Source organism: Gossypium arboreum, chromosome 12 (genome assembly GCF_025698485.1).
Source record: "Gossypium arboreum isolate Shixiya-1 chromosome 12, ASM2569848v2, whole genome shotgun sequence".
In the NCBI taxonomy this organism is placed as follows: domain Eukaryota; kingdom Viridiplantae; phylum Streptophyta; class Magnoliopsida; order Malvales; family Malvaceae; genus Gossypium; species Gossypium arboreum.
The window spans coordinates 110,212,717-110,342,907 of record NC_069081.1 but is presented as its reverse complement, the minus strand read 5'-3'; the positions used below and the strand labels follow the sequence as shown (position 1 = coordinate 110,342,907).

General features: G+C 32.8%; 9 protein-coding genes, 1 long non-coding RNA gene and 1 pseudogene across 11 annotated transcripts; 5 read left to right on the top strand and 6 right to left on the bottom strand.

Annotated features, from left to right (window-relative positions):
• Positions 1-3,087: 3,087 nt before the first annotated feature.
• Positions 3,088-7,770, bottom strand: LOC108476815 (uncharacterized). Its single transcript, XM_017779159.2, has 7 exons — positions 7,293-7,770; positions 6,985-7,171; positions 6,641-6,891; positions 5,591-5,705; positions 5,038-5,130; positions 4,245-4,388; positions 3,088-3,633 (listed from the first exon to the last, which is right to left on the bottom strand). The coding sequence occupies exons 1-7, from the start codon at positions 7,652-7,654 to the stop codon at positions 3,517-3,519; spliced, it is 1,269 nt and encodes a 422-aa protein (XP_017634648.1). The 5' UTR covers positions 7,655-7,770; the 3' UTR covers positions 3,088-3,516.
• A 34,155-nt stretch (positions 7,771-41,925) lies between these two features.
• LOC128285512 (uncharacterized) lies at positions 41,926-45,705 on the top strand. The gene is made up of 2 exons (XM_053022981.1): positions 41,926-42,312; positions 45,553-45,705. Exons 1-2 carry the CDS (start codon positions 41,926-41,928, stop codon positions 45,703-45,705), a joined length of 540 nt encoding a protein of 179 aa, XP_052878941.1.
• A 2,638-nt stretch (positions 45,706-48,343) lies between these two features.
• On the top strand, positions 48,344-50,853 carry LOC108476874 (pentatricopeptide repeat-containing protein At5g50390, chloroplastic). The gene has a single exon (XM_017779235.2). The coding sequence runs from the start codon at positions 48,595-48,597 to the stop codon at positions 50,701-50,703; it is 2,109 nt and encodes a 702-aa protein (XP_017634724.1). The 5' UTR covers positions 48,344-48,594; the 3' UTR covers positions 50,704-50,853.
• A 1,625-nt stretch (positions 50,854-52,478) lies between these two features.
• LOC108479473 (exocyst complex component EXO70B1-like) lies at positions 52,479-55,102 on the top strand. The gene has a single exon (XM_017782095.2). The coding sequence runs from the start codon at positions 52,899-52,901 to the stop codon at positions 54,852-54,854; it is 1,956 nt and encodes a 651-aa protein (XP_017637584.1). The 5' UTR covers positions 52,479-52,898; the 3' UTR covers positions 54,855-55,102.
• A 4,711-nt stretch (positions 55,103-59,813) lies between these two features.
• LOC108476537 (SNF1-related protein kinase regulatory subunit gamma-1) lies at positions 59,814-63,503 on the bottom strand. Its single transcript, XM_017778764.2, has 6 exons — positions 62,941-63,503; positions 62,265-62,437; positions 61,741-61,917; positions 61,360-61,635; positions 60,462-60,625; positions 59,814-60,373 (listed from the first exon to the last, which is right to left on the bottom strand). Exons 1-6 carry the CDS (start codon positions 63,134-63,136, stop codon positions 60,076-60,078), a joined length of 1,284 nt encoding a protein of 427 aa, XP_017634253.1. The 5' UTR covers positions 63,137-63,503; the 3' UTR covers positions 59,814-60,075.
• Positions 63,504-64,207: 704 nt separating this feature from the next.
• On the bottom strand, positions 64,208-67,505 carry LOC108476711 (SWI/SNF complex component SNF12 homolog). Its single transcript, XM_017778993.2, has 3 exons — positions 67,279-67,505; positions 65,376-66,976; positions 64,208-64,799 (listed from the first exon to the last, which is right to left on the bottom strand). The coding sequence occupies exons 2-3, from the start codon at positions 66,878-66,880 to the stop codon at positions 64,730-64,732; spliced, it is 1,575 nt and encodes a 524-aa protein (XP_017634482.1). The 5' UTR covers positions 66,881-66,976; positions 67,279-67,505; the 3' UTR covers positions 64,208-64,729.
• Positions 67,506-69,588: 2,083 nt separating this feature from the next.
• Positions 69,589-71,691, bottom strand: LOC108476756 (elongation factor 1-delta-like). The gene is made up of 8 exons (XM_017779062.2): positions 71,538-71,691; positions 71,073-71,167; positions 70,858-70,974; positions 70,680-70,767; positions 70,458-70,581; positions 70,250-70,363; positions 69,932-70,093; positions 69,589-69,773 (listed from the first exon to the last, which is right to left on the bottom strand). Coding segments are annotated over exons 2-8 (693 nt in total). The 5' UTR covers positions 71,159-71,167; positions 71,538-71,691; the 3' UTR covers positions 69,589-69,771.
• A 7,458-nt stretch (positions 71,692-79,149) lies between these two features.
• Positions 79,150-79,683, bottom strand: LOC108478096 (uncharacterized). Its single transcript, XM_017780524.1, has one exon. The coding sequence runs from the start codon at positions 79,681-79,683 to the stop codon at positions 79,150-79,152; it is 534 nt and encodes a 177-aa protein (XP_017636013.1).
• An 8,302-nt stretch (positions 79,684-87,985) lies between these two features.
• Positions 87,986-99,476, top strand: LOC108478095 (uncharacterized; annotated as a pseudogene).
• Positions 99,477-100,572: 1,096 nt separating this feature from the next.
• Positions 100,573-104,865, bottom strand: LOC108476883 (probable inactive leucine-rich repeat receptor-like protein kinase At3g03770). 2 transcript variants are annotated; one of them, XM_017779243.2, is made up of 7 exons: positions 104,271-104,865; positions 102,692-104,140; positions 102,129-102,274; positions 101,570-102,025; positions 101,292-101,317; positions 101,048-101,159; positions 100,573-100,902 (listed from the first exon to the last, which is right to left on the bottom strand). In XM_017779243.2, exons 2-7 carry the CDS (start codon positions 104,058-104,060, stop codon positions 100,699-100,701), a joined length of 2,313 nt encoding a protein of 770 aa, XP_017634732.1. In that variant the 5' UTR covers positions 104,061-104,140; positions 104,271-104,865; the 3' UTR covers positions 100,573-100,698. The 2 variants fall into 2 exon arrangements, with proteins under 2 accessions (XP_017634732.1, XP_017634736.1); XM_017779247.2 differs by having other exon boundaries at positions 102,129-102,262; positions 104,271-104,852.
• A 15,242-nt stretch (positions 104,866-120,107) lies between these two features.
• LOC128285716 (uncharacterized) lies at positions 120,108-121,610 on the top strand. The gene is made up of 3 exons (XR_008276256.1): positions 120,108-120,185; positions 120,653-120,739; positions 121,361-121,610. It is a non-coding gene; the product is annotated as an uncharacterized LOC128285716 (long non-coding RNA).
• The last annotated feature ends 8,581 nt before the right edge of the window (positions 121,611-130,191 follow it).

The following is a 130,191-nucleotide window of genomic DNA, read 5'->3' as shown; positions in this document are numbered from 1 at the left end:
CTTAAAATATATATAAATATAAAATATTTAAATTCAAAATTTTCATAAGGTCAAATTAAATTTTTTTATCACACTATGTTTCTCAAAATAAAATTGTTTTAATGTCATAATAAAAGCCGAAAACTTAAATCTTTGACTGATTTTATATATAATAAAAATAAAATTTATGCAACCAAATATATGGAACCATCAAATCCTAAACCAAATAACATTCAACTATATTTAAAACCAGAATTTTTAAACATGTATTATAGTGAACATGATTTTGCATTAAAACATCCATATATAATGAGAAAATTAACAACTTCAATTTTGTCAATTATAACTAATTTCATAAAATTAATTTGATAAAATTGGTAATTGAATCCGTAAATGTTTATAAGAAAATCATTAATTAATCCAAATAATGACATAAAAAACAATACAAAATCAATGCATAATCTAACCCTAAACTTGAACCAAAACATTCCATTAGATATTGACCTAATGTAGACTACGGTAGTTGTACGGAAAAAAAGAAATCTTTCAATCGCACACCTCGTTATATATAAAACATTAAAAGTCAAATTGACAAAATCAAAGCAAAGAATTAAACATAGCCATAACCCAATACCCAATGCCAAATAAATTTATACAAAATCCGCCATAATAACCAAAAATCATTCCCTACAATTATCAAATCCAAACAATTCAACATCAATCTCAATTACATTCTAACATAAATATCAAAATTTTACATCAAATTCATAAATAAAAAATTAAGATTGAATCATTCCAAAATAATAGAAAAATTAATTTGTTCTTCCCACTTATTAAAATCGTAAAACTCATATATATAAAACTTAAAACCGTAAATCAAAATCTATCATGTCAGGTCATCAAAACAAATCAAAAATAAAACTAAATGCGAAAGCGTATTTAAATCCATTAATATCTTGAGATCGTATGATTTTGATATTTCAAATTAACACACAAATATTTTAGAGAATGGTAACTCTTTTATGAAGATGACATATTAGAAAAGTTACGTATTTATAATTTTGAATTATAACCATAATATATAACTTTACACATGAACTTTAATTTCTAATCAGTCCATCATCAATTAAAATTAATTATTAGAATATTTACACATAATTAGTTCATCCTTTATTTAATAACATCATTAAATCACTTCAAAATTCAGTTAACTTTTTATGATATTATATAATAACATATGACTTTCATATTATCTAACAAATTCACATTCATGCATTGTTGAGGGCAATAATTAGATAGCTCATGGATCTCTGCAATTATGCAAATGAGCTATTGTTCATCAATGGCTGGTGCTTTACTTCATCACTTGCCATCAATGAAATCACAACCCTTTTAACACATTTTGCACAAGGAAATTACTGCAATGTCTTTCGTTAAGCTATTATGATCACAATTGGAAATGTCAGATGGATCAGTAAAGTTTTGAAGAAATTAAACTCTTTTGGGTCAAAAATGGATTTTGAAATTTTACTTTCAGAAAATGAATTTACCTTTTCTTTTTCTTTTAAATGTTGGTTTCAAACTTGATTAAGTTTTATTTTATTTATTAAAAAATATTTTTAATACATATAATATTTGAATTCAATTTGATTAAAAGCTCAATCGATTAAACTTATTTAGTAAATAAAACCTATTGTTAAATAAAGTAAAAGTATTAAACCACTATACCTCATATTGAATTTTAATCCTTCTACTAATAAAATAAAAATAATAATAAGTTGCTTTATATATATTAGATAAACGAGTAAAATGATTCTTTATTAAAATTGTGCAACTAAATATTTATTTTATCTTTTATATATAAAATGTAATGATAAATTTAGTCTCTAATTTTTACATCTTTATTAAATTTGGTTCTTAATCTTTTATTTAAAGCAAATTGGATCCTTCATTGTTAACATAATACAATTTTGTCTTATAGCAACATCATCAAATAATTTAAAATTATAAAAATTATAAGTTTTAAAATTGTAAATGATAAAAATTAAAAATGCAAAAGAATTTCAAGTTTTTTTAAAAATAAAATTATAAAATTTGTGAAAAAATCTTTCAAAAATTAAGAATTTAATAATTTTAAAGTTACCTTGGATTGAATTCTGGTATCTCTCTAATTGATCAAGTGTCATCTAAAATATGTAATCTTGTTGAAAGTTAAAATTTAAAGTTAGATTTTTGACATATAAATTTACCCTTTAACGTTTGACTTTTCAGAAAGAGTCAAATTGCTTTTCTTTAATGAAAATATTGATTAAAACATTAAAATTTTAAACATGATAGACTGAATGGTAATCCACGGTTTTTTGGATGGAAAGAAACCGTCATTGAACATGAAAAAAAGGCCTCATCCAGATCTGGAAAAACAAAACACAAACAGATTTGTTAAAAGTGATTTTAAAGACAAAAGCAAACTGTTTTGTATAAGAATGTTTGAAACAACAAGAAAATATTAAAACTCTTAATTTTGATGTGTTTCTTAACTGAACAAGATAGGAGAACGTTTTTCTTGAAACAACTTTAACTTAGAACGAAAGTCAATAAAATCAACAAGCTAAAACATCAAGAACTAACTTAAATAAGCAAGAAACGATAAAGTAAGGATAGAAAAGAGAAGATGACATCCGATTTCATGCTAAGCTTTTTTTTTTTTTTGAATTTTTATTTATTTTGAATTTTTATTTTTAAATATTTATAATTTATAAATTATTTGTTGAAGTAACTTATAACAAATGATGTCATGTTAATATAAAGCATGTAGACTCAAAGTTAATATTGCTGAAAATTTAATATTTTGAACAACATTTCCATTAAAAAAATTATTTGACTCTTTTAAAAAGTTATGGTCAATTTTAGCCCAAAAAAGAAAAACCAAATAATTTGCTATGTTAAAAGCTAATTTTTAAAATTATGACTATATTGGCATAATATGTAAAAGTTAAAAACTAAATTTATTATTATACCTATTTTTAAGCTGCCACTTCACTGTTCAGCTAAAGGGTGACTAATTTAAAAAATTATAATTAAGTGACAAAAAAGAAAACAAGCTCGTAGTTGAGTGAGTTGTGTAATTTATTTATTTTTTTAACCAAATTCAAATACCTTATAAGTACAAATTTAGAACTATACATCTTTAGTCAGGCATAGATACTCTGGTATGCTGGAACAGTAAATTACAGTCACTCATGTATGATACAATCTCTCTCAATAGTTTCCTACACACAAAAAGACAACAATTTGGCTTTCAACATAAGATCTCTATTGAAACCCTCCACACCCTTGGCTGAGCCAAGTTCAATTACATACCTAATTTATGCCAAAAAAACATCTATCTCCTGCATTGTGCATGCAATTCATCTGGTAGTAACCCAACAAGGCATCTTCAGTTTCCCTCTACTCCACAATGGGTTTTAAACTTGGCCCGCACAGAACACAAATATCGAACCTCGTATAATTAATATATATATATATATATATATATAGTCAACCAACCATCTCGATGTCACTTGGTGTCTTTTCTTGATCATTTGCGGAGTTAATTGATGCTAGAAGATCATCTATCTTTAGAGGAGAATGTCGAACCATGAACTGGAACAAAACCTGCAGAGCAGATTCGAGGATGTTTTTAATTTGAAGGTATCATTTAAAGGGAAAATTAATAATTTAAAACACAGAAAGGCAAACATGGACGACACGAAAGATTTACTAGTCTCCACTGAGAAACAACAGATCTTAGAAATTAATATGGCCAAAAAGAGAAAGAAAATAAGATAATAAATAGACAAACCTCCTTCAATTTTGCTTACATTTTATCATAGAGAACCGACTAATTTGGTAGGGGATTGACACTGTCTAAACTAGGAAGCATCTGGTGCATCTATACCCCCTCTACAAAGATTTGAGTTGAAATGCCTAATTCCACCAATCAAAATGAGATTCTACATATGGCATAGACAATGCAAATGCTGAATGATCATTAAGAATCATTTCAGGGCCAATTTTATTTATGAACTTTAAAGTAGACAAGGGATTTACAGAACTATCCAAATAAGAATTAGTCCAAAAACTTCATCGCAGAGGTAAGAGTACACAAAATATCTCGAACAATAGCTAACTATTAACATTTTGACATTTCCCTCGACTGATTTGGGTATGGGTTTTAATTTCAACAATAATGTTATAAATTGTATCATGCATGCTTTTCTACCAACCTTTGAGTAACTATCTGCAAAAGCACGTGCCCGGTTGGACTTGCCAAGATAAATCAAATCAGCCTTCTCAAGCTTCCCATCTGCAAAACTCAATCCTCCATCACCAATAGCAAACCGTAAAAGGTTCCCTGTATGCAGCCCTGACTGGGTATTTGGAAGAGTGGGAAAATCGGATAAAAGAAAAGAGAAATATTAAATGTAAGCCAAGTGGGATGTTAAAAGCAAGGTTGGAGAGGAAGGGTGCTTAAAGTTCTACAATTTATTTTCCTTTCTAGCTTGTATTTCAAGAAATCTGGCTCATGAGCCAGCCACTCAGCTCAAGAAGCAGACGGTCTTAATTGTAGAAGGAAACATGCTGGTGTAATGGAACATCATCAAGATGAAAACTTGGGTTCTAGGCTCCTTTATGCTTCAATTTAAATAGACCAAATTTATAATTATCACCATTTCAAAGGGGCTGTCCAATTGAGAGAACTAGGAGCTTTGATCTCATGTCAGAATTCAATTCTAGCGGAGGGGAGGAAGGAATTACAGGATGGGAGGGAGCTACCTATTTTGACTAGCTCAAAGCCCAATGATTGCACTTACAAATTTGAAGCAACAGCTAACTGCATTGATATATCATAGACTTTGACAAATAAAATAACAATGGCCAATTATAGATGAACAGATCATTGTAATTAGTTGGAAGCAATGATTACGGCACCATGCATTTGGCTTGGATGGGTACTTATGGTTAAGCAACGATTATCACATTATGCATTTGGCTCAATATGGGTATTCAAAACCATACCTTTTCTATTATATCCCCGTCTAAGCAGCCAAACAGCACGGGAGGGTCATCTGATGTTACCAGTTTTCTATCATCTTGCAGCTCCAAAACTACCTGATAACAGAAGAGAGAACAATTGGTTATAGTTTTACTCCATATGTATAGATCTACTAAAAAGGATATACTAGTTTTTTATTATTTGTCTTAAACCCCATGATTATATTTTTCCCTTTAAGGTATCTTCTCTAATTAGTCCAAAAGCACAATGTGACTTTTATTTCATGCTTTAGGAAGCTTTGCTTTTGAATTTCATAGCCAAATGTTACTCTAGAGAGAGTAATTGTCTGAACCAAGCTATCACACAGAAAACAATGCATGGATCGGAAATCATAAGAGCGACCTGTCTATGTTAAAACTTCAAACATCAACTTACAGACAATAACTCACGCAAATTAATTATATTAGTCATTGCTCATATTAGTCATTGCTCTTCAGTAAAAAAATGAGAAAGAAACAAGTCCTAATTTGTTTGAAAGGGTGAGCGTAGAGAATAACAAATGCTGCATCAAGATACCTGTTGTTGGCTTGGAATCTCTCCTTTACCATCAGTGTCAATAACATATTGACTACAGTTTTCATCCTTCCAGACTAATGCTAGAGGTGTATTGCCAGTTTGATAGAGTGCATGCCTATGAAGGAAATAAAGTAAAACTCACTGGTCAGAATACACAAACAGGAGAGAGACAAAATCTGCTATGAGGAGATGTTGAGAGGTCCTAATGATAAAACAAAATCTAAGAACAGGAAAAACAACAAAAGAAGCAATATATATCCATCTTCCATGGGATGCACAAAGATAGGCTTCATCTATGATTTCCAAAGGCATCATTAGGATACAAGCAACCTTACCTGCTAAATAGGAGCAGCATCCTTCTTAACAAGGAAGAAAGTCCGCTTTTAATCTTTATAACTCCTTTTACAGGAAAATTCCATTAAAGTAGGACAAACACTTTACTTTATACTTGTTATAACAATTAAGTTGTACAAGTTGTTGGGTAGACTATGGGTGTGGTTCACACTGCATGTGGTGTGGAAAGCCACTAAGGATGGAGGTTTAGGGTGGTGTTTTGGCAGAGCGATGGCTAATGATTATGTCCATGTTCCCCTTGGTCTTGGAAGAGGGGCTATTTATTGGAGAAAGAGGGATAGGAGTGGGTCTCTAATATCATGATTGCCTCCTTAGTAGAGTCCAATTAAGACTCAAGTTAGGGCATGGTCTGGTACTTGATGTAGGGTTGGCAAGCTTAGGAAGTCAAAAAAATTAAAGAGATTGGATCTGATGTGATGGCTGTCATTGATGGCATCATGGCGAAGCTCCCTCTGTGGTGGGGGGGACTCAAACTCTCATCTAATTGTTTAAGAATAAGAACCAACAAAGTGCTCAAATTTACACCTTAGTTCAGACTATGGAAGCATACATGTTCCTTAGATCACAAGAGAAATAAAATGAAAGCAATGCCAATCATCCATGCACAAAAAAGGCAAAAGACTCCCATTACAGAGTAAATTCTATTACTTAGGACAATGGGAAACTGAGTACATATTTTTGAGGAAAATAACTCACTTGTTATAAAACAGTAATCCATCCTTAGCATATGGCCCAACTCCAGTGTATGCTGAATATAGGCCACTCGAATCACAATTATACACTGGAACAGCACTGAACCTAAATTTATGATAATGTGAAGGTGCATTGCAAGCACCGCTCTCTTCGAGCTTCGAGTTCAACCAATAGAATCTAAACTCAGCAGTACAATCATAGAGAGAGTATCCATTCCAACAAACCATATCAATCACATAGTAAGTCTGATCCAACTGCAACAAGAATCAAGCTTCAACAGAAGCAAAACCAAACAATATATCAGCATTAACATGATTCCTATCTTCACTGTTTCTGGTTTTTCATACCTCGTGGAAAATGCAATCCAGGATACAATATGATTGAGCTGAACCCGAGCCATCTCTGATCTTGGCTCCAGCTGGTAAAGCCGATGGGAAATGATGCAAAATGGAGCCATTTCTTTGCCTGCTCACTGTCGTTCCGTTTGATGAAACCACAAAGCATCGCTTTCCAGCTGGCCTTGCAAATACATACCTTTAAAGAAGGGAGAAAAAAAAAAAAGAAACTTCACTTCAGAAGCAATTAAAACGTTGCAAAAATCCCTAATTAACACTGCAACAAACGATTAAACATATTTATGAGAATCCCTAATTACCAGTCCTGCGCCAAGCGATCAGGGACGTCGATCATCCACTCAGGAAGCATAAGCTGCCTCGCGAACCATTTTCGAACCTCTGGTCCTCGGAGCTTCGAAGCTTGACGGACATCGAGGTCTTTCGAAAAAGCTTCAGATTCTTGTTCGGATTCGGGTACGGTTTCTATTTCGGTGTCGGATTGTTCGGGTTGGGATTCGGGTGCAGCAGACTGGAGCGAGAGAATAGATGAAGCCAAGCAGCGAGCTTGCTGTTGAGCATCGCGACGATTCTGCGCTTGACGGAGCAGCGAGAGCTCCCTCCGCTTCTGCTGATCGGATATAGCCGCTCGCTTGAACGGACGGCGAATGTCGTGCGGCGCCATTGCTTATTGAACGACTTAAACCTTCCGCTATATTCTTCCCCGTTACAAACGGTTCAAAAGAACAGGCTCGATAAGGTAGTTTCTTATAGGGTAAAGCAATCGATCGTCGAATTATTTTTCATATATTATATATAGAGGGTAAATTACACTAATAATCACTTAAAAGTAGCTAACAAAACAGTTATTAGTTTCATTTCAGTCAATTAACTTTTGAAAAATAATAAAACAGCCACTAATGTTATAAAAAAAGTGACAAAACAGTCATTAATTAATAATTTCCGTTAGTGTGTTAACGGGACCACTGATGTGGCAAGTTAACTTGTTGATGTGGTCAGTTGATTTGACACGTTAGATGTCCACAGTGGAAACCCACCTAATTTAAGAAGAAATTGAAAAAAAAAACTAAAAAAACCCCATAAGAAATAAGAAGAAGAAGAAGAAGAAGAAGAAGAAGAAGAAGAAGAAGAAGAAGAAGAAGAAGAAGAAGAAGAAGAAGGAGAAGGAGAAGAAGAAGAAGAGACTGTAAATAAAAAAGTTTTCTTTGCCTAATTTGGCGAGGTCTGATTCTTTGCCATTGAAACATCATGTCTTTGCTCTTCTTCTTCTTCTTGGCTCTCTTCCTTTGTAATCTTCTGCCATTGTTGGTAGGGTCTTGTGGTTTTTCCAGATTGAGACGTGGTTTACTGTTCGAATCCCACGTGACCAGGAGGTGGTTACAGAAGTGCATTCGGGTGCCTTTTCTTCAAGACCAATGACATGGTTCAAGTTCTTGAAGCTCCTGACTCCGTACGAAATAAAGTCTCCTTCTCTATTTTTAGGTTTCTTGATGGAGAGGTCTCCTTGAAAGGTAAGGCCACTCCCACCCTACATCAACCTGACTCGTCATCACTTGATATAATGTTGGTATGTTTATCTTTAATGTAACACCCCTATCCCGTAACCGTCGCTAGAATAGGTAAGGGGCATTACCGGACTTGTAACTCATGCCAGATCAGTAAAATTTTGAACATTTTCTTGAAGTAAAGATCATTCAATTGGATAATTGCTAGACACAACCAGGGATAAAATTTAAAAACTTATAAAAGTAAACATTCAAAAGATGTCATATTCGCATGGCTTATATACATTAACCAAAATATCCTCCCACTACTAGTCTATTCTATACATGCCATAGGGTAATCCAAAACATAGCAGCATTCAAACAAAGGATAGTGATAGTGTGACAAGTTCTTGACGATCCCGAGCAAAAGGCCAGGATCAACAATCTATAAAACAGAGAAACATAACAACAGAGTAAGCTTTTGTAAGCTTAGTAAGTCTTAAGCAATTTAAAACCAGTGAACCCAAATATAACCAATTTGTTTATTTGATTCACATATAACATTTCATTTCATATCTATAGTTATCCTCATCGGACAAATCAAAATGTATATCTCCCAATATCCTATAGTATTTCTCCATAACCGAATACTCACATATTCATATGGCATTTTCATATTTGCTTTTCACTTTACAATCATGATTTAATTCTGATGGGTCTAACATGTACAAGTATTTATCACATACCTGACCAACCAAATTAAAAGTCAATCTTACGAATTCTCATATAACCTTTTTGTAGGTATACTACCCTTTTTGGTCGAATATACACAATTACGTAATACACAATAAGCAGATAAATTCTCACTTGATAGTGATCTCTTATAAACATAGGTACATTACATATTTTCACCCAACTTTTCACATTGACCAAATGCACAATAATCATAGAACAGTCTTATTGCTTTACTCACATATGCATCACATAACAACCTTGTGATTTAATCCAAATCAAGCTTAAATATAATCTCAAAATACATACCGACCAACTTAACGCATTGAACGATTTATTACCAATTGTTACCGTGAAGTCGTATAATCTTATGCTTTACTCGAATCTTCAGCGAGACCTTTAGCTCGAATAATCCCCACACGTAGTTATCGGGTCTTACTCGGACAAAATCTCCACACGTAGTCATCGGGTCTTACCCGGACATAATCTCCACACATAGTCATCGGGTCTTACCCGGAATATATTTCCAGATTTCATGTACATTTAATCACATGTTACAACATTCGCATCGACTGTCATATTTGTAATTCATTTGCCTCATCAAATATCTAATAATACACACCTTTCACATTTGGTCATTCGGCCACAATATATACACATCTCATACATATTTCACATTAGCCATTCGGCTTTACCACATATATATATCTCATACATATTTCATGTTAGCCATTCAGCTTTACCACATATACATATCTCATACATATTTCACATTAGCCATTCAGCTTTACCACATATACATATCTCATACATATTTCACATTAGCCGTTCGGATTTACCACATATATATATCTCATACATATTTCATGTTAGCCATTCGGCTTTACCACATATATATATATCTCATACATATTTCATGTTAGCCATTCGGCTTTACCACATATACATATCTCATACATATTTCACATTAGCCATTCGGCTTTACCACATATATATATCTCATACATATTTCACATTAGCCATTTGGCTTTACCACATATACATATCTCATACATATTTCACACTAGCCATTCGGCTTTACCACACATATATATATTTATCTTGTACATCAATTTCAGCAATAGCTTATAAGCAACTCAAAGAGTTTCATCAATGTTTACAACAAAATCACATATTCACTACAAGCTATTTTCCTGAGCAACAGTCATTAAATTATTTGTAACTGGAGCTACGAAACTCCAAATGAAGTACTGTTAATTTTCCTTGAAAACAGACTCATATTTCTTCTATCCATAAAATTTTCAGAATTTTTGGTTTGACCAATCAATACCAGAATTTTTCTTAAAGTTTCCCCTATTTCACTGTTTGACTATACTGACCACTCTTCACTACGAATCAACTTTCTCATTGTATAGAATTCAAAATATGTTCTTGTTTATTTCATTTGAAACTAGACTCATTAAGGAGTCTAAGCATATAAATTTTATCTTATAACAATTTTTTTTTGTGTGATTTATAATGATTTTCTAAAAAAAACAGGGGATTTGAGTCATTCGACCTTTGTCTCACACAACTTTAAAAATCTCTTTATAGGAAATTCCTTTGCTTACACGGTTTCTTTTATAAGAAACTAGACTAATTAAGCTTTGATTACATATTTTATTCAGCCTATAATTCCACACCAACAATTTATGGTGATTTTCTAAAATCACGTTACTGCTGCTGTCCTAAGCAAATTATTACAATTTGCTCTTAAATTTCCAAGTCCAAACACTTATGAACTTTACCAATTGAGTTTAAAACATATCATGGCCACATCATATCTTATTAAATCAACTCATTATGTCCTATTATGATTGAACTTACTCAACGTTTAATCACTTAAAACTTACCTCGGAAGTGGTCGACGACTAGATATCCACGGCTATTCGTTTACTTTCTCTTTTCCTCTATCCGACTTTGATCCTCTTTGCTCTTAAGCTTAAGTAAAACAATAGATTTGATTAAGTACTTAACTAATATTATTCACTTAACAATCACTTTTGGCAATCACATATCATTTAATCTATATCTAAAACAATAGATTTCAATATGTATCATATTTAATAAAACATGCCATGACTCGATTTCATGCTTATTTAATTTATATCTAATTCACATTCACAAGCAAAAAGTCACTTAATTTATCATGCTTTCTTATACATGAATTTAATCATATTGCCAAATGTCCTTATGTGTACATGGTACATACATAAGGCATATATATATATACCTATATATGACCATTACAATTTAAACATTTAATCATAATCGGCAAGCTTTATTTCAACTATTTAAGGTACAAACCAATTATGTTATTCATTAACATTTCGTCATATTAAATCTTTGATTAACCAATTTAACACATACCAAAATCCAATCATACATCTAACCTTTATCTCAATACCAAACCGAGTTATAAGATTATACATTACACTAAGCATATCATTAAACATACCTATTCAATTTAGCTAATTTCATAGCCGATTAATCACCTTACCCCACATTACTCAATGCCGAATATTAACCCAACATCACAAGCATAATCACCATGAAACTTACCTTAATACACATTTTATCCCATTGTCGAATACATATATATATCATCAAATAAATATTTATTCACATAACAACAATTCATTCACATCTCTATAAATGATCATAATCGGACATTATAAACAAATCAACTAGTTTAGCATTCAAATTCTTCTAACCATTCCTCAATCACTTACTCAATGAACAACAATCCAAGCACATCAAAGCATAGTCGAATGTATCATTCTTCTTAAATTCAAAAATAAATGCATGGGCTAACTTCAAAATCTATTTAACAACTCAACTTTACCAAACTTATCAAGAAATTAAGCCAAACATACCTCCAATTGCTAATATAATTGCCATACGTCTAAGGGCCCCCTTTTGTTCTTCTTTGATCCTAAGAATCGGCTATTGAGAGAAAGAATGGATAAAACTTTGTTTTCATCCCCTTTTTTTTTTCCATTATAAAAACTTTATTTCATATTTTATAAGTCTTTATTTAATTCTTTAACAAAATGTATATAATATCATTTATTAGCCATCATTACAACAAATAAAATACATATTTTCTCACCTAAAACCATCATGGTCGGCCATTATCATGAAAAATGCGGACTTTGACATGCAAGTCCCCATATTTAATCCATGCAACAATTTGGTCATTTTAAAAATTAACCAACACATTTTCAATGTTTCTCACATAAGCCCTTTTGATTAAATTCGCATTCAATTGACAAAATCAAAGCATCAATATTTCACACATAAATTGTAACATAAAATAGACATGAAATTTAACAATCAATTATTTGTGTGGCTCAGTTTTGTGGTCTCGAAACCACTTCCCGACTAGGGTCAAATTAGGGATGTCACATTTAACTAGCAATACCATGTTCCCACATTGTAATTTTATGGCTAATAACCAAAATTGACTTATGGGTTGGTTCATGCATTAGCACCTAGAATCCCATTTATTCATCTTTTCTGTGAAACTCAATTAATGTGATGTGAGATTGTGGATGTCATCTCAACTGATACATGTTCCTTCATGCATTGTGCAGGAAACCTGAAGGTCTTGGATCATCAATGGATTCAAGTCATTTTTTAGCCACCTGAGCTCTTTATACTGAACTCTTTCATGCACAATTTGTTGTCCATTGTATCTATTTCAGTACAACCATTGGTTTATTTTATGGAAGGAATGCTCATGCTTCTTTCCTCTGAATTTTCAGTATCACATCTCAAATATAAGGTAAAATGTATCAAGTGGCGAATGTTACCCTATACCAGACAAATCAGCTCCAGTTTACATCACTATCGGAAATGGTGGAAATCAAGAAGGTCTAGCTGGAAGGTTAGTTTGATGGCATGTTGCAACAAAGACAAGTATGATATTTAGCTACTTGTTTACAATTAATCTGTTACAAACTACATACCTCACTAATTTAAGCAAATGATTTTTTGATTCTGCAGATTTTTAGATCCCCAACCAGAGTATTCTACATTCCGAAAGCTAGTTATGGTCATTCGACACTGGAAATCCAAAATAGGACACATGCATTCTACCATTGGAACTGCAATAATGATGGGAAAAAGTGGCAACTGACTTATTTGTATTACACAATCAGTACTGGTGAGTACAATCAACCTTAATTTGCATAAAGCTGTATGTTAGATGAGGAAGCATCAAAGTTTATAGTGAAACAACTAATGATCATTTCCAATAATTTTGCTAAAATTACCCTAGTGCACGAAGCATTTTTAAAGTGTTTGCATGATATTATTAGCGAACTTTTTAAAACAAAATATGCAGTGAGTGGTATATGTTGTAGGAAAGTTGATTCACTTGAATATATGGTTGTGTTTTGTTGCAAGTCAAGCAATCTGAGATGAAGAAAACTGAAGAAGCATTATTTAAGTAACGTGCTTAAGCGTATTGCTTCTTATTGAGAAGATGAACTTTCGATTAAAGCATTTCATCTTTGGTACAGATTTGGTTGATTAAATTTCAGGAAGAAAAAGAAAATGCCAAATTTAATCAAATCGAGTAAGCAAAGATGCAAATTCCATAGCATGAAGCTTCCCTTTGATGTATCATTTTCTTCAAAATCATGCTCTTTTTTGGCTAAACCATAAGACCCCGCCAACAATGGCGGAAGGTTACAGAGGAAGAGAGCTAAGAAGAAGAAGAAAAAGAGTAAAGACATGGTGTTTCAATGGCAAAGAATCAAACCCTGCCAAATTAGGCAAAGAAGATTTTTTTTTTATAGTCTCTTCTTCTTCTTCTTCTCTTGCTTCTTCTTCTTCTTCTTCTTCTTTTTCTCTGTTAAAGTTTTTTTTTTAAATTTCTTCTTAAATTGGGTGGGTTCCACTATGTACATCCAATGTGGCAAGTTAACTAGCTACATCAGCAGTCAACTTGCCACATCAGCGGTCTCGTTAAGTGTAACAACCCCTAACCCCAAGTCGTCACCGGAATAAGGCTATGAGGTATTACTGTACTTATACACTAACATTTATACAAAATCGAGTCATAAACTTTACATTTTAGATCAATTCTTATCAAATTTCATCTTAAAGTCCTTAATATGGGCCTACGGGACCCTATATATGTTTTAGAAGTGATTCGGAACTACACTGACAACTTTAGAAATTTTCCCTTGAAGATAGGGGCACATGCCCGTATGGCCTGGAACACGCCCGTGTGGCCTGGAACATGCCCGTGTGGCTGCCCATGGGCAGATTCTGACTTTTCCACATGGCCTAGGCACACGCCCATGTGATTTGGCCGTGTGAAAACATAATTTTTGATCATTTTAAAACTATTTTCACATACTAAACACACCCTATTCATGCCCAAAACATTTACTTGTATGTTTTAATCAAATAACATTCTTTTTATCCATTTCTTGTACCTAAATACAATTATACACTGATAGAATCCAACCAATCAATTATTTCTAGCCAAAACATGTATATTTCATTTTCCAATCACAAAACATCACATTCAACATAGTTTGCATACTTAATTATTCATATAATTACATTACTAAATCAAATCCTATACATGCCATATAAATAAAAAATTTGTTTAACAAAATCTACCGGAGTAAATCTGGATAGTGTGATCCTTGTTGTAGATCCGATCCTCCGTATGTATATAAGTCAAGCTACAAAACAAATAACATACACAAGTAAGCTTATAGAAGCTTAGTAAGCTCATAGGCATAATTTCACAAATCTTACCAAATATTGTACACAATCATATATTTATTAGCTTATCTAATTCATCCTGCAAATCACAATTTCATTAATAAACTCGTTTGAATAATTTCCATGTTGCTATTCACGAACTTAATTCTTTTGGGCCCATTTCTTATTTATTTCCATTGTCAAATTAGGGAACAATAATGGAATTGAGTGCTTCATTATCACATTGCCATAATCAACTATGGACTTTCACATTGTCACACATCACACATCGAAGCCATAGCCCTACCATGGTCTTACACGGATCATATATCATACCGATGCCATATCCCAGATATGGTCTTATACGGAATCACATTATCACATCACACTGATGCCATAGCCGAGCTAAGGTCTTATACGGGAACACGAATCACATTTTACCGATGCCATAGCCCGTCTATGGTCTTATACGGAATCATATATCACATCTTTTCTGTCAATTCATTATAGTCATAAAATGAAAGCACTCAAACCATTGTTTCAACTAATTTGTTCTTTTAGTTACACATTATTCATTAGTTAATACAATTTGATAATATTCATCTACAATAAAATACTTTAACAATCATAAGATTTTCATATCAAATATTGAACTTTGCCATATGAACTTACCTGAGCTAATTTGCAAAAGTCGTAGAAATTCAGAGACTATTCTTGAATTTTCTCCTTTCCACGATTCACTTCATTTTCTTGATCTATAATTATAAAATCATTCCTTCACTAGCATCTATTTCAATTCCATTCTATTTCACAATTTATGCCCTTAATTTTCAAAATTACACATTACCCCAAACTTTTCAATTTTTACAATTTAGTCCCTACTCAATTCATTCATAAATTAAACTAATTCCTTTCAAATATCATTTTATCTAAACCATACAAACTACTTCACAACCTTTTACATTCCAAGATTCAACACAAAACTCTAATTCCAACAACTTTCACAATTAGGTCCTAAAATAAATTTCTATGCAAATCTCTTCATAAAATCATCATATAATGAAATTAAAACCTTAATTCCATGATAAATTATCATAAACTTTCAGCACTTACTCATGGTAACTTTCTAAAATATTCATAAAAGCAAAAACTAATGAATTAGATATTATGACCTAGTTGTAAAAGTCTCAAAATCACAAAAATTACAATAAATAATCAAGAATTGAACTTACATGTAATAAAATATGAAATACCAGCTTAAAAGAACCCTTCAATGGTGTTTTTGCTGGAGAAGATGAAGAAAAATGAAGAAAACTCTAGATTTTACCTAATATATCATATTTTACAATTTAATTTTTACCCTATTTCCAATTTTGCCCTTTATTCACACTTGATTTTTATTTTACCTGCACACTCATGCCGTCCAACCCAATAATAGGTGTTTAATTGCCTATTTAGTCCTCCTTTAATTATTACTAGAGCTATTTAATCATATTTCACAATTTTGAACTTAATTTAATTTAATCCTTTTTACCCAATTGAATACCGAAACCTTAAAATTTCTTAACGAAACTTTAATAATAACTTACTAACACTCCATAAATATTTATAAAAATATTTATGGCTCATTTTATGATTTCGAGGTCTCGATACCTCGTTTTATTTTATTTAATCTACAAATTTCTTTTAATTCATAATTTCACTAATTCGAAATCATTTATAAAACCACACTTAACTTTTACTTACTAATATCTAAACTCACATTTCGGATTTAGTGATCTCAAATCACTATTTTGATATCACTAAAATTTGGGTCGTTACATTAAGACACTAACAAAAACTGTTAATTAGTGACTATTTTGTCACTTTTTTATAACGTTAGTAATTATTTTGTTAGTTTTCAAAAGTTGAGTGACTGAAATGAAACCTAAGTGACCGTTTTATTAGCTCCCCCAAAGTTGAGTGATTGTTAGTGTAATTTACCCTTATATTTATAAAAAAAGTTTTTAAATCATGCTACTTAAAAAGGATAAATCCTGACAATATATGAACTATAGTTTAATGTGTAATTATATATATAAATTTTGATTTTATGTAATTTTATAAATGAAATTTTGATTAGATCCAATTTTGTAAATTATTAACATAATTGTTGATATAACATCATTTTATGTTTATATATTACATACATAAATAATTATATTTATCCAATATAAAAATGAATTGATGTATTTATTTTTTTAAATTGTATGATTAAATTAAAATTAAAGTTTTAAGTATACACTTGAACCACAATTAAAGTTCCACGTGTAAAATTGCACCAAATTAAAGTTCGTGTACACAATTATAACTTATTATCTAAAGTAATCCTTAAACTATACTTAATTACCTAAATTAATTCAGTTGTTAAAAAAAATTCTCAACCAACTATTTTGTGATCAGTGTCTAAGATTTTTCAATTTCCCCCTTTATATACATACTATGGTCCTCCCAAATATAGAAGTATGCCCTCCAATATTTTTATAGTATTAACAATAATATTAAAAAATTATTCTTGATAAAAACAAAGGGAAATTCTTCTTTGAGGAAGGCAATTTTTTTAAACAATCTTATTATAAGTTCTAATCATATCTGCTCTTTTCAACACAATGCCTAGAACTACCCATAACCTCTCTCCAACCAATAAATAGGAGAATAATATGCTTCAACGCGTTCAAACCCACATCTTCCTGCATTGACAACGATGCTCATACCAATTGAGTTAAAACTCAATTGGCTGAAAAAGAAAAAGCCAAAATTAGGGAGTAAAAAATGGAATATGAAAAGAGTCGTCCTCACTCTTTTTAAATATGTATTCATGCTATCTTTTTTAACTTATATATATTTGGAAATATAATGCAGAACAAAACTTTTGTCTAATTTTTTGTAGTATAATTAACATACATAATAAATGTTATAGAGAAAAAAAATTACATAACATGTTTAATTTTTGTTTGACCCTCCTAAAATTAACATCTTGATTCCGCCACTGTTTAGAAGATGATATATTCTCTCCTACTCACAAGTGGATTAAAAGAATGTTTAGATTTTAATCATTTAATAACATTGCAGTTGTTAGTGTAACGCCCCCTAATCCTTATCCGTCCCCCGAACAGAATTACGGGACATTACCAGTCAATACAGTTCAATTACAGACATTAATTAAAATAATTGTTTACACTTATCATAAATTTAACATATCGTCCCTTTAATGGGCCATCGAAGCCCAATATGAATAGTAAAATCAATTCGGGACTAATTTAAAATCACTACAAATTTTTCTCAAAATTTCAAAATTTTCCTTACGAACAGTACCCACACACCCGTGTGAATTGCCCGTATGACTCACACGATCGTGTCACTAAATCACACGGTCATGTCGCTAGGTCACACGGTCGTGATGAGAGCCCGTGTAACTCTCTGACTTGAAAGTATTAAGGTGCAATTTTCACACGGCCAGTCCACACGCCCGTGTTCTAGACCGTGTGAACTCAAAATGAGTCTTAAATAACAAATTTACCAGCCCTACAATTTAATATACCAAACATTCCAATAACCATTCATTCAATTACTTTAAATCTCGTTCAAACCTAGTCAAAACATGTCAAATTAGATATTTTATGTGCCCATATGATGAATCTTTTTAAGTATTTCACATACATTTTCAAATAGTTCAAATTCATACTAATTAAGCCAATTCCTACCATATACCATTACCAAATATAAAATTTACCATATACCATTACCAAATCTAAAATTTACTTATTTCACATTTACCTTCATAATTCAAAATGACACTCATATGAATAAGATATTTTAGGTACATGCCATTACCAATAAATAATATACTTCTTCACTTAGAATTCGGGATTGGCTGGGATGCTGATCCAACGATCTGACTTTAACTTGTCGTGCGCACGAAAATAAACCGTATGCTGAGTATGAACTTAGTGGTATTTCTATAATTCGAACACTTAATAATATGAAAATATAACATTCACTTAAAAATCACATAACAATCACAATTATATAATTATTCAATTCATAAATAAATCCTTTTTAACTCAATCAATTCTTTCATCTACTAACCTGTATAATTTTCCACAATATGTTTACAATTCAATTGAACAATAATATTATTCACTTATATCTCCTTTAGAGTTACATAATTCATGTGTTTCAATCATGTTTCAGTTCACTGTTCATTATCAATAAATATTATTCAACAATTCACATTTCAATCAGTAATTCGTTTTATTCCAAGCTCAATATCAGTCAATATTTTTCAATATCAATCAATTTATCAGTATCATTCAGTAACAGTCAATCATTCAGTACCTTTATTTACCCCTATTAACATGACTCGGACATTGACGAATACACGGATCCAACCAACACACCAGTGCGGCACTCAGTGCCTCATCAGCTTTGCCGAAGTAAACAGTAGCAGTACGACACACAAGGTGCCTTATCGACTCGAAGTCGAAGTAACAGTACGAAACTTATAGTGCCTCATCGACTCAAGGTCGAAGTATCCCTGAACACTTCCAATCCTATGGCATGCCAACTATATCCGACTTAGCCCGACATTGTTAATAGGGTATTTGATTCACTTTCAATGTTTCGATAACAGTCAATTTACAATTCGATTCAATATTCACAATTCAATTTACACATCAATCACATATATCCATATAAATTCAATAAATTTATCACATACCAAATCAATCCATTTCAATTGTAAAACTCAATACAAATAATTCTCACCTTAATTACTTACCATAACATTTAATCAAAATACAACAATTAATAATTAAATTCACATTTCAATTTCAACCAATGTTCACTCCAATTCAAATAATCATTTCAATGCACTTACCATATATATTAAATAATAATTTCAACAATTAAATATTAAGTTCGGATTATAGAAATACAAACCACAATTTCTTGAATTATTCATCCACCTTTTCTTTTCCTTTCTTTGTAGATGCCTCGGGAGTGATGTTAGCTACGAAAAATTAAGATAATTTTCATAATCATTAATACAATACCAATTTACATTTAATATTTAAATTTCTTATTCAATTTCTATTTAATTTCAATTTTAATCTTAACTAAATTCACTTACTTTTCTATCTCAATTCATACTTTGTTTCTATTCAATTTTCAACCAAATTAGACATAACTATCTAATTTCATCATAAAACTCTAATTTCAAAATTCTTGCAATTTAGTCCTGCTATGTAAAACTTATAGTTTATTTTAAAATTCAATCTTTATTTCACTTCTAACTTAAAATTTTATCAATTTAACCCTAATTCTTTAATTAATTCAACATGAACAATATCTAGAAATCTAATTACTTTCAAAATTTCCACTTAAAACAAGTAGTATTTATCTTTAGGATTCCAAAACATCAAAATTACAAGAAAATGGAATAAATTGACTTATGACTTAAGCTTCAAACTCTAAAACCCCAATTTCTCCTTCTTTTCTTTCTCTTTTCCCTATTTGAAAGCCTCTATTTCTTTTGTTACTCTACTTTCTTTTATATCTTTTTATATATATATATATATATATATATATATATATATATATATATATATATTAGTTAATAATGATAATAATTATAATAATTATTATAATAAATATCTTTTAATAACAAATACATATAGTACAATTGTACATATAAATATTTTTACATTTGTAAATTATCATGACCATCCATTTATCTTTCTTTTATTTATTTATCATACAAAAATCTTCTAATATAATTATTTAATTAATAAATATCTTTTAACTTAAATTTTAAGTAAATAAATAGTTATAATATAAGTGTATATATATACATTATTACACTTGTACCATCTTATCACCATACACTTGTCTTAATTTATTTTATTTCATAATATAATAATATTAATAATAATATTTAAATAGAAAATCATAATAATAAATAATAATAATTTCATATAATATATAATTGAAGAAAAATCTTTTCTTTCCATTTGTCGCCTCACCTAATAAAATAGGCATAATTCCTATTTAATCCCTTTTATTTTATTTTAATCTATAATTAAACCTTTACCCTTTATTTAATTTAATCTTTATATCTAATTAACTTTAATTAAACTCTAATTAATCACTCAATTAACTTCGTAAATATTTTTAATAAATATTTACAAATTTGTTTTCAAAAGCGAAACACGATAATATACTTTCCGTTAATCATAAATTTCGGGTCGTTACAGTTAGGTCCAAAGTTAACTTGGACAAATAAATGGGAAGGTGAAGAGGCAATATGGGAAGGATTAGATTGAGATTTTTTTTTGGTAATGCTTCATGGTTGAGTTTATGTCCAAATTCAGCTATCCACAATCTACTTAATGTTAATTCTTATGAGGGTGCTATGGTCCTTGATAAGAAGTAAAGAGAGTGTTTACTAGAAGACCATATAGATTTGAATCCATGTGGACATTGGATTCAAACTTCAAGTTGGTAGTGAAACAGGCATGGCTTAATAAGGTTAGTGGTAATTCTTCTTTTCGTTTAGCGATTAAACTTAGATAAACAAAAGATGTCCAAAAAATAAAATAAGGATAAAGTTACTTAACATTTTAAAAAAGGACCAACTTTTCTGGCAACAAAAATTGAGACATGAGTGGGTTATTACACGGAGTGGAACAAAAGTGCAATATCTTACATTCAACCTAAACGATGAATCTGAAAACAGAATGTTATATTCATTGTTAAAGTAACTCAAATAAATAAGAGCATATTACCAAAACCAAATTAAGCGAGCATGTCTTATTAATCATCAAGTGAAATGTTAAATCATAAATCAAAGGTTAATAGGCCATTTTATTTAAAAGTGATTCAGAGATGCTCGAAGCTTAAATCAAACCCCGAAAAATCAAACCATCACAAAACAAGAATCCAAGGAGTGGCCACTACTATATTCTGATACATGAGCATACAAACATTACATATGGTATCAATACCCGAGGCTTGGTATTGGACATTGGGCTACGTTACTATAGCTTTTAAAATTCTACCAAATTGGGTACCGATACCTAAGCCAAGGGTAGCAAACCCTAAACACTCGAGTCGACATTCTTGGCCCTTTAAAGGTTGAGTATTGATACTCTCACTCTAAGTACCGAACCCTGGGTGCAAGGGTCAATTTTGCCTCTCCTTAAACACCATCGACACTTACCAAAATATACCTTGACAACACGTTTCATAAAACATACATATTTCAACTTAATAGTATCACATGTCACAATATGAATTGGGAAATCAAAATTTGTCAAAAGTTAACCAAGTGACTAATTGAATAGCAAAAATTATAACAAAAAACTAACAACATTTAAAAATTTCAAAACTTCTATTATGCTAGAGTGGAAAGTACATGTTGTTTATTATGCAAACATAAAGAATCATTATGAATTAAGAATGAGATTAAGATTTAAGACTTTTGGATGTTGTAGACACACAAATTAAACTCTCAAAGAACTTTAGCATGTCCATGATAATAAACAAAATTGTACGCTGACTTAAAAAACTCAATAATATTAACAAATCGATAATTCACGATATAAAAATATTAAGCATACTAACAAAACATATAATGACTTTTTATTGAATTATTATGCATCCTTTTTACAAGCAAAATAGCTCAAAGCATAACATAACATCCAAAAGACAAATAATATTTAATAAAATCACATATTTAATAAGTGAACAACCTATTAACCGATGCGAACACAAGAACGGATACACGGACGAAACTTTTAACACTTCACAATAATGCACACAAACGCCAATGAACATGAAAGCTTAATACATGAGAAAATGCATCCCTTAATGCTCCAATAAAGTACACATAGTGCTAGTACGAGCACAAGCATCCAATACTATGCACACGAGTTCAAATACTTACACTAATACACATCGCATCTTATGGCATGCCAACTATATCCAAACTTTGTTCAGTATTATTTAATAAGGTGTAATGGCTCAATTTTTTTTGGGCCCAAATTGCAAAAATTTAAACTAAAATAATAAAGTCCAAAAAAAAACTATTCATTTACAACAACATGCCCAAATGCCCAATTACAGCCCAAACAACAAAAACCCATAGCCCAAAATTAACCCTAGCCCAACAAGCTCATAACCTAAACTAGTAATAGAAAACCCTAGTCACTAGCCTAGTCGCTGCCGCCGCACGCCTCCACGCACGCCTTCCTCCACGTCTTCACGGTACCTGCGATTTGGGTTAGAAAATAGCAACAGAAAAGAGCAAAAAACGGAAAAAGAAATTTGTTGTATTTTCGGCTATAAAAAGCCCCAAACAACCATTGTATTTTTTTTTAATGAATACACACAACAAAGAATCGAAAATAAAACTTGAAAAGGTCTATTTTATTTTGTATCATTTTTATTATTTTGTGCATTTATATTTATATTTTTGTTTTTATTATTATTTTTTAAAAACGAAAGGAAAAGGAAAAACAAAAAACACAAAAAAAGGAGTTGAATCTTACTGTTTTTTCGTGTATGCGCCGCCGTAGGAGGCTGAGGTTCGTCGTTTCCGATGAAAAATGTTGTGATTTTGGGCTCGGGGAGTCGAAACGCTGAAAATGGCCCTTTTTCAATTTTTCGGCCACCGTGGACCTCGGCGCCGTCACCGGCGACCGACGGCCGTCACGGTGGCTAGTGGCTGGAGCCATGGCCGGAGTTAGGAAATGAGGAGAGAGTTGAGAGCCTTTTCTGTTTTTTTTTTAAGAAGAAGAATGAAGAAAATGATTTTTTTTTTAAAAAAAGTTGGCTTTTATAGACTCTTGAAACGACGCCGTTTTGGGCCCTAACTCCAGGAGTCAAAACGACGTCATTTTGAGCCTTAACCGTGCACTGACCCGAACCATCCAGAGGATCCGCGTGTTTTTTATTTAATGGGCTATTTGCCAGTTTACTCCTTCCGCCTTTTATCCGCTTGCAATCAAGATTTTAATTTTGACCCTATAATTTATTTCAATTTTCGATTAAGCCCGTCTTGAAGCTACGGGTTTTGGAGGGGGATTATTTCCCATTTTGGTCCCTCTTGTTATTCACGCATTCAATCTGGTCCTTTTCTTTTATTTTATTTTCAGATTCGCCCCAAAATTTCTATTTTAAGTTCAAATTAGTCTCTTTTTTTGCTATTTTAGCTATTTTATCATTAAATTAATTAATTTTAATATTATTATTATTAGTAATTAATTTTAATATTATTATTGCTATTATTGTTGCTATTATCTTTTATTATTATCCCTATTATTATAAACATATTATTATTCTTCCTATTATTATTTATATTATTATCATTATTATTATTATTATTATTACTATTTTTGTTATCTTTTAAATTGTTTTATTTACCATTTCTTTATTCTTTTATTTATTTGCTTACTTTCAAATTTTTTACAAGTTATTTTATTTGTTTTCTTTATTTATTTATTATTTATTTACCTATTTGTCTTCCTACTATTTATTTAGTAAAATTTCAACCTTTTTGTAAATTTGAACTTGTTTTAAATCTCTTCATATATTATTTATTTTAAACCATTTTTATTAATCACTTAATATCTTCTTTATTTTATTGTTTATATCCGCCTCTTTCACATTTCTTTTATTATCCCTTTCATTTATTTATTCATTACTCCAAGATTTAGATTTTATTATTATCACCTTTATTATCTTTTTTTTGTATTATCATCATTATTGACGTTGTTATTGTTCATGTCATTAGTTATTTTGTCTTATGATTCTTTCTTTCGATTGTCCATATTAGCATTAAAATTTAGTATATCATGTGATATCATGAATTGTTTTTGTTAACGTATTTATATTTTTGTTATTTAGCGCAACAATTTTATCTAAATCATTGTTTTAAATAAGAAATTATGTTTTGTTTAGTTATTACACTTGTTATTATTCAAAAATATTCAATAATAAGGCAATGTTTTGTATTTAGAAAATTCGAGAAATCGTACCCCAACTTATGGGGTCTCGATTTTCTCGTTAAACCTAAATAACTGAGTATCTTTTTAAATTTCAAAATACATGATTTTTAAATAAGATAAAGGCAATATTCCGCGTTTAGAAACTCGAGAAGGTCGTGCCCTAACTTACGGGGTTTCAATTTTCCTCGTCGGATCTAAACAACAGAATATCCTTTTAAAAATCAAAGTGCGAATTTTAAAATAAAACAATTAAAAGGCAAGCTTATTTTCAAAGGTTCAAATGTCGTGTCCTAACTTACAGGATGTAATATTTTGTTACCTCGAGACAATAAGGCCTTCAATGTTTGCTTCAATTTATTCAAGCATTTCTTTTAAATCAACATTAATAAAAAAAGATCGTATTTTAAATTCTTTTCGAGTTTTCAACTTTCGACGTTTAGACATTAATTAATCAATTAGGTACCAATTTTGGGCGTTATGAGGGTGCTAATTCTTCTTCGTACGTAACCGACTCCCGAACCTGTTTTCTCGAATTTCGTAGAGCAAAATTGTTGTTTAGTAAATCAAAATGTTTTATTAAAACGATCAATCACGAGGTGACCCAATCACACCTCATCAAAAACGATTGGTGGCGACTCCGTTTTTATTTTTAAAATCAAGTCGACCCCATTTTTTCAAAAAAAATGGTTTCGACAGCTTGACGACTCCACTGGGGACCTGAGAGAGTCAAGCCTTAAATTGATTAATTTATATGTAATAACTCAAATTTTACGGTTATTGGCAAAAATGTATTTTCGAGTCTCAATTCTTGAAAAATGGATCCGTAAATAATTATAAAAAATTTTAAAAAGTTAATTGAATGGTTAATTAGAGTTTAATTAAGTGAATTTAGCTTAACTAAGGATAATTGATAAAAGGATTAAATTGAATAAAGTGTAAAAGTTTAATTATAGATTAAAAGAAAATAAAAGGACCAAAATGGAAATTATGCCATTTAGCATAAGTGAGGCAGCATATAAAGTAAAAATTTAAGATTTTACTTAGATTTCAAATTATAAAATATATATATTTATTAGTAATAAATGATATTAAATTAATTTATTATAATTATATTATAAGATATTTATATGATACATAAATTAGTACAAAGACAAATGTATAGTAAATAAAATATACAAGTGTATGGATAAAAATACATACATTTGTAAAACATGTATTAGATATTAAATAGATATTTATTATATTATAAAATATATTTATTAATTAAATAATTATATTATAAGATTTTATATGATAAATATATTAAATAATGACAAATGCATGGTTATAAATGAATACAAATGTACTAATAATATACACATGAATAAATAAATAATACTTATCATTTAAGTATAAATACATATGTGTATATATATATGAAAAGAAAAAAAGATAGAAATGAAGAAAACAAAGCAAACGAAACAGAGAGCAGGGGAAGGAAAGAAAGAAAAAGAAAAGAAAGAAGAAAAGGGGAAAACTAAAGGTGTGTGCTTGGAAGTTTAATAGATAAGTCAATTTAGCCCTTTTTACTTAATTTTGATGTTTTAGAAGCTTTGGAACAAGATTTTGATAAAATTAAGTTGATATTTTGAAAGTTAATAGATTTCTAGATAATGTTCATGTTGAGTAAAATGATGAAATAAGGGTTTAATTGATAGAAATTCAAGTTAGAAATGAAATAAGGATTGAATTGTAAAGTGATTCATAAGTTTTATGTTGAAGGGCTAATTTTTAAAGTTATTTTGGATGAGTGCTAGAAGCATATGATGAATAAACATAGAATTGAAGCTTTAATTTTGATATATGATAATTTTATCAAGTAAAATTAATGGAAATTGATTTTAGGACCTAATTGTGAAAATGTTTGAAATTAAAGTCTAGTGCTGAAATTATGATTTCCAAAAGTTGTAAAGTAGTTTAAAGTGATATAATAAAGTGTTAATTGAGAAAAATCATCTCAATTGAGAGGCTAATTGAGTAGGGACGAAATTGTTATTTATTAAAGCTTAAGGAAAAAAAATGGTAATAAACAGCTTGCACTAAAACAACATTGGACAGCAGCAGTAGAGTAACTTTGAAAAATCACCATAAATTGTATAAATCGAATTAGAATATAAAAAAAATATGAAATTAAATATTATTGAGTCTAGTTTCTCATAGAAGAAACGGTGTAAGCAATGGATTTGTAAATCATGAGATATAATGAATTTTGTGAGACAAAGTCAGAATGAATTCGGGTTCCCCTGTTCTGACTTTGGAAAATCATCAAAAATTGGATAGAAATATTATGGGCTTAAATTTATATTTTTAGAATCCTGAATGAGTCTATTTTCAATAGAAATAAACGGGAATATCATTCGAATTCTGTACAAGGAGATAATTAGTTTTTAGTGAAGAAGGGTCAGAACTGTCAGACAACAGAACATGGGTAACTTTAAAGAATAAACTGTACTTATTGGCTAAACCAAAAATTCTGAAAATTTTATGGTAAAAATATATATGAGTCTAGTTTCAGAGAAAATTTTCATATCTTAATTTGGAGTTCTATAGCTCCAGGTATAGATAATTTAGTGACTATGACACAGATGGACAGCTTGAATATTCATAAAAGTAAATAATAAAAACTATAGATGATGTTACTTACAAGTGTGTTATATACATTAAGGATGTGGAATGGAGAGGAAAAAGGGAGGAAAATATATATGAATATCCAGCTAGCATGGCTAATTTGCATGTTTTAGGCTTAAGGACTAAATTGAATAAAAGTAAAACTTCAGGGGCAATTTTGTAAAAATGTCAAAAATGACCAAATTGAAGGGAATAAATTGTTTTATTATCCAAATTAATAAATTGAATGAAATTTTCAATTTAAGATCAAGTGAAAATCGGGAAAATGATAAATTACCAAAATGCCCCTGAATCTTGATATTTCTGCAATTTCGCTAGGTAAGTTCGTGTAACTTGAATTATATTCTTAAATGCTTGAAATGCATGTTTTTTTACATGAATATGATTTGAATGTTTATTATATGAAAATTGATAAAACATTGATATATTTGATAAAAAAAGGGGGGAAGAAATCTCGATTGAATGAAAGGAAAATTCGATGGATCTTTGAAAAGGAATTGACGGTAAAAAGGATCTAGCCCGGACGGGTAATCCTATCCTGATATAGCCCTCCTGAAGAATATGTGAAAAATGAATTTAGCCCGGACGGGTAATCCAAATTAGGGTCTGAATTTAGCTTGGACTGGTAATTCAGATCCAAGCCCATTAGAGTGATTGTTGTTGCAGGGGATTTAGCCTGGACTGGTAATCCCGACAATACTCTATGAGTTTATATTACAGGGGATTTAGCCTGAACTGGTACTCCTACTGTAAGGATGAAGTTTGCGGGAGTGTGCTCTCTGATATGAAATGTATAAGACCATGGTTGAAAGATACCATGGCAACCTGATATGAAATGTGTAAGACCACGGTTGAAAGATATATGAAATGTGTAAGACCATGGTTGAAAGATACCATGGCAACATGATATGAAATGTGTAGGACCATGGTTGAAATATACCATGGCAACATGATATGAAATGTGTAGGACCATGGTTGAAATATACCATGGCAACATGATAGAAAATGAATAAGACCATGGTTGAAAGATACCATGGCAGCGTGACATGAAATGAATAAGACCATGGTTGAAAGATACCATGGCAACATGACGGGAAAATGAATAAAAACATGGTTGAAAGATACCATGGCAACATGACAGAAAATGAGTAAGACCATAGTTGAAAGACACTATGGCATCATGTCAAAAATAAATAAGACAGTGGATGGGAGACGCTATGGCATCTATTGAACAATTGATATTCAGGTAATATGTACCGGATGACGAATGGTTATATGAAATGGTTGTGTGAAGTGCTTACAAGAACTGGTCATATGGAAATATATGTGCAAAATAGTTGTATGAAATAATTATGAAGATAGATAAACGAAATAAGAATAAGTACATGGAATATAATTTATGTTAAGTTTGATATAAACTTCACCGAAATAAATATACATAAAATATATGGAAATGATGGAGTATGAAATATTGATATAATGAAATGATTGATATATATACTTATGAAAAAAACGGTAAGAGAATGATATGTTTCATGACATGTACATATATGATTGTCTTTAATATGTTGATACAAGGAAATTATGTAAGTAAAGACAATTATTAAACTCAAGTGTGACATGTCGAGAAAATAAGTATATCAATGTTGAATTTATATGAAATATGTGCAAGTATACTAACAATGATGTTGTTTGACGCTTAGACAAGTACCAAGCTATTGATTGAATGGTAACATGTTTAATTCTAAGGAGCATTGAAATGGTAAGTACTTAGATGAAAATAAAATTTAAGATTTTGCAAAATTTTTTTTTATAATCCCGATTTAATTCCAGTTGGTTTCTAGTGTATGTTTGGGGCTTCGAGGGCCCAATAGAGAGACGTTATGATTATTTTCAAAATCTGAATAATAAATGACTCAGAATTATCTGAAAATGTTCAGTAAACTTCGGTAATGCCTCATACCCTATTCCGGCAATGGATACGGGTAGGGGGTGTTACATTATATCTTTTCGTTGAAAATTGAAAATTCGATTTAAAATACGATTCATTCATTGCATTTCATCTATTATCTTCGTGATCTTGGTCATAATACTTTTTTTGTTGGTTCGTGTCTTTAAATATTTTTGCATATTGTATTGCATGACCGCTAGGTCCTACCCTTTAAGTGGGAGTGAGAAACTAGTCCTTTGTGAGGTTGACACCTCCGTCTAGGATAGTGGATCGCTTCCAGGATACATCCGTACCTATGTCTTCGTGAGATTTGCATCTCCGTATAGCCATAGGGAAATGTATTCCCTTGAACCGAACTCGATCTATATGAGCCTATAATGGGTGAGGATCGAGGAATCTGCTGGTTCAAGTATCCTATCTTTAGCATCGAACCACATGTAGTGACCCATAGGAGCCCACCCTAGGTAGAGCCACACCAAACTATTAGCGGTAGTCCGAATAGGTGTTCTGCTTATTATTTCTTGCTTGCTTTAATTTCATATGAATTGTACTATTGCTTTAATTTCATATGAATTGTACTAACCTGTATTGTTTTGCTTGTGATTGCATAGCATTTCATCATAAAAAAGGTGTCGTTTCAAGTTCAATTACTAAATAAAGAGCTTGTAATGGAGAACGGATTTCTTGATAAAGTGGAGGATAATCCGGTTGTCCGTATATGGTCAGAGAAAACGCAATTAGAAAAAGAGAGATAGCTTGGCAGAGGGGTATACATCAGAGTTATGAGACTTTACTCGTATTAGCGTGACATATAATGATCTTCGAGAATTGAAGGAAATGTAGGCCCGTTTGGGTGATAAAGTCAAACAGCTATTTTACGAAAACAACGGAGATCTACCTTACTTACTCGACATCAAGATAGATAAGCATCTGTTTCGGGCTTTGGCCCAATTCTGGAATCCGGCTTACAGTTGTTTCACATTTGGGAACGTAGATTTGGTACCCACAATGGAAGAATATACCGCCCTACTTCAATGTCCAAAGGTTCAAGTTGACAAGGCCTATTCTAGAGCCGCTAATGTTCTGACCTTTGCGATGAAATTGATGAATATCACCGGAATGAGTGAGCAGTAGGTTACAGCTCGGATCAAACAGAAAGGAGAAAGCAAATGTATTCCCTGGAAAAGTTTGCGAGACTTGATTTTGGCACACCCAGACGTGAAGAAGAGAGTGGATGTTTTTGCTTTAAGTATTTATGGGCTAATGGTTTTTCCTAAGGCGTTAGGGTACGTAGATGAAGTGGTTTCTGATTTGTTTGACAGACTTGATAAGAGGGCTACGCCTGTTCCATCAATTTTGGCCGAAACATTCAGATCTTTGAACGTATGCGGGAGAATGGCGAGGGAAGATTCATAGGATGTGCGCAACTATTGCTGGCTTGGTATCATAGTCATTTCTAGAAAGTAGATAAGGTTTCTTATCAGGTATTCTCTGAGAATTATTCTCCATTAAAGGAAATAGTGGCTACACCGAGGCGGGATAATTTATTAGAAGAAAAGTGGATAGCGATCCTTCAAAATCTGCAAGAAAAAGATGTCGAGTGGAGAGCCCATTGGATGGTTCCCAATGAAATTCTATACCGGTGTAGGGATTTTGACTGGGTCCCTCTGCTTGGGATTTGGGGAGCAGTTAGGTATGCTTTATTTACTGGTTTTGAGGCAGTACAGATCAAGACAATTTATATCGACAACCCAGGGGTTAGCTTAGTGTGAGTTTTCATATAAGGGGGAAAACTACAAGAAAAAGATCTGAGAAATATTTAACACTTGGAACCAAACCCAATGAATGAAAAGATTCACTGTAGGTTTGATGACGACCGCTAAATATAATGGGTGGTGGAGTAAAAGAATCAACGACAACATCCTCGAGACAAATCGAGAAAACGTGAGATCGATGGAAGAATACTTGCAAGCTGTCCCCTCTGAGCTAGAGATCATAAAATAGGATTTTGATAAAATAAATGCAGTGTTAGGAAAGAAGATAGAGCAACTAGAGGAGGAGAAGATACATTTGAGACTAGATGTTGATGTTCAAAAACTAGAAACCGAGAAAGTGAGAAAGGCCAAGAATAAGGCTGAAGAAGATTTGAATAGTCTAAAATCTGATTATAAGAAGCTATGTTTATCAGTGAGAACGCCGGATTGGGAAAAACACCAGAGCAATGGCGACATGAGATTCAGGAAGAAAAGACCAGAGCTGATCGTTGGGAGAGAAAATTCCAAGTTACTTAGGTTCAAAAGGAAGCCTTAGAAAAGAGCTTATGTAACACCCCTAACCCGTATCTGCCATCGAAATAGGGTTTCAGAGCATTACTAGAATTTACAGATCACTTAAAAAAATTCAATTAAATACTTACCGATTCAATGCATCATATAAATAAATATATTACCATTCAATCAACAGCTTGGCACTTGTCTAAGCATCAAACAGCAACATTGTTAGTATACTAGTACATATTTCAAATAAATTCAACATTGATATACTTATTTTCTCGACATGTCACACTTGAGTTTTAATAATTGTTTTTACTTACATAATTTCCTTATTTTAACATATTAAAGATAATCATATATGTACATGTCATGAAACATATCATTCTCTTACCGCTTTCTTCATAAGTATATATCATTCATTTTCATTATATCAATATTTCATGCTCCATCATTTCCATATATTTTATGTATATTTATTCGGTAATAGTTTATATCAAACTTAACATAAATTATATTCCATATACTTATACTTATTTCATTTATCTATCTTCTTAATTATTTCATTCAACTATTTTCTACATATATTTTCATATGACCAATTCTTGTAAACATTTCATACAACCATTTTGTATAACCAATTCATAAAATCATTCATCATTTGATACACATTACCTGAATATTAGTTGTTCAATAGATGTCTTGGCGTCTCTCATCCACGATCTTATTTATCTTCGACATGATGCCATAGTGTCTTTCAACTATGGTCTTACTCACTTTCTGTCATGTTGCCATGGTATCTTTCAACCATGGTCTTTTTTTTTTTAATGTCACGTTGCCATGGTATCTTTCAACCATGGTCATACACATTTCATGTCACGTTGCCATGGTATCTTTCAACTATGGTCTTACACATTTCATGTCACGTTGCCATGGTATCTTTCAACCATGATCTTACACATTTCATGACACGTTGCCATGGTATCTTTCAACCATGGTCTTACACATTTCATGTCACGTTGCCATGGTATATTTCAACCATGGTCTTACACATTTCATATCATGTTGCCATGGTATCTTTCAACCATGGTCTTACACATTTCATTTTAGAGAGCACACTCCCGCGAACCTCATCCTTACAGCGGGATTATCAGTCCAAGTTAAATCCCCTGTAATGTAAACTCATAGAGTATTGTCGGGATTACCACCAAAGCTAAATCCCTCGCAACGACAATTACTCTAATGACCTTGGATCCGAATTACCAGTCCAAGCTAAATTCAGACCCTAATTCGGATTACCCGTCCGTGCTAAATCCATTTTACACATATTCTTCGGGAGGGCTATATTAGGATAGGATCACCCGTCCGGGCTAGATCCTTTTTACTGTCAATTCCTTTTCAGAGATCTATCGAATTTTCCTTTCATTCAACCAAGATTTCTTCTCATTTTATCAAATATATCAATGTTTCATTAATTTTCATACAATGAACATTCAAATCATATTCACATCAATAACATACATTTCAAGCATTTAAGAATATAATTCAAGTTACACGAACTTACCTCATTTACTTGTTTGTGTTTATAATTTCATTAATTCGATATCTTTTCTTTTCCACGATCAAATCTCGTATTTGAGTCATCCGGATCTTTATAAATAAATTTAATCATCATTTTCATTCGTTACATATTCTAATGCATTTAATTAATGCTCTAGGCAAAATTACCATTTTTCCCCTAAACTTTTAATTAATGACGATTTCATCCTTAGGGTTAGAAAAATAAAATTCTTGCAATTTAATCCTTACTTCCAGCTATTATTCTCATACATATTAATAACAGTCCATGAATTCTATAAATATCAGAATTTTCCATAATTTTAACACTTTTCAATTTAATCCTTAAAACATGTTTCCCCCGATCTTGAACTAAATTAATAATTTCATTCAATTTTGTAATTTAAATAATAAAATAATCCATTTCATGCAATTTGGTCATTTCTGACATTTTTACAAAATTACCCATAAAGTTTTACTTTTATTCAGTTTAGTCCCTGAGCCTAAAACATGCAAATTAGCCATACTAGATGAATATTCATACACATTTTTCCTCCTCCTCCTCTCTATTCCACATCCTTAGTGTATATAACACACTTGTAAGTAACATTATCTATAATTTTTCTTACTTACTTTTATGAATATTCAAGCTGTCCATCTGTGTCATAGTTACTAAATTATTTATATCTGGAGCTATAGAACTAAAATTTAAGATCCGATAATTTTCCATGAAACTAGACTCATATATATTCTTACCATAAAATTTTAAAAATTTTTGGTTTAGCCAATAAGTACAGTTTATTCTTTAAAGTTACCTCTGTTCTACTGTTTGACAGTTCTGACCCTTCTTCACTAAAAATTAATTATCTCCTCGTACAGAATTCAAATGATGTTCCCGTTTATTTATATTTAAAATAGACTCATTAATAATTCTAAAAATATAAATTTAAGTCCATAATTATTTTTATCCAAGTTTTTATGATTTTCCAAAGTCATAACAGGGGAACCCGAAATCATTATGACCTTGTCTCACAAAATTTATTATATCTCATGATTTACAATTCCATTGCATACATAATTTATTCTATAAGAAGCTAGACTCAATGAGATTTAATTTCATATTTTATTCATCCTATAATTATATTTATACAATTTTGATGATTTTTCAAATTTAGACTACTGCTGCTGTCCAAAACTGTTTTAGTGCAAGATATTAATTACCATGTTTATAACACCCTTATTTTTTTTTCTACACTACTTCTCATCACTTTCTCTTATTTTCTATTCACTAACATATCAAGAACATAGCAACTTATGTAAGAAAACTATACTATAACATTATTTCCATGCTTTCTCAATAATAACAACTTAAAAATATATTAAAATCTTGATGTACTTACCTTTTCTATTAATTCCAATCTTCAATTTGATTTTCTCTCTCCTCCAGCTTCTATTCCTTGAATCCAATTTGACATTCTAACTTCCCATAGTCTCCTTAACATTTTTCTCTCTTGGTAGCTATGGAAATTCTTTTGATTTCTAGGTGAAAATAGTGAATTTTTGGTAGAAGGACCAAATTGTAAAGAAAAGAAAACTTTCTTTCTTTTCTTCTCTTCTAACGTTTGCATGCATGGAAAGATGATGAGAATTCTTCATCTTTCCTTCCTTATATACTAAATAAATAATAATAAAATAATAATAAATATCTCATTAAAATATTAATAAAATAATATTTATCTAATTAATTAATTTAAAATATCATTAATATAATCATTACATTCTAGAATTCTCTCTCTTACTAATTGACCATTTTGCCCTTCATGATCTTTTAGAATTCCATCCTTGAGTCATTACTTAATTTGGTAAAATTGTCATTTAGTCCATCATAATTTTTCACCTATTCAATTTGGTCCTAATTCATCCATTTTCCTTAGTTTCTAGATCATTCTACCCTTAAAATATTTGCACTATTGGTCTTTTAACTTTTTCATATTTACACTTTAACCCCTCAAATTTTGAGTATTTACACTTGTGCAACAAAACTTTTCTCATCTTTACAATTTAGTCCTTTCTTGAATTAATATATCATAATATACTTCCCAACGTTGACACAACTCAAAATTTTCCTTTTTGTCACTTTATTTTCTTATTTTACTATATCGAGAATAATATCTTACTGCAAAAATTTTCAGGGTATTACAGCTTACCGGAAGCCCGAAATGAGAAAATCAATTTAAAAGCTAGAGTGGCAAAATTGGAAAAGTTGATTCATCAGTGTCGTAGTCGAAACTCTGCAATGAAGTTGAAGGCGAGCTCAAACAAGATTGAAGAGCTGAAAAGGAAGATTGAAGAACTCGAGACTACATTGCAAAATTGAGAACTCTGGGTTGAACTCCTTGAAGCAAATGAAGAGCGTTGGAAAGAGCAACTCCATCATTCCCAGGATCAAGTTAGGGACAGAGATTATATTATGGGTGAAGTTGTGGCTCAGTTATGAGATGTGGCCGATCATTCACACACCCTAGCAGTTCAAGCTGACGTACTAAGTGTAAAATATGAATTAGAATCGGATCAGGGTTGAGAGTTAGCTTGGCTCCGTAGGAAGGTTAAAACTTTGAGCATTAGGGCGAAACCATATATGTAATTCATTTTATGTGAAGAATTTTGTTTTCTAGTAAAGTTATTCTAAAAGAAATTGAATCAGAGTCGACGCTTTTTTTGCATTCATTCAATGCATTTGCATTACATCGCATTACATGTATTAACTTTCAGAAAAGGACCCTAATTAATTAAAAATTATTTCAGTGAATCTAGAAACTGACAAAAGTCCACCAATTAAGTATTATTACGGTACACGAAAGAAAAGTAAAGCAATGGACCAAAGATTGGAAATGTTAGAGCAAATGTAAAAAGAAATGCAAGATCGGCTGTAAATACAGATGCAAGAGCAACTGGCCAATGTTCAACAGGATATGAAGGATCAGATGTTAGAATCCTAAAAGAATATGATGAACCAGTTAACCTAGTTGTTGATTAGAGGGCCAGAAAAAGGAAAGAGCCTTACGGTCAATTCCGGGGATGACAACGAGGACCCAGTCTATCCACCGGGCTTTACCCCAACAAATACCCAAGCACAACCCAACGCATATCCACATAAGGTGTCCGTTAACATCAGTCCCCAACATCAAGCAGATGCTTCGGTACTAACAAACTTCCCGACAAGCTCAGGCTTCAGAGACAATCCAGCAAATCTCATTGTCCCTGATCTTGATGACATAGCGGAGGTAAAAAAGGCAAAAGTGGAGCTCCCAAAACAACTCGAAGTCCGATGCAGATGGTTGGAGGAGAAGTTCAAAGCATTGGAAAGTGCTGATAGAGTTGATGCCAAATGTTTGAGCTTGGTTCCAGACCTGGTGCTCCCACCCAAGTTTAAGACCCCGGAATTTGAGAAATATAACGGGACCAGTTGCCCCGAAGCTTACATTACAATGTTCTGTCGAAGGAGGACAGGCTATATTAATAATGATCAGTTATTAATTCACTATTTTTAAGATAACCTAACCGGGGCAACGGCCAAATGATATAATCTATTGAGCCGTGCCCAAATCAATTTATGAAAGGACTTGGCACAAGCCTTTATGAAACAATATGACCACGTAATAGATATGGAACCCGACAAAATCACCTTGCAGAACATGGAGAAAAAGCCAAACGAGAGCTTCAGGCAGTATGCTCAAAGGTGGAGGGAAGTCGCCACACAAGTCCAACCACCTCTACTAGAAAAAGAGACATCAATGCTCTTTATTAATACACTAAAGGCTCCATTCATTAATCACATGCTGGGAGCACAACTAAGAGTTTCTCGGACATAGTAATATCCGGTGAGTTGATAGAAAATGCAATAAGGTGCGAAAAAATAGATGTGGGGGAAAACACCAAGAGATCAGCACCAAGAAAAAAAAAGGGAGAATGAGGTAAGTAACATGAGTATATAAAACAAGGGTTATTCAAAGTCAATTACTGTGAGCTAGCCGAAGACAGTAACCACTAACCATCAGGGCTCCCCAAGGCAGGAATCTAATGCAAGGGAAAATTCAAAAAGACTATAGTTCACATCTATACCCATGACGTATAGGGAGCCGTATCAAAACCTATTTGTTGCGCATGTGGTGTCCTCTTTCTACCTAAAACAGATGCAACCCCTATTTCCTAAATGGTATGACGCAAACGATCAATGCGAATACCATGCTAGAATCACTGGGCATTCAATCGAAAATTGTACTGCGTTTAAAAAGTTGGTCGAAAGGTTTATAAAAATGAGAATTGTAAAGTTTGATGACCCATCAGGACTGAATGTAGCAGGAAACCCGTTACCCAATCATGTTGACCAATGGGTAAATGGGATAAATAAAGGTGGGAGAAAAAAGGTCAAAAGTGAGGTTGCAAAAGTCAAAACCTATTGAGACGGGTTTGGAAAGATATGGTAAAAAGGGGATTAATCATACCAGTTTTAGAGGGGAGACCTGAAGGAATAAGGAACTACTGCGAGTTTCACAATGGAGAGGGGCATGAGATCCAATAGTGCATCGAGTTTAGGGCCCTAGTGTAAGACATGATAGACAATAAAGAAATGGAATTTTATGAATATGTTAAAAGTCCTAAAGAGGAAAATATATGCGCGTCGAAAGGAGAACCGACAATGAAGGTACAAAAAGTTAACTACCCGGTGGTCATCATTTTATGACCAATAAACAATAAAGCTAGAATAAAAATGGCACCAAAGGTTATAATCCAGAAACCTGCAGTCTTTCCTAATAAAGACAGTAAGAGGGTTCCCTAGAATTACGACTGCAATGTGACGATCTCGGGAAAGGATAACCCAGCTGGTGTTTCAGGAGAGGACCAAGATGTGGGTTTTTATACATGTAGTGGAAGGCGCTACGATTTAGCAAATACAAAAGCAGAACCCATAAAAGGAAAGGCCTTGGCGGTCGAACAAAAGGAGGAAAAATGGCCAGACTAGAGTCGCCTGTTAACTAGCTGGTCAATAAAAATGAGGTTAAGGAATTCTTGAAAATTTTAAAGCACAGCGAGTACAATGTTGTAGAGCAGTTGCATAAAAAACTAGTCTGTATATCAGTGCTAGCTCTACTTTTAAGTTCGGAAGTACATCGTAGCGCATTGATGGAAGTATTAAACAAAACTTATGTCGCTAACGATATTTCAGTCAACAAGCTAGACCATCTGGTTAGCAACATAAGCGCTGATAATTTCATCTTCTTTAATGATGATAAAATACCACCCGGAGTAATGGGATCTACTAGGGCTCTGCACATCACTACCCGCTGTAAGGGGTATCACTTCCTGGGGTGTTGATTGATAATGGATCGGCCCTGAATGTCTTGCCCCTATCCATACTAAATAGGTTGCCTACGGATAGCTCTCACATGAAGACATGTCAAAACATAGTAAGGGAATTCGATGGCCCCGAAAGGAGAATAATGGGAAGGATCGAAATACCCCTTTTGATCGACCCAAACACGTATGAGGTGGACTTCCTGGTGATAGACATCAAGCCTTCATATAACTGCTTATTGGGCAGGCCTTGGATATATTCAGTAGGGGCAGTGCCTTTATCACTGCACCAAAAGTTTAAGTTAGTAACAGAAAGCAGGCTAGTAACTATAAAGGCAGAAGAAGACATCATTGCAGCTGTGACCAGTGATAGCCATATTTAGAGGCAAATGATGAAGCGATCAAATGTTCCTTTTGATCTTTGGAATTTGTGAACGTAACATTCATCACCGAAGGAAACAGGATCCCCATGCCTAGAATATCCAAAACTACTAAAATAAGCCTACACCTGACTGTCGGAAAAAAGGGCTTCACCAGAAAGAGGACTCGGGAGATACCTTCAAAGAAGGATTGAAGTACCGATGATGAAGGATAAACGAGACCGCTTCAGCTTAGAATTTAAGCCAGACGCGAGACAAAGAAAGATGAAGTTAGAAAAGAAGCAAGAGAGGATGAGAGCACAGTTGAGTGGAGAGAAGATCAAATGGAAACCAATGATCTTCCCCTTCATATCCAGAACTTTTGTATCAGGAAAAATTATTCACCCTGAGCGAGGGACACCAAAAAAAGAAACCACAGAAGAAAGGTTCGAAAATCTGAACATTAATGCCATATCTAAAGAGAGAACTGAATAAGGGAATTTGTCGGGAATCCGCCCTTATGTACCTAGGAGTGTTCTGAACAACTGGACTGCGAAAGAGATTCCTGTAGTTTTTAGGGATAATTCAGAGTAATGTTCAGAACATGCTTATTGTTCTAAGCCCAGGAGTAATAAGAATCCTTTTGTGAAATAAGCTTGTGGCTAAAATTTTTATTTCAATTAAATGCATCTTTGCTATCATTCTGAGCAGATATTCTTTTATTCTTTCTATTTTATTTATAATCATGTTATATAGATGATTTTTCTTATATTCTTTTGTCCTATTGGACTTTCTTTCAAATATTCTTTTATTCATTATTCATTATACAAATAATTATTCTTAAACTCTGTTATTTTTTGGATTACCCTTCATTACCATAACAGGTCTCCAGATATCAATGATATGAGCAACGATGCTAAGGACTTAGGGTCTCCTTTTGAGCAGGATATGTATATGGAAGATTCTTAAGATTTTGAAGATGATCAAGATTGTGACCTATCTCTTGACTTTTTGAGGATGGTAGAACAAGATGAAAAACAAATCTTACCTCACAAAGAGTTAGTCGAAATCGTGAGCTTAGGGAGGGAAAAGAGGTGAAGATTGGAACTTGTATCACTGTAGAGACAAAGCGAGATCTTATTGAGTTACTCTAAGAATTCAAGGATGTTTTTGCATGGTCATATCAAGACATGCCTGGGTTAAATACTGACATTATGGTACATCGAGTCCCCGTAAAGGAAGAGTGCATGCCTGTTCAACAAAAGCTCTAAAGGATGAGGCCTGATGTTTTGCTAAAAATAAAAGAATAGGTCAATAAACAGTTCGATGCTGGGTTCTTAAAAGTGGTTAGATACTCAGAATGGATAGCCAATATCGTCTTTGTCCCTAAAAAAGATAGAAAAGTACGAATGTGTGTAGACTACAGGGATTTGAACAAAGCCAGCCCAAATGACAATTTCCCATTGCCTCATATTGACACCTTAGTAGATAACACGGCAGGTTACTCATTGTTCTCCTTCATAGATGGTTTCTCGGGGTACAACCAGATTAAGATGCATCTTAAATACATGGAGAAGACCATATTTGTAACTGTATGGGGAACATTTTACTATAAAGTGATGCCATTTGGATTGAAAAATGCGAGAGCAACATATCAAAAAGCTATGGTAACCCTGTTCATAATGTGATGTACAAAGAAATCGAAGTTTATGTCGATAATATGATTGCAAAGTCACCGATAGAGAAGGAGTATGTACAAGTCCTAAGGAAATTGTTCCTAAGGTTGAGAAAGTTCCAGCTAAAACTCACTCTAGCAAAATGCACCTTCGGGGCTAAGTCCGAAAAGTTGTTATGATTTGTAATCAGTGAAAAGGGAATTGAGATCGACCCAGAAAAAATCAATGCCATACATGAGCTACCTCCGCCACGTACTAAAAAAGAAGTCTGAGGTTTCTTGGGGAGATTAAATTACATCGCCCGGTTCATTTCACAACTAACTGAGAAATGTGACCCCATATTTCGTTTCCTTAGGAAACACAATCTAGGTGTATGGGATGAAGAATGCCAAAAGACTTTCGACAAGGTCAAACATTACTTGTCCAATACCTCAGTATTGATACTACTCAACCTAGATAAACTATTAATACTGTACTTGGCCGTATTTGAGAATTCCATGGGGTGCGTGCTCGGCCAACATGATGAGTCGGGAAGGAAGGAAAGAGCAATATACTACCTCAGTAAAAAGTTCATTGAATGTGAGACAAGGTATTCACCAATCTAGAAGTTGTGTTGTGCCTTGATCTGGACAACCTAGAGATTAAGACAGTATATGTTATATCATATCACTTGGCCCATTTTGAAACTGAACCCTCTGAAATACATGATGGAGTCGACAGCCTTGAACGGAAGGATGGCCCGATGACAAATTCTGCTTTCTAAATTTGATATAATCTATGTGAACCAGAAAGTCGTAAAACAGATTGCAATAGCAGATTTTCTGGCTAGTAGAGCTCTGGAGGACTATGAGCCCTTGAACTTTGATTTCCCGAACGAAGATCTGATGTCTGTTGCAACTACTGAAGAAGATTCTCAAGCCATCATTGGAAACTAAATTTTGACGAAGCCTCAAATGCTATGGGTAACGAAATCAAGGCAGTCCTTATATCCCCAAACGGAAATCATTATCCCTTTACTAGTAAATTAGATTTTGATTGCACGAACAATATGGCAGAATACAAAGCATGCATCATGGGTATTCATGCAGCCATAGAACGTAAGATCAAAGTGCTAGAGGTGTATGAGGATTCTGCGCTATTAATCTATCAACTCAAGGGAGAATGGGAGACAAGAGATCCTAAGTTGATCGATTATCGAAAGCTGATTCTTGAATTGATTAAAATGTTTGATGATATCACCTCCTGCTACCTTCCTCGAGACGAAAACCAGATGGCTGATGCCCTAGCTACTTTAGCTTCCATGATTAAAGTAAACAAACAAGAGGATACAAAACCTATCTGGATGAGTATTTGTGAAGCTCTGGCTCATTGTTACAATATCGAAGAAGAAGAAAAAGATGATCACCCATGGTACCACGATATATTGCGATATATGAAGAGTCGTGAATACCCTAACCAGGCAACTGAGAATAATAAAAGGACGTTGAGAAGACTAGCTAGTGACTATGTCTTAGATAGAGAGATCCTATACAAAAGAAGAAAAGATCAAGTGTTGTTAAGATGTGTGGACGCGTTGAGGCTAAGAAAATCTTGAAAGAAGTCCATGAGGGTGTCTATGGAACACACGCCAATGGCTTTACAATGGCCAGGCAGATTATGAGATTCAGATATTATTGGTCCACCATGGAAGGGGATTGTATTAATTACGCCAAGAGATGTCATAAGTGCCAAATTTATAGAGACAAAATTCATGTGCCTCCTTCACCTACTCATGTTATGACTTCTCTATGGCCTTTCTCTATGTGGGGCATGGATGTGATTGGGCCAATATCGCCAAAAACTTTCAATGGAAATCGATTCATCTTCATGGTTATCGATTACTTCACCAAGTGGGTAGAGGCCACTTCATATGTTAATGTCACAAATTCTGCAATTAGCACATTCTTGAAGAAATAGATCATATGTCGGTATGAAATGCCAAGAGGATCATATTGGATAATATGCTGAATTTGAACAATAGCACGATAGCGGAGGTCTGCAGTCAATTTAAGATCAAACACCACAACTCATCGCCATATCGCCTAAAAATGAATGGTGCGGTGGAAGCAGCCAATAAGAACATTAAAAAAATTGTGGGGAAAATGACTGAAACTTACAACGATTGGTATGAGAAGTTACCATTTACCATTTATACTTACCGAACATCTGTCAGGACCTCCACTAGGGCAATGCCTTTCTTTTTGGTCTACGGAATGGAAACAATTTTGCCAATTAAAGTCGAGATTCCTTCTCTCTGAGTTTTATCAGAGGTAAAATTGGATGAAGCAGGATGGATCTAGTCTCGATATGGTTAGTTGAACTTGATCGAAGGGAAAAGGCTAAGGGCTATCCGTAATGGTCAAATGTACCAAAAGTGAATGATGTAAGCTTATGACAAAAAGGTTCGCCCAAGAGAATTCCATGAGGGGGACCTGGTATTGAAAAAGGTCCTTCCAATACAAAAGGACTTCAGAGAGAAATGGATGCCAAACTGGGAAGGACCTTATGTGGTAAAGAAAGTCTTTTCCGGAGGAGTACTGATTCTAACCAAGATGGATGGTAAAAACTTGTCCAATCTCGTAAATTCAGATTCAGTTAAGAAGTACTTCACCTAAAAAGGGGAGAGGCTAAGGCAAAAACCCGCAAAAGGCTCTTTGAGACATTCTAAAAAAAAATAAAGAGGTCAAGGCAAAAACCTACAAAGGGAGCTTTGAGACCAAAGGGGTTTTTTTGTTGAAAACCCGAAAAAGGGCAGCTCAAATTTTGATCGAAGACGGGGCATGCGGTAATCTTGTCTTCTCCGAATTAACAAGAAGGAATGATACTACATCTTGAGGCATCAACAAAGTATTGTAGGTCTTCTAGACACATATCAAGTTCAAAGGGTCTTCGAGAAGTTTTGTGCAGAGAAGCTCATTGTGCAATATCTGGGGCACCTATTTTCATCTTATTCATTTTGTACTTTAGCAAAATTTGCTATCTTGGTTAATTTTTCCACTTCGAGTTTTACTCTCAATAAAATTTCATCTTGTCCATTATGATAATCTTTCTCAAGCATTTTTCATTGAAACAACGATTACTAGGCTGATAATATTCACATAAAAGAAGTCATATTACTTTAAGAAGTTTCTAAATAGTACAGGAACCTGAAACAGGACTGTTATTCACCAAACCTAAGGGTTAGAAATATTTTAGAAAGAAGAGTCTAAATTGTGACTATTCTTTCAGGTTTTCTGTCAAAGATATCAGCTGAACAAGAAGACAGAATATTGCGTCAGTGATAGAACATTGATGAACAATGAGCAATGACAACCCAAACATTAAGGATCATTCTCGTGACATTTTGCATTAATGCAAATATCATTCATACACATCTAGTTAGGAGCATTTGACTCATTCTGATCATGACATCCTAATCATTTGGCATAAGCATAGGCCCATAAAATCGATTCTACAGGTCATGTCCCTCAGAAGACTGTGTAGCAAGATCGGTGAATTCACAAATCTCATCTCCCTAAAGTAGCAGTGGAGCAAATTGAAGTTGTAGATCTTATCTCCTTGAAGTTGCAGTGGAGTAGATCGAATATGGCGAATCTTATCTTCTTGAAGTTACAGTGGAGCAGATTGAAGCCACCAGCCTTATCTCCCTAAAGTTGCAGTGGAGCAGGTTGAAGTTACAAGTCTTATTTCCTAGAAGTTACAGCGAAACAGACTAAAGATAGCAAATCCTATCTCCCTAAAGTTGTAATGGAGCAGATTAAAGCTACAAATCACAAACCTTATCTCACTGAAGTTGCAATGGAACAGGTTGAAGTTACAAGTTTTATTTCCCTAGAGTTACAGCGGAGTAGACCAAAGATAGCAAATCTTATCTCTCTGAAGTTGTAATGGAGCAGATTAAAGCTACAAATCATAAACCTTATCCCCCTGAAGTTGCAGTGGAGTAGGTTGAAGTTACAAGTCTTATTTCCACTAAAGTTACAGTGGATTGGAATGAGGCTACTTGAAGAAGAGAAGCACCAAAAAAGTCGAGATTCGACAAGACCAGGCAAAATTGGCCCTGTTAAAGTCTTTGCTTCATTCACGTTACACAACAATGAGCAAAGAGGGGCAGCTGTAATGGTCCAATTTTACTCGAGCCCAAATTGCAAAAATTTAAACCAAAATAATAAAGTCTAAAAAATACTATCCATTTACAACAGTAGGTCCAAATACCCAATTACAGCCCAAACAACAAAAACCCATAGCCCAAAATTAACCCTAGCCCAACAAGCCCACAACCTAAACTAGTAACAGAAAACCCTAGTCACTAGCCTAGTCGCCGCCGCACGCCTCCACATACGCCCTCCTCCACGTCTTCACGGTACCTGCGATTTGGGCGAGAAAATAGCAACAGAAAAAAGCAAAAAATGAAAAAAGAAAATTGTTGTATTTTCGGCTATTAAAAGCCCCAAACAACTATTGTATTTTTTTTACGAATACACATAATAGAGAATCAAAAACAAAACTTGAAAAGGTCTCTTTTATTTTGCGTCTTTTTATTATTTTGTGCATTTATATTTATATTTATATTTTTTTATTTTTAAAACGAAAGGAAAAACAAAAAAAACACAAAAAATGAGTCGAATATTACTTTTTTTTTTTGTACGCACCGCTGTAGGAGGCCAAGGCCGATGAAAAACGACATGATTTTGGGCTCGAGGAGTCGAAAGGTCGAAAATGGCCATTTTTCAATTTTTCGGCCACCATGAACGGTGACCGGCAGCCGTCACAGTGGCCAATGGCCGGAGTTAGGAAAGGAGGAGAGAGTTGAGAGCCATTTTCTTTTTTTTTTTAAGAAGAATGAAGAAAATGAGTTTTTTTTTTAAAAAAAATAGCTTTTTATAGACTCTTGAAACGATGCCGTTTTGGGCCCTAACTTCAGGCACCAATACGTCGTCGTTTTGAGCCTTACCCGCGCACTGACCCGACCCGTCCCGTCCCATCCAGAGGATCTGCGTGTTTTTAATTAATAGGCTATTTGCCAGTTTAGTCCTTCCGCCTTTTATCTACTTGTAATCAAGTCTTTTTTAATTTTTAATTTTGGCCCTGTAATTTATTTCGATTTTCAATTAAGCCCGTCTTAAAGCTGAGCTTTTTGGAGGGGGATTATTTCCCGTTTTGGTCCCTCCTTGTTATTCGCGCATTCAATCTGGTCCTTTTATTTTTTTTTATTTTTAGATTCGCCCCAAAATTTCAGTTTTAAATTCAAATTAGTCTTTTTTTTTGTTGCTATTTTAGCTATTTTATCATTAAATTAATTATTTTTAATATTATTATTATTAGTAATTAATTTTAATATTATTATTGCTATTATTATTATTCTTGTTATTTATTATTATTATTATTATTATTATTATTATTATTATTATTATTATTATTATTATTATTATTATTATTATTATTATTATCATCTTTTTAAGTTGTTTTATTTAACATTTCTTTATTCTTTTATTTATTTGCTTACTTCCAAATTTTTATTTTATTTTATTTTTTACAAGCTGTTTTATTTGTTTTCTTCATTTATTTTTTATTTATTTACCTATTTGTCTTCCTACTATTTATTTAGTAAAATTCCAAACCCTTTTTGCAAGTTTGTGCTTGTTTTAAATCTCTTCATATATTATTTATTTTAAACCATTTTTATTAATCACTTAATATCTCCTTTATTTTATTGTTTATATCCGGCCTCTTTCACATTTCTTTTATTATCCCTTTCATTTATTTATTCATTACTCCAAGATTTAGATTTTATTATTATCACCTTTATTATCGTTTTTTGTATTATCATCATTATTGTCGTTATTATTGTTCATATCATTAGTTATTTTGTCTTATGATTCTTTCTTTTGATTGTCCATATTAACATTAAAATTTAGTATATCATGTGATATCATGAATTGTTTTTGTTAACGTGTTTATATTTTTGTTATTTAGCACAATAATTTTATCCAAATCATTGTTTTAAATAAGAAATTATGTTTTGTTTATTTACTACACTTGTTATTATTCAAAATTTTCAATAATAAGACAATGTTTCACATTTAGAAAATTAGAGAAATCGTACCCTAACTTACGGGGTCTCGATTTTCTCATTGAACCTAAATAGCCGAGTATCCTTTCAAATTTCAAAATACATGATTTTTAAATAAGATAAAGGCAATATTCCGCGTTTAGAAACTCGAAAAGGTCATGCCCTAACTTACGGGGTTTCCATTTTCCTCGTTGGATCTAAACAACCGAATTCCTTTTAAAAATCAAAGTGCGAATTTTAAAATAAAACAATCAAAAGGCAAGCTTATTTTCGAAGGTTCAAATGTCATGTCCTAGCTTACTAGATGTAATGTTTTGTTACCTCGAGATAATAAGGCCTTCAATGTTCACTTCAATTTATTCAAGCATTTCTTTTAAATCAACATTAATAAAAAAGGATCGTATTTTAAATTCTTTTCGAGTTTTCAACTTTCGACATTTAGACATTAATTAATCAATTAGGTACTAATTTTCGGCATTACGAAGGTGCTAATCCTTTCTCGTACGTGACCAACTCCCGAACCTGTTTTCTCAAATTTCTAGACCAAAATTGTTGTTTTAGTAAATCAAAATATTTTATTAAAACGATCGATCACGAGGTGGCCCGATCACACTTTATCAAAAAGGATTGGTGGCGACTCCGTTTTAATTCATTTTTATTTTTAAAATCAAGTCGACCCCGTTTTTTTAAAAAAAAATAATTTCGACATAAGATTTTAGAGATTAACACATAACAAAATTTATCAAATTTATCATCAACTTAACATATTTCTCCACATAACAATTTACATTAACAAGTCAATATAGAATTCATTTAACTCTTGCATTTGCCCATTGGACATACCTTAACCAACAAAATATAAAAATAATCATATATAGCAACACGGTAACTAACACATTACCAAATTATAATACTTAATAAACTTATACTTGGAAAACAATATAGTTAACACAAATGGATAATTTTTTCTTTTCTTTCGCTTTAAAAGGTTCAATTATCTCTTTGATTACAACCATTATCTAAATATTAAAACAAAGTTAGAAATCTACACTGAAACAATAAAACCATAAAAAATTAAGCATGATATCCACATTCAATTTTCGTGTTGTTAATTATAATTGAATCAGCTATTTCACTATTGACATGAAGATCCACGTCAACAAAAATAAGAAATCATTTAAAATTATTTCCAATATTTTTTAATTAGAAAATAAAGTGTGAAATATTATTTTAAGCCTTAAAAATTCAAAAACTAAATGGACAAAATGCTCGTTCCTATTATCCGGGTCGGTTTAAGTAAGAAATAAAATAAAATTTCTGGACCCGACCCGACCGGATCTCAGTAAAATGCAATGTCGTTTTGGGATATTTTTCCCCCCTCTCAAAATCTGGCAAAGGTAGTTAGAAAGTGGTCGGCAACTACTGAATTTAACAGTAAACTCACGGCGGATCTCTCGATGCTGAGAGTGGTTCTAAACCCAATTCTTTTTTGAATTCTTCTTCCTTTATAAGAAACATGGTAATAACTCAACCAAACAAATCTCTTTCCCTTAGCCTCGAGCAAGCTTCGTCCCCAAAGTTTTAATCTTTGTAAAGGTACATCTCCTTATCCATCTTTAATTTTCAATCATGGAAATCTCACTTGCTTGTTACCAATCCATTTCATTAGATAAAATACAGAATAGTTTTCGCTTCCCTTCATCAATCCATGAGGTATTCAGAACAAAGCCTTTGTTTTCCGATTATTGTTTTCGATTCAATAGGAGAAAATGTGGTAACCCATGTGATAAAATTAAGTGTTTTTCTCTTGAGCAAGGGCTGCAGCCACGGCGGCCCAAGCCAAAACCTTCTAGGAATACTGACTCTGACTTGAAAGTAACAGAAGAGACCCATGTTAAAAGACCCAGTGTCGGGATTTGTAGTCAGATAGAGAAATTGGCTTTTTGTAATAGGTATAGGGAAGCGCTTGAATTGTTTGAGATTTTGGAACTTGAAGGTGGTTTTGATGTGGGTTTAAGCACGTATGACGCATTAGTGAGCGCTTGTATTGGGTTGGGATCTGTACGAGCAGTTAAGAGAGTATTTAGTTACATGATAAGTAATGGGTTTGAGCCGGATCAGTATATGAGTAACAGGGTGCTGCTTATGCATGTGAAATGTGGGATGATGATTGATGCACGTAGTTTATTTGATGAAATGCCGGAGAGGAATTTGGTTTCATGGAATACCATCATAGCTGGTCTGGTCGATGTTGGGGATTACTTCGAGGCGTTTAGGTTGTTTCTTCTTTTGTGGGAGGAGTTCTCTGATTGTGGATCTCGAACTATAGCGACAATGATCCGGGCATCTGCAGGGCTAGAATTCATTTCAATAGGAAGGCAGCTACATTCAGCTGCAGTGAAGTTCGGTGTAGGTGAAGATATCTTCGTGTCTTGTGCATTGATTGACATGTATAGTAAGTGTGGCAGTATTGAAGATGCTCAATGGGCTTTTGATGAGATGCCAGAGAAGACTACTGTAGGATGGAATTCAATTATAGCAGGTTATGCTCTTCATGGTTACAGTGAGGAAGCACTAAGTATGTTCTATGAGATGCGTGATTCTGGTGTCAAAATGGACCATTTCACGTTTTCAATGATTATCAGAATTTGTTCAAGGTTAGCTTCAGTTGAATATGCCAAGCAAGTTCATGCAGGTCTGATTCGCCATGGATTTGGGTTGGACATTGTGGCTAACACCGCTCTCGTGGACTTCTATAGCAAATGGGGGAGAGTAGAAGATGCTAAACATGTTTTTGACAGGATGCCTTGCAAGAATACAATATCTTGGAATGCTTTAATTGCTGGATATGGTAATCATGGTCGGGGAGCTGAGGCCGTGGAATTGTTTGAGCAAATGCTTCGAGAAAAAATGAGACCTAACCATGTTACTTTTCTTGCTGTGTTATCTGCTTGTAGCCACTCAAGATTATTTGAACGTGGTTGGGAAATTTTTCAGTCGATGAGTAGAGATCACAAGATCAAACCCCGGGCAATGCATTATGCTTGTATGATTGAATTATTAGGTCAAGAGGGACTTCTAGATGAAGCCTTTGCATTGATAAGACGTACTCCCTTCAAGCCTACGGCAAATATGTGGGCTGCACTGTTAACTGCCAGTCGTGTTAATGTGAATTTGGAGCTTGGGAAATATGCAGCCGAGAAATTGTATGGGATGGAACCTGAAAAGCTTAGTAATTATGTTGTACTTTTGAATATCTACCACCAATCAGGCAAGTTAAAGGAAGCAGCCGGTGTTTTGCAGACTTTGAGAAGAAAGGGCTTGCGAATGCTTCCTGTCTGCAGTTGGATTGAAGTTAATAAACAATCACATGTTTTCCTTTCTGGAGACAAATCCCACGTCCAGACCAATGAGATTTATGAGAAAGTTGATAGCTTGGTACGCGAAATCTCAAAGCATGGTTATGTTCCAAAGGAGAAAACTCTGCTTCCTGATGTGGACGAGCAGGAGCAGCGCATATTGCTGTACCACAGTGAGAAATTAGCAGTAGCTTTTGGTCTGATAAATACTATGAAAGGATCCCCTTTGCAAATCGCGCAGAACCATCGAATTTGCAATGACTGCCACAATGCTATCAAGTTGATAGCTTTGGTCACTCGGAGAGAAATCGTTGTGAGGGATGCTAGTAGATTTCACCATTTCAAAGATGGGAGCTGCTCCTGTGGTGATTATTGGTGATGTTAAAACTTATAATTGCAGGCTATAGATGTATGTTAGTTAGTCTATTGTTTTTCCACCACCCATTTTTCCTTAATCTTTTAGTAATAATGTAATTCCATATGTAATTTTCAAGTTTATCAAATGAAAATCAATTCTTTTTGTGCACAAGCTTTTGAATCATTCTTCTTTTCACTTTCTCATTTTGTGTAATCCTATGAGAGAGAAGAGCAACCAAATTTGGAGGCTGAAAGGACTTGTTTTTTCATGGCTAGGGGATTCCTTTTGTCACCCTATCTTTCTCTTTTTGTCATTCTGGATGGATATGTTAACCTTCTATGGTGAATGATGCAGCAGCCCTCAAAGGAAAGATTCAACATCATCCATGCTGCAAGAACTTTGAATTTTGCAGATGCGCACATAGCTTTTACAAGAGGATCAGAGGATTCAATCAAAAGGCATTTCCACTCCGATATAGAAAGTTTCTATTGTATTTCTGAATTGCACCAAGATAGAATCATTGAATTATTCTCAGCTTGGTATATATCCTTGGAGGAGTTGCAGGAGATCCAACAAAGTCACTTCTTTCAAGCTTGGAAACTTGTGGGGAAGAGGGATTATTGTGAATTACAAATAGTAAAGGATGTTTAGTTTTTCTTTGGTATCATCATAGCATGGATTGGCTCCATGTGACAAAGGTGAACCATTTTCAAAGGCAAAACTGCTTTCAAAAGCAAAGGTTTGAGCAATTTTAGGTTGTTTCCTACTGTCATGACACAAAATAAATATCATATGATATGATGAAAATATCCATCGAATTTCGATAAATTATTTTCCATTTTCCTAAAATAGAATTATAAAATTAATAATTACACCTAAAACCTGAATAAAGGATAAAATCCAATCCGGTAACACAATTGGGGTTGAAAAAAAAGAAAGTAACATAATTGGGAATTGAGAAGTTAGTTTGATAATATAATTGCAGTACGCAAGGCAGACAAAGTCAAAGGAGGGGCCCCAAGTTGGCAAAAGTCCAATCCAACCAAAGTTAGGATCACTAATCCCCTCTAATTAATTTCATATCTTCTTCCTTTTTTATTTATTACTTTTTAATTATTAGTTGAGTCAATTGGTGAAGCAGACACTTTTGGTCAATGCAATTCAGGTTAGGTTTCTCTTATTTCCCATTTTATACTTTTATTTTCAAAATATTCTATATTCAAAATAATTAATAAAGTTGGGATATTAATAATCATAAAAAAATTGACATCTATATAAATATCAGATGAAGGTGAATAAATTAATTTTAATTTCAATCTACTCTATATTCATACTTAATCAAAATAAAATAAAAAACACAAAAATTAGGTAATGTTAATATATGATTACACAATAAAAATAATTAAAATATAAAATAGTTTTATACATTGTTATTGGAGCTCAAAAACTCTACAAACATAACTAAAAAAAATTCTACAATCACGACGGTATGAATAACATATTTATCTAAAATTGTAGTAAAATAACTAAAAAATAATTTTTTAAAAAATAGAATAAGTGACCATCCTAAAATAAATACTAACTCTAATATAAATATTATAATATTTTTTAATATATTACCTAAATTTCTCATAAATCTCAATCTCTAAAATAGATGGTATTTCATATGTAAACATGTTGAAAGCACATATCCTCCAAAATATTACAATAAGGATGGAGTTAAAGATATAATTATATATAAATATATATTATTAAAATAATAAATATATATATACAGACAGCAAATAAATATCCAAAATATCGTGCCGTAATAAAAATTCCCCCACTTCGCAAACCCTTATGCTTTGTCTTCTTACACAGTATCTAATTTGTAATAAATTCTCGGGCAAAGCGCCCATAAAACATCCTCTGACGTTACGTTACTTTTCTCTTCAGCATCGTATTTCCTTTCCCTAACCGGCCGGCATAGACTAGTTTCAACTTTCCTGCATAATCTTCTTCTTCACTTCCCTTTCTTACAACAACCCCAACAAAGAACACAGGGGGGCGAATTCCTCGTAGAACTCAAACCCTGAAAATGCTTGTTCCCACTTCACCTCAACCCTAAACCGCTCCCCCCTCCCCCAAATCCCCAAATCGTATCGTTACTTCTTAGAAAAAGGCTCAAGGAAAGAAACCGGAGAATTGGTCTGAGTAGAGTGTCAAAAGCATCGACTATGACGACGACTACGACCAACCTTGGAGCGGGCAGCGAAGACCGGGTCATGGCGACGGCTCAGCAGATCTTGAAGAGTCTCAACACTCCGAAAGAGGTTCGTGAAGACATGCTGTTGATCTTCTCCAGCTTTGATAACCGCTTGTCTAACATCACTGATTTAATCAACGAAAACTCGGATAGTGCTGGCGTTCGCTTCGACGCTGCCGAGAAAGTGATTCTCCAGTGGGACTCTTCCTCTTCCTCATCTAACGCTGATGCTTCTCGCCACTCTCTCCCCTGGGAAGACTCTCCCGATGAAGCCGCCGAGTACCTCTCGGCGGTCGACGAAATCCTTCATTTGGTTGCTGATATGTCCATCCGGTCCGATAACAAAATCATGGACCGGGCGGAGACGGCTATTCAGATGGCTATGTCGAGGCTGGAAGACGAGTTTCGCCTTGTTTTGATTAGGAACACAGTCCCGCTTGATTCGGAGAGGCTTTACGGTTCGATCCGGAGGGTTTCCCTTTCATTCGCAGCGAACGACGGGGAAATTGGTGATGAATTCGAGAGTTTCGCAGAGGTTGATAGCGAAAGAGGGTGCTTTCACGAGCGAGGACCGAGTTTCGGTGATGATTTATGTGTGGATTTGATAAACCCTGATGCTGTTATGGAATTGAAAGAGATTGCTGACCGGATGATCAATGCTGGGTACGAAAAAGAGTGCGTTCAAGCTTATAGTAATGTTAGGCGTGATGCTTTGGATGAGTGTTTGGTGATTCTCGGAGTTGAGAAGTTAAGTATTGAGGAAGTTCAAAAGATTGAATGGAAAGCTTTGGATGAAAAGATGAAGAAATGGATTCAGGCTGTTAAGATTACTGTTAGGGTTCTTTTGAATGGGGAAAAGAGGCTTTGTGATCAGATTTTCAATGGATCGAATTCAATTAAAGAGATTTGTTTTAATGAAACCGGGAAAGGGTGTGTAATGCAGTTGTTGAATTTCGGGGAAGCAGTGGCTATTGGGAAAAGATCATCTGAGAAGCTGTTTAGGATCCTGGATATGTATGATGTGTTAGCAGATGCATTGCTCGAGTTCGAGATGATGTTCACGGATGAATATATGTGCACGGAGGCGAAGGGAGTGTTGGCTGGATTAGGGGATGCGGCGAAAGGGACATTTTTGGAGTTTGAGAATGCTGTGAAGAATGAGGCTTCAAAAAAACCTATGCAGAATGGGGAGATTCATCCGCTTACTCGGTATGTGATGAACTATGTGAAACTGCTTGTAGATTATAGCGAGACTTTGAATTCCTTATTGGAGAATGACGAGGATGAAGCGGACGGATTGAAGAGTGAAGACGGTGAGCTAGAGACAATGACTCCGTTTGCGAAACGGTTGCTGTTGTTGATATCCTCTTTGGAATCCAATCTTGAGGAGAAATCAAAACTATACGAGGATGGTGCATTACATTGTATCTTTCTGATGAATAATAATCTGTATATAGTGCAAAAGGTGAAGGATTCGGAGCTAAGAAAGCTTTTGGGAGACAACTGGGTTCGTAAGCGGCGTGGCTCAATACGCCAGTATGCAACAAGTTATCTGAGGACTTGTTGGACCAAAGCTTTACATTGTTTGAAAGATGAAGGAATTGGTGGTAGCTCGAACAATGCCTCCAAGGTAGCCTTGAAGGAAAGATTTAAGAGCTTCAATGCATGTTTTGAGGACATATATAGGATTCAGACAGGTTGGAAGGTCCCAGATCCTCAACTCCGTGAAGAGCTTCGAATTTCCATATCAGAGAAAGTAATTCCAGCTTATCGCTCCTTCATGGGGAGGTTCGGGAGCCAGCTAGAAAGTGGAAGGCATGCTGGAAAATACATTAAGTATACACCAGAGGATTTAGAAAACTATCTATTGGATTTGTTTGAAGGCTCACCTCTTGTTCTTCACCATATGAGAAGAAAGAGTACATAGGATACAAAGATTCTCAATGCAGGTATGGCCCTTCCGCTCATCGAGGACTAATCGGAGCGAGAGTTTTACCTATATATGTATCTGATGACTTTTTTTTTTTTAATCTGTTTGATGTTTTAAACACAGGTTTTTTGAAAACTACTTGTCACCCCTTTATAAACTGTATCTGTACATGTTTATAGTTTATGTGTGGATTTTCTTGTGGTTCATATATTTTATTTCATGAATCACCATTAGCATTGTGGCAATATTTTTTACCTCTCCATTTTTCATGCCTCAAAGACCCACTGGTATCCTGGCAAGTTTCTTCTTTTCTCAGTCTTCTGAAGTGTCTGAAGTCTGAAGTTCTTTGTCGACCAAAACAAAGCTTCTTGTTCTGTAATATTAATATATGGACTAGTAGCACTGTTTATATGTTTAGGATTGAAGCCAACAAGTATATTTTGAGTCCCAATTGTGCCATGTCTTGTTGTTCCTGCTAGAAAGATTTTACATGATACCTAACATGACGTAATATCCAGTTGTGTATGTCTTAAAGGAATGGCTACATCTCTTCCATTTTTTATGTCTTTCAGTTAGACTGTTACTTTAGGATCATGCCAGCTTGGTTAACTCCTGCATGTTGAAGATAATTATTTTCTGCAAGAAGCATTTGTGAAATGTGATTGAAGAAGCAATCAAGCAGATAAAAATGTTTAGACTAGTTCTGCTGTTAATTTTATGCATAGGACAATTAGGAGATTCATTGTTTAAAGCACAAATGAGCTATATAGGATGATACGATGGAGGGAGTTACAAGAACTGATAGCTTGTGTAATTCCAAAGTAAATTCATGTACAATTTGTTGATGATTTTGCTGTAAAATGTAATCGCATAATGAACGTTTCATTTGAGAGGATCCCTATTTTTGGTCCTTAAAAGAGTACTTGGAAGAAATTCATTTAAATGTTCAGTGCCAGAAAGTAAGTTTCACCATTCATAGTTTATTTAGTCAATGCCATGTGAGGATTATGTGGATGGCAGAGTGAAAGGCCCACAGAATATAAGGTTCAAAGTTTTTGAGTTAGCATTTCAGGGTTTGTGGTATCAGCAAGCAGTCACCTAAAGCTAAATTAAGATGTTATCCCTGTTAAGGGAAGGCATGAGTTAAGGGAAGGCATAAGTGTTATGAGAATCTCATTCAAGATTACTTTAGATGTTATCCCTGTTAAAGGAAGGCATAAATGTTATGAGAGTAGGACCTATATGTTGTCGTGTATTGTGAACATTTTGGTCCCGTCTTGCAGATTTTCTCTTTGTTTTTCTTCATAAATATGTTAGTATAAGGGAAGGCATGACTGATTGAGGGTCTCTTTCAAGTTTTTATGGTGTTAAAGAGTCCAATATAGAGTAAATACATCAAATGCAGGGCACTTAGATTAGGTATAGCAATGCAGAAACTTTTCTACATGTAGAGTATAGCATTGATGATCACTTCTTTTTCTCTCACCAAAAATCTTTCGCGTTTCAAGCAGACTTAACACTCCATATATTCATCTCGTATTCTTATTATTAACACGTTTGTGTATTCTTGTGTTCGTATTACTTTGTTTCTCGTTGAATTATCTCTTGTTTTAGTTATTTTCTTTATATCATGTCTAAAACTGTGTGGTTTAGCAACGGAATTGAAATAGCAGAATAGGGACGGTAATATCGTGTTGTAGCCGTTATTTAAGTTCTCTAGGTGGAAAGAATAAAGGATGGACAAAAACTAGTGCTTGCATTTGCATGTAGTGGAAGCTTCCTTGGCAGAAGCTTCAATGTTTTCATTTAGGAAAAAGCAATGCTTTATTGGTTGACCCCTTGGAATGACTTCTTTTGCTTGCTTAGCTAAAGGAACAAAAATCTTGCCTTGAAATATGCTTTGTATAGTTTTGGTTTTCTAGGATAGAACTGATGGAATGTTGAAATTCCTCCACTGTTGCCAATGTAGACTCTGCCCCTTAGAGTCAACATAGCTGCCAATTTTGTACTTGAATTCAGCAAAATGATCTATGCCTTCCATTCAGCCTTGTGAAACAGTCCTTTTTGTTGACTAATCTACAAATTGCCGTTAATTTTCCAAGTGGTAGTTATCATGAAATGAAAGTTTGTCTCCCAGCTTAGACATTCTTTTTGGTACAGAGCTACATAGGCTTCTTATTTTAGTGCCCTTTGTGAGCATTCGGACTTGTATAGAAAATCCGAACGAAGATATAGGAGCTTGTTTGAAGTGCATTGCCTGAAAAGCTAAAGAACAATCTTATTTTTCTTTTCTTTTTTTTTTAAAAAGAGCATAAAACACTAAGGTGAAAGCAAGAGGGACATGATACAGGGGCACCCTGTTTCATAACAACAAGAAACATGTAAAACCCACATGTTTTTTACAGACATTATTATGATAGTGTAACAAATGAACATGCAATGTCTTGGGTTTACGACAATAACTCAATTGGGATCTTGTTAGGTCTAAAAATTTCGCATTAATTGCCTGTTCCTTGGAGACAAGTCATTTTTGCCTTTTCATGAATAAAACTGAAGAGGGTCCATTTGAACCCTGACGCCCTTCGGTGGTCCATGGAAGATAAACTGAAATTTTGGGTGGTAATGGGAGCATGGCCACATCTCTCGCTGCTGGTAAATGCAGCCAAAGATGAATTCTTTCTTCATGTTTTGTTGGGCGGTAGGGGCGAATTTCTTGATGGCTAACCAAACCAGAAAACGAAAGTTATACCGATGAACATCAAGATGGCATGGGGTTAGGACAGTGGGTGCAAACAAGACATATTCGCTTGTTCAACGCATAAATAAATAATAAGCTTTTTAAGTTATTGTGAAGTTCGAGTGAGTTAAATTGGATAAGTTTGTGAGTTAAATAAAAAATTTTAATTTGGTGCTATGTATTTTTTATTTTTTTAAATCCAAATTTGAACATCAGAATTTGAAGTTATTGGTATGCAAAACATCACTCAAATTAGGAATTATTTTCTTTCTAACATAATCATGCACAACTATAACAAATTCAAACTTGAATGATGCATTGTTTATCAACAAAAGTCAATTTTGATAATTAAAAAACAAGTTTTATAAGATTAATCGAGCGATCTCAATTCTCAAATAATTTAATTATCCCCTATCAAAAAACGAAATTTGGTCAATAACTTTTTTTTCTCTCCATTTATACAAAGGATGCGACAATTTAAGACTAACAAGCCAAGCTGTGGTTAATTGAACATAACTCCAACAGCATATTTGGATTTAAACATTGGAAATAGGGATGAAAACTGTCGCCAATTATGCAGCATGAAGAATGGCTGTGGTTACAGTGAGGAAGTTTGTCTGTAAGGAAAAGTGTTGGTAAAAATAAGGTTGGCAGTTGGGTTTTATCCCAACTCTATTGGCTTATTAATAAATATAATCTATTTGCTGAGCGGAGTTGTTTCCTCATTCTCCAAACAAATTCTACCCCACTTGTTTAAGTTTGAACGCGTCGGCCGCCACTCAAACCTCTAGTTTTTCACCAGCATCACAATTTACAACTTGGATTGTTTTCTATTATTATTATTATTATTATTATTATGTTTTACATCTCCATGCTACATGTAAAAATCAACATCACAATTATAATTTACATGTAAAATTTTAAATCGATTTGATATATTTATCATATTAATTTAAATATTTTATATATATATTAATATTCTTGAACAGGTTGAATTTTTCCACATAAAATAATTAGTTAAAATTTTTAATTTACTCTAAATTTGACATATATTATCTATATAAATGAAATATGATTGTTTCCTTCCTTATATTTTAATATTTTAAATTTGCTGTTACGTATTTAAGCATGAAAAGCATTTGAAATATACATCTAGATGGGAAGATGGTCAAAGTTATCTTTTTCAACTTGTAGCTCTTTCAATTAACTTTTCAACGCATCTTGAATCACTTCAATCAAATTTGTGTAACTTAAATTGAGATCAATTTATTGAAGTGTCAGTAATTCGAAGAAGGTGCTACAAGTTAAATCGAGAATTTTGAATTTTTAATTAACTTTAAAACAAATTTGTTATTTTTATTGTAAGAGAAACTTTTAAATATATTAACATTTGTTTATCATCGACTTTATTGATAACAATTTATTAAATAAGGATAATTTGTTATCATCAAGTCAAATATATTTTAGTTGGGATAATATCAAGGTATTATTTGGTTAACTAATAATGAAATCTACTAAATAGAATTTATTTTAATCAAATAATCTAATTATATTTTATATTTAATTTTAAATAATATACAAAATATATTTTATAACTTAAATTTAACATTTAATTGTTCAGTGCTTAATTTTAACTATTTATTTTTAAGCACTTAATTTTTCTATTTATATCCCTCAATCTGTTATTTTTCCTAATCCTCCGACGGGTCTCCATCGAGACATTTTGCTCGTCTACTCCTTTCATCATCTCAACCGACGCCTTCAAACATTGGCTTGGATATCAATTGCAACAGGCTAAAATTTTAGTCTGACAAATCATACTGCTTTAATCAATTTTTTGTGTTCAAATTCGTCTAAGTCAGCCTAAAAATTATGACTATAATTAAGTGAAACTGCTTAAGTTTATATATAAAATATTATCTTTATACCATGCTTTGTACTTTTGCATAACTTTGATTAAGGACTTTTCTTGGTTTATTTCTAACTCATCAAATCTTAATGTTTTTGGGTTTAGGATACAAAGTAATCAGATTGTTGGGAAAAATCAACTATTTATTATAAAAATCAATAATGAATTACTGAAATTATGTATGAGAAAAAGTTGACTTTTCTTAACAAAAATGAATATTTCACATGAAAGTTACAAAGGTGCCATGCAATATGCATATCTAACTTAATCTGGTTAGTTTATTTTTGAGAGATTGAGAGAGATGGATAGATTTATTCCAAGAAGATAAGCTCTTCTTATTAAATTGCAACACAGAACATCCAAATCGAGTTCTTGAATACACCCAAAATTTACAGAAATTGGAATCTCTCAAGCCACAAGTAACTTTTAAGTACAAAAGGCTCACCTATGTTACAATCTGCGTATCCAATTAGTATCCCAACACACAGGCAAATTAAAAACCAGGAAATCGCAAAGAAAAATGGAGTTTCATCGTTCATGTAGGAAGCGTAAGGACTTGTTTGATTACTCTTTTAAACCCTGCTATTTTCTGGTAAAGGCAACACACCATCGAAGAAATCACCAAAGTAGCCACGCGGTTCGTGTACTAACCTTGAAATGATGTCTCTAAGTGTGATCACTCCTTCCAAGTTCCCGTCCTCGTCCGTGACGTACACTCGTTGGATCTTCTCAGAGTCGAGCTTTTGAATCAACTCTTTGACTGTTTCATCCCTCTTGCAAGTTATCATGCCACTCAACATTGGCGACCTCTTCTCGTGTTTCTCCAAGTAGTTTCGAACCACTATTAGGAAGTTCTTGGCTGTGATTGATCTATGCATCAAAAGGACTTCAACTTAGAACACTTCGTAGACATTAGTATCTTATGTGATATAGAAGTATGGCATGATCCATTACGAACCTGTAGTCACGGTATATATCTGGTGCGGTTAAAAGGAACTGTACATCTCGAAGGCTTATGTTACCGATAGCTTTTTTCCCTCCGCATTCAATGACGGGTATGCCTCCGATTCTCTTTTTCCTCATTAGCTTAAAGGCCTGAAGCACTGGTTCATCTTCGTATACCTGAAGTATGGATAGCTATTTGTTAACATCTAGAATGAATAGGTTTACTTGAAGAAAAACCGGAGAAAAACGGTAGCAATGCAAAGATATAAGGACCGGAAGAACATGAAGAAATCAAGAAACCGAAGCCTTGATCATGCCATCATGCTCAGTTTTTACTTAATACTAAAGAACATACCGAGTACTGAACCAATACTTATGCTATAGGTAGATTCAGGTAGATGTTTTACGAGCTATTGGCTCAATGGCTCTAATATGTAAACAAAAATAATTGTCAGCATATGTTTTTCGAAACAAAATAGAGACGATGGGAAGAAACAGAAGAAGAAATTAGCACATCTAAACAATAATAAGGCTGGTCTGACCTCGTAAAATCCGACCGCACAAGGACGAACTACCGGACTTTGTCCAAAGGATGCTGATACAGAAACAAAATTTTCAGTAGTTAAGTTGCATAAAGCACCACAAAGGGCTGCATCCTAGAGAATTTCACTAAAGACTCGGTAATTAGAGCTTCATACAAGTAACACAAAGCTTGTAACTCGATGGTCATCAGGGATGGTGGGTTATAGCTAATAATTATTAACTGAAAATAATGATGTATCGTCAAGAGGGCACATTAGCCATTTGGACACTCAGGCCTCAAGCAAGCAATACTTGTACGAGTCGTGGCAATGGCCATGAAAAGCCTCAAATCAATAGAAAAAAGAACTTTACAGGTAACAGTCACTCACTGTGATAATGTGCTCAGGGGACATCGTGGGAAGACCGATCTCTGAAAGCTTCTTACTTCCCCAGCTTTCAAACCAGTGAAGTCCAGTGCATTCTGCTAACATGTGAATGACAGCTGACTGTGTTATGATGTTATCGATCTTTCCGTCGCCCAGATCAAGTACTGGAACGCTCTTCATTTTGTACTTAGAAAGAAGTAACAACATGGTCAAAAAGGTGTTTGATTTCTGCAAAGCAAGGAATGGTGCCCAGCGGAATGACCCCGAGATATCACGAACCTGGATGTTCTCACAAGTAAAACATGAATAGTAAGCACAACTAAGAAACAGACAGAATTCAAGATGACCATATAGGTTTTCTGATATAGAGATTAGAAGTACCACCTTGGTGTTCTTATAAAACTCGGAGGAAGTTAAAGCCTCAAAAAAGTCTCCAGAAGTAATTGAAGCATCTTCAGGGCCTAAAGCCCCGAGTCCTGCAGCAGAGACCATTCCATTAGCAGTTATAGCAAACTCGGCTCCATTCGGAGATGAAGGACTTCTAGGTGAAGATGGTTCCGACTGCAAACGAAAAAACCGAAAACTTTCAGGTTCCCAGATGAAAGGATAGCATTATAACTTTTGATTAATAGCCAACTTTTGGGTCACTTGTAACCTTTCATTTGTAACCTTTGAAACATTACAAAAATTTTGATAATGTTCCAACAATTATGACCCAAAATACTGCATTTTTCAACATAATCATAGGATTCATAGCTACATATTAAAAAATATAAGAAACAATGACAATTTTCATCACAAATCCATGGTGGATGAATGAGATGTTATGCAGTTACCATTAGCAATTGTCCTCTAAAATAAAATACTTATAGAGAAAAGAGTTCATCATATGTGGTTCCGTTTCCGACCTGTTGCAAAATCCATACAGCAATCCCTGCAAACTCTACAATGCCAATATATCTGTCCATCCATGTTGCATCCTCAGGCGCATCAACATCAACAACAGGCGCGCTAAGAATCTTGTTTTGAGCTAGTATTTGAACAGCCTCGGCCAGACTCGCATCCGATTTTATCTCAATCCCTAAAAAACAGAAACATTACAAAGATAATACCATCAATATTCTATACTAATAAGCTCCTCAATTAGCACCCTAAGAAAGAACTAGCCTCGACAATCCATGTAAGCATGTCTTATCTCATGTTTTTCCCCGAGCCAGCGGTGTAAAATAAACACAACACAAATGATCTCAGGAGTAAAAGATCATCTTGTGTTGATCAATTTTAAATATGTAAAAGCTTTTGTTTAGATAAAACAGAGGATTTATTGATATTTAATCCCTTTTTAAAGGCCAGTACTGAAAATATTCTCTTGATCGATTACCTAAAAACATATAATTAACCAACCAATATTCTTCATCTCTTTAGCTGAAATCCACCCACCAAAAAGAGAAAAGAAAACCAAAAATTCTGATCAACCCAAGCAATCAAAACGTGATCTTAAACAATCAGTAAAGATCAAAGGATCCATACGAAACCAACAACCTGATGAAGTAAAACAGTTAAGAGTAAAGCAAAATCCATTACCTTGAGGAGAAATAGGGAAAGCAGAAACAGGGATGCTCTCAAAACAAGCGTTGAGCTTTTCATTAGGACTAAGTTCTGGTTCCTGAACATCCCACAAATCCTCCACTTGCATCCCAAGCTTTGCTTCAGGACTCCTTGGACTGTCTTGTATGCTAGTTTGTCTCTCGAGTTGCACACTCGCCATAGCCATAGCCATATCTTCAACAAAAGCTCGAAAAAGGAAAACTTCACTCACTCAGACTCTCTCTTTCAGCGATTTCTATACGTAATTCGAAGTTCAACAAAGCTGACAACTTGGATCATTAACTAGTTCTGACATCAAAAAACATGGGACAAAGTGGGCTGCTTTCAACAAAATAATTCCAAAAGGGTACAAATAACAAACACCGTCCGATCATCCAGTTAACTTGTGTCTATGAGAAGACTGTCGGGACACGTGTACGGATGGTGATGTGGATGGGGTAAACATTTGGTCATTGAGAATGACAAAAAGGGAGTTTAGTCAAAGCTCAAAACTTGGATTTTTATTTTCTAGGAAATTTAAATGAAGATTGTATACACTAGAAATAAATGTATATAACTGTTGGTGGCTAATGCTTATCCTGGTTTGTCGAGCTTTTTTTTTCTAAATAAAAACAAAAGCTCATAAAAAAGGTGGCGGTCTTATCCTGCTTTAAATTAGCATGCAACTCTAATGTGCGCCGTTAGTGCTTTGCGCACCTGGTTTTTATTGAGAGACGACAAATTGTTACTGATTCGATGTGACTCCTTTAGCCACCCTTCCCCATCATTGCTTCACACGTGGTCTAATCCAACTCTGCAACTTGTAAATTCCTTTTTATTTTATTCATCTCCTTTATCAGGGAAACAAAAAGGAACATTTTTCTTGTTATATAATAAGTCAAGAAATTTGAGGATGAGTTTAATTCAAAATAAAAATCGTGCTATTCTGATTAAATTCAATTTTGTTTTTGGTATTAAAATACTTGAATCCAACTCTCACAGATAGAAGTGAAGTTCAAATAGGAAATGATAAACCGATCTCAATTTGATTACTTTCCCTTCACAATAATATCTTCCCAGTCAACGTCGATAGGATCAATTTTTGTAATTAATAATTAAAGAAAAGATAAGCAGGTAATCTTTCAAATCAGAATAACGTAGGCAATGCTTTTCTCTTCAACTAATAACAAAATTGCTGTGTCATCTTTACTTACTCTCCTCACATGACGATGCTTCTTGCCAAAAATATATTTGATACATGTCGTTTTAATCAGTTTAAACATACTCTTATTCAACAATCATTCCCGAATTCGAGTAGCATCAGCTTAGGCCCTAGAGTACAATAGAAAAGGAAAATGCCAAAAGAATCAAAAGCCAAGACAATTCTCCTTTTCTCAGATTTAATGAACTAATGATTAGTGAACTAAAAGGATACAATACTCCTGTTTGAACTACACCTAAAAGCAAACAAATCAGCTCACATTACAACTGCATAGTCCTTTTATAAGCATCGATCTCAAACGCTCGAAAGCGGAATAGCAAAGTAAATATTCTAGAGGGTTTAGTGAATCAAACTGGTGTTTGCTGATAGGGGTGGTGAACACCGTGGTGAATTCAGATAACTTGGTGGAAATTTTCATTCGATCCAAAGTGCTCAATGGGACAGTTCTTTGCTTGTGGCATTTGATGTTCCCCGAACCAATAAGCAATAATATGCAGGACAGGAGTTAGAAATTAGAAGCCTCGAGATTGGTATGAAAAAGTCAACAATTCAAAAGAGCCCTGCTCAAGTGCTTCCAAGAGAATCCCCTCCCATAGACTTGCGATTCAGGTAACGGATTACAGCATCTTCAATCCTAAATATTCCAGAAAATAGATAAACAAGAAAAGACTGTCAGACAATGTTTTCAATGAGGAAGCTGTTGCATTTTAATGGAGCTCCACGGGTAATTTGAACACCCTGTGGGAACCCAACAATTTTCAAGTAAAACCAAAGCAGCAGCATTGTTATCAACTAGGCTCTATAGATTATAGTGGGCATAGTGCTATCAAATTTTATTCAGAGAAGCCAAAAAGACGATGTAATTATTCATAGCAAGAAATTAACACCTGATGCCAACATAGTAAATGATATAGCCTGGGATTGCAGAATCCTAAGAATTTCTTCTAAAGATGTATTATCATTGTTGGTAATATATATAGATCAGTCAATGAAAGAACTAATCCATCCAGTTTTTCTTCTGTTCAGACGGACCAAATAATCAAATAGCAATATCAAGCTACATTAAACAGGTATTTGGACAGATTCCAATCATATACGGGAAAAAGAAATAAGACAGCAGCATAAACTTGTAATCTTAACATACTTATGTCAAACATGGACATCAGAATAAACATGATATGGAAAAAAGAAAACCGTAACAAGGTTTTACCATGGTTGGTTATAGAATTCTGATCGCCGCTCCTTTTCAGCATTATGGTTAGCTTCTCCAGCAAAAAGCTTCAAATCCTTGCCTTGAGAAGCTATCAAAGCATTAATAAACTCTGCAGGAGACTGGCTGAAACCAAGGAAGAAAGCTCGTCTCCGACAATGCTCGTGTATTTTCTTTATAGAAGTACAAATCACTTCATCACATGCATCAATATCTTTGTTCTTTTCCATGTCTGCCAAAAATGCAGACTTCTCCGTTTCTAATGGGTAAGGCACATCAACCAGGACATCGTAACAAGTGGATCCAACAGGACAGTTCCCTGAAAGCTTGATCCTATGCTCCAAATGTATAGGTGGTAGAGGAGTTAAATGCTGTGATATCTTTTGTGAAACCATAATGAATTTCATTTTTTCTTCCCCGAATACCTTCTGCAGCGGTGGATCGCATGAAAAGAAGGAATTGTCTTCATAATTCTGCAACTTCTTCGACTTCACATAATGCCAAATCGCAGCCAAGATTCTTGGGCGTGTATCTACTTCAATTCCCAAGACTTCTGCTAGAGCAGGAGAAAGTTTAAATCTTTCAGGCCGATGATTCATTTCCAGTCTTATTCTCACAGTTGATTCCTTGTCTCCTTTCCTCTTCAACTCAAAACCCTCATGAAGGGCAGGTGATCGAGCACTCTCCCACAATATCACATGGTTATCTGGATAGAGACTTGCATCCAAATATACTGTAATTTTCTTAAAGAAAGATGAGAATTTTGGGTATAATTTCTGCGCCTTTCCAGCCAGAACAGGGTCTTTCCCATCTTCCAAAACCCTACCAATAATCTTAAGTGACCATGATGGAGCCTCGGTACTCTTCTTGTCAGAATCTGTTTGTCCCTGATTGGCATAAGTATTGAAAACATATAGTCTAAGAGTCTTCTGCACACAGGGAGGATTTTTAATAGACTGTTGAATGTCGGTCTTCTTTCTCGATAAAGCAGCATCGACCTTAGCCTCAAATTCAAGCAACTGAGTATATAGAGCGCATTCTGGTAAGATTGCAGCCACCTTATCAGGTATTTGTCTCTCTGAGAGCTTCCGCTTTTTCCTAAGAGCAGCCGGGGTTAACTCCATTGTTTTAAACAGAGAAGCCATATTACTGTTAGATGAACCAGAATTTTTCGAAGGTGGCTTCTGAGAAGACCGCTTGACACCTCCTGAGCCAGGGGTGGAAACCAAAGGGGAATGGGTGGCTGTAGCATTACTATTACTACCGCTTTGTGACTGCACCTGAGCCGGGAATTGGGAATGAGCAGGAGGCTGAGCCTGCACATATTGTGCACGCGCAAGCACCTGTGCTTGAGGCTCAGACAATTGGAAGTGGCCCGGAAACTGAGGCCCACCTTGTGTCTGTGGTTGATTGTTCATGGGAATAGATTGCGATTTTGGCACCGTCCCGGGATTCCCAAACTGGGATGGAGCCCCAAAGCTCTTTGGTATGTTAGTGTTGTTCATCCTAAATCACCAACTTGAAACCAAAATATCCTTCAAAGCCTAAATCACACTTTTCTACCAAAAAGCAAACAACCCAACATGTAGCCAAACAAAGCCCTGAATTTGACAACAATAACACCAAGATAAGATGTTAAGCACCAAAAACTAAAAGCTTTCTTCCTTGGTATCTTAAAATTCAACACCCTAATCAGCTCAATCTCTCGGAAAAAAAAAACAAATAAAATCATGGGCATTAATCAGAAGCCCTAGTACTAATTCTCAACGTGGGACACACAAAAAAGGAAAAACAAACAAGGCAGTAAGTTTCCTATGATTTTAACTCAACAAAAGCTGCTAAAAAACTACAAATTTTCAAAAAAAAACATGATTATTAACAGAGAAAAGCAAAAAACTCTTACAATGCCCAAGAGGTGAGTAATTGGGGTCCGGTTTGGGTCTTCTTCGCTTCACTCTTTAGCTTCTTTGCTATGCTCTTTCTGTCGCAGATCGGTTAAAGGAGCGCCTGTTTTTCTCTCCCTTTTTTTTTTTTTTAAAAAAAAACGGAGCCAAACTCAAATCTGCTGTCTGACTCTGGCTTCATCCCTTTTGTCAGGACGTACCAATATTATTGGATGTGGCCAAATGAAAGGCCTCTTTTATTTAATTTTGAGGCCCCAAATAAAACTATAAAATGGGCTTAACGAAGGGGGAATGATTAAAGCCCAATGGCAAAACATACCTTAAAAACCCTTCACTTTGATATGCTAGTGCTAGAAAAGTAGATATGAGAAATTTAAAAACTGATATAAATATGTAAATTATTTTTAAAAATTATTAAATTATTAAATTTTGTCATACTCATTATTTGAGTGAAAGAAAATATTTTGAAATTTATACAATAATAAATATAAGTAGAGTGGTAACGAACTTATATTTTAGTACTATCGAACACGTGTTTAATCCTTAAATTTGTGATCTTTAATTGTTTTATTTAAAGATGGTATAAAAATATAAAAAAGAAAAAGATGTCATCAAAATAATATTAATTATAATTTAAAAGAAAAAATATTTCTATAATTTCATAATTAAACTGTTGACTCAATTAAAAATAATACCAACTCAATAAAATATTTAGATAATAATAAATATTGATATCAATTAACATTTTATATAAATATAGAATATCTTAAATGTTTTTCTTTAAGGTGGTGATCTTGGGTGATAATAGGAATGAAAAGCTATGGAACGATCAAAGACGTAAGAAATTAATATTCTGGAGCATATATGGATGTTTAGGTGAGTTGAGATTAAGAGGGGTGGAGATGGGAGATACCAAAATAACACCACAAATAATATTTTAATTACATCTTTAAATTATTGTTGTTATAGATTATTTTATTGATAAATTTATTAAAATTAATTTATTAAGTGAGATTTTAAAATTCATGTGGTATAGTTTAAAATATTTTTAAAAAATTTATGACAAAATTACATATTATAAAAGACTTTGTTTTGAAATTTTCAAAATTTCTACCCTCATATTTTCTTTTGAATTTTACTTTATTTTAAAGTTTAATGATAAATTTAGCCACTAATATTTACACATTTTGTCAAAATAGCCTTAATTGTATTTTTGAGCCTTTTGGCCATCAACCTTTAGTTTTTTTTTCAATAAGTTTTTTAACAAATTTAATGAATAAACTCAATGTTTCAATATTTGTTTTCTTTCAAAAGATTTCAATCTTTCATACATTTATTTAGTCGAAGTTTTTCAACCGAGTTAATTTTTTATATAATTATGCTTATTTTCTTTAAATTAAGAGTTATTTTTTAATTTAATGCATTATTTATTTATTTTATTATTTTTCATATGTAATTATCTTATTTAAGTTACCTAAGTAATAAATTATATCTCATTAAAAATATTATATTTTAATGGTATTTTAATTAAATCTGTCAAAAAAACAGAATAGCAGATTTAAAAAAAAAGAACAAGCTAATGGCCAAAAATGCTCAAAATACAATTAAAACCATTTTAAGAATACATGCAAATGTTAATGGCCAAATTAGTCATTAAACATATTTTAATTGCATATTTTTAATTATTTACTTTCAAAAGTTACATGATAACATTTAACTTTCTTTTCTTATATCATGTCATAAATTTTGAAATATCATTTAAGGATTAAAAATTAACAATTTTAATAATTAAAAGAATTAATTGATATAATATCAATAATTTAATATATAATTAAAATTTAGAATGAAGGATGTGAGAATGTCTTGCCATATTGAACTAAACAATAATAATTTTCAGACCATTCATTACTGACAGATTTGAAGAATAAGAATGTCTTCAAATATATACATATATAATTTTTGAACTAATTTTATTTCTAGAAAACTAGAAATAATTTATCATCATATATCACTAAGATAGATGAAATATTATTATCTCTTGATTTCCTTTTCTACCACACTTTTCTTTTCTAACAAAAATACTTAAATTATTAACTTCCCACTTTACTACTTCCTATTTCCCATTTCCTCCTATCCTTCTAGCCTCAATTCAAGGCAACCGGGATTCTCTTAAGTTTTCCTCAACCAAATCGTACTTGAATCAAGCTTTAACCTCTCGTATTAACAATATACAGTCTACCTACCTAAAATCGATCCAATTTTAGAAACTTAATCCCTCACAAACAAACAAATATCACAAACTAGATCTCTTTTTTTTTAAAAAAACCATCAGGTGTTTAATGCTCCAAATCCATGATAAACGATCCATTGTCCAACACAAGAATAACGACAACTTAAATTAAGTTCTAGCAAAACAAAAAACATGAAAATCTCAAACATAACTTTGAAGGCCTCTCCAAGAAACTCCTATTGCAGGCATCCCAGATAGCAAATTCTGGAAGAAGAGAAAAAAAAAAAAAAACTATAAGTAATAAGGTCAGATGAAAGTTCCAAATGTAATATACAAAAATTTGTTCCATATATCTGTCCTTCAAGCACAAAAGTATTGAATGAAACAAAAACGAAATCGATTTCAGAATCTGAAATACTTACATATTTTGTTGAATGCAACAATGTCACAACTCTGAACATACTCATTGATCGGTTCAGCCGTCAGATGTTCCTCGATGAGAGTGTCAACTGACACCAAATCATCCACAATGGTCATCATAATTTGCAATTTCTTAATTCCATAACCAACGGGCACAAGCTTAGCTGCAACATGAAAAGAAATCCTAAGTCAGATGAAATACACTTCTAACCAATTCAATTTCAAAAAGCTAAAAATAAATTTCTGGCCCATCTTTCAGAATCTAACATTAGATGGATAAAATCGCATACAATATAAACAATATTAGTTTAACCACTCACATGCTCCCCAAAGCAGTCCTTCCATCTGAACACTTCTTACTGCTTCTTCGAGTTTCTTCATGTCAGTCTCATCGTCCCATGGTTTAATATCCAACAAGACAGAGGACTTGCCAGCTGAGACCAAAGAATAAAATCCCAAGTTAAAACAGTCAACTTAGAACCAAAAAAAAAAGTTTACAAGCATTAGTCTTTTTGTTAAAGGACTCACATTCTTTCTTCTTGCCAGAGGCCTTAACAGCAGCTGCACGTTCTTCAGCTGCCTTCTTTTCCTCCTCAGTCTCTTCACCGAACAGATCTACATCATCGTCGTCGTCTTCCTCAGCAGCTGCAGCCTGCATTGCACAATATATTCAAGCAACTTATGAATCGGCAAATAACCAAATCACTTGTTTTACTAAATTAGAACATATAAGCACCCAGATTAACTTGCCTTGCAATCTGCAGCTGGAGGAGTGGCAACAGCCTCGGCGGGAGCAAATCCCTCTACAGTCACACCACAGCCTTCTTCAGAAACACCTCTAAATCAAACATTACATTTCTATTAACCATCCAAATCCCACCTATTAAACTTATAATTACGCATAAGAGTAATGGAAAAAAGAACTCACGAGATTCTCAAAAGGGCATCAATGTGTTTGTACCATCGAGAAACATTGACGTAGCTAGATGATGGGGCACCAGATAGAGCTGCGTAGACGGTAATATCATCCTTTGAAGCTTGGTATCTACAAAAACAAACATATAAACAAAAATCCTAAGCCAAACAAGATAGAACCTAACAGCTATAGAACATTTCATTAAAGTATGGTTTTTGAAAAATTACCCAGAGATGTAACTGCGTGTAAGGAGATACTCATCCAGCTTCTTCAAGCCAGCAGCAGAACCCAGATCGTTGAATGTGACAGCCATTTCTTGTTTCTGAAATTAAAATGAAATCAGATTATGAACTACTGTTTATGAAAACTATAGCCAAAACAAACAAGAGAAACAAAAGATGAGTTAATAAAGGATTCGATACACAACATCGTGAAAATAAGCAATCAAGAATGGATCCACCAATAGCCAATCTAAAACAACAATTAAGATAGTTCTACAAATCAAACAGATGATTTCGGCTTCGGACCTATCAACAACACGATCAAACCACTACGCTAAAGAAAACAAACCACAACAAAGCGAACAACACAGATGAACTAAAGAACTTGAGAAACTGCCATGAATATGGCGCGAACCAATGACCATAATGAACCAAAACGGTTCCAAGAGTGAATGGAGATCTAGAACTTACCGGATATTTAACAGAGAAACTGCGGCTCTGCTACTTCGTTGGGAGGTCTAGGGTTTTCAATAAAAACTGAGCGAAACTCAAATATGCTGACTCTGGCTTCAGGACGTGCCAATATTATTGGATGTGGTCAAATAAAGGGCTCTTTCATTTAATTTGATGCCCCAATAAAATTATAAAATGGGCTTGGAAATGATTAAAACCCAATGCCAAAACATACTCTTAAAAACCCTTGACTTCAATATGCTACAAAAGTAGATATGATAATTTTAAAATAAACAAATATTAAAAACCGATATAATACACGATCGTTGGATGTAAGAAAACCTTACATCGGATTTTGCCCTTACCGTCATTTGTGTTATATGATTATGATTACCGGTTAATGGTGCACCAACAAGGTCGTTGAAAAGAAATTCAGAGATGAAAATTTGGAAGAATAAAAAATAGTATAACTTTTATTTTGATCGATGTGTTAGGTAAAAGCTCAGTGATAAATATAGAAAATCCGATTAGAGATGAATTATATAATTTGAAGGATTAAAATATAATTTTATAATTATAGAAATATATAATTTTATAAAAATTTAATGAATTAAATGACAAATATATCATTTTAGGAATCAAGATTAGGAATGATATCGGTTCGATTCGATTAAGTTTTAGAGATTTTTGAACTATTCATCATAATTTTATTCTATTCTCGATCTTTTAAATTAATTTTTGTTTGAATTTTTAAATTTATTTTTTAAAATAAGTTTATTTTATGGCTTTGGAATATTATTTGACAAAATTTTAAAGTATTCTTCACAAATATTTCAAAAAAGCAAGAATTTTAAATTATTTTTACTATTTTAAATATACAATATTTTTATATGTTAAAATTTAAAATTATTTATTAAATTAAAAATAAAATTTAGCCGGGATTCAAGTAATCACGATTTTTAAATTTATATTTCATAACTCATCCAAATACTTTATTCGGGTTGATTTTTGGATTTTTTATTTTTCTTGCTCAGCCTAGCCAAGGCCACTGCTTGCTCCTTTGCCATTGTCCTTGGGCAAACTACTCTAGTAGTACCTAAATATTGGTAAGGTTTCAACCATTAATAACTAACAGAAAGATTATGTGATAGCTTTTAAATTTAACATAATAACAACTTTAACTTTCATTATTTATATATTGTGTCAAATTAATCTTAATTCTAAAAGATTAACCATCAATATTTACATATTGTGTAATATGATATTTTATAATTTTGCTTTTTCTTTGTGACCATTTCACCTAAAAAGCTGAAAATATATATTTATTAGCTAATTTTGATTAAAAATATAAAAATAAAAATAAAACACCCAAAAATTAACCCTTAATGTTAGAAAAGAAAAGCAAAACTGAAAAATATACTAAATTACACCGTGTATATATTGAAGGTTAATTGATTTTGAGAATCAATACTAAATTAACATAACGTATAAATTGTAGAGTTAAAGTTATTATTATGTCAATTTTAAAAGATGTCATTGAGGGGACCTATATTCCATAATTTGGGGGTTCAAATCCCATAAAAGACAAGACGCTCATGTTATCTCATGTATGATCAAGGCGTCCCCTTTCATGAATTGTACGCGACTCTTCATGGAGGGAGGCAAAATGCACTCTCTAAGGACAATACTTTCTATTGTTGAGAGATCAATTCGGGGTCCCCGAAGACTTCTTCCAGAATTGATTCTCCTATTAACAAATAATTTATTTATAGTTTGTATTATGTGTTTTTCAGTTTGAAATTCGACTTTATGTTTATAAAGGTGAAAATGGATCTTATTTCTCGATTTTGAAAAATAAATGAAAACAATCCCAGTAAAAAATAAGTAAGACTTGATATACCAAGAACAATCACCTATTTATAATTGTGTTTAAGGACATAATTATTAAAGATTTTAAATAATAATATTTAAATTGTTTGATCATTAAAATATTGATATGCAGGTTTTTCAATAATATTTTATTAATTAAATTTGTTATAATCATAATTACAGAAATTATCTGTTATTGTTTTTTTTAATTTAAAGAATTCAAAATTATTTTATCAAATAAATTTAAAAGGTTTTACTTTATAAAAAATACATTTAATTGGTAACAATAAAAAAGATTTTAAATATTACCAATTTTGTTTTATTTTTAATCTATAAATTGCGAAGTTGTGCTTATCATTTAATCTTTTAAGTAGACTTAAATCAACTTTAACCTCTCCTTTCCAAACAATTAAATTAACTTTAATCTAAATTAACATATCTCTTTTCAAACGTAAAATTTACTCTCGTTTTCTTAATTTTTTTAACAAACTTCACTCTTTTTTTTAATAAAAACATTTTAAATTAAAAAAATCTTACATGTCATTTAAAACACTTTATGAGTAAATGAAAAATTATATTTAAAATTTTATAAAAATAAAGATGCACCACTTATCATAATATAGACTTATGTACCTTGATATATATATATACTAGTTTTTATTCCATGTGATATACGGATTGCTCCTATATTTTATAAATAATAACAATCAAAATTATTTGATAATCACAATCACAAAATAATTTCTTTAAATTCATGTAAATTATTTAAAATTTGATAAGGTATTTCTTATTTAGTTATTTAAAACATTTTATTAGAAAAATTATTAACAATATTTTGAGCTTTAAAAACTTGTAAAATTATTTTAAAAATAGTATTCTAACTTTCTGAAAATTTTAAAATGCACAAAAATTTTGATATTTTATTTTAATTTATTTTAATTTTTTGAGCGTTAAATATAAAATATTTAGCTTTTTATCTCATGCGATGCGATGCACGAGTTACTAACATGTTTTATAAATTTGTTATTATTTAAATTACAATTAAAATATATTTAATAATCACATTTACACAAAATTTGCTTTAAACTCATGTAAATTATTTAATTTTTGATAAGGTATTTTTTTATTTAGTTGTTTAAAACTTTTTATTAGAAAATTGTTAACAATATTTTGAACTTTAAAACTTATTTTAAAAATAATATTTTAAATTTCTAAAACTTTTAAAATGCATGAAAATTGTTTTTATATTGTATTTAAGAATGTTTTTATTTTTATTTTTGAGAGTTAAATATAAAATCATTTAATAAATTTTAAAATTAGATTTTATATTTTAAAAGTTTTAAAAATGTATAGAGAAACTTTATTTTAAATTATTTTTAAAAGATTTAATTTTAAAATTATTGATAAGGTGTTATTTAAATTTTAATTAAAAATATTTTTAAACATTTTAAATTTAAAAATATTATATGTTTACATATATTTTTAAAAAGTAAGTAAACATGGATAAATTTTAAAATTTAGAGTTCAAAAACATGCTTGATGGTGAGTTTAGTTAAATCAAATATTTATATAATTGAATAACAATCCTAAATCAATCTTTAGTTGAATGTGCAAAATCAAAATCATGAATTCATATAACATTTAAATTTAAACTTATCCATTTTTGTTTTAAAATTATTTAGAATTTTTTTATATTTTTGTTTGGATAATAATGGTCCATGTAAATAAATTTAATTTTGGAATGTGAATATCCGTTTTATGTGGTAAAAGATAAAAAAAACCCTCTATTTATTCAAATTAATATATCTCATTTAATGGTTAATTAATTTTAATATTTTAGTATATATTTATTGAGATAATTTATGGGGATTTTTACTATAATAATAAGAAAAAAACTAAAATAAGATGACCTTAAAATTATGTATGAAAATAGGCCATTGCAAGTGATGGAGGGTGGTGCATAGGCGGCACTACCCTCAAATCCAAACACTTTCTGACAGTTGCAGGTTAAAAAAAAAAAAGAATAGGATGAAAAATAATAATAAAATAAGGGTAGATGGTACTCCACAGGCGGCACCGGTCATTGCTCTGCACCGACGGGACTGCTCACTGCCTTTTCTTTTGTTTTATTATGTGTTTTGGGACCTTAAAATGGTCCCCAATTTCTTTGTGTGCGTGAGTGAAGAAGAAGAAAGGGGGAAGGAGAAGAGAAAGAGAGAGAAGAAGAAGAAGAAGGGGGAGGAGGCGGCATTGGTGAGGGAAGAAAAATGAGAAAGAAAAAGAGAATGAGAAGAAGAAGAAGAGGGAGGGAAGGAAAAAAAGGTAATATTTTTTTAATGAAATAATTTTAATTGTTAATTTAAGGAAATAAATTATTTATATTAATTGTTAATATTATTATTGTTGATTGATTTTGATTTAATTTTTAAATTTAATTTTTGTAAGGTATATTTTGGTTAAAAGAGATATTAAGGTATGTTTGTATTTATTTTATTTTTATATATATTCATAATTTATTTTTAATTTTTATTGAAGTAAAAATCCTATCTATGTTATGTACAAAAATATTTTATTATTATTTTATTTAATTTATTTGGTAAGTGTGTTTTAGGTTAATTAGATATATTTTTATTAATTTTATTTGGCATGTTATATTTTGATTGTTTTTTTTATGTGATGAGGTTTTTTACAAAATAGTATAAAAATATTAAAAGAATAGCTTAATAGTATATTTTAAAAATATATTTTAAAAATCCGAAAATAAAATAAAAAAAGGCCAAAATCAAGTTTTTACTAAATTAATATAAATATATTAAAATAATACATATGAAACATTATGTACTAAAATAATATAAAAATAAAATAGAAAAAATAGTATATTTTGAAAATAAAATCCGAAAATAAAATAAAAACAAACTGCCAAAATCGGGGTTTTTACTAAATTAATATAAAAAAATTAAAATAATACATTTGAAACATTATGTACTAAAATAATATAAAAATAAAATATGAAAATAGTATATTTTAAAAATAAAATCCGAAAATAAAATAAAAAACAAACGGCAAAATCGAGTTTTTACTAAATTAGTAAAAAATATAAAATAATACATTTGAAATATTATGTACTAAAATAATATAAAAAATAAAATACGAAAATAATATATTTTAAAAATAAAATAAATATCAAAATATATTGAACTACATGCGGGTATCTTATATATATTATAATTTAAACCAAAATATTTTACTTATTATCATTTTAAAATAATAATAAAAATATTTGTATTTGAATTGGGTATATTTATTTTTTAATGTAGTATGGCAAAAAATATCTTTGTCGGAAAAACTGTTTGGTTTTTTTGTAATTAAAAGTAATATATAAAATTTAGTTATTTTGACAAATATTTAAAATCCATCAAACATTGAAATTAATAACCGCAATTTATTTTGAAATTGCGGTATATAGCAACTTCATTGATTAAGAAAGATCCTCGCATAGTGACACGAGTTAATAAAGCGGCAATATATTGTTATTTGTTACTCACGGGTTCCATTAAAAAGATTTATGTAATTCTGAAATAAATTATGTTATTATAACTTTTTACGCAATTTAACATTGTCGGGAATCGTCTGCGTATTAAGGGCCGAGTGAATGGTTTAGGATATTCCGGATGCACGATCGATTGTACTTGGAGCTATTTGGATTGGTCAATGACATTGATCCGGACGTTTGATTTGCGATACGATTTAATATTCGCATTGGTCGAGCGTTGGCGCCCAGAGACCCACACTTTTCATTTGCCGTGTGGGGAGTGCACTGTCACTCTGGAGGATGTTGCACTGCAACTTGGGCTCCCAATCGAGGGAGTCCGTGAATGAGCGTAAGTGCGATAGCTGAGCCGGCTGCACTTTGTTATAGCCTCCTAGGAGCCTCGCCCGACAATGATGAGTCCAATTTATCGAATTTGAAATTTTTATAGTTGAAAACAAATTTTGAGCATTTACCAGATAATGCCACTGAAGAAGAGTTGATGTCGCACTTCGGCGTACATTATGTATATTATAGGGGTGTATTGATGCCGTCACGAACAACAACAGGTTCATCTCATGTATTTACCTCTATTAAGCGATTTGCATAATATTCGTCAGTATATTTGGGGCTCCGCGATTACGCTATGTTGTATCGTGAGCTTTGTCGCCTCATGCTGTAGACATAGGCAGATGCCTTATATTGTTACAGTCATGGGCTCTTTATCGGATGCCATTCTTGGCATCGGTTAGTCACCAGCCATACGTATATCCACTAGTTAACGGGTGATAAAATTTAACTTGTTATTAATTGATAGTTTCTTTATAATGATACTATTCTAACGATACTATATTTATTTGAAATTTGTTTTCGTAGATGGACTATTTATTCGAGTATTAGGAGGTCGTACACTGTCCCGATATATCGTTTGTTGATTGAGCAACATGCCAAAGAAGGGGTAAGCTATTCCAATATTCGCGACATGTAATTACTTTATATATCTTACTCAAATTGTGTGAAATTTTAACCATGGTATTAATGGTGCAGTTTATTTGAATGCCATATCGTAGACCAGAAATTGTGGCCGTTATACCGTCTTCTGCCTACATTCATTCTCAATTGTGGTGCACTAACGCGCCAATTATCAGTTTCAATGTAGTCGAGTGGTACCATGGGGATCGAGTACTACAACAGTTTGGTTGCATCCAATATATCCCAGATCCGCCAAAGGAGGTGGGGAAGGTTCACGGCATCAACAAGTAAGGGAAACATGAAATGCATTGGGAGGTTGTGCACCGGAGATATATTACGGTGTGGGATAATCGGATGGGTTGAAGACCTCAGATGGATATGTCTTCCGATTTGCAACTGTCGCCAGAGTACATACAATAGTACTTTAGTATGGGAAAGCCATATTTACTTGGTGCCCAGTCGACTGTAGTCCCCCCGTACGTGTAGCGACCTGGGGCATACGAGCTAGTGGCTGATATAGAGCCCGGTCCACAGCCAGATCTCGAGCCCGAGTGAGAGGTGGAGCCCAAGGCATAGCCTGAGGCCGAGTCCGAGCAATCGTATTCACATTCGGCTGATACTTCTTATTATCCGGATTTGCCAGACAACGACTATTTCCCGAGCTAGTCAGGGGGCGGATACCATTATGGGTTTGATATCTTTGGGTCGTCTCCATCGCAGCACAGCACTTCTCTCGGCCTGTATCCCCCTTAGTACAGCACTAGCCTCGGCCCATATCCACTGCAGCACTCCACACCTCCTGGGATGTAACCGCTGCAGCATGGCACTCCTCTCGGCTTAAGTTCATCAATGCCATTCGAGCCACATGATTTTTCTTCTATGTATCAGACACCCTCACCTGCGACTGAAGAGGATGTTGGTTATCGCGATCACCCACAACGTGAACGTCGACCTCCGAATAGGTATACCCCTAGGACCACACCATCTAACCATCAACTTTATGGGTTTATTGGGTTTTGATATTAAAAAGTTTGTATTTCTTTCTACATATTTAATTAGATTAATTGGAACTTTGAAAATTGTAACAAAATTTGACCATAACGTAAATTAGATTAATTTGGACATTTTGAACATTAAAACACTAAAACTTAACAAACTTAGTCTTGTAATATAAATTAAATACATTACAACATTAATCTAATTGGAACAAACTTTGCAATATAATTTTTTTATATAAATTAAATACATTACAACATAAGCTCAATTCCTACCCGATCGTAATGATTGTCCAATATGATAGTTTCGCTGCGGGCATTTACTCCGATTATGACCAGCTAACCTGCATAATCCACAACGCTTACCATCGAATTTCTCCCCAATGTCCATCTCATTACGAATTCTGGATGATTGAGGACGACCTCTCGGATTCTTGCGTAGCTCTTTGTCTGGGACAAGCTCTAAAGTCGTCGGAGGCACCTCCCACGTAGACATGTCAGGCAGGACGGGGAACTCATTTTCCCAGACACGTAACGTGCGCTCGAGTGTGTACACATCATCGACAAATTGTTCAACATTAAGGTTCACCTTAGCACACGCTGCCACGATATGCACACATGGATAATGAAGTGTTTGGAACCTCCTGCAATCACACCGTCTGTTACGAAGATCAACTCCATAGGACCTAGGTGGTATACCGGGTTGACGACTGATGGTCTCTATAACACGAAATGTTTCATGGCGTTGTGAATATATCTCTACATTCATCGACCTCGCCATCCGATGGTTTGCAACCATTGCATCCCTGACATCTTCGATAAACACGTGTCCCGCCTCTATCTGGTTGACTTGTTACTGACCCATTCTTGGCATCAAGGTTGCCAACCTGTAAAATTTAGCCAAAAAGATAGATGAAATCGAAAGATGTCGTGTTTTCAACAACACAGCGTTGACCCACTCCACTAAGTTTGTGGTCATTTGACCATAACGAAAGCTCTCATCAAAACTTTGAGCCTATTGCCACGGCTCCATAGTACCCAACCACTGTTGGAAAGATGTGTTCGTTTGACCCTCCATATCACTCTCAAGTCGAGCCATTTTTTAGCGAAAAATATGTGGCTTCAGCTCATGCGCTGAAGCATTAAAACATATGTTGAAAAGATAAGGTAATTACTTTCCCATTTTCACAACTTGTCTCTTCCAGTCTGTATTCTTATAATCTCAATGAAAGTTAGTCGCGATGTGCTAGATACAGTAAACAGATCTCCATGATACATCGAAACGCCTAATGGCGGCAATTAATCCTTTGCCTCTATCGGAGATGATACAAATATTATCGTTGCTAATAACATACCTCTACAAGTTAGTAAGGAAGAATTCCCACGATTCCATGTTTTCCTTATCTACGATGGCAAATGCTATCGGGAGCACGTTCCTGTTGCCGTCTTGAACAACCACAAGAAGTAAGATCTGTGTATATTTTTCATATAGCCAAGTCTCATCTACTTACACAAACGGTTTGTAGTGAGGAAATGTGCGCACACATGGATCAAACGTCCAGAACATCCGATGGAAAATTCTTTTTCCTGGCTGTAATTGGTCATCTGGGCCATAATAAGGTCGTGTCTGTAACTCAATGATAGTCCCCCGTACGTACTCCCGCATAAGGCTATCCATCATTGTAACTCGTTATATGATGCATCGAAATCCCCATACAATTGCTCCATTGTCATTTGTTTAACTATCCACGCCTTTCGATATGATACTCGATACTGAAACTGTCCTGCATTTCAGCAATCAGTATCCAAACTTTAATGGTCGGCATGTCCTTCACCATTGGCATGATAAACGTACAGATAGTTTTGGAATCAAGTTTTCTATGGTCTTCAGTCATACGTATTGATGTGCATGTGTGAGGCCCAACAAATTTGCGTATCTCCCACATCTGCGATTTTTGAATAAATGCAACTTATACACGCCAATTACAGCCTTCCACCGACTTCCAACACTCTCCAATATATAATGTCGGTTTAGACACAACAACTTTGTAATCCACTGATATATTCATGCTATACCGCTTAATAGCAAATACACACTCTTCTTTGCTTTTGAATCTCTGGCCTACCAATAACTCCTCATGCTCAGAATTTACGAATTCACCGGTGAGCGGAAGTATTCGAGGTACTCAGGAACTCGACTTCATGCACCGCGTCGGGGTCTATGAGTGACATGTGTGGCCCAGGGTTATTGTGTATCACAATACGTCGCACCTGGTTCCCCACTGAAGACGCGTTAATGTTTTCATCGTCATTCACATATTCATCGTCAATATCATCGGGGACATCGTCCACATCGGGATCACTATCACTATTGACCTCTTCATCACAAGAATCACTATTATTGTATCCATCATCACCAACCACATCAATATCAGAAGTAATATTAAAATCGATATCGATCCCACGTATAATCAATTCTCTATCAACGTACGATATTGGAGCCACTATGCACGGTTTTTCAGTTGCATGTTCTTCACCATATGCAGTGAGATATTCATTCTCCTCCATACCGGCTAACTCAGCAAATAAGTAAATCGGTGAATTTTTGTCACTCCCATCCCGCAGTAAAGAGCTATTATTATCTCCACGTCTTCGTCGTTTACAAGTTCCATTTCGGTGAATTTGATAGGATCTGTCGAAACTGGAAACTTGTAGAAAAGTTTTGAGATCCTTCTCCCACAACGTCTAATAATTTTTGCATTAATTCTTCCCTTCATATCATCCAACGAGACATTTCTATTAAATCTCATTGCTATTTGTTGCTGACATTCAAATATGCATCCAACGGTTGTTGTTAAGATGATTCCATCGAAATAAACGCATACGAAAAACTGATTATCCATCTTCAATACTCAATCTGTTAAAAAAATAAACAAAATTTCTTAAAATAATTTCGAACAATAAATAAATTACTTAAATACAAAATTAATTAATCAATATGCAATTTTTTTCATTCATAAGCCCATACTTTTTCAGTTCTCATTTTGTTCATGAACAACATTTATCTTTACATTTAACCACTTATATTCAATTTTACATTTTCTTCCATCTCCGATCCCGTATCTTCATCTGGGAAATTCTCTACAATCCAATTTAAAAATTCTTGATTCTCTTCATATTCATCTTTTACAATCCAATTTGGAAATTCCTCGGGATCTTCTGCCTCTTCAATCTTTATAACTGGTATTGAATATACAAGTTCTCTTGGTAACAACTAATTTATCCATCCATGGTTTGTCAAACACATTTTGCTTCCCAATTAACTTTCGTAAACCTATACTTTGTCTCGCTATTTTCCTTGCCTCATAAGATATTATAAACTTCGCAAAGTTTATAACTAGGTTCCAATAGGTTCGTGGTACCGATGTCTTCCAAAGTTCGTCTAAAATGATTTGATGCTCCTGTTCTATTAATGTCCCTCTAAAGGTTATGTATTGCACTTTATTGTTTTTAATCATTTCATGACGCATCCACAACACTTTTTGCATCTTTCGATTTACGGTAATAAAGAGTTGAACAATGTTTTCTTCTAGTTTCATTATGTAATCTTGCACTTCTCTCATCATCTTATCAACTTTCTCCCTTTGTGCTAAACTTATTATCTCGTCAGGCAATACCAAATATGTTGCCCTTTTAACAATATGTATAACAAAAATATTTTTAGTTGTTATCACTAATTAACAATTACTTTATAATAGTTTTACTAACATAAAACTTTCAAATATATTTAAAAATTTTAAAACATAAAATTTACAATAAACACATAATTAATCTAAACACAAAACTTACTAACATTTCACAATAAACAAAATAAATTTTAAAACAAAACATAAAAGTAACACTAAACAAACTATATAATACTAACAAAATAATTTTTCTTATCATAATCTATTTTATTTAAAAATAACAACAAAAAATTACTTTTTCTTTTCTTTCTTCTTCTCCTTTCTTTCTATCTTCTTCTTCTGTAAATTTTTTTTTCCAATCTGGTAGAGTTGAATGGAGGGGACAGGGTGAATATGTACTAAAGGGGGTCAAAGTTGTGAGAAAGGCACCACTGGTGCCGCCTATGGGGTACCCTCAACTAATATTTTATTATTATTTTTTTTGACCTCTTTTTTTTTTTTAACCTGCAACTGTCAGAAAATGTTTAGATTTAAGTGTGGTGCCTCCTATGCACCACCCTCTATCATTTGCAATAGCCTATTTTCGTACATAATTTTAAGGGCATCCTATTTTGTTTTTTTTTTTTCATATTATTATAGTAAAAATCTCTAATTTATGGAATATGAAATAAAATTATTTAGATAATTGATTATATTTAAAAATAAATAAGTTTAATAAGTGAAAGTCTATGTGTCAATACTATAGATATAGCGTGTGTCAATAATTTAGGCAATCATATCAGTTGAGACCTTATATCTTGCAATATAGTATATTAGTTTTTTTTATCCCATGCTCGTATATTCTATAGAATTGTTATTTATTAGAAAATATTACTTTAAGCTTGTATAAGTTATTTAAATTGTAATAAAATATTTTTATTTAATATTTTAAAACATTTTATTAGAAAAATAATAAACTATATTTTTAACTTTAAAACAAAATAAACATAAATTTTATAAAAAATTAATTATCATTGTTTTGTAAAATTATGGGTCTGTCATTTGCATACTATAATTATTGTTTTGAAGATAAAACTGAAAACAAAAGAAATAACATGATATTTTTATAATTTTGAAAAAAAAGTGTTCGTACACGAGTTTTAAATTAAAATAATAATAAATTTACCTCAAATTTATATTTATTATTATATTTATCTCGTAATTAAAATTGAAAATTTAAATTTTATTATGATAATATTTTAAAGTTAAGTTTTAGAGGTAAAAGGGTAAAAATTATATATATTGCATTAAAAATATATACATTTGTAAAAGGGAAAATGACACAATATAAATGATATCTATAAAGCTGTAGTCAATAAATTTATACAATATTTTTGCAATGAATTTGATTTTCTTTTAATTTTTCAAACATTATTGTAAAGAACATATAGTTTATACATTATTATCGTTTGTCAATGCTCTTTACGGTAGATGAAAATGGTCCATCAATCCTACAGCGTCAAATATATATGATTATGTGTTGGGTTTTATAGATTAAAATACTTCAAAACTACATTTATGTCATATTTTAAAGTAAAATTTTAAATGTTTTCAATATAAAAATTTATATAAATGTAGCCCATATTTTAAAATTAAAACATTAAATTTTAGAGTAAACTATCAAAATAGTCACTTTTGTTTATTTCAAGTTACATTTTAATCATTTATGTCTAAAATGTTACGTTTTAGTCACTTGTATTATCCTATTGCAACGTTTTAGTCACTTACGTTATCCTGTTGTAACATTTTAGTCATTAGATCATTAATTGCAGTTAATAATGTAACAGTAAGCTGATGTGGTACATTAAATTATCATTTCAAACGGAAATTTTAGGTTAAATTCAACAATTGGTCCCTATATTTTTCATTTTGAGCAATTTAATTTTTTTATGTTCTTTTAACTTTCCTCTTCTTCTTTTTTTTTTCCATTTTATTCTGCTTCTCCCTCTATTTTTCTCCCTTTTTTTATTTCTTTTAATGTAGTTTTTCTATGTTTTCCTTTTGTTAAAACTAGTCCACAAGCTTGTTTCAATCAAAAATAAATAAATTGTTCAAAAAAAAGTATAGGGACTACTTTTAACAAATAAAAACATATAAAACTATGTTAAAATAAATGGAGAATGGAGGAAAACAAAGGGATAATCAAAAGAGAATGAAAAATAAAGGGAAAAAAAGCAAAGTTAAAAAAAATATAAAAGAGAAAAAATTAAATTGCTCAAAAAAATATGGGGACCAATTATATAAATTAACCTAAATTTTTTATCTGAAATGATGATTTAACGTGCCACGTCAGCTTACCGTTACACTATTAACGATTCAGTGACTAAAATGTTACAACGTATTAACGTAAGTGACTAAAATGTAACATTTCAAACATAAATGACTAAAATGTAACCTGAGCTAAACAAAAGTAACTATTTTGATAGTTTACTCTAAATTTTATTAAAAAATAGATGATGATTTTTTTAAAATTAGTTTGTAGATGTATTTTAAGAGGAAACCTAATAATATTTTTGCTTTTTGGGTACATAATAATTTTTTGCTTTAATTTCTATAATCCAAGAAAAGTATTTTATGTGCAGTAAAAAAAAAAAAATTGTACTTTTCAAAGAAAAAAAGTATGTATTTTACTACATTTAAATCTAGAACCCACAAATTTTTTTTCTTTCGAAATTCCTTTAAATTTGGTTTTAAGAAACATAAATCCAAAATTTGAATAAAGAAACAAACTTGTAAGTCAATTTAAATGTTGAAACACAATGAAAATGAGTATTCTAGCCTTCATTTTACATTATTTTTTTCGTTGGCTAAAGATAATTCTTTTTTTTTTTTTTAATATTTCAAAAGATTCAAGCTGTTTCTTTCCTTTCGGCTAAAAGTAAAATCATTGAAGGCATTAATCAGTACTTTATATGATAATTATCTTTTATAACCCCAATATTTCATACAATATAGGAAATCAACTCAGGATCTTTTCCTACTGCTTGGATATACAAAGTTTTTTCTGATCATATCATAAATTCTGATATTTATTATAGAGAAATCTAGAAATTCCTTTGTTAGCTTAACAATGTTATCCTATTCGAAGTATGGCCTCCTCCAAATGTCACTGTTCCATGGGATACTTAGCCAGTTCAACATAAATCTTATCATAAAGAATATTATGAGAATATTCCAGATCCATCAGAATGGTCTCAAGACTATCTTTTGTATTGCAGTCAAATCAATCTTAACAAGATAAGGATTCAAGATGAACAAGAAGATAAGTTTTAAGACGAAGATATGTATAAAGATGATCATAGTGAAAGTTCTCTGGACAGTGCACAATTTCCTCATTCCAATGCCAACAGCTAAAGCACTCTGGAGAATCTTTACTTTTGCTTTTACTTTATGTGTCACGAGTATGTACTAATATGAATCTTTACTGTTACTTGTGTTCTTTACTTTTGGTTTTGCTTTTATGATTGTGTACCACTTTGCACTATTAGTATTTGCACTGTAATTATTTTGGTCGTTTCTCATCTCCTTCATTTATAAAAGGAGATGTTTTCTATCTTGTAGGATCATCGAGTTTCCTATCTAATAAAATATCAGTGTGTTCTATCTATGGCTTTTTAAAATTCTCTCGCTTTCTCTCTAAATTTCCTTCTAGACAAGAATGAGCTAATGAGTTAACTATGAGTTAAAATAAAGTATGCTCTGTGCTTGCTATATACATATAGATCCTACACATCAGAAATATTAAAACTCTGATCAAATATGTCAATATTGTTGAGGATTGCGAAAGTTTTTTGAATTAAGCACTTGTAGCTAAAAAACTATATCTGTTTGAATGGCCAGGAGGGATAAGCAATAAACAATATTATTGGTTTGGCTTCTTAGTGGGTCTTGCTAGGAACGACGGGAGATGAATCTTGGGCTATAATTTTAGTGTTGGTAGTTGTTGTATGGAGCAACCGGAATTCTAAGCTATTTATGATGTAACAAAATGCTTTGGAATAAAAGCTTTGGTGGAGTGATGGTTAAAAGTGATCGTTTTGGGGGAACGTGGGTTTGTAACGGTTTCTTATAGATTACTACTAATAGAGTTTTGGTAAGATGGATTCAAATGTTCCGTAACGGGTAAACAATTGTTTATTTTCGATATATTTTCAAAGAATTGCATGCGGAAATGAGTAGCTACTGCCATGGCAAGTTTATCTGAAAACAACCAAATGGACCTTCACCAATTTTTACAATCTCCAACAATCGAAGTGAGTAGTGGATTTCATAGGGAAGCGTATTGATGCTGATAGAATGAGGATTAGCAATTTGTAATCTGTCTTGGTACCAAAGAAAATAATTTTTTGAAGTTTGTGGTGTACTTCCATGGTGTGTGTAGGGGTTTATTTATAGTGTTAAAAAAAAAGTTCAGTGAAAAATTAAACTTATAAAATTTGATTTTTTAAAACTTATCAGGTATATTTAAAACTTTTTTATTGAAATAACTTATCCGTATAATAAATTAGGCTAAAAATAAATCATGTTATATTAATATTTTAAAGATTTACTAATATCTATTTTATCAATATAAATTTTTAGTATTTTATAAATTGTTATCCATAAATATTATAAAATTTTCTTCAAATAAATAAAATAATATTTTTAACTAAATAAAATTATAAAAACTAAACGAACAATAAATTAATAGAAAACTATGTTTCATTTCTATATTATTTGAAAAGTAAATAAAATTAAAAAAAAGTAAAAGTAAATAAAAGTAGATCCAAAAACGAGGAACTGATGTTCCAAGAAAATTTGAAAACATTATATTAAAATTGAAATAAAATCTTTGTAGGATTTAAAATTTTAAAAATAAATTGGAATATACATATTTTTTCATAAAATATAAAAGAAAATTTCTAAAAAAATTCCTCTGCTATTATGGAACTTAAATTTGGAAAAATTTCTCTCCAAAGACTCTATAAGGCCATACATTACCATAAATCGATTGCACCTTTAAAATCAATAATTTTATTTTAAAATTTAAAATTATAATCATGAACAATTTTATTTAAAAAATTATAATACCTAAAGTTTAATTTATCCTTTCTTTCAAAAAAAATTCTTTAAATAATAATTTTGAAGATAATATAAATAAATGTTTTGACAAAATTAAAATTGAACCAGTAGATAATTTTAACTTTAAAAACGTAATTCTTAAAAATATAATAATTTATTTTTAAAAATATTTTTGAATAGCATTTACCAATTAAATTTTATCATTTTGATAAAAATATTAATAAAATGAAATAATAAATATTAAACAGAAAATGTAGATATCTCACTCGTCGCAAATATAATGTATGCATATATCATATATGATGCATTATATAATATGATATAAATAAATGATGTGTTATATTCAAATGCAAAAGAGCAAAATATAAGCCAAACTTATCAAACAATGCTGACCGGTTAACAGAGACAAGACGTGGAAAGAAAACTCAGAAAACCAGAAAGTCATGGTTTCCACGAGACGAAGTGGATCTCTTTCCGGTAACAATAGCAAGAGATCTTCCTCTTCAGAGGACAAGCCTCCGTCTCCAAAACGGAAAAAAGTATCACAATAAAACGCATAAGAAGACTCTGTTTTTGGGTTTTGCGTGTGGCGGATTTGAGTGATTAGATATTGACTTCTTGGCGGGATTTTTTTCTTATAGGTGGAAAATGTGGAGAAACCGTTGTCGGAGGCGGAACTTTCTAAAGAAATGTGCACGTCTCCCGCTGTGCATCCCGACGATTGTGGGTACGGAGAGGCTCCGATAGACGATGACGTGAACGCCGGGAAGGGCGAGGCTTCTTCGGCCGCTGTCGCCGTTGCAGTACCTATCGCTGATGGTTAGTTCTTGTTTTCAGCTATTTCCCAGTGGCATATATATTTACATATATTATTATTTGAGTTTAATTTCAGTTAATTTGGATTTGCATTTGAGTTTTTGGATGCGTTCTTTCACTTCTTACTTCTTGATTCTTGAATTTACAAGGATCGTTTGAGTGATTTTAATTCTTGAAGCGATCTTTTTTGGCTTTTTCTTTTCAATTCATGAGTCTCATTTTGACTGAAATTGGATTTGGTTGTTTTAAACGTTCTGCGCCAATTGCTTTAGACAAGGGGAGGAGTTCATTCTCTACATGGACTATTGGCCAGAAACAGAATCCAAATCCTGAGACTTCTACACCTTGGTGCAGGCTTTTATCACAGTCGGCGCTGGTTAGTTCAAACATTTCTTTAAGAAAAATACTATCTTCTGTAGTAGTTAGTCTTTGTTTAATTGATAGTTGACATATAAAACCTTCTCTCTCATGTTATCTTTTCGATCATATGCTTATCTGTATATTTAAGCATTTTGTGTTTGTTAAATTTTAGATTTATGAACGAGTGGCGGTCTTTCTGAGTTTTGACTTAAATCAAAATTCTAATAATATTTGTAATGAGTTGAGCATTTGTGTGAACTGCAGAATCCTAATGTTCCCATTTGCACATCAAATTTCACAATTGGATTGAGTAAACACTGCAATTTCCAATTAAAGAACCAGACCATTAGTGCAACTCTTTGCAAGATAAAACACGCCAAGGTATCACTTCCATTTTACAGTTAATATGTTGCTTTTGTTGGATTGTTACAAAATTATGAATGCTTCTGCAACGAGGAATTTGACACTTGAATCATGTGATCCTGAACTCTCTCTCTCTCTAGATGCTTTAGCTCTTTGGATTTAGGGTTCTGTTTGCTTTCTTCCTATTTTTTTCAATGCTTTGTTTGGGAAGCCTTTGTTTTTATATATATATTTTTGGAGATAAACTCCTTAATATGTAATTGCAGTATAAGTACTCATAATTTGTCAACATGATCAGCAAGAAGGAAGTGGAGTAGCCATTCTAGAAAGTACTGGGAGCAAGGGGTCAGTGCAAATAAATGGGACAGTGGTGAAGAAAAATACCAGTTGTGTGCTGAACTCAGGTGATGAGGTGGTTTTTAGTTTGCTGGGGAATCATGCTTATGTATCCTTTTCTTGGGTTTGAGGGCAATTCATTAAAGTCCATCTTTTGCTTGTTGAGTGCTATTATAGTGCTTTAAGTTACTCAGTTACTCTAGTGGTGACGCTTTATGTGTCTATGCTTGTTGTGTTATCTCCTTAATTTAATTTCACTTGATCTAGATATTTCAGCAGCTCATGACTGAGGTTGCAGTTAAGGGTTCAGAGGTCCAGAATTCCATATGAAAGTTTCTGCAACTAGAGAGGTCAGGAGATCTGTCAGCTGTTACTGAGGCTACCATTTTGGCATCACTTTCAAGCGGGAGACCAGATTTATCCAACTTGAAATTTCCTTCTCAAGGCAGCAGTAAGATCTGGAACATCCTGGAGGTGCCTACTCAATCTGTTGTTCATGATACCACTGATGTTGATCTTGATTGCTTGGAAGGAAATTCAACTGCTAACAGAGGGATCGATAAAGCTTCAGAGGTTGGAGCAATTCTTCATGGAAGCAAACTAGAAATTTCATTGATAACTTCCCATATTATTTAAGGTATGGTCTAACTTCATTCATAGCTGTCTTTTTCTTTTTTTTCTTAAAGAAATATTTGAATGTAACTGATCTTTTGTATCTTCATCCCCCTCTCCCGCCCATGGAGGTAAAATTAAGAACATACCTGATAAAATCATTGCTTGTGTGCAATGATAATATTGAGTGTTTAATGGGATTATTTGTTAAGGTTTCTGCAAGAAAATTTTACTAGCAGAAATGTTTTGACAGCCATTTCTTAGCTTTATGTTGTTAAATTCTTTTCTTTTCTTGAATCCGAGTGAAGAGGTTTTGAAAAACAATTTTAGATGTAGGTTATTTTGCAACTCACCTTTTCGAATATGCACAGGGACCTACCAGTTCTGCTTATAAACATAACACTGTCTTTCCATTTATGATTTCCTGGTTGCCTGTGCTTTCTGTTATAGCAGAAGAAAGGCAATTGGAAATAAAATTTGTTTATTTTTGGACTGGACCGAAGCCGCGAAAGCACGTATTTCTTATTGATGCTGATCTAGTTATTTTATGAAAGCTTATTTTCAGTGGAAAGTCCTTTTTCTAGCCACGAAGGAAACTGGGTTTAATATTTCTATAGTAGGAGTATGTAGAGTGTGTAGCCACTTGAATGTATGTTAGATAAGGGTTTTTATGGACTATACATTCTGAAATGTGCACTCCCAGCTTCAGCTTATGCTAATAGAATGTTGGGAGAATAGAATGAAGGGAAAAGAAGCAAATTAATTGGGAATAAGCATATGTAAGAAAATTCAAAAGAAATGGTTAATTTGGGAGTGGATGAAAGAGAGAAGTATTTTGATGCTCTTTCCTTCAGAATGCTAGAGTCAACAGACGCTAAATTATTTACTGAATCATGATTTGGTATGTATCTAGAAAAGGAACTCTGTTAGCGAGCATGAGATACTGTGGGGATTGAAAGGATGAGAAATAAGTACATATAAAGCACTTTGATGACTTTTCTTTAATAGATCTGTGACCATGTAGGTATATGACGATAGAATAGCTGATGGTTCTGGCACATCGTGTTTAAATTAACCTGAGATTAGCAGTTATTCAAAATTTTCCCATTGTAGGTTTGGTCAAATAGATGTTGGATGTGTCCCAGTAAATTTTCTATCTTTATGCATACCTGTTCATATGATAATTGAGCGATTAAAGCTTATGCTATTTATTCTTCTATGCATTCTCAATGTTCTTTTTCCTGAAATAAATGGAAGTGATCAGAATATTTTGGTTATTTATATAATAGCGTGTCATTACTCATTAAGTTGTAATTTTTATCTTTCCGGTGAAAATAAAAAAAATGTGCTGATAGCAGCTTCAATTATACACCTCAAGCACAAAGAGCATGTGAAGTATACTTCAGATCTAGCCACTGTGAACCCTCGGATTTTACTCTCTGGTCCTGCAGGTTTGTTAGTATATTGTTATTTTTCTGTCAAGCAACCTATTCTTGTATCAATAGCATTAAACTGCAAATTGAGCTTTTCCTTTCAAATTTATATGCAGGGTCTGAGATATATCAGGAGATGCTGACAAAGGCACTTGCTAATTATTTTGAGGCCAAATTACTCATTTTTGACAGCCATTCTTTTTTGGGTGTAAGAGATCATTACTTTTATGAGCTATTTGATTGTTGACACTACTGCATTCTTGTGGCTTTCATTATCCAATTTTCATTGTTAGCAATTTATTATTTCCCCAGTCAAAGATAATAAAGGCTCATAAGTTGGTGAATTATCAATTATAAATATGTTCTAGGGTTTGTCTTCAAAGGAAGCTGAGCTTCTTAAGGATGGAACCAATGCAGAAAAATTCTGCAGCTGCACCCAACAGAGTCCTGGATGTACTGTCTTGACCAACAGTTTGACTTCATCTGTTGAAGCAGAAACTTCTAGCCCTCTGGCTGCCCCTTGTGGGCCAGAATCACAGCCAAAGGCAGAAACTGATACCATGCCCTCCTCATCTCGGACGTCTAAGAATCTAATGTTTAAGATAGGTAGTTACATTTTCTTGAAAGACCTTGCAGAGTAGGTGTCTGTGTCATTCACATCTCAAAAGTTTTATTTTTATTATTATTTGGATTCACTTTTCAGACTGTGTCCTAACATTGAAAATGCAGGTGACAGTTAAATTTGTGAATTCAACTTCAGGCAGTCTCTATCCAGCAGCATTTCCATCTCAGTACAGCAGCCTCTCTCTACTCTTTTTTCAAAAGGTGGCTTGAATTCCACATATCATATCTTCCAATTTAAGATTCCAAAATTAATTAGTTATGGAACTTTTTTACTATATTATGTGCTTTCAAATGTCTTTGTGGTCTCTGCAACCTATTGTCAATGTAATCATTTGATGAGAATTAATGAATAGCTATGAATTTTTTTGAAAGCCTGTTTCAGTGATAGTTTGCAACTTTAAATGCCCTTCTAATGTTCTCTCTTTTACTGCTGAAAACAAAAATGCCCTTCCACTTGATCTGAACGCACCGAATACAGCCAGTTTTCATAGTTGCACGACTTGCATCCTATTTCTCACATGTTGTTTCCATTTTCCTTTTGTGATTTTTGTTTTCTAGCACTATGCTTTAATTTATTCTTTATCAATTCAATAAATAGAGGTCCACCTTATGGGGTTCAAGGGAAGGTCGTCTTACGCTTTGCGGACAATCCTTTCTCAAAAGTAGGTGTAAGGTTTGATAAACCTATACCTGATGGTATTGACCTTGGAAATATTTGCGAGGGAGACCGCGGGTTTTTCTGCAATGGTAATTTTATATATAGCTTTCAATGTTTTGTGTCCATGTTTCTTAACATTTGATTATTAAAGCTGTCTCTTTCTTGCTCCTAGTTTCTGATCTTCGTTTGGAGACTACAAGCACTGAGGATTTAGATAGATTAAAACATTATCTGAGGTAACATTCATTATCCTCGAATAAGTGTACAATTCCTGTCTGGCTGTATGGTTTGTTTCCATTTTTGGTTTCTTATCAACTTAATCTGGCTTTTTGACAGGTTGTATACAGTGAGAGTAGGACTTCTTTTATTTTGTTTATGAAAGATGCTGAGAAGTCTCTTGTGGGAAATACAGACACTTATTCCACATTTAAGAGCAGACTTGCAAAGCTTCCTGATAATGTCATTGTAATTAGTTCACACACTCATTCTGACAATCATAAGGACAAGGTAAGTTTGTTTTGGTTTTGTTAACTTTCCAAAGTTCTTGTGCTCTTTCTTTTGATACGTTGACATAAATGAGTTCAACTTGTTTTGGGACTGAAAAAGATAAATTAAAGTAGCACAAAATCAATAACCGAGAGAATCAGAATTAAAAATTGGATAAAGCTGAGAATTTTGGTGGCAGATTGATTCAAATACTGTTAATGACAAGAAGTGTCCTTCTCCAGATAGCAGTAGGCATTAAATATCATAATTTTTTAGTTTGGGGGCAATCTTCTATCATAAGTCATCAGAAAGATTTGTGATCAAGAGTATGTTTTGGGGTCTAGAGTAATATGGCTGTCCTATTTAAATGTTAGATTCCAGGAGTACCTTACCCTTTCAAAATCTAACCCTGCAGTCACATCCTGGTGGTTTGCTTTTCACAAAATTTGGTGGCAGTCAAACTTCTCTCCTTGACTTGGCATTTCTGGTAATGATTCTATCTTTTGAAAAGATTATCTTTCTCTCTCTCTCTGTCTCCCTCCCTAGTGGAGGCTGCCCAAGTTATTATCCTGTGGATGGTTATAATATTTTATTTACTATTGTAACCAATGGTGACTGTGGGTGCTTTTCAATGAAGGGTGGAAAGCTGTTTGCATATTGATACTTAGTCGTTTCATCCTTTCCAAGCTTCTTGATTAGTTTGTAATAAAAAATGTTGCATCATAATGGTCAGTTGAATATTGTTTGGAATTCTCTTATGAGAACTGAATTGAGGGCACATAATAGTTCTTACTTCGGTCATCTTTGGATTCAATTTGTTATAACTGAGAATGTTCAGCTTTGTTTTTAGTTGAGTTATTTCATTTGTATGCTACTTTCAGTAATTTTCTAATGATGCTTGAGCTGCTGTTCATATAATAAGAAAATTTGGGTTTCCTGTTTTGACCATAAGCTTCCATTTCCCTTGCAAATATACATTTCCTCCCCCACACACAAAGCAGTTGTGCATGCATGCACGTTATGTCTTTTATAGGCTGTTGCATAGGCTATTCTTGATTTCAAGAGGGGTGATATTTGTTCTCTTTTTGATCTTTTTCAGGATAGTTTTGGTAGGTTGCATGACAGGGGGAAGGAAGTTTCGAAGTTGACAAAATTTTTGACTAAGCTTTTTCCCAATAAAGTGACCATTCACATGCCACAGGTTCAGATGGTGCATCACAAATAATAGATTGTGTTTGTTGTATTGTCTGTATGTGTGTTTAAACGGAATATATTATTGAAGCTTATGTACTACTACAGGATGAAGCTCTGCTTGCATCTTGGAAGCACCAATTGGATCAGGATGCTGAAACTCTTAAAATGAAGGGGAATCTGAATCTCCTACAAACTGTTAGTATATCTTTTTCTTTCTTGGTCTTTAAATGCTGAAGATTGGTTTAAGTTGCTTTTATCATCTATTTGGAGCTTTAACATTCAGAGCAACATTTAGTTCTTTGGATATCCTTGTGGAGTTTTGATACTTTTATATATTACTATGAAGGATATTACAATTGCATGGGAGAACTTCTGTGGCTAGTCACATAGATATTAAATCCACTAGGTTGATTGCTTGGTATGGCGTACTGTACTTGTACTTTGGAGTGTATAGTGGAATAAATTTACTCTGTTTTGAAGATTAGGATTTCGAATGACAGGTATGCTTTCTCCAACTTCTGTATGAAACTTACTGTTGTTCCAGGGATGACTAGTTATATTGCTCCAATATGTAATTCTGGGTCAGGTAAGTACATACATCAAATCATTACCAAGATCTAACTTGTTGAGCGAGTATTTTCCAAGAGGGTTTGTTGGTTTCTGTTTAAGGTCTTTTTACATGTAAGGTTCCTTATAAAGTCTTTGCCTACAATGGTCATTGCTTTATATGTTCTTTTCACTGATAGGAACTTGTTGAAATTCAGGTGATTCTTCCTTCTCTTTTTCTGGTGTTTTAGGTGGAAAAACAACAGCACAAAGATTTTATGGCTCCTGAAAGTAACTTAGCCAGTGATTTATAGTATCTTTATGCATTGAGGATATACTTGGCTTTATGTTAGATGGGTTCTAAGAATTCAGCTAATGTAGTAATGGAGATTTGGCACATGTGAAAATGAAGTTTCATGAGAGTTCACTTGGAGATTAGAACTGTGAGTGGCATTAGATTATTAATGTTTTCGCCCTTTGGGAATTCGTCCTTTAGGTAATCAAGTTTATAATGTCTTTGCCTGCCTCCTCACCTCCTCTGGCCCTTTCAGCATTGAGCCCCCTAACAAATTAGAGTTTGTGATTACTCATTTATTACCAGGATGAGGTTTAAATTAGTCCTGAACATGCTATGTTAATTGACTCCAAGCTTGAGCTTATTGAATGTTTGACAACTCTCTTGACATGCTATGTTTTAAACGCGGCATTTTGTAAATGATACTACTGTTATACTTTCCATTGTGTAGGTTTTGGGTTGAAGTGGGATGGACTGTGAAGGGTTTGAAACTTTGCGCATCAAGGATCAGACCCTTACAAATGAAAGCAAGTTATCTTTTGGCATATCATCATCTCCATAATATCAGATAAATTTTCCCCATAAATTTGTATTTTGGAATCTGTTGCAGGTGCTGAGAAAGTAGTTGGATGGGCTCCGAGTCACCATCTCATACTGAACCCTGAAGCTGGTTCCAGGTTGAGGCTTGTTTTGTCTTGTGAAAGGTACCTGATAGTTAATTTTGTCAATTTGGTTCAACTGCTTTAGCTACACAATTTTCAGATGGGAAGCAAATAATTATAATGCAATTTCTATTCTGGCAGCATCCAGTACAGTGCTGGAATCTTACAGGCTATCCAGAATGAATCTAAAAGCTTGAAAAAGTCACTTAAGGTCCTTGCCGTACTTTTGAGCAAAATGAGTTGCACTATCAAGTTTCATTTTTGTATCCTGATTCCCGAAGTTTGTGCATGCTTTCATGAGTCTGTCCACTAATCTTCATTGTGGTTGGTTTGCTGATCTCAGGATGTTGTAACAGAAAATGAATTTGAGAAAAGGCTTTTAGCTGATGTCATTCCACCCAGTGATATTGGAGCTCTTGAAAACGTGAAGGATACATTAAAGGAGTTGGTTATGCTTCCTTTGCAGAGGCCTGAACTCTTTTGCAAGGGACAACTAACCAAGGTTATTTAGCATATAGCAATGGGCTGTTTCTTTTAAAATATTGCTACTCAATTTTGTTGGTTTGCAATATTTTTTGTTTCTATAAGTTGTAATCCTTCTATTCAATCTGAGTTGCCACTTTTTGGTACTATGGATTTGTTTTATTCTCTTTGTTTTCTAGGAATTCTCGTCCTTAACTTTTATGTTAATAGCCTTGCAAGGGCATACTCTTATTTGGACCTCCTGGAACTGGGAAGACTATGCTGGCAAAGGCTGTGGCTACTGAAGCTGGTGCAAACTTCATTAATATATCAATGCCAGGCATAACATCAAAGGCCAATTCTGCTGTTCCCTTTCAACTGATTTGGCTTTGCTATGGTATCATATCTTTAAAATATCTATTCTTTTGCAGTGGTTTGGTGAGGGTGAGAAATATGTGAAAGCTGTTTTTTCCCTAGCCAGTAAAATTGCTCGAAGTGTTGTATTTGTTGATTAGGTTAGTTATCTATGATCCTCAATTTGTATTTTCAATTTACTTCAGTTTCATTGTACTTATCCTTCATCTTTGATGTGACTTACAGGTTGATAGCATGTTGGGCCAGAGGGAAAATCCAGGGGAGCATGAAGCAATGCGGAAGATGAGAAATGAATTTATGGTGAACTGGGGAGCATGAAGCAATGAGAAGATGAGAAATGAATTTATGGTGAACTGGGATGGTCTGCGTACAAAAGACACTGAACGGGTTCTTGTACTTGCAGCCACAAATAGGCTTTTCGACCTTGATGAGGCTGTCATTAGAGGGCTGCCATGGAGGTAAAGTATCACTTTGGCTTCTTTTGGAGGAAAAAGAAATGAAAAGATACAACTTACGCCCATTTCCTTTTCTATTTTCTTTTGAAATATTGAACTTTCTTGACATTCTTGTACACAACAATTGTCAGAATTTATAAGAAAAGCTATTTTGTTCTTCTCCCCTCTTTTGCTTCACTTTTTCAAAGATTACCATTGTAATATTTCGTTGATATGCCAAATATATCCTTTAGATGCAGTCTAATTCTTGCACATATACCATGTGTGCATGTATCACCAGCTTACTCCAGTTTAACTTATTGGTACGTTGAGACCGTCTACTAACGGTTTCTAATTTGGCAGATTGATGGTAAATTTGCTAGATGCTGCAAATAGAGCAAAAATACTAAAGGTTATTCTTGCAAAGGAGGAATTGGCTCCTGATGTTGATTTTGATGCTGTTGCAAGTATGACAGAAGGATAATCCGGGAGTGATCTTAAGGTTATGTTGACTAGTCTTTTCTAACATCCAATGAATATTTTCTTGTACCTTTTAGCTGACTGCTTTTTTACTTTGTTATATTGCAGAATCTATGCGTGACTGCTGCACACCGTCCAATTAAGGAGGTTCTGGAAAAGGAGAAAAAGGTTGGTATTGCGATCAATGGCCACTGTTTACTATTTTTTTCTTATGGAAGGATTTTGGCCTTTTTTTCTCTATGTAATGGTGTTGACTTCATGAAGTTAGGATTAATGGCCATAGCTAGATGGAATGAATTGTTTTAGTAGTCAGGATAGCCATTGTGATTTTTAGTGTTGAATTGAACATGTTATGCGGGGTAGATTAGGGGTGTAACCGAGATTAGACGAGTCCAGTTGTAAGAAGTTCATGCTTGAGCTTGACTCAAAATTTGAGGTTTGGCTTGAACTTTATCCAAATAAAGATCAAATGGTTGAACTCTTTCAATTATATTCATTTATCTGGTAAAAAATGAGTTCAATTTCATGCTTGACTGCAAACTTGATTGTTGCTTGAGCTCTGAGGTCAACTTCAAGTTCAGCTGCAAATTAAAATACCTTTAATACTACTTAAAAGTTAAAAAAAGCTTGAGTTGAGCATTGAGATACTAAAATTTGGCTCACCCAATTTCTATGGTGACCAAACGGAATTTGAGAGTTTTTTTCGACTCAAACGTGAATGGCTTACGAACTCAGGGTCTTGTGTACGAATGTTAGATGTGACCTTTCCTAGTGTATCGATGAAACTGATTTCTAAGGTTACAATTCTGAATCACTAACTTTCAACCAGCATGCAAAAGTTGACTGCTTAGATTTTTGTTTTCATTTTGATTTACTGAAATAGTAAATAAAATGTATAGTTCTAGGGAATCTACATCGTCAGAAAGGGGAAACAAGGTATTGAAAGGATCATCTTACTATTTTAATATTTTGTACATTGATGGCAGGAACGAGCTGCTGCTCTTGCAGAGAGCAAATCTCCTTCGTCTTTATGCAGGAGTGCTGATATACGCCCTCTAAACATGGTGGACTTCATATTTGCTCACCAGCAGGTAATTGGAAAACAAATATTATTGTAGTGTTTTTCCCTCCTAAGAAAGAGATCATTAACCAAACCACTTTAACAGGTATGTGCAAGTGTATCATCCGAGTCCGTAAACATGACCGAGCTGCTTCAATGGAATGAGCTATACGGCGAGGGTGGCTCAAGAAGAAAAAAGGCTCTCAGCTACTTCATGTGAAAGCTTCTTTGTACAAATGGTTCGTTTCTAGGCTTTTTCTTCTAAAATCCTGTATGCAAGTAATTTTACTAAGGTGTGGCCTGTTGGAGAGTGTTCACTGGGAAAGCTATTTTGTTTGTAAAATCAAAGTATAGGTTTCTAACTCCGTTCTTGCTTCTCGGGTTAGTTTGGGGATGGGTTACATTTTAAGGTAGCGAAACCTCCCTGGTCTTGTTTTCTTCTCCATCGCCGTGATGTTGGCACGAACAGCATGTCTATTCATTAATTTTTTGTGTCTAAGTTATTTAACCACCCGTAGAAGGAAAGAGAGGATGCTGTGAATATATAGTGATTCTTTTACGTGTTTGTTGGAATTCCTGATCAATAAGAAATGTTAGCAGATTTTGTTTAGTTTCTTAAGCATTGCCCTTCGCGGAAACCTGTTGGTCCTGTTAATGAAACACTTTTTTGCATGTTTGGAAAAAATAAATTGTTGGACCCAGCGATCTGATTGACTTGTTCTGTCCTAAATTTATATAAATATATATTATTTTAAAATGGAAGTATCATAGAAAAAAAGTAGTCAATGATACTTAAACAGGAAGTAAAAAATAAGTTAATGATATTTAAATAATTTAGTATAATTATGTAGAATATAAATTTTAAATGTTTTTAAATAATTAACATAAGTTATCTGTAAAATTTAATTTAAATATATGAAATATGGCAATCATATACTTCACCTTCATATCATAATTTGGAAGCGTTGATGTAATTTTATGTCCTCGTAAATGGTTATACGATTAGTTATTTGTGACTACATCGTAAGTTCATTAGAGATATTATTAGTATCGTAATCATAATTACTAGTAAAATGCACAAGCAAACAAACCTATCCTGTGAAGGCTTATAAAAATGATCAACAAATTGTGTAGTTTGGTGGAAACTGGAAATCTATACATTTGAAATAAAATTAAAAAATGATATTCAGGTATTTTCACTTATAAAGCATCAGATCTCTCAACTTTTCTTTTTGGTGGAAAAGCAATTACAATGAGTTGCTTTTGATTGTAAACGGTCACCGGCTTCCTTTCATGAATGAGATTGGGTGAGAAACATGGAATTGGTCGTATTGACATGGTTGAAAACCGGCTTGTTGGCATGAAAAGTCGTGGAGTCTACCAAACTCCCTCCCGGTGGTGCAATCCTATTCAACGCTGTTCGTGAGCTAGTCTGTAACCATTCAAGTTAAAGATTCACTTGCATTCAAAGTATGCTGAGCTAGTTTATGCAGGAAGGTGGTTTGATCCACATCACGAATCAACGAGAAGATTAGATCACCACCACCGGCTCCGTAACTCTGAAATTATACAAAGGGCCAGTTTCTGTAGCTAGTCGGACCAGTAGCCATAGCTTGTCCAGGGAGGAAATCTCCTCCTTTGAGAGTGGATATATATATATATATATATTCAAGTTGTGATGCTGCTGGGTTTATTAGGATCTTAGGTTCAGCAGCTAAAAAATTGGATTCAATTGATAAAAAACCGATTACAATATCATAATTTTAATGAAATTATCACATGGAAAGAACTATATATATGTATATACACACAGTGGTTGAACCAACCTATTGTTAAGCATGGGCAATATTTGGTTGGAGATGTGCCGCATGTTGCAAATTCCAAAGGATGTCATCGAAAGTTGGGCGGCTCCACAATTCTGGACAAATGCAGTTATTTGTTAAGCTAATCACCACTGTTATTGATTCTTCTGAACACGTCGCTAACACTACTGGGTCCATCAACCTTACACGCCCTTCCTGCTTGCTTAATGATGCCTGTTCAAATTTATTCCAACTATAATAATCTCACTGAAGTTTCAATAAAAGATAGCAAATAACTAGGGTATACTATACTTGTATCTTAATAAATCCAGAGAAAACGTCACACAGTAACAATTCATAGTTTAAAGTCACACCGTACCAATTCATCTCGTAGAGTCGCCTCTGTTTTAGCAGGTACGGAAGGACCAAGCATTGATTCCAGCAAGATGAGACCAAAGCTATAAACATCATCATCTAATCTTGTCATTTGCCTGAACATTTTGTCCACATAGTAAACATCTCAGCTTAAAACTGCTAATATACATATCTCACCTAAAAAATAAGATTAGATTTGATCGCCTCAACATTAAACAATGATCACATCAAAAGAAAGTAGTTCTTACCATGATTTAGGTTCCTGTCCTTTTGTCTGAAAATCAAGAATATGAATGTAAGTTTGCAATCAATTGAAACCAAGGATCAGCAAATCGGACTACTTACAGGTGTAAAACCAAATATTTTGATTTGAGATTCAAAGCCCGATTGAGTTTCACTTTAAAGTTTGAACTTCACCCGAGCTCGTTCAATTAGACTTGATGAAACTTGTTTAGTTTGATTACTTAAAACATAAAATCAAATTTGATTTTTTTTTGTAAATCGATTGTTTACGCCCTACCCTTACCCCATAGTTGCCCGTTTCTTCGGAGATAATTGATAGCCCATAGTCACCCAACTTTGCCAATCGATGTTCATTGATCAATATGTTATTTGTCTTCAATCTGTTGTGGAAGAAACCGGGAATAACTCCAGTATGCAAGAAATGCATTGCCTTGCAAACGCATATCAGAACTGCTAATCGTTCAGGCCAACTGAGAACTTCTCCAGGAGAATTATCAGAGAGATGGGAACGAAAATTCCCATTAGGAATATATTCAAGCACGAAGAAGACTCTGTTTATGCTACAATTATCATCTTGTTCAACTTCAATGCAGTGCCCCAAAATGCAAACCAAATGTGGGTGTCGAATCTTCGCCAGCATATCCAACCTGAGTTTCAGGTTACGGATCGAGTATTTCTCGGATGTGGGCAGGCATCTTATAGCAACTTGGGTTCCATTCTTTAATAACCCTTTGAAAATCTGGGAAAGGATTGAAGAGCTGATTCAGTGATGAATAACTGAAAATGGGTCATTCTTTTCAGGGAGATTTATGTAATGTAAAGTTCCAGAATCTAGAATTTACCTTTCCGTATGAACCTTCACCGAGAAAAGCCGAGCTATCGAAATTGTTTGTAGCTTCCTTTAACTCTTCCAAACTGAATGATCGACAACTTGGAAGAATTTGTACCTCCGACTTTGAAGATTCAAAAACATGTCCTGAAGAACAATCTAAGGGAAAGATGAGATATCATCACCCTACGTATTTACATCAAATTTTCTCCTAGATTTTCTCTATTATTTCAATTCGGATATATTCAAAATTTTAAAAGGTCGTATTCTTGTGACCATTTCCAAATATGCATTAGACAAACATTGTACACTAATCTTCAAGAAAAATGAAGAGTCGAAGCATGAAAATTTTTCTCATAGAAAACCTCCCCTACTTGGACTCTAGTATGAGTTTCTTACATTATTCAGACTCAGTTGTGAGTCTTGGATATTGGATACGTATCCAATATGAGTATCTTGAATTGTTTCTAAAGTTTTCTATAGCCATATATCCGTATATGTGTTGGACATAAGTGTCGGATATAAGTTCTTCAAGCAACATTATGAAGGACAACTGTGTTCTAGTGAATAACCTACTTGGATTGGTTAAAATCTCAGATGATAACCCTGCTGTTGAGTTCTCTGGTACTGATTTCTGCAGTAAATGTTGCTCCGATCTCACTCGAGGGCAGTATCTTCGACACACAATGAGAAAGCCAATAGCCACAAGAACAATGAGAACTGCAATTCCAACAATGAGACCAACCAATACTCCTATGCCCTTGCCACCATTACTGCTCTTATAAACATGAACTTTAAATTCTCTGCAATATGATTCTGGATGCTGATGATGTCCGGCAATGGAAAAACAATTGCCACTGAACTTAATAACTCTGTTATCTCTTGTTTCAGAGTTTAAACAAGAAGGCAAGCTTCCCATTAACCTATTGTTTGATATATCAACGAACTCAAGGTTTCTCCCACAGTTTAGATTGTCTGAAAGGGAGCCTTTCAATGTATTTGATGCTAAATTCAAGTGAGTGAGGCTTGGTAAGGAGAAAAGTTCAGGTGGAGGTTTGCCAGTTAACATATTGAATGACACATCAATGTGTTGAAGCTGATTTAATTGGCCATATTGTGTTGGGATTTCCCCCATGAAAGAGTTGTTGTCGAGGAAAACCATAAGCAACCCTTTAGGTAATGTTGGCAGATGAGAACCCAATTTGTTTCCACTCAAATCAAGCAGTTTCAGATTTGTTAAGCTGCTAAGATCGGGCAAATTCCCTGAGATTTCATTGCTAGATAAAGCAAGATCAACAAGTGTTCTAATACCCTTTATTGAAGATGGAAATGGACCTTTCAATCTATTGTTCTTCATCCTCAGAGTTGTCAGATTTGGCAAAGAGTTTAACCAGCTTGGAACTGTATCATTAAACACATTATCATCCAATACAAAAGTTTGAAGCTTCAATAATGTGAACATTTTGGGAGGGATTGAACCAAAGAGGAAATTTGAGCTCAAATCCAAGTATTCAAGTGAAGATAACCTATGGATTTTATCAGGAAGAGGACCCCAAATGCCTAAAGAGATCAAACTGAGAGTCTTCAAGCTTGAAAGCCTTGAAAGAGTTGTAACAAAAGAATCCATTGAAAAGCTCTGTGATAAAGTCTTGTTTGGTATTGGGAAACCAGAAAAATCACTAACCTTAGTTGCAGGCTTATCTCCCATTATATTGAGCTCAGTGACTGAGTTGAACTCGCATGTGATGTTCGAGTTTGCAGATGGTGGTAAAGAACAAAACTCTGTTTTTCTATCGTACCATAACTCAAGTTGCTTTGGGTACTCCAAATGCTTCTTTAGCTGAAGGAGAACTTGGCTTTGAGAGGTTTGTAATTGAGAGTCACATAAAGCAAATAAACTCCATGAAAGACATGATATCAGTAAAAACAAAGTGCAAAACTCCATGGAAAAGTTTCAAAGTTTTCTGTTTTTTAACATATAATTCAGACCGAGCCAGATATGGGAGGAAGAGAAAGCACTTGAACCTGGTGAAAAGCAAAGGAAACCCAGAAACGAACATGTTACTAAAAAACATTTGAAACAGAAGACACCGACAAAGACATGATACATTCCTGTAAATAAGTTTGCGGAAAACAAGGTAATGAAATACAGCACCTGAGATTCTTCAAGGGTAAGGAGAACAATTGATCTTTTTCCCCCTCTGGAACTGGAATCTAGTTACTCTTATTTGTTCTTTCATTATGAAATCAACACCAACAACTGGTAAAGAATGATAGATTTTTTTTTTCCTTTTTGGCTTTTGGGGTTAATGCGTTTACTACATAGATTTTTTTTTCCTTTTTGGCTTTTGGAGTTAATGCGTTTACTACACCCACATGGCGGTGTTCTTGGAGATTTCAAGCTATTTCCAACAGCAAAGGAATCGGATTCTATTCGGAGTTAAAAACACGCAGTGGTGAAAGCAGTTGTTTAGCTTCCAAGCAGTATTCGCTAAAAAAGTACCAAGAAAATTATCCTGGAAAAGAGCGCCAGGAAATTGAAAATTGCCAAACTTAGCTTATTTTATCAGAGTTTTAGACCACCAAACATTGAATTAGGTTCACAACATGGGTGGCCGTAAGACATTGATTTTAAAAACAATAGACTGGAAATGAAAAAAAAAAAAAAAAAACCAGATTGGTCTTGTTTTTCACTGATTTTAATTTAATCTTTTTCGATTTTGTAAGTGGATCCTGGTTTAATTATGATCAAAATTATTACCCAAAGAAGCTGCCAAGTTGAAAATGAGTTTCTTTCGGACTGGCGGCGCACAACAAGAAAAATCATGAAATTAAAATTTTATCCCAAACATGTAAAAAAAAAAAGTATTCCAATAGTGGTGTTTAAATGGTGTTTGCAATATCATTTTAAAGAGGAAATTTTTTCAAAATTATGCTTTAAACTTTGATTTAATATGTAATTTGATACATAAATTTTAATTTTGATTATGGTTTAAATAAATACATGAAACTTTTATTTTAATTTAATTATACACATTTAAATAAATAAATAAATTTTATATTAGATAAATATAATTATTTGTGTATAAAATATATAAATATAAAATGACACTATATTAATAATTGCATTAATAATTTGTAATGACCGGTTCAAATCAAAATTTAAAGTATAATCAAAGTTCATGAATTGAGTTACACATTAAACCAAAGTTCATATATAATTTTAAGATTTATCTCGTTAAAAAATATTATTACTCGAATAAAATCGAATTAAATTAAATTTTTGTTTAGTTTGAAGGTTAAAAAGCTCTACACTTTGTTAAAAAATTCAATCAAACTATTCTGAAAAAAAATATATTCAATTTAGTTCTTAAATGTTAAAAATGCATCAACTAACCTTTTGACTAATAGTTTTAATCGGTAATTGTTATTGTGTTGATGTAATTGTGAACAACAGTTAAGTCAACAATTATGATGCTAACATATCATTATCGTGTCAGAAAAAAAATTATAAAAATTTATAAAATAAAATATAAAAGGTGCAGCCAGATTTATTTAAATCTAATACGAGAAATATTTGTGATATGATTAAAATGTTGTAGTTTAACATCCATGGTAAACAAATTTATTAATTAAGTCTATTTTTTATGCACATATTTAATCATAATAATAAGTGTGTTTCTTTTCATTTTACGATTTTATATCATGCATTGAAGTTAACAAGTGGTTAAGAAAATGGCCCTCAAAGTATAACAAACATCAATGCTAAGTACTTGGCAATTTTAAGGGTAGACAATGGCACTGGATAAAGACTCTTTGCTAAATGGGTAAGTTTCTCTTTAGCCCCTCCCAATATAAAAAGATTCAATTTAGGTTTTTTTAACTTTTTCTTAAATGGAAAAATTATAAAATTAGTCCTTTTGAAAATTTAATAATTTAAGTTAATCCTTTTAATACAAAATTTTAACTTTTTCCTTTCCAAATATAATATTATCTCGACCCCTAAACAAAATTTCTAACTTCACCCTAAACAAATTAGATAAAAAATAACACCGTAATAAAAACTTCATAAACTTAAATAGAAAATGTGATTTTCCTGTTGTGAGATAACAAGAAATGCAAAACCACTTTTTCTTTCTTATTTTATATAATTTTATAATTTTTTTAAAAATTTATAATTAATAAAACTACTCAAATTAACCTTCACAAATAAATATCCATATTAAAAGAATTTAGAAGTCCCTTTGTCTAGGTTAATTATTGACTTGATTTTTAAAAATTTTTAATTTTTAAAATTTTTGCTAATGTAGAAGACTATCACGTCAACATCACAATAGTTGACACAGCTGTTATTAACTACCACATCAGCATAGTAATGGTCAACGATAGAAATTCGATTAAAGAATTTAATTAATGTATTTTTAACATTTGATATTTTAATTTAATGCATTTGTTACAAAGGGATTTAATTAAATTATTTAAAAAATACAAATTCTTTTTAACCCTTGAACCTTAATTTAAATTAATTTTTTATAATATAAACATAAAAATTTTTATATTTAAAATAGTAAAATTAATTTAAAATTATATATATATATATATATTTCAAAAATTATTATATAAAATCTATTAAATTTTTTATTTACTTCAAATTTTCTAAAAAAGTATAAAAGTATACTTTAAAATTTACCTAAAATATTCAAATTTTATAAAACAAATTCTAATTCATTGAAATAAATCCAAAACCTAGTAAGCGATAACAAAAAAATTAAACTCTTTAAAAAGTTTGTGTTGAAGGTTGAAGCCGTAATAACATTATCTGCGACTCTACTAGAAGACACAAAATAATTATATATTAGATTCCAATATTAAAGTGTAGCATCAAATTTTACTTTTCCAATATTCTCTTTTATGTGTAGTGTGACAGAAAAAGTCTATATAATATGAAAACATATAAAAACATCGCATATTAAAAATTATATAAAATTGAATTTTGCATTGAGTTTTAGTTTTATAATATTTAAATATATACAGTTATTGAGATTGAGAGAAAAAACACAATTGGGTTTCAGTACAGCTGTAAATTGCAGTTAATAGAGATAAATATGGCATTGAACTTTCACATTCAAATGCCCCATTAGTACAAACAGGGGCCCTACTATACTTATGGCCTTTTTTCTTCTTTTAAGATCATATGGTACATTTCTTATATTTGTATATCACATCCCATAATTGCATTTTCAAAATATTATTTATGTAATATTGGATGGAGATGAATTCGCATCAAACGGATATTTAATAAAAGTTTGTTCCATATTGATAAGATTTTTTATTTACTTATTAGTTCGAGCAGAGTTGATTTACACAAGGATTTTAACTTTGGAAAATAAAATTATTTTGTTTAATTCATTCAAAAATGATAAAATTATCAATTATTATATAATAAAATTATATTTTAACTTTTAAAATTTTATAATTCTTAAAATAAATTTTAAATTCACCCTAAATTTAAACAGTAAATGCCTGCTCAAATATAAAGTTCAAATATAAATTATCCATAATGTATTCAAAACAAATATTAATATTCTCAAATACATTATCATAGGCTCAAAGCCCACATTATTTATATGCATAGCAATTTTATATATTTAAATTCATATCGATTTAGTAAATAATGAAATTAAATATTTAAATAATCATATCATATATACATATTTTATATTTGTGTCAAGTGGCATACCCTCAATTTATTATATTTGATTTTATTTTATTCTAATGTTTTTATCAATTTTAAAAATTATTTAATTTCTAATTTAATACATATCAATAGTCGTGTAAAAATATGAATTGAAATAGATTGAAATATATTATCCTTCTATTTAAGGGACATAACCATCGTAAAATTAATTCGCTCAAAAAATTGAAGAAGAAATATGCTAAAATTGAAGTTGCTTAACCCTTCGAAATCAGTAGGGTTTTGGTACTGAAGTCGAACCCTAAAACTGTGTGGGTCCTGAATCAAAGAGGTATGGACTAAAACCCTAAAACCTTTTTTGTAGAATCGAATCCATTTTCTGGTGAAAAAAAATGATTTTTGGGTATTGTATTTGATGTTCAATGTATTAAACGTTGTGAAAGTGAAGAAGGTAACAGAGCCCTAAACACAAAGGCAAAATTCCGAAATTTTAGACCCATTTCTGAAATTTGAACATACTAAACCCATTTGTTGTGATTAATTTAGTCGGTTTGATTTTGTAGGGTTTTCGAAGTCAGAAGAGGATAATAGAAAATTTGAAGGAGAAAGGTAAGTGAAGAATACGTTTATTAACTCGCGTTTGGTTTATATGTTGGTTTAATTGCTCCTTTTTTCTTTTCTGAAATAAGGGAATCTAACTGGTCCTATTTAGTTATGAAAAAAACAACTGGTATAATTTTTGAAAATTTTAAATTTTTTTAGTCCTTAGCATTTACAATTTTTTTTTATCAATTTTTGGTCCATACCAGACGTAAAATTTTTCTCATTTTAAACAATAAACATAACGAATGAAAAATATATATAACTTTTCAAAATAAAAAAATGGAAAAATAAACTCTTTAAAATTCAAAAATAAAAGATTTAAAATATATTCCAAAAATATAAAAAAAATCCAAACGTCAATGTTATCTAAATTCGGACCGGTTGGACAAGAATCAATAGGGGTATCAGTCTGGTGAAAGGTAAAAAATTGGTTGACCCACGAATTGATACGGACTAGTTGATCCAGGCTAAAAAATTAGTTGAATCGACAATTAAACTAATTTTTAATATTTTAATTTTTTATTTGCTTTCAACCTGTTGATTTGGGACCAACTGGTCAAACTAGTTTAAAATTGGTTCAATTGTCAATTCAATCGATTTTTAGCCCAGTTCAACCAGTTTGTACCGGTTCGCAGGTCACTTGATTTTTTTACCTCTCTCTAGACCAATTCCCCAGCTTGTTTCGAATCTAACAAGCTGGTCCAATTCAATTTAGATAACATTGAATTTTGGAAAAATTTTCATATTTTTAAAATCATTTTATTTTTTACTTTTGTATTTTAAAGAATTTTTTTGTTTTCATAAATTTTATTTTGTAAAATTATATTTTTTCAATTTTTATTTTTATTTAAAATATGAAAAAATATTTTTATGTATTTTTAAAGGGTAAGGATCAAATTGACAAAAAATGTTAATGTTAAGGGCTAAAAAGTTATCATACCTTTGACATTATTAACTTTGATGACAATATTAGATGGAGGGACCAAACATTTTAAATAAAAAATTACAAGGACTCAATTTCTCAAAACTAAAGTATGAGGACTAAATTTTAAATTTTAAAATAGTACAAATACCTTTTACATATTTAAACCAACAAAAAACTTTCAATTAGAGTAACTACAAGCCCTAAAACCCTAAATCAACTTACAAGTTGATGCATGGATCTAAGATTTTAAATTATAAATTTAACTTAAATTAATTACTTAAATTATTTTCTCTTTTATTTATTTTTAATAATTGATAAGTTGTTCATGGGTAAACATGTGAACCAACCAATTTAAATATATCATTTAAAAATATATTTGACATTTTGTCAGTGAAATAAAGGTAACAAATATCCATTCTGGGGAAAATGACATGTGGTAGTATTAAAACCTTGCTAATGGAATTAAATCATTCTACTTATGGTGTACCAAATATTACACCTAAAAATAAAATTAATTAAATTATATAATGATTTTTCTTTAAGTTTGATCACCATGACAAATTATTTAGATATCTTTTATAATTTGGCGTCTTAAAAAAATAAAATAATATAAATGAACATACGGCATAAACATGATATGTAAACAACCTCTTGACTTAGTGATATAAGTATTATGTTGTAAGCATAAAAATTTAAATTTAATCTTAAGTAATCACATTCTTTTCTTCCAATTATTAAAAAAACATAAATATCAAAGGCGAATCTAGAGGATGGCAACCCCTTAACATGAAAAATTACTATTTAAGCTATTTAATTTAAAATTTTAAATTATTAAAAGTAAAAATACTCTTTACCCTCCTAAAATTATAAAAATTGATTTAATATTTTAAAATTATAAAGATATAGAATACTAAAAATTAAAATTTCATTTCTACCTCTTATAAAAATTTTTTTAACTTCACCGTAATAAAAATGACACCAATCTCTCAACATTCCTGTAAATCTGGAGACAAACTCCATAAGAATGTTGTAATTGCTATCTTCAGTAAGCTTGTGAGTTTCTAACCAAGAATGGAATTCTTGAATTCTGTCTGGCCATTTTGCTGATGGCAAATCATCTAGAGTGAAAGTGGTTCTTCCTATGGAATGATTTTGGCATCTGTTTTTGATGTGCAGAAGATGATTCTGGCATATCTTGCATTTCATCATCACTTGTTTCTTCAACTTTAGATGTTTGAAATGCTTTCTGCAGTTCTTCATCTTCTGATTCTGCCTATTCGTCTGATGAGAGCTCAGATTCTTTGATGATTTTGAACTTTCTCCTGAATCAGCTTCAGTACTTGATTCTGGATTTTGTACAGTTGAGATCTTAGGAATCGTGGATTTTGTATAATCCTTTAAAAATTTTGTTAAAGGATTTTGATCTTCTTCTTGGATCATCAGAGATTTCGAGACTTGTTTTGGAGGAGGAGATCTTGGTGGAGATTCCTCTGAAACTGGTCTTTTTCCAAGTTTCTTTTCCATTTGATAGGCTTCACTTTCACTGTCTGTTTTGGCTTCTTCAGTGAGTTTTTTCTTCTTTTTCTCTGCTTCTTGTTTTTTGATTCCCAGAAAAATTTCATACGTACTTGGTTTGGTACGTTTTGGAACTTCTGGAAAGGTTATTCGTACTCCTTTTGCTGGGAGTGGATTTTTCTGTCTGATAGAGGGAAACAATTCAATTGTTTCTGCTCTATGAGTTGGCTCAGGAATTTTCCCTGTTTCTTGAAGAGTCTTGATTTGATCTTTCAATTTTTGAATTTCTTTCTCTCTTTGTGCAAGATGAGAGAAGAAATCTTGTCCTGGTGTTGGTGGTTGCTTTGCTACTGCATCCAATCTTTTTTGTAAAAGTTGGATCAGATCTCTGACCATCTTGGTGTTGTCATCTATTTTGGTTTCCACGGTTGAGATTTTTGAATCAATTCTTTTTAGGACATGATTCTGAGCAATAGCATTTTCTGTTTGCCAGTTGAGAGTAGCTTCTGCAGCACTTATTTTAAATGGTGCACCCGAAATATTAGTCTGAATTTTTGAAGGTATTTTTGGTCTATGAGTGTAACTCTTTTCAAAGTATTCTTCAAGAGGTGGGAAATCTTTGTCATATGATGCTGTAGGTTGCATCATACACACAGTAAAAATTGGTTTTTGTGGAGCAAGGAAATCTGGGTTCTTCTTAACCCATTTGTTTATTTTCTTGTAACATGGCTGAGGAAAAGGTTTTGGTTTCATGGGAATGTTTGCGGGAGATTGAGTGGATGATTTTTGTGACAGCCCTAATTTGGCCCTAGTCGGAAAGTGGTTTCGGGATCATAAAACCGAGTCATAAAAATAATTAACCGTTATAATCTATGCTTACTGTATGTGTACATGCACGTGTGAAAGTTTCATGTTTTAATTTGGTCAATTGTATGTGAAATTATTAAATAGGACTTATGTGAGAAAATTTTGAAATGTGATAGGTTAATTTTAAAATGGTCTATTAATGCATGTAATAAAAAAGGTGGACTTGCATGTCAAATTCCCCACTTTAATAGTAGTGGTCGGCCATGATAATGATGATAAGCAATATGTGTTATGTAATAATATTATAAAATGGTAATGGCTTAATTTATGGAATAAAAAAATTAGTAAATTAAAAAGATATTAGAAAAACAAAAGGCTTGTATCATCTTCTTCCTTAGTAGCCGAATATTAGAGAAAGAAAAGGGAGGAAATAGCATTCGGTCACTTTGAGCTTGAAATAAGGTATGTTAATGTGATTTTTTTGTAATTGTTTATGAAATTAAATTGGTAAGTGGTTAGTATAGTTAACCCATGGTTTAAATTCATGAATCATTGAATATATATGCATTTGGCAAGTTGCTAAATTTGTGTTATTTTGATAAGTTTTTGGAAGGTGGTATTTAGATGTTAAAGTAGCTTAAATGATGGTTGAAGAAGTTGAATTCATTGTTGAGAGGTATGAATTGAAGTTGCCGTATGTATATATATGCATTTTGGAAAGAAAATTTTGTTGTTATTTGAGTTTTTATATATATGCACATTCGGTCATGGGGATTTAAGATGAATTTAATTGTTATAGATTGTTTTAAGGTTTGTTAAATTGTTGTGGTCATTGCGAATATATGTTTAGTTAAAGAAAATTTTAAAATTTGTTTAGTTAATTAGTAGGTTAATGGTGTGTGCATAAATTATTTGAAATATAAACTTTGTATGAGTATTAAAAGTTGTATATGAATTTGACCTCAGGAGAAATGTTAGTATAAAAATACTTGAAAGTTAAATAGGTGATTGCTTTAATGACCAAATGTGCCAAAGAATAATGCATGATCTAGTTGACCAATATGTGTTAAGGGAACATGAATAAATATATTTTGATGAGCTATACATTTGGTTATAGTATGAAATGCAATGTTAATACTTAGTTGCTAGTATGTATATGTGTGCTAGCCGAATTTGAACTTGAATAATGATTTGAACACGATGTATTGTATTGAGATTATGCTTAAGTGAAATTATAGAATTGTGATGAAATTGATTGGTGATATACATGTTTTAATAATATGAATGCAAAGAGTTGTGAAAGAGTAAATTGTAGTAAATCTGCTTGGGACAGCAGCTGTAACGTGAATTTGGAAAATCACCATAAATTGTGGGAGTGGGGTTAGAAGATGAATAAATTATGTAATTAAATCTTAATGAGTCTAGTTTCTAATGAAATCAACGAGAACATATTTTGACTTCTATAAAATTAGAAATTTGATTCGTAGTAAAGGGTGGTCATACTAGTCAAGCAGTGAAACGGGGGAAACTTTAAGAAAAATCTGGTATTGATTGGCCAAACTAAAAATTCTGAAAATTTTATGGATAAAATATATATGAGTCTATTTTCAGGTAAATTTTACGGCAATTGATTTGGAGTTTCGTAGCTCCGATTATAAATAATTTAGTGACTGCTGCTCAGGAAGACAGCTTATTGTGAATTTGTGATTATGAGGTAATCATTGATAAAAATTTGTTAAGGAGTTGCTTAATGTTTTCTTATAAACTTACTATGATCTATGTGTGTGAAAGTCGAATATATATATTATATTTCTGAAGAAATGCTTGAATAGTCGAATAATGACTAGTTTAAAATTTTTGAATTTAAACTCAAGAGCAAAGAGGGTCGAAGTTGGATAGGGGAAAAGAGAAAGTGATCGAGTAGCCTTTCCGCAACCGTTCAAGTATATCCGAAGTAAGTTTTGAATAGTCACATTTAGTACGTAATTGATAATGTCTTGATATGTGTATGATAACTGTACTGCGATCTATTAATTCTATTTGAATATAGTTGAGTGACAAATAATTTATGTTTAAGGCTTAAAGCCGAATAAACATTTGAAGTTAAGCTTGGAAAGTAAATGGACATATATTCTTATGTATGTTATTGAGCCAAAAGTTATATGAATGGTGTAACATTCTGAAATAGGGCCTAAACGGAACAGTGGTTGCGAAACCACAAATTCAGGGTAAAAAAAATAAAATAAAAAATATTTTATTATTATTTTGAGGTTCATGGTATGATTACATGATTGTGTGAAAATTTCGTGATAAAATTCTATGCATAAAGTGCTTAAATTGAGGTTAGGGACTAAATCGAATAATTTGCAAAACTTGCATTCTAGAAGTTTTTAGTATGAAATTATTTTGGAATATTAATTAGGAGATCTTAAATGGTAATTTGACCAATTTTAAGTTCATGGAAAAAATTAGGACATGGAAGGAATTTTTGAAAGTTTAGTAAGGAGGGGCATTTTGGTCATTTAGTTATTAACATTAATAAAAAGGTAAAAAAGATGATAAAATTGTATCATCTTCTTCAAGTTACCAGCAGAACCTTACCTCTCTCCATAGCTGGGGTTTCTTCAACTTTCAAGCTTCATAGTAAGTGATTCCAAGCCCCGTTTTTAATGATCTTTACGTTTTGAAGTCCCTAGCTCGATAAAGCTTATGCTAGCAATAATTTAAGTTAGGAATCAAATTTGGAAAAATACCCATAGGTGAAATTTGTGTATTTTGATGTTTTATGATGGAATATGAGGTTTTAAATTATGTTAGACAACTTGTGCTACTTGGTTTTAAGTGAAAACGAGTAAAAGGCTTAATCGGTAAAAATACCTAATAGTCATAAGTACATGTTAGTGTGTGAATTTGATGTTGCCATAGAAGGAAAAATGATCAGCATGTCATAAAACATAAGAAAATAGGATGAAGTTTAATTTACGAGCCTTGGGGCAAAAGTGCAAATATGTGAAAGTTTAGGGCAAAATGTAATTTTGCCAAAGTTTGAGTAAAGGGTTGTTTTGATAAATGTTGATATTAAATAAGCTAAATTTGCTATTATAGATCAAGAAGAGCGAAATTCGAGAGTAGATCGGGGAAAAGAAAAAGTAAAGGACTAAATTGTAAAGTTTAGTCACATTTTGTATCGAGGTAAGTTTACAGTAAATAAATGCAATATTCTTTTATTTTACATTATTATTGTCAATTTCCAGCATTTATATATTATGTTATGAAAATATTTAAAGTCGAATTTAAGGTGAAGTGACAGAGGAAAAGTGTTAGAAAGCCCCGGTTGAACCCTAGGAATGTTAGGATATTAGGGTTGACAGATGAACGAAATGAGCCATGTAAGTCCATATTAGAAATATGGCTTTGGAGACAGGATTGAGCCATGTAAGTCCATATTATATATGGCATTGGAGCAGGAATAATTCATGTAAGTCCATGTCAAAGACATGGCATTGGCGAGATATTGATGAGCAGAAGCGACCCTAGTATCCTTAGTATTCCGAGTGGTTCAACGGGTCAGGATACGAGTTAAATTACAGTGAATTAACAGCAAAGGAAAAGTAGATTATAGTTATGAAAAGGAAAGGTCGTAAGAAAGAAGGTAAGGGAATAAAGAAGAAGATAGAAATTGAGAAGTAAAGAAATTTATGATGTTAGATGATATTATGCATAATTATCCATTATGTTGAATGTTGTGATTTATTTGCTTGTAAGCTTACTAAGCCTAGTGCTTAATCTCTTTATTTTCTTCTTCTTATAGTACTTATCTAGTCACTCGAGGATCGAAGGAAATGTCGAGGCCGATCACACTATCAAAGAAATAACTCGGTATAACTAGGCGTTTTGTTTTGGGTATGGCATGTATAGAAACTTAGCTACTTTTGGTATAATATGAATAATGAATGATGTGTAAATACTTGCTAGTGATTAGCTAAGAAAATAGCTGATGATATACATGTTTATTAATATGTATGATTGAATGATGATTATCACATGAAAAATATGAAAATGTGAAAGTAACCTAAAACAGATTCAAGTAATGAAATGATGTAACTTTGAAAAATCACTAAAAATTGTAGAAACATAGTTTGAAGATGAATAATATATGAAATTAAAGATTATTATGTATATTTTCTTATGGAATAAGCAAAACAGGTAAAAGTATTATATTTTATGATATATCTGAGTTTTAGTGAAACAGGTCAGAGCGATTTCTGGATCCCTGTTTCAACTTTTGAAATTCACCATAAATTGTACAAAACTAATTAGAAGGTATAATTTATATGGTTAGAATTCTTTTGAATCTAGTTTTGATAGAAACAAACGACTTAGTCATATGAATTTTGTACAGGAAGAAAAATGGTTTGTAGTAAGAAGAGGTCAGTGCAGTCGAGTTTTGAAACAGGGGAAACTTTAACTAATAAACTGTACTAATTGGATAAGTCAAAAATTCTAGAAAAAAATTAGTAGATATATATATGAGTCTAGTTTCATGAAAAATTTACGGATCTTAATTTTAAGTTTTGAAACTCGAGAAATGAATTTTTAAGTAACTATGACGCAGAAAAACAGTTTATTCGAAAATTAAAATAAGTGATTTAGAGTTGTTTAAAAGGTAAGATAAGTTTAGTAACACCTCAAGCTTGACTCGGTGATGGTTTGGGCGTGGGGCGTTACATTTATTGGTATCGAGCAGGTTTAGTCGGTTCTCGGAACAGCTAGTGTGAGAAAAGTCTAGCTATACATGCCATACTTGTATTTTGATAGTGTGACGACTCGACGATTTTTAAATATTTTGTTTTATTGTAATGGATCCCGAGTGAGCTGGTGATGATGATGTAGAAAGTAATGCGCTGCTCTGTAGAAGGGTAGCGCCATCGAGAATAGGCCGATGTGAGTTAATCAGGGAGGAGTGACTCGAGAAGCTCTCTTCCAAGCTTTGAATGATTTGTTTGCCGAGTTCGTTCGTACGAATCCGGCAGTTAGACCTCCACCCCCTCATGATTCTCAGGCTACCCATGTAGCTCAAGCTCCCCCAATCACAGGTACAGTGATAAGAGAAAAGCCACCAGTTGATAGAATCAGGAAACAAGGGGCCGAAGAGTTCCGAGCAACAAAAGATGATGATGCGAAGAAGCGAATTTTGGTTAGAAAATACTATCGTGGTCTTTGATGAGTTATCTTGTACACCCGAGGAATGTATGGAATGTGTAGTATCACTTCTTAGAGACTCAGCCTACTACTGGTGGAAGACACTTGTATCAGTTGTACCAAAGGAGAGGGTCACTTGGGATTTCTTTCAGGAGGAATTTCGTAAAAAGTACATCAGTCAGAGGTTTATTGACCAGAAGAGAAAGGAATTCCTGGAATTGAAACAAGGTAATATGACGGATCGATGAGATTGTGCTTAAATTATCGGCAACTTAACAAGGTAACAGTAAAGAACAAGTATCAATTGCCTAGAATTGATGATCTGTTTGATCAATTGAAGGGAGCTACTGTGTTTTTCAAGATAGATTTGAGATCCGGATATTATCAGTTGTGAGTTAAAGAGTCAGATGTCTTGAAGACTGCTTTCCGGACTAGGTATGGTCATTATGAGTTCCTTGTGATGCCATTTGACTTGACTAATGCTCCTGCCATTTTCATGGACTTAATGAACCGAATTTTCGACCGTACTTGGATAAGTTTGTAGTTTTATTTATTGATGATATCTTGATTTATTCTCATGATGAGACCGAGCATGCGAGCATTTGAGAACGCTTTCTGATTCGAAAGATAATCGGTTGTATGTCAAGTTCAGCAAAAGTGAGTACCGTTACGAGAAGTTGGTTTTCTTGGACATATTGTTTCAGGTGAAGGTATTAAGGTTGATCCGAGCAAGATTTCAGCCATTGTTGATTGGAAGCCTCCTAGAAATGTATCAAAAGTTAGAAGTTTTCTTGGTCTTGCCGGATATTATAGGCGATTTGTAGAGGGATTTTCCATGATAGCTACCCCGCTGACAAGATTGCTGCGAAAGGATGTCAAGTTTGAATGGACTGAGAAGTGTCAACAGAGTTTTGACAAGTTAAAAGCATTGTTGACTAAAGCTCCTGTTTTAGTGCAACTAGAACCAGGTAAGGAGTTTGTGATTCTGATGATGCGTCCATGAATGGACTTGGTTGTGTACTTATGCAGGAAGGAAGGTAATTGCTTATGCCTCTAGACAACTAAAGCCACATGAGAAGAACTATCCGACACATGATTTAGAGCTAGCTGCCATTGTTTTTGTGCTGAAGATTTGGAGACATCATTTGTACGGTGAGAAGTGCCACATATTCACTGATCACAAAAGTTTGAAATATTTGATGACTCAAAAGATTTGAATTTGAGGTAAAGAAGATGGTTAGAGTTGATTAAAGATTATGAGCTAGTGATCGATTATCACCTGTAAGGCAAACGTTGTTCTTGATGCTTTGAGTAGGAAATCTTTATTTGCATTAAGAGCTTTGAACACTAGTCTAGCCTTATCGGATGATGGTTTTATCTTAGCTGAGTTGAGAGCTAAACCGATGTTTCTTGAAGAAATTTGTGAAGCTCAAAAAAAATGAGTGAGTTGTTAACCAAAAGAGATCGGTCTGAGTCGGATGTAGAGTCGATTTTCAGATCGATTCGACGGTTGTTTGATGTTCCGAGACAGGTATGCATACTAGAAGAATGATGAGCTTATTCGAAAGATTTTAGGAAGCACATTGTAGTTCTTTGTCTATTCATCCGGTAGTATAAAGATGTATAGTGATTTAAAAGAAAAATGTACTAGTGGGTAGGAATGAAAAGGGATATTTTGAGTTTGTTTTAGATGTTTGATCTGTCGCCAGGTAAAGGTCGAACATCGGTACCTTCAGTTTATTGCACTGTGCTAGTCCACGAGTGGAAATGGGATCGAGTTACTATGGATTTTGTGACAGGATTGCCGTTTACCGAGAAAGAAAGATGCAGATATAGGTTGTGATTGATAAGTTAACGAAGTCGGCTCATTTTATCCCGTTCAGTATGGATTATTCACTTGACAAGTTGGCGAGTTGTATATGTCGAGATAGTCAAACTACACAAGGTACCATTATCGATCATTTTAGACAGAGATCCAAGATTTACTTCACGGTTTTGGAAGAAATTACGAAGGCTTTGGGCACAAAGTTGAGTTTTAGTCTGACTTTCCACTCTCAAACCGACGGTCGGTCGAGAGAGTTATTCAGTACTTGAAGATATGCTTAGATGTTGTGTCTTTGGAATTTCAAGGCAATTGGGAAAAATATTTACCATTAGTAGAGTTTGCCTACAATAATAGTTATCAATCGAGTTTGAAGATGGCACCTTATGAAGCTTTGTATGGACGTAAATGCCGCACACCTTTATATTGGATGAGCTTAAAGAAAGCCGATTCTGGGTTGATCTAGTTAAAGAAACGGAAGAAAAGTGAAAGTTATCGAAATTGTTTAAAAGCGACAGACATGCATGTAAGTCGATGCAGATTTAAAAAGAAAAGAGATCGAATATCAAGTTGGTGACAAAGTTTTTTTGAAAGTATCCCCGTGGAAGAAAGTTCTCAGATTTGGCAAGAAAGGCAAACTAAGTCCACGTTTTATTGGACCGTTTGAAGTGATTGAGAGAGTCGGACCATTAGCATATCGGTTAGCTTTACCGATTGAGTTAGAGAAGATTCATAATGTATTTCATGTGTCTATGCTACGTCGTTATCGTTCAGATCCGTCACATGTGATTTCTCAAACAGAGGTTGAGATTCAGCCAGACATGACTTACGGTGAAGAACCCAGAAAGATTCTAGCTCGAGAGGTAAAGCAATTAAGGAACAAAAGTATTGTACTTGTGAAAGTACTATAGAATAGACATGGGGTAGACGAGGCTACATGGGAACCCGAAGAGGCTATGCGAAAATAGTACCCATATCTCTTCACAGGTAAGATTTTCGGGACGAAAATCCCTAAAGGGGGGGAGAAATGTAACATTCTGAAATAGGGCCTAAACGGAACAGTGGTTGCGAAACCACAAATTCAGGGTAAAAAAAATAAAATAAAAAATATTTTATTATTATTTTGAGGTTCATGGTATGATTACATGATTGTGTGAAAATTTCGTGATAAAATTCTATGCATAAAGTGCTTAAATTGAGGTTAGGGACTAAATCGAATAATTTGCAAAACTTGCATTCTAGAAGTTTTTAGTATGAAATTATTTTGGAATATTAATTAGGAGATCTTATATGGTAATTTGACCAATTTTAAGTTCATGGACAAAATTAGGACATGGAAGGAATTTTTGAAAGTTTAGTAAGGAGGGGCATTTTGGTCATTTAGTTATTAACATTAATAAAAAGGTAAAAAAGATGATAAAATTGTATCATCTTCTTCAAGTTACCAGCAGAACCTTACCTCTCTCCATAGCTGGGGTTTCTTCAACTTTCAAGCTTCATAGTAAGTGATTCCAAGCCCCGTTTTTAATGATCTTTACGTTTTGAAGTCCGGTAGCTCGATAAAGCTTATGCTAGCAATAATTTAAGTTAGGAATCAAATTTGGAAAAATACCCATAGGTGAAATTTGTGTATTTTGATGTTTTATGATGGAATATGAGGTTTTAAATTATGTTAGACAACTTGTGCTACTTGGTTTTAAGTGAAAAGCGAGTAAAAGGCTTAATCGGTAAAAATACCTAATAGTCATAAGTACATGTTAGTGTGTGAATTTGATGTTGCCATAGAAGGGAAAAATGATCAGCATGTCATAAAACATAAGAAAATAGGATGAAGTTTAATTTACGAGCCTTGGGGCAAAAGTGCAAATATGTGAAAGTTTAGGGGCAAAAATGTAATTTTGCCAAAGTTTGAGTAAAGGGTTGTTTTGATAAATGTTGATATTAAATAAGCTAAATTTGCTATTATAGATCAAGAAGAGCGAAATTCGAGAGTAGATCGGGGAAAAGAAAAAGTAAAGGACTAAATTGTAAAGTTTAGTCACATTTTGTATCGAGGTAAGTTTACAGTAAATAAATGCAATATTCTTTTATTTTACATTATTATTGTCAATTTCCAGCATTTATATATTATGTTATGAAAATATTTAAAGTCGAATTTAAGGTGAAGTGACAGAGGAAAAGTGTTAGAAAGCCCCGGTTGAACCCTAGGAATGTTAGGATATTAGGGTTGACAGGACAGAACAGAAATGAGCCATGTAAGTCCATATTAGAAATATGGCTTTGGAGACAGGATTGAGCCATGTAAGTCCATATTATATATGGCATTGGAGCAGGAATAATTCATGTAAGTCCATGTCAAAGACATGGCATTGGCGAGATATTGATGAGCAGAACGACCCTAGTATCCTTAGTATTCCGAGTGGTTCAACGGGTCAGGATACGAGTTAAATTACAGTGAATTAACAGCAAAGGAAAAGTAGATTATAGTTATGAAAAGGAAAGGTCGTAAGAAAGAAGGTAAGGGAATAAAGAAGAAGATAGAAATTGAGAAGTAAAGAAATTTATGATGTTAGATGATATTATGCATAATTATCCATTATGTTGAATGTTGTGATTTATTTGCTTGTAAGCTTACTAAGCCTAGTGCTTAATCTCTTTATTTTCTTCTTCTTATAGTACTTATCTAGTCACTCGAGGATCGAAGGAAATGTCAGAGGCCGATCACACTATCAAAGAAATAACTCGGTATAACTAGACGTTTTGTTTTGGGTATGGCATGTATAGAAACTTAGCTACTTTTGGTATAATATGAATAATGAATGATGTGTAAATACTTGCTAGTGATTAGCTAAGAAAATAGCTGATGATATACATGTTTATTAATATGTATGATTGAATGATGATTATCACATGAAAAATATGAAAATGTGAAAGTAACCTAAAACAGATTCAAGTAATGAAATGATGTAACTTTGAAAAATCACTAAAATTGTAGAAACATAGTTTGAAGATGAATAATATATGAAATTAAAGATTATTATGTATATTTTCTTATGGAATAAGCAAAACAGGTAAAAGTATTATATTTTATGATATATCTGAGTTTTAGTGAAACAGGTCGAGCGATTTCTGGATCCCTGTTTCAACTTTTGAAATTCACCATAAATTGTACAAAACTAATTAGAAGGTATAATTTATATGGTTAGAATTCTTTTGAATCTAGTTTTGATAGAAACAAACGACTTAGTCATATGAATTTTGTACAGGAAGAAAAATGGTTTGTAGTAAGAAGAGGTCGGTCAGATCGAGTTTTGAAACAGGAAACTTTAACTAATAAACTGTACTAATTGGATAAGTCAAAATTCTAGAAAAAATTAGTAGATATATATATGAGTCTAGTTTCATGAAAAATTTACGGATCTTAATTTTAAGTTTTGAAACTCGAGAAATGAATTTTTAAGTAACTATGACGCAGAAAAACAGTTTATTCCGAAAATTAAAATAAGTGATTTAGAGTTGTTTAAAAGGTAAGATAAGTTTAGTAACACCTCAAGCTTGACTCCGGTGATGGTTTCGGGCGTGGGGGCGTTACAAATGGTGCCCATGTTATGCTATTATTCGAATGGAATAAATGAACTATGATTGTGAGATGTTATGTGAATTGAATTTTCTTGCGAAAAAGTATGCATGACATTCAGTGATGTATATCCGGACTTAGGGTCCGCAGGCTATGTGCTGGAATTATATCCGGACTTAAGGTCCGCAGGCTACGTGCTGGAAATATGTCCGGGCTAAAGTCCCGTAAGCTTTGAGCTAGTATTATACCGGGTTTAAATTCCCGCAGGCTTGTGCTGGTAATTGGTTTCAAGTCCTAAGACCTAACAGGCTAAATGCCAGTAAGTTAAGTAAGATTACGATATTGAATGTTTGCAATAAACCATCGTCGAGTAAGTACTATACATTTAAAATGTTCAGGTATGTATTACTTACTCATCGGTGAATTGATTTCGAAGTGAATCATTAGCATCAAAGAAGAATATATATATATAAATATGATTGATGGTTATATTTGTGAATATGAGAATGATTTAATCGGTCATGGTATATTTGTATATGAATTATATGTTAAAAATTTCTTTATGTACTCATGTACATTCAGTCAATGATTTTTGTGAATTATTAGTATTAAAGAATGATACTTAAGTGTGAATGAATGTTTCGATTTTCGATAAGTCTTTAATTGTTTGTGATGCTTAAAACTTACTAAGCTTTGAAAGCTTACTCTGTTATTTATTTCTCTGTTTTATAGATTGTTGATTTTGGCCACCGACTCGGGGATCGTCGTGATTCATCACACTATCGATCTTTTTGGTATAGTTATATTTTGGACTCGATATGGCATGTATAGGTTAGGCTGATGATAACTATGTTTTGAAATTGTAAATATTTTGGCCATACGAAAATGGCGTATAACTTAAATATCAGTATGTATTTCAGCTCGATCTCTGTTTATGTTTATTGACACTGTGAATGAGATAATTAAATGTTTAGTTCGGTAATACCTCTTAGCCTTAATCCAGCGTTCAGATTCAGGTTAGGGGTGTTACAATTTTGGAGGAGGAGGAGAAAGAGGTTTACACAGTTCTGGTAGAACCTGTGTATTTGGTAAAGACTTGTGAGATGAATAATCAACAAGGTAAACATTTTTACCATTGTCTTCTCCAAGTGGTCCAATGTTTGGATATCCATCCATCCACCTTTTGTAAAACTCGTCTTGAGTTGAATTTTTCTTTTTCTTCTTTTTTCCTGGCTTTGATGCAATCATGTCCATGCTATCAATCCAGGCGGCCAATCTGTCATCTGTGCATAATTCACATGAACAGTTTAAAGCCCAAGGACAATGTCCAGTTACAGGGTCTTTAAACATGTATAAAGGTTTTCTATCTGCGGAAAAGCTTTCTATTAGGCTTCTTTCTGGGCCGGATTCACATAACGGGCAACAACAGTCTGGATCCTCTTGATCATGAAGTTGTGCTAGTTTTTCGTTTGGTTGCATCATTAACTAGGTCGGGAAAATATTGGGATTCTGGGAATTGTGAAGATGACTATGATCAAACTTTGTCTCAGTCGGTCCATCTCCCTTTGATGTAATCTGACTTGAGGTTGACTGGATTGGTTGGCTATACTTATGGAGTTTTTCATAACTAGTGATCCATTTTTCTGGGGGGGAGAGTTTGATTAGTTCCCTTTTTGGAATTTATCTTGGAATATGAACACAATGAGGTTGGTCATTTGTGTTTACTGATATAAGTAAGGAGTCATTTGTCCCATGCCTTGATAGATTAAAGGCATGATCCTGAATTCTGTAGACAATCTGATAATGGAGAGTAGACGTAATAGCTGAAGCCACTTATGGTGCTCCTGCTATTTGGATCTGAACTTTTAGAGCTTTAGTCAGATTAGGATCTGCTAAAGCCATTGTGAAATTTGGAAAAAGAGTGACCATAACCAGACCAGAATTTAACGTAGCTTCAATTGTAGCAATACATGCATTTTGGTATTCTAAATATCTAGAATCCAAAAGTGCAATTCTTGTAACTACAGGCTTTCCAGCTGTGCCATGGTAGTTTAAAGCAGGACGTATAGCTCCAAAGTGAATATGAGTATATCATGCACGTTTCCATTCTGCTGGAAATTCTGCTGGAATTTCGAGAGTAACAAACTGCTCTGGTGAAGCTGCATAAATGGGAAAACTATCAAACCGTGAAGCTTGTATATATTCCCTGACTTGTTTAGTGGAACCTTTGATCAAAGTTCTGATGGATTTTACAGGAGAAAAGGCGGACCTTCTGTAAGCGGCATAAGGATTTACAGTAGGAAGATCTGTAGGCTGAACTTTATCTTCTTCACTTAAATATTCTATTTCATATAAAGAGGAAATCTTTTTTGCAGAATGAGATTTCATAGGAAAATTTGGTAAAGAGATGGGTGTAGAAGAAGTAGAAGGACGTGCTAACATATTTTCTGTCATGATTGAAAAGTTTTTCTCCAAATCTATCTATCACTTAGATTACAACAGATGAGTTTTGATGAACCTGATGGCTCTAATACCAATACGGGTGTGGATAAACTCAGGGATTGCAAGAAAAAAGGAATTGTAGCAGGTATGCTATGCCAAAACTTAAACCTTTTCTTCACACGAGTTATTCAACAGGCACTGCCTTTTAGCTATAAAGCCTTAATTCAAGAGACTTAAGCTATCCACATCAATATAGGTATTGTTGATCAGAATTTCAATATTTCTGATATGCAGGGTCCATTATATGGCAAGCACAGAGCAAACTATATTGTAAATTCTTTTTAAACTCATCTGAAGTTTTTTAAAAAGAAGATGATTTAGAGAAAAGAAAAGATCTTTAGAAAGCCATATGTAGAGAAAACATACTAGGATTTTATTTATGAAACTCTTCTCTGATTTTTACAATGAGAATACATCTTTCTTTTATAGCCAAAGGAGATGTAATACAACAAAATAGTAAACAGTATACAGGATAAGCATCAGACATTAAAGCATAAAGTAAACTGTACATAAAGTAAAAGCAGGACTGATATTAGACATAAAGCAAACTACTTTAATTATTAAAGCAAGATTCTCGACAAGTGATTTTTAGCTGTTTGCATTTGAATAGGGAAACTGAGCACTATCTATGGAATCTTCACTGTAGCAGGTCATTTCTTCATCTTTTTCTTTTTAATTATGCAGTTCTATCTTAGCAAGACTGATTTGACTGTACTGCCATGGGTAATCTTGAGACTATTCTGTAGGATCAGGGATTCCTTCATGATATTCAGGAAGAGCTTTTAGGACTTCTTCATGATAAAGTGTATATGTCCTTGGCCAGGTGTCCCATGGTGCATCAATAACTGGAGGTGGCCATATCTCAAATGGAATAATCCTATTGAGTTGGCAGAGAAACTTTTGTAACTCTCTATATTGAACATTGTCTTTGAAGATTTCATTTTCAAGAGATTTATGGGTCCAGGAGGTAGGGAAAGAATTGAGCTGGGTTTTTTTCCACATTTGACAAAATATTGAGGCTTGTAGAAGATTATAATCATATAGCTTCCATAATTACCTCTTGTCTGATTGCAATGTTACTCAATAATCTGAAGCCATTGTGGGAGAGGATGAAACCAAATAAGAAAAGTAAAGAAATTTTGTTGTTCTGGTTCAATGTTTCCTCTGATGGCTTTTTTCAAGTAATAAAGGTGATCAGGGGTGTCGAACTGTATAGCAATATGGTAGAGATGAGTAAAGTACCATAAAAACCATTTTAATTTATTTGGTTGTTCAACAAATTTAAACCTTATTGGGTGTATGAAAGGATAATCTAGATGAATACCCCAAGGTTTAAGAATAAGTCCCCCAAAATTCTTGAAAATTTGAATCTGATATTCGAACATCATATCCCTAGCTTTCTGATGAAAACAATTCTTTTCCACAAGAGTAAAAACTTCTGGAGGATATTCAGGGTGGAGATTAGGAGTGACAGTGTAAGGGGTAGGAGAAGTGGATGATGAGGAATAAGGTTTATACATCATGATTGGTCAGGGCAAAAAACTCTTTTGTAGGTGAAGACTTCTGGATTTTCTTTGGGTCTGAAAAGTAGATCAGCAAGAACATTTTGCTTTCCTGATATATGTCTAACATCAAATTTAAACTCAGAAAACCATTCTGCCCATCTTAAGAGTTGTAGATGAGGGACAGTTTTTTGTTTAAACTTGAGCATTTGTGGAAATGAAGACATATCTATTTCTACAAGAAAATGATAACCCAGAAGATGGAATTTGAATTTTTCCATACCTTTCTTAACTGCAAGAATTTCTTTGAATGTGGAGTGGTAATGAATTTCTGCTTCTGAGAATCTTCCACTCTTATATCCACAGAGTTGTCTTTTGCCATTTCTTTTTTCAAGCAAGATTGCTCCCCAGTATTTGTCACTGGCATCTGTTTGTAGAATTCTTTCTCCATCTGAGGGGATTTGAAATGGAGGCAAATCCTGGGTAATTTCTTTCAATCGTTGAAGAGCTTTTGTCTGAGAATAAGACCATGGAGGAGGGTTTTTTTTAAGCATCTTTTGTAGGGGGTTAATATACTTATAAACTTTAGGAATAAAATCTCTAAGATAATTAACAATCCCAATGAATTGTTGGACCTATTTGAAAGACAAATCTTTTGAAGGGAATTTGAGAAGTTCTTAAGCAATGTGTGGTCCTGGAGAGTATTTTCCTTCTTTGATGTCCATTCCCAGAAACTGAATATCTGATTTATTGATCTGCATTTTCCTTTCTGACAGTATTATCCCATATTTGAAAATAAGGGATTTGAATTCTTCAAGGAGTTGTGCATGAGAATCCTCATCTTTGCTATAGAGTAAGATATTATCAATGTATACTAAAGCATTTTCCATCAAGGGATGAAAAATCTTTATCATTGCTTTCTAGAATAGAGAAGGAGCAGTCTTTAATCTAAACGGCATGACTTTCCATTGAAAATGTCCATTAGGAATACAAAATCCTATTTTTGGTCTGTCATCAGGATGAATTCTTAATTGCCAAAAACCTGCATTGAGGTCAAATTTAGATAAGACTCTTGCTTTGGCTTCAGAAGAGTAAATCTTTCTTTGGAAGAGGAAATTTGTCATCTTGGAGGAAATGATTAAGAGGTTGGTAATTAATTACCAATCTTAACTTTCCTCTGATCTGTTCAGATCTTTTATTTACATAAAAAGCTTCACATGCCCATTGAGAATCTGAGGGTTCAATCAGATCTTGATGCTGTAATTATTTACACTCATTTGATGCTAGCATCAGATGTTCTGGATTCATTCCCTGGTGGCTGGCTTTTGTTGGGTTGATGTCTTCATTTTTCTTGAAAGGTATTTTAATGAAAAATTATGGGTTTTTCCACAAAGGGTTTGGGCATTTATTCAGGAATTCAGAATGAGATTCTGCACAAGATTGGGCTTTTAATTCCTGGATAATGTGAAGGATTTTTTCAGATTGGATGACAAAAAGTTTTGGGATTCTGACAAAGGGTTGGAAAATATTTTTGAATCTTACTCCTTCAGGGAGTATTCTAAGATGCTGGGCTTTTTTGTAGAGGTCAAAACCTACTACAATATCTTTTCTAGGAAGTTTTGATCCCAATACTGTAGTTTTTACACAACAGCCTAGGAAGAATTGAATAGTAATTGGTTTGCTAATCAAATGAGTAGCAAAAGGAACATCAGCAGCAGAATCAAAATACCTTATATGAGGTTTCCACTATTCTGAAGGTAAAACATCTGGGTTCATGATGGTTTCTGCTGCACCGGTGTCTATGAAGGCAATTATAGTAATGGGTTTACTATACTTGTCTAAATAAACCTTAACAGGTATATGAGGAACTGGGACTGTGTCAACAGCTCTGTCAACAGTCTGAGCTTTAGCTTGTATCATCTGTATATCGGAATAATCCGATTCAGGTTCTGAAGAATCACAAGCATGGATAGCAAAAATTGTTTTGTCGGATGGTTCATCTTCAATAGAGCAGATAGATTCAATATCATCATCTTCTTGAATCTTTACTCCTGATTGTTTTACTATCTGTGCAATCTTTTTGGCTTTCTTGTTCTTTGGACAATTTTTTGAAAAGTGTCCTTTTTGATTACAGATGTAACTGCGATTAGATTTTGTTGACTTTCTTTTCTTCTTAAGATATCTCCATCGAGGTCAACTTTCTTCCTTCTTCTTGAAGTTGGAAAAGAAGAATGTTTTTTGAAGTGTTTCTTATTTTTTGTGCGGCAATCACACAAATGATCTTTTGGGAAATTGTACTTCAAGTAGGAATCATCACAGGCTCTGTCAATTCTTTTGTCACCATGGAGATAATCTTTGAATATCATTCTTCTGTTGCAGATATCTTCCAGAGCAACAAAGACTTCTAGTTGAAGTTCTCCAACAGTGATCTGGAGAATGTCTTTGTTCTGTGTTTGGAGAGCTTGATTAACTGCAACTTGAATTGGATTTGGAAGAGATGAGAGAATAACTGGCTTGAGATACGGATTTAGGGATAAAGCACAAAATAACTTTGTCATTACTTTTAAATGCCTTTCCAAATCCTTTTTAACATACGAGCAACATTTTCTTTTGTAGAATTCCCTTCTTTTTAATGTCAGCAAACCTTCAGGGTTTCCCACAAAATGTTGATGTATGATTCTAATTGGCTGAGCCAGATCTTGTAGAACCAGAAACTGCATATCATAAAGTTATATACAAAATAAAGCTAGCCTACCCATAAAAGAAGAAAAAAGGACACGTGTTTTTTTAGTTTTAAGTTTTGTGTTGATTTGACTCACAATCTTTTTTATTTTTTATTTTGTAATTTATAATAATTAAGTTTAGTTCTAAACTTAAGCTTAAAATTTAATTGTGATTAATTATTAAATTTTTAACATAATATTCAAGTCTTTTATTATTTAATCAAACTAATTATTAATTCGTGAAATTCATATCATTTTATAGTAAATGAAAATATCTTAAATATATAAAAAAATAAAGAAAAAGCTTGATTTTTTTTTTCTTTTTCTCTTTCTCCCTCTCACTCACGCCCTAAGCCTATGGATCGATGGTGGGGAGGGAAGAAAAAGAAAAAGAAAAGTGAGGAAAAGGATCATCCTTTCCTAGACTTAATAAGTTAGCTAGGGAAAGTAAGAAAAGTTGAATTTCTCTTGCTTCCCGAAATGCAACATTTCATAAGACCCTTACAGCTTCTGGTAGAGAAGAAGCAATAATGAATTAGAGAATAACTCTCATAAATCAAATTAATAACTATGGATTTAGAATTGCAATGTAAGTGTAAATAGCAACATCAAAATATAATTATCAAACAAGTAAAAAAAATGGAAGTAAAAAGAGAGAAGATTTACTTGAAGTTAAAGTAGCATCAACGTGGTCGTGGTTGTTAGTGGCGTTAGGGTGATCAGTAGTGTTATGCTGGAAAGTGGGCTCATTGAAGAGGGTAGGGCTATGGTCATGGTTCGTTGTTGTTATCGTTAGATTTCCTCCTCTTAAAGAGGATTTAAATATTGATAATAGTGTTGGATTTAGTGCCGTAAGTGTAGTATTTTTGTCTATATATACTTGTAATTTTTTTTTGAACAGATTGGTTAATAAAATAAATTCATGGATTACATTAATATACTTTATATAATTGTCCTCATATAGTTTTTGCATGCAAAGCAAAATAGAAGTAAATATGAGCTCACTAGTTGTCTAATGTTTAAACTAATACTAAGTAATGTTATGTGGTCAGATCGTTTTAAACTAAACTTTGTTTGATAATATGCTTGGATATAACAAATTAAAGTGTTTCTGAATAACAGTCAAAATTGAACAAAATTGAAAAAATGACAAAAAAGAAACAAATCGATTACTTTCAATAGGAAAATAAATTTTCTCTTATT

What these genes read in the sequence shown, in the direction of transcription:
- LOC128285512 (XM_053022981.1), top strand. Translation starts at nt 41,926, where the DNA reads ATGGGTATTCATGCAGCCATAGAACGTAAGATCAAAGTGCTAGAGGTG. An exon ending in GTCGTGAATACCCTAACCAG is followed by an intron (nt 42,313 to 45,552) that starts GCAACTGAGAAT and finishes GCACCGCTGTAG; the next exon opens with GAGGCCAAGGCCGATGAAAA.
- LOC108476537 (XM_017778764.2), bottom strand. Translation starts at nt 63,136, where the DNA reads ATGGCTATGGCTATGGCGAGTGTGCAACTCGAGAGACAAACTAGCATA. An exon ending in TTTCCCTATTTCTCCTCAAG is followed by an intron (nt 62,438 to 62,940) that starts GTAATGGATTTT and finishes TCTGTTTTTTAG; the next exon opens with GGATTGAGATAAAATCGGAT. An exon ending in AGTTTTATAAGAACACCAAG is followed by an intron (nt 61,636 to 61,740) that starts GTGGTACTTCTA and finishes GAGAACATCCAG; the next exon opens with GTTCGTGATATCTCGGGGTC.
- LOC108479473 (XM_017782095.2), top strand. Translation starts at nt 52,899, where the DNA reads ATGACGACGACTACGACCAACCTTGGAGCGGGCAGCGAAGACCGGGTC.
- LOC108478096 (XM_017780524.1), bottom strand. Translation starts at nt 79,683, where the DNA reads ATGGTTGCAAACCATCGGATGGCGAGGTCGATGAATGTAGAGATATAT.
- LOC108476874 (XM_017779235.2), top strand. Translation starts at nt 48,595, where the DNA reads ATGGAAATCTCACTTGCTTGTTACCAATCCATTTCATTAGATAAAATA.
- LOC108476883 (XM_017779243.2), bottom strand. Translation starts at nt 104,060, where the DNA reads ATGGAGTTTTGCACTTTGTTTTTACTGATATCATGTCTTTCATGGAGT. An exon ending in TGAGATTTTAACCAATCCAA is followed by an intron (nt 102,275 to 102,691) that starts GTAGGTTATTCA and finishes TCTTTCCCTTAG; the next exon opens with ATTGTTCTTCAGGACATGTT. An exon ending in GGACAGGAACCTAAATCATG is followed by an intron (nt 101,160 to 101,291) that starts GTAAGAACTACT and finishes CAAAATGTTCAG; the next exon opens with GCAAATGACAAGATTAGATG.
- LOC108476711 (XM_017778993.2), bottom strand. Translation starts at nt 66,880, where the DNA reads ATGAACAACACTAACATACCAAAGAGCTTTGGGGCTCCATCCCAGTTT. An exon ending in GAATTCTATAACCAACCATG is followed by an intron (nt 64,800 to 65,375) that starts GTAAAACCTTGT and finishes TGGAATATTTAG; the next exon opens with GATTGAAGATGCTGTAATCC.
- LOC108476756 (XM_017779062.2), bottom strand. Translation starts at nt 71,158, where the DNA reads ATGGCTGTCACATTCAACGATCTGGGTTCTGCTGCTGGCTTGAAGAAG. An exon ending in ACACGCAGTTACATCTCTGG is followed by an intron (nt 70,975 to 71,072) that starts GTAATTTTTCAA and finishes TTGTTTTTGTAG; the next exon opens with ATACCAAGCTTCAAAGGATG. An exon ending in CTCTGGCAAGAAGAAAGAAT is followed by an intron (nt 70,364 to 70,457) that starts GTGAGTCCTTTA and finishes CTTTGGTCTCAG; the next exon opens with CTGGCAAGTCCTCTGTCTTG.
- LOC108476815 (XM_017779159.2), bottom strand. Translation starts at nt 7,654, where the DNA reads ATGGCGCCGCACGACATTCGCCGTCCGTTCAAGCGAGCGGCTATATCC. An exon ending in GATCGCTTGGCGCAGGACTG is followed by an intron (nt 7,172 to 7,292) that starts GTAATTAGGGAT and finishes CCTTCTTTAAAG; the next exon opens with GTATGTATTTGCAAGGCCAG. An exon ending in TTGCAGATAGTTACTCAAAG is followed by an intron (nt 3,634 to 4,244) that starts GTTGGTAGAAAA and finishes TCTGCTCTGCAG; the next exon opens with GTTTTGTTCCAGTTCATGGT.